This window comes from Artibeus jamaicensis, unplaced genomic scaffold (genome assembly GCF_021234435.1).
Source record: "Artibeus jamaicensis isolate MK-2021 breed Jamaican fruit bat unplaced genomic scaffold, CSHL_Jam_final contig_252, whole genome shotgun sequence".
NCBI lineage: Eukaryota > Metazoa > Chordata > Mammalia > Chiroptera > Phyllostomidae > Artibeus > Artibeus jamaicensis.
This window is the reverse complement of record NW_026521538.1, coordinates 494,690-612,105: the sequence shown is the minus strand read 5'-3', so window position 1 is coordinate 612,105 and position 117,416 is coordinate 494,690. Positions and strand designations below refer to the sequence as shown.

The 117,416-nt window shown below is 39.6% G+C and overlaps 1 protein-coding gene, 1 long non-coding RNA gene, 1 other non-coding gene and 1 pseudogene across 7 annotated transcripts; 2 read left to right on the top strand and 2 right to left on the bottom strand.

Moving 5' to 3' along the window:
* Positions 1–9,492: 9,492 nt before the first annotated feature.
* Positions 9,493–108,130, bottom strand: ENTPD1 (ectonucleoside triphosphate diphosphohydrolase 1). Of its 5 annotated transcripts, none has more exons than XM_037138900.2 (10): positions 108,041–108,130; positions 56,654–56,781; positions 37,213–37,330; positions 35,705–35,855; positions 32,060–32,219; positions 31,125–31,364; positions 29,620–29,877; positions 18,049–18,165; positions 13,350–13,487; positions 9,493–11,291 (listed from the first exon to the last, which is right to left on the bottom strand). In XM_037138900.2, exons 1-10 carry the CDS (start codon positions 108,054–108,056, stop codon positions 11,085–11,087), a joined length of 1,533 nt encoding a protein of 510 aa, XP_036994795.2. In that variant the 5' UTR covers positions 108,057–108,130; the 3' UTR covers positions 9,493–11,084. The 5 variants fall into 5 exon arrangements, with proteins under 5 accessions (XP_036994795.2, XP_053518440.1, XP_036994794.2 ...); XM_053662465.1 differs by lacking the exon at positions 108,041–108,130 and adding an exon at positions 94,636–94,655; XM_037138899.2 differs by lacking the exon at positions 108,041–108,130 and adding an exon at positions 81,996–82,134.
* LOC119044561 (small nucleolar RNA SNORA66) lies at positions 13,847–13,979 on the bottom strand. Its single transcript, XR_005081637.2, has one exon. It is a non-coding gene; the product is annotated as a small nucleolar RNA SNORA66 (small nucleolar RNA).
* LOC119044507 (uncharacterized protein KIAA1143 homolog) lies at positions 43,019–43,478 on the top strand (annotated as a pseudogene).
* LOC119044508 (uncharacterized) lies at positions 106,126–115,641 on the top strand. Its single transcript, XR_008391071.1, has 4 exons — positions 106,126–106,204; positions 106,313–106,424; positions 107,555–108,902; positions 113,905–115,641. It is a non-coding gene; the product is annotated as an uncharacterized LOC119044508 (long non-coding RNA).
* Positions 115,642–117,416: the final 1,775 nt, after the last annotated feature.

Genomic DNA, 117,416 nt, shown 5'->3' with positions numbered 1-117,416 from the left:
GTAAATTTAAACTGGGGCCTGGCTTTCTAATAAATATTCAGAACTGTTTATGTTTCCAAACAGTATTCTATAAACATACTATCTGGAGATTAAAATACTGCCTTGTGTTCTAAATTCTTTTTTAAAAAAAAGATTTTACTTATTTTTAGAGAGAGGGGAAGGGAGGGGGAGAGAGAGAGGGAGAGAGAGAGAGAGAGAAATACTAGTGTGTGGGAGAAAGGTCGATTGGTTGCCTCTTGCACACACCCTAACTGAGGACCAGCTGCAACCCAGGCATGTGCCCTGACCGACCAGGAATCAAACAGATGACCCTTTGCTTTGCAGAACAACACTCAACCAACCGAGCCATGCTGGTCAGGGTCAGGGCTGTTCCAATTTTTTTTCGTTCTTCAAGGGGTACCCTTTAGTTCTCCTTTGAAATATAGTTACCTTATATGAATCTTTCGAGATTTTAAGCTTTATTTTCTGAAAGTACCTATTAATGACAGAAGAGTATAAACATCATTTATCTTTTTATTCTGAGATTCATTAATTGCCTGAGTTTTTTAGGATTGTGTTGTATTTTTAATTTTGTGTTTTTTAATAGTATAACCACCAAAACTAACACTGATGTTTAACCTTAATAATCAAAGAAAGTCCCAAAGTCTCTCTGATAGCTTGGCACTGGAACAGTATCATGTAAGCTTCACTTAAGATCCAGAGATAAGTACATCCCACCCTGTCTGTAGTTTCTTTTTTTTTAATTTTTATTTTATTGATTATGCCATTGCAGTTGTTCTATTCCCCCCTTCATTCCCCTCCACCCTGCACCCCCCACCCCTACCATTCCCCCCTTTAGTTTATGACCATGTTTCTCAAGTTCTTTGGATTCTATATTTCCCATACTATTCTTGCCCTCCCCCTATCTATTTTCTACCTACCATCTATGCTACTTATTTTCTGTACCTTCTCCCCCTTCTCCTTCTCCTACTCCCCTGTTGCTAACCCTCCATGAGATCTTCATTTCTATGGTTCTGCTCCTGATCTAGTTGTCCTTTTAGCTTGCTTTTGTTTTAGATGTGGTTGTTAATAACTGTGAGTTTGCTGTCCTTTCACTGTTCATCTTTTTTATCTTCTTTTTCTTACATAAGTCCCTTTAACATTTCATATAATAAGGGCTTGGTGATGATGAACTCCTTGAATTTGATCTTATCTGAGAAGCACCTTATCTGTCCTTCCATTCTAAATGAAAGTTTTGCTGGATAGAGCAATCTTGGTTGTAGGTCTTTGGATTTCATGACTTGGAATATCTCTTTCCAGCCCTTTCTTGCCTGTAAGGTCTCTTTTGAGAAATCAGCTGACAGTCTGATGGGAACTCCTTTGTAGGTGACTGTCCCCTTAGCTCTTGCTGCTTCTAGGATTCTCTCTTTCATTTTAATCTTGGCTAATGTAATGATGATGTGCCTTGGTGTGTTTCTTCTTGGGTCCAACTTCTTTGGGACTCTCTGAGCTTCCTGGATTTCCTGGAAGTCTATTGCTTTTGCCAGATTGGGGAAATTCTCCATTATTATTTGTTCAAATAAGTTTTCTACTTGTTGCTGTTCCTCTTCCCCTTCCCCCTCTGGTACCCCTATAATTTGGATGTTGGAGCATTTAAAGATGTCCTGGAGGTTTCTAAGTCTCTCCTCATTTTTTTGAATTCTTGTTTCTTCGTTCTTTTCTGGTTGGTCATTTTTATCCTCCTTCTGGTCCACTCCTTTGATTTGAGTCCCAGTTTCCTTTTTATTACTATTGGTTTCCTGTACATTGCCATTCATTTCAATTAGTTTAGCCTTCATATGTTCCTCTAATTTGTGACTAAAATCAACCAGTTCTGTGAGCATCCTGATCACCAATGTTTTGAACTGTGCATCTGAAAGTTTTGCTATTTCTTTGTCACTTAGATTTATGGGCTCTGGGGCTTTGAGATCTTCTTGAGCCATTTTTGGTCTGTTTAAGTATGACTCCTCATTAAGTATGAGGAGCAGAGCCTTAGGGGTGGGGTGGGGCCTCCAGGGCAGGGTCGCTGGGTTGTGATGCTGTATGTGGTGGCGGGGTCAGAGTGGGGAAATGGCGTCCCCCTCTCCTGCTTCCCGCTGCTGGGTGAGGAGCGAAGCCTGAGGTGTTCACAGCAGGGTCGCTCAGGTAGCTGGGTTGTGAGGCTGTATGTGGGGGCGGGGTCAGAGCAGGGAAATGGTGGCCGTCTCTGCTGCCTCCTATCGCTGGGACCCACTAGGTCCCATCTCACTGCCCACTCCCTCCCTGGTCTATCTGCGCAGGAATGCACCAGCACAGTCAACCCGCCGCCCCTCACCCTCGCAGGATCCACCAGTCGCTCACTGGGTCAGCCCTTTGCAACCCCATGTCTGGGATCCGCGCACTCGAGTCCGTCTGACTGAGTTTTCCTGTGCAACCCCGCTCCACCAGCTGCTGGTTTTGCCCCTCTTACCAGTCAGGCTGAAGAATTAGTTGTTATCGGACTTCCAAAAAGTTCAATTTTCTGTGTTCTGGCTGTGTTTTCTGTTGCTAATATTTTGTTGTCTCTAAACTTGATTGTGTGAGAAAGCACAGCGTCTCCATCTATGCCTCCATCTTGGTGGAAGTCCTCTGTAGTTCCTATCATACAACAACTCAGATAATTTGACAGAGCCTCATCCCCACACTTTCTCCATCTGTTGATCATCTCACGATCAGCCTTCCAGAGACTTTAACTTTTTCTGTGGACTCTCCCATATGTGATGTAAATAAAACTCCTTTATATCTTCATCTTCTCAAAGAACATTCCTTTTTGTGATGTTTGGAAACTGGGTCTCTCTTAAGTACACCGTGTTCCCAGCAGCTCACCTCTGAAAGTGATGCCCCACATAACCACAGGTGGCATCGGTATTGTCCATCTCCTCATTGCCTTGGCTAGGCCACCATCCCACCCTTGTTAAACCTAATAGAAACTCTTCTCTGATTATGCCTTTTATCTTTTCTCTTCACTGTCATTTATTAGCTTCCTGGTCACTCCCTCACATTCACTGAGGAGTTTAGCACCCAACTCAGTCCTTATAATTCAGTTCCTGCGAGATCATGGTGGCACTAAAACAAGTCATATGCCTCACAGGCCCAGCACCCTGAATTCCCTTAATGCCATAACTGATCATCTGCAGGACCATAATTTCTAAGGCTGTTCCATATTAATATCCTAAATTCTAGCATTCTCTTCCCATCCTACTGTTCCTTCTTCTCTCCCTCTTCCTTATTTTTCAATACTTATAAAACCCTGTCCCTTGACTACCATTTCATCAGCAGAAGCCCCTACCTAGATTAACATTTTTTCTTGTCTAGCCACACTACTTGGTTCATTTCACTCAAACCAGTATCCCAAATTTAGTTGCCTTGTCTTTGTCCCACTTTTGTCCAGGATACTTCCTATTCTAGTTCAATTTATCCATGTGCTTTTCACCTCATTATATGTAAAGGTAACTTATTCTCATGGAAGGATGGAGAGGGTCCTATAAAATATAACCTCCTTCCTTTCATGCAAGGTGCATCCTTCTGTATGATTAAACACCTTACCTGTTTACTTTTACCATGTTGCATCATACAATCATCCTGCCCACCTTAGCCATTTGACAGTTGGTAAAAGTACACATTTACTTCTTTTGCACAATGCCATCCATATAATTTAAATCCTTTTCTTTCTGTGATTATAATTAACACATTTCTTGGTTTTTGCCTGGAACTGTTCTCCCGGGGGTGGTTTTTTGTCGGCTAAGCAAAATTGGCAAAATGATGATCATTGATTAAGTTCTGTAGTGGGCACATGGGCGTGTATTCTATTACTCTATATTTGTTTATATTTGAAGATTCTAGTAATAAAAAAGTTAAAAATAACTTGTTTCTTTTATATTATTAGACTGGTCTGTCCAGAAGATAGTCGAAGAACACATCCTGCAAGTGGATTTAACTGAAGGAGACAGAGCAGATTCACAGCATATTCTTCACAAGGACTTTCATCTACATGTGTATTTCAAGGAGATGGTTCAGTTGACTGCTACTATAGAGGTAAAAATTCGAGAGACATGGAACAGCACAAACAGTCCTACTTTTAAACTAGTGATTACAATTATGGTATGCCTGTAGGTAGCAGAGCTGAACAGAAAGAGAACATTATAATTTACTGTCAGGAAAAGACTGCAATTAGTGCTGAGTAGTTCACTTTAAAAACTGCCCATTATTTATTTATATCTGCCGAGTTTTTTTTTGGTATTGCTGGACCAAAATCATTTCATAATAAAAATTCTTGCATTATTACAAAATCAGCCATCTACATCTTTCCATTTTTTGTATGAGTATTTGTAAATATAAGGAAACTAACAATGTGGAATACATATAATTGTTGCTTTAAACACTGGACATTTATTTATTGGGGCTCTATTTTTAATGTTATATGCTAATGGTTGCATTTCAGGTTGAAAACTTCGTAAAAAACAATTTTCTATTTTTCATTTATTTATCTTACAAATAATTGTGTACATATAGCAGGAACCTGAGCTTCAGCCTGTTTGGTTAAACTGCAAAATCAGAGTGTTTTAAAATGTAAAACAGAACATAGTGTTTAAAACCTGAATCAGTACCAAATTCCTGAAGAACACCAGCTCTTACCCCCGAGAGAGGGAGAGAAGGTCAGATTCATCATAGACAGAAACAGGAAAGCAGCTGAAGTTTTAAAGAATTTTGAAAGGTTACGTATGGGCTTGCATTATGGATCACCCACCAACTGTTTCCCATAAGGCCTCTACCAATAACACAGTGGTAGTGCGCTGAAAAGTAGGGGCAGGGCAGAAAAGCAGGGCAAAATCCCTTTGAGGCCTCCCTGTTCACTGAGTGTGAGGCAGTAGTTTTCCAAAGGCAGGAGACAGGGCAGACAAATCTCAGGATGTACAGAAACACTTGAGGATTGTTGGGTAAGAGAAGGAGTAAGCTTTGTTAAGTGGCACTTGAGCTGGCCCACAGTGGAATGGGTTGCCAAAACAAGCCCAGCAGTCAGGGAGTATATGACCACTTATCTGGAATGGTAAAGTAGTTGAGATCTTTGACACCCAAAGATCCCTGGATGGCAGCACTGGCATTACCTGGCAGTTAGAAATGTAGACCTTAGCTTCATGCCAGACCTACTGAACCATTTTTTATTAATTAAAATTTAATACTTTTTATTTCAGCAAGATCCCTGGGTGAGTCATAGATATGTTAAATGTTGATTAGAGTGACTTACTAAGGTGCATTCTAATCCTTAAAATTCTACTTTAATATGTACAATCAAGAGCTGAGTGGTTAGCCATACAGAAACTAAATGTATGGTCCAAGAAGGAAAATTCAATGTGAGTAATAGAAGGCTTCCTTGAAGAATCAGGAGTTGAGCTGGTCCTTAAAAGCTGGAGGAAGAGGATGGATATATCAAGAGATAATATAAATAAGCATATTAAAGCAGAATTAGTGGTATGGACCAGCCCTCTGGCAGTGGACAGGGAGATTAACTAGAACTTTTACCTAGTTCCTCCTAAAATGACCTGAGCCCAACTTTTCAGAATGAAATAGGTCACAAATCTTATCCTCAAGGAGCGTCACCCAGACACTGAATAGAATGGTCTGAGTGTCCTACTAAAGATACAGATAAAGAGCTGTGGTTACAAAGGAAAAAAGCAGCTTATTCGGAGTTGCAATTTGGAGAACACTTCAATGAAGGAGCGTTGAAACTGATATTTGAAGGGAGAGTGGGGACAAAGTTATTCCAAGTTGAGCAAATAAACTGAACAGTGTCAGGTGAAGAATCAGGCATGGATCAAAAGACTCAAATATCTTTTGGAGAGTTTCACCTTAATTTTGTAGGCAACAGAAAGCCACCAACAGTTTCGGTTGGGGAGCAATGTGATTGGGCCTGCATTTTATAGAGATTAATCTGGCAGAATAAATTTGTGACAAGATCATCATTCTTGGTATCAGGTCTTTACTGGGGCAGTAACAATAAGATTGGAAAAGGGAATCAAAATAAAAAATGTTGCAAAGGCAAAATGGGCACATTCTATTGATGAAGTTGATTCTGATCTTGGTTACTTAAGGCAATGATGCTATTAGAATCATGATAAAATGCAGGAAGAGGGACAGATTTAGGAGGAAAGTAGATTGAGTTCAGGTGATCCTAAATACACTCTATTCCCTGCCTAACTTCCAAGACTTTCCTCCCTTTCACATTATTGGGAGATTGTTTCTTAGATGACTGGATCTCACTCGTCAATAACTAATTGTTCTCTGGTGAGCTTTGCTATTCAACAAACACACCAAAGGGACCTAAAAACAAAAGGTCAACTCAGGTGCTCATGATGCCATGATTGTATCATAAATTTAAATTTAGAAATTTATTTAAAATAGAAAAATGCAAAAGGTATAGCAATGATTTGATCACATGTACAGTCTTAAATGCCACTTTTCTAAAGAAAAGGCTTATGGAGACACTTCTTTCCTCATTATTAAAAAATCCATTATAACTGTGATAAAACAGGTTGTGTTCAGTTTATTAGACTCGTACAAATAAAAACTTGGGTAGTTAATTGTACATGGTCCTAAGCAGACAAAATAAGGACAATAAATAGAGGCATGGTCCTTTAGAAAACCTGTTTTAGAATGGGAGGCTAATTTGGGAGCTATCGGAGCACCCTGGTTAAGGCTGTGGAGAGAAGTTGCAGATTGATGACATCTTGGAAGTAATGACATGTTTTTAAAAGAATATCCCATGGAAGGATAAGTAGATTGTAATTTACAGAAAACATACTTTACATTTTAGTTAATGAGACACTGTGGTACATTGAAACCTGGGCCCAATGCTTCATTCCTTCTCTGTTAGAATTAATCATCCATGTCCTTCGCCATATGACTTTGCCCTTATTCGCATTGTTTTTCCAACTTGCTAATGTGGAGCTTGGTCATATGTCTTGAAATTTTGGTCAGTAGAATGTGGATGGAAGCGACATGCTATCCTGGCCATTGTCTTATGGCCAGGTACTCTACGTTTCCTCTCATTCTCTTGTGCCCCTGCCATTCAGCATGAGAACAAGACTCAGGAAACCAACAGACAAGGATAATGTGAGGCACATACAGCAGGCCTGAACTTACTGTCTGAGCAGAGCTATCCAGCTGAGTTGCAGAACCATGAACAAGAAAATCGGCGTTTGGTATGGTAAGCCACTGAAACTTTGAGGTTGTTATCATTAATTTAAAAAAACTGAAGTATATCATTAATGAGCACAGCTGACCAGGAGCAACTGTCATGTTCAAACAAAATATCAATGATTAGAACCTGAATCAGAGAGGGACCAGACCAGTATGGATGAAATTTGGCTCGTCTTTTAAGTGACAATAAAAAGAACATATGTTAATAGCGATTTTATGATTTTATGGTAAATTGAGTGAGCTGTTAAGAGGCTTATCTTTATTTTAATATTCAAATATACATTTTGACTATAAAATATAAGCATCAAAATTACTTGTATTATTTCTGAATCCAGACTGAATTTTCCAAAGGCCGGGCATGTTGGCCTGAATAACAGGCATCTCTGCCTTTCCCCCAAAAAGGCAAAAAAACCTGAAGAATAAAGTGAAATACAGAGCTGGAATTTTAAAAATTTGTTTAAGAATAATGTTAAACTTCATATATAATAAATAATATCAAGAAGGTTATTGCATCTGTACCTGTTTTTTAAAAAGACTTCCCTTAAGAGAAAGACAAATGATTATTGCCTGTATCTGTTTGGCTTTGTAGTTTTTAGACTACTGTGCTATTCAGTATAGTAGCCACTGGTCACATATGACCGACCTTGAGCATTTGAAATCTAGTAGTCCTGATTAAGATGTGCAGTAAGTATAATATACACATAATAGGTTTCAAAAACTTAATATGAAAAAATAAACATCTCATTAATATTTATATTAACTATATGTTAAAGTGTTCATATTTTGGATATAGTCACTTTATTAAACTCTCTATAGTAACCCAGTTTGATTGTACCATATTTTTCTTACAGAGGTCTTGATTGATACAATACTAAAATGAAATATACTTTTTAAAAACTTTTATTTATATCATGTTTTATTTTCTTATTCAGGTAAAACTTTTATATTTTTTTCTGTCTCTCATACACATACATGCACACCCTAATTAACTTCAATTTTTTTGTCTACAGAAATAACCACTTCTAATTTTAATCCCTGTGGTTTCATAGAAATAGAAAGTTTCCCACTTTCTAAAGGAATGGGGTCACCACAACCAAATTTGGGTGAAAGTCCAAGAAGGAATGGTAATCATTTATGACCAGTGGGAAGTCCAATATTAAAATTATTTGATAGTAATCTATTTATTTTGCCTTCCCCATCAGGAATGGTGATAGCAGTTTCCTTGATCAGCCTCAAAGCCCTCTTTCCCTATAACAGATTAGGTTGTGCCTGCTGACTATCTCCATGATTTGAGATTTGTCAGTGGAGTTTCGCTCCCAAATACCTTTCAGATTTTGGTGGGGGGGAGGGAGCAGAAGGGGAGAGTTCAGGCAATAAGACAGAAATGGAACAGGAAAAGATTTCAGTGTTTACAAAAGGAAACTTGTGAATTGTGATTTCAGCTTGCCGAGGGGCAGTGTTTAGAAAATAAAAAGCCATAAACTTGGGGCAAAGACTTGAGTTTCAGTATCAGTTCTGCCATGTACTAGTGTGAGTGACCCTTGTTTGTAAAATGGAAATTACACTTTTGTGGGGTCTTTAGGACCAGAATAGATAATGTACCTGACAGTGCTTTGTATATGCAGACATAAGTAAGAAAGGACCTGCTGTTATTGGCTGTATTTATATGATCTTTTATTTTCATCATTGTCATCAACTACTATTTATTTGATTCTGATTTTGATTATTTTATTTGATTTGATTCTGCTGTTCAGTGAGCAAGCCATATAATTAAGGAGCCAGGAGTATGGGAATCATTGATAAGCATCATACATCATATAGGTTACCATGCAAAGTATATGAACAGAATATCAGCATTGCCACAACAGCCTTTGTGAACTTAAAGCAATGTTAAATTCCAAGTCCATTAGGAAATGGGTCATGTGTCTACTTCCCTTTCCACCATGCCCTGTATTCATGCATACTTAAGTGCATGCTTTGAAGTTATAAAGAGACTGTCTAGTAGTATATTCGGGAGAGGAAAGAATGGTTAAGTGCATGCCAGGATTTAGCTCAGCCATTTGAGCAGGTAACTTGACCTTTCTTAGCCTCACCTGCTGCTCCTACGAAGTGGAATGATAGTACCTATCTTCATATTATTTCAAGAATTAAATGAGAAAGTGAACATAATGCACTTGGTCACAGAGCATAGTACACAACAAATGCTCAATAAATACTAGCTATAACAGCATAGCTAACTACTATTAGAAAGAGCCTAATTTGACTTTTTATTCCTTATCAAGGTACAACAAGTTCAATTGCGGGTATCAGAGAAGAAAATGTTCCTGTCCACAGCTTTATTATACTTATATTCACCTGGATATTGTAAAAACTGACTTGGTTATTCAAGAAATGTAGGGCTATTTGGCTTCTAGTTTGTGGAAGAGCTTTTCCTTCTCCCCTCCACCCTGCCCCACATCAGCTCAGTAGTCACTCCCTAGATCCAGAGATGGAAAGCCTGGGCAAGGTCAGAGTAAACACAATGCCACTCGGTCCTGCTCAAAAGGTAACTCTTAACAGTAATCCTTAAAGGAAGGGGGTACAGGGTCTCTTCATATTTCTGTGACAAGATCCATAGCTGCTGCTTCTCTCACAAAATATTCCATGGAACAAGTAAATAGAACCCATGCTTGTGTGACAGGAGTAGCATCAACACTTTCAGATCTGATCCCTGGCACATTCTGACGCATAAATATCATAATAGCAAAAAGGTATGGCACACTACGCTAATGCAACTTTCTCCCTAAAGTAAACCCTGGGACAATAAGATATGGCATGGCTTTAAAATTCAATAGTGGCTTTGTGGTGCACTTAGCAGATCTGCCTATTAACTGAAAGGTTGGTGGTTTGAGCCTCCCCAGGAATGGTCTTGTCTCTAGCCAATCTCTTGGTGATGAAAATATTCTACAGTTAGGTGGTAGTCATGGTTGCACAACACTGTGAGTGCAGTACCACTGAATCGTACATGTTAAAATGGTGAATTTTACGTAATGTGTATTTTACTACAATAAAAACAAAACCTTCAATAAATGCAGAGGAGGATGCACTTCCCAAGCCAACTATATTTTTCTTCCTGGTATGTATACATCTACCATGTAATATATACCCTAATATCTGAATGCCTATATGTACATCAGCTTTTTAGAAATCTGATCTGGGTGTTCAGCTCTGTAGCATTCTGGCATCACCCTGAAATGTGTGACCCATTTTTGTTTTGGCTTTGATTAAGTGTAGTATTAACCGGCACAAGCACATAAATTCCCTTGCAAGACTCTTTGGTCCTAGACATATTTTTCTGGTCTAGAAAATTCTCCCGTGCAAAGGCAGGCTGAGAGTGGAATGTGTGTCTGTGCTCTTCAAAGGCACTGTATGGCTTTCTTAATAAATGGGAAACAAGGGAGAAAGGGTCTGTAAGAATACAGCTGAGGTTCTTCTTTTAGCCAGCACACTTTCTTAGCACAGGAGTCAAGACTCTGTTCTTCTAGACGAAGCCAATATTGTTCTTTTATAAAGCAAAGATCATGAAAGGTGGCAGGTTTTTAAGACCTACATGAGCACAGAGTACAAAAAAGGAAGGAGGGGCTGGAGCTAGGAAAGACTCACAAAAGAGGCAATGTCCACCAGGAAGTTCTTGAGGCAGAAGGTGGTGATTACCTTCCAGGGAAAGGCTTCAGCAAAACCCAGGAAGCTTTACACTGGTCAAGACTGGCCTTCATGAACAAGGAAAGTGAACCTTGTACACCACTGTGGAGGAAAGTGCCCCCTGGACAAGTTTTTTTCTCACTCCAGCCAGCAGATTGCAGCTGCTCCTGCTATACCATGTCTTTCCAGAAAAATGAAGGCTTGTGAAAGATAATCAAGCCTATGAGAACCACTGCAATCAGGATCAGAGAGAAGACAACCATGAGGAAGACATAGGTGGAATGGGAGAGAGGTGCAGACATCGGCTGCTCTGCTGGGATCATGTTGGTCAGGTTCAGCATGTAGCCCAAAGTCCATCCCACATCAGTGTCCCGGATCTGCAAACAGTAAGGAAAATCTGTTGTTTCTGTGAGCTTTCATGCAACCCCATTCATAACACTTAAGTAGCCAGAGCACTGCATTCAGTTCTCTACAGGGATTACTTATATGTTCTAAATAGGGAATTTAGTTGTGGGGGGAAATGGAGCAGCAGCAAGTGATTATGGAGAGTTTGGAGCCTCACTACTGTATTCTCAGAATTCAGAGAGGATCTTTATGACAGACTGCCCAATTCTCCCACAGAATTTAAAGAGAACTTAGATAGGTCTTTGGAGATTTGCATTCCTCTTTCGTTGTGTGTGTGAATGTTGGGGGTGGGGTGCAGAAGGGAGGTGGGAGGTGACAGACAGCCGGCAAAGCATTAGGGATAATGATCTTTGTGAGGGCTAGAATCTCACCCATATAACACCAGGACTTCTTTATGATTCAACTAGTGAAAGTTGGAGAATAATCCCAGCAAATTAGTCTTTATGGCAGTTGGAAGACAGCATATGCATGAGAAAGCGTTCTTATTAAATGATTAAAATATGCTCTGACCCTGCCTTTTTCCTAGGAATATTTTCCAGTTGCCTTATCACTTATTGGAGTATATAGTTTATAAATAATAAATAATTTTGGAAGTATTTTTATTATATGAGTTATACGTGGTCATGGTAGAAAAGTTAGAAAGCACAGATAATCCTAAAAAAAGAAAACCAGCTGTACTTCAACACTCAGAAGTCGCTGCTATTATTTTGTGATATATCTTTCCAGTCCTCTCTGTGAAGTTTTCTTCTTAACAAAAATGGAATTAAATTGTATGTAGAATCACTCATTTAACAGTACTTTGTAAGAACCATCCATGTTTTTAAGGGATTTCAATAACATCATCCCTGACATGAACTTCCTTATATGTTCATTTTTACTCACCTTATCCATTATTTATAAATCCCAGAAATGGAGTAAGTGGATAAAGTAAGGTGCATATTTTAGATCTCTTAGCACATATTGCTAATACAGTCTCCCCAAAGGTTGTGCCAATTTGCCTTCCAGCTATATGGAAATGTTCCTCTCTCCTAACCCATTACCAATACTGGAATTAATGTCTAAAAAGCCCATTTATTTTGATGGGGGAGAGGAACCTTATCTGACTGTGGTGTGTCAAGGACAGCTCCAGAACTAGAATTATCATCCAGGGTTTAGAAATACTGGATTATTCATTGGAGTTCAAGTAATATAAATCACTTGTAAATTTGATATAGATATGTCCTTCAAACAGACAAAACAAACTCTGATGGGATAGAAGGAAGATTTGCATTTAAATGATCCAAGGCTGCTACAAGTCCACTGCCTCAATGGCTTTCTTTTTGCTCGAAATCACCAAATTTAATAAAGGGGTAAACTTTTTGCCATTACTGGGTATAGGCATAAAATGCAGAGAAATACTGTTCTTGATATTTTTCAATATGAGTTGTCTGTACATGAGCCATGCTGCAGGTGTAAATGTTTCTCTTTGTTTGGATACCTGCAGGTGGCGCTATGATAAAGCACAGCAGTGAGGTTTCCCCTTTAAGGCTCCTGCTGAGCCTGGCTTCTAAGCAAAGACCCTCATTCACAGCCACTCATCGCTTTCTTCACACTGAGTTTTCAGATTGGTCAGCCTTAAAAGTACAACCAACAAAGCCTTCACCCACTGTGAGAAACCATGATCATCCTTTCCTGATTCATGGAAGGGGTCTTCAGGATGGATCTTGAGGTTAGCACACAGAATCACTGTGGCTACTAAAATACTGTAACATTACTATAACTTATCACTTTTTGTTTTATAAGGATTTGTCACTGTTATGTAAGCAGAAAGGAGAGTCTCAGAATGCAGGAAGCTCTCCTTAGAAAGGATATCCACAACTGGATGGTCAACAAACCCAGAAGGGTTTGGCACAAAATGCCAGTGTGGGTTAGAGGTGAAGTGGTGGAATAGGACATCAGGCCCAAACTTAAATCAGGTTGACTCCTACCTCTTTCAAGTCCAAAGTTGCTTCAATCACAACAACCCAACCTCCCCAAAACCCAATAAGTACCTGGCCCATGAAATGAATAGTCTTCCAGTTATCAGGTGTGAAATGATAGCCCTTCTGAAGAAGAGAGATAATGTAAGTTCCGGAAAAGCAGTATTCACTCAGGTACTTCTCCTTCACAGCACCAAAGTTCATCTTCAGCTGGAAATGAAGTGAGGGAAATATCATACTTGTATAATGGGCAACTCTCCAAGATCTCTTTTTCAGTTGATCAACAGAGGGGGAAGCCCCAGCTCACATGGCCCTGAAAGTCCGCCTCTCCAGCAGGTTTTGGGAATGGTGCTGTGCTTTTTCAGTGGGTGCCAGGGCTTATAGAATATGTTTAGGGAACTTCTCCTCTAAGATTTTATGAGATGGTAATAAGTGCTCCAGGAAAAAAGTCATTTCTGTTATCTAGTAGGTCAGAAACACTTTCATCCCTTGTGAAACTTGAGTTTCACAGATTAGCATGTTAAAGGTGTGAAAAATTTTGCACAAAAGAAACCCATTAATTTTTTTTACACTGTCCTACAATAGAATGGACCACCTCAGTAGCTTCTGAGGCCAATACATTTCTATCAGCACAATTACTTTAGCAAACCTGGTTCCCTTCACTTCTGCAACATCGTGCAGAGTTAGTGAGCGAGTTTGCATGAAATCCATTAATTTTTGTGTATCAGTTTCCTATATGCTCTTGACCAGAGTCTTTGGTTCAGAGCCTCTATAAGTATCTTAAGGAAATAGTGTCATAAAGAGCCATTCAATTTAATCCCTAGGCTAGCAGCATCAGCATCCCATAGAAGCTCGGTAGTCCTCACGCAAAACAGCCAACACGAGAGGAGGATCACGTACGTAATCAAGTTTGAGAAACAGCTCTGGAACACAGTTTAGGAAGCATTTTGCTCAGGATTGCTAAAATTATCAACATCTCACCTTCTGTTATCTGTCCTTACTTTTTTTTTTGCATGAAAGTCATGCAAAGGGGTCTTTTTTAGTCCTTCGTGTGTTTACCCTACTCCTGAATGAAGGAATTAATAGCTACCTGACAACCCTTGCCTTGCCTTTACCTAGTCGTTGTGAATATATGCCGGATGTCCACAGCTGGCTCTGCTCCTCTTCTCCCCTCAAGATCAACAGGCCAGGGCATCTCTAGTTCAGCTCAGAGTTCTTTCTACTGCCCTATTCCTCAGCCCTTGAGGTAGGCATTCCCTCCTGTACACCTTAGGAAGTGAGAGAGCTAGCATTTGTTAAGCATGTACTAGTAGTTATGCCAGATGTTTTATATGTAGGTCATCCTGGTTGCCTGCCTACCTGCCTTTTGCCCAGGTTTCTCTTACCTCACAAGGAACACCCCACCTCTAACCTTTAACTGCTAGCTGGAGTCTTTCTCACTTGGCTCCTGGCAGCCCTCAATCTCTGGAAAACTAATCCCACACCTAGCATGAATTGTCCTGCTCTGATGGAATTCTTCAAATGACCCAGCTTGGAAACTTTTTATCACAGTCCTTGAAATTACTCTTTGATCAACTCCTCTGTATATGATATTCTCCTGAGATCTTGGTGTGACATCAATTGACTTCGCCCAACTAGGTCCCTACCCCTTTCTTACTGCTCTCTGGTTTTCCTTTGTTAAAAGACCCCTTCTCCCATTTGATGTAGTCTTGGCAGGCCTGTCAAACAAAAAACCCCTAAGGGATACGGATTTCAAGAATCCACTGCCAGCAACCCCACAGGTTCTTGAAGTCTTGCCTATCCCTTTGGGGAAAGCCATTTTGGCCTAATTTCCTTGAACTCTTCAACATTCCTGTGCCCCTCCTCCTTCTGGGAAACTGAACATTGGCTGAGCAGTCTAATCTGCTGAGGATTATTTATGATCCTAGCGAACAATATAGAAGCCAAAGGCATCTACCTGGTACATCAATGCAGACTTGATCATGGTTTTTTTTCCAACTCCAGTTAACACAGAATACTATATTAGTTTCAGGTGTACAACATAGTGATTAGACATTTACATAATTTACAAAGTGATCAACCCAATAACTCTAGTACTCACTGACACTATACTTAATTATAATATTATTGACTATATCACCGTGCTGTAATTTACATTAAGAAAATTTGTATTTTGCCCTGGCTGGTGTAGCTCAGTGGATTGAGCACAGGCCTGTGAACCAAAAAATTGCAATTCAATTCCCAGTCAGGGCACATGCCTGAGTTGTAGGCCAGTTCCTAGCAGGGACCAGTTCCCAGCAGGGGACACACGAGAAGCAATCATACATTGATATTTCTCTCCCTCTCTCCTTCCCTTCCCTTCTAGAGATAAATAAATTATTTTTTAATTTTTAAAAAAGAAAATTTGTATTTCTTAATCGCTTCACCTTTATAACCCAGAACTGACACGTTAATGCTTGGATTCAATTGGATTCAATATTATGTGCCCTCCAAATGGGAAGAGAATTCACCCTCTTTTGAGTTTTATTTCCCCCGCCAAAGCAGGGACAGGCATACTATTACAGTATGTATAAAGCATCTAGCCCACTTTTTGGCACATAATATATGCTTAACAATTGTTAGCTCTCTGTCTGTCAAAGGTGTTTAGAAGGGACATTCCCAGACTAAAGTCACACCAGGATAGCAGTTCTTCCTCATGTTGAGGATAGCAAGAAAAGAAGAAAATAGTTAGCCTACAACAGAACATTTGACAACCCCCCCAAACTATGCTCTTTCCATACAGTTGAACAATGCAGTTAGAAAAAAATGAACACTGGTTGATAACACCCATCTCAACATTCTAGGCTCTGGGTGAGGGTCTGGGTCTCACCTACAACTCCATTCTCCATCCACCCCATATTCCCATATCCCCACCCCACCAAATGTTTCAGAATTTCTCCCAAATGCAGGCCTCTCTGTCCTTACTTCCAGGGCTTCAGCTCCTGAGCAATTCCTCACATGACTTACCTGGCAGACCTACAGGTCCACATACTGTAAGATTCCTAACTTAGTGTAATCTGACGAAATAGGAAGTAGATGAGGGTAAAGAGAGGAAACCTGACAAGAGTTTTCACTCTGAACAAGAAGTAATTTTTTTCAAAGTGAAGCCTCAATCTATCTCCTCAGCAACCATACATACACCTGATGTCAAATTTCTTCAACTCCGAGATGTTCCTCTTCCTCCACAGATCACCACCAGCTGCAAAATGCCTCCCCGAAGTGTTTTGCAAACTGTAAGGTGCTGGGCCATATTTGAGCAGCTTTTTAAAAAAGTCCTGAGCCCTGGTGGGGTAGCTCAGTTGGTTGGAGCGTTGTCCCTGATATGCCAAGGTTGTGTGTTCTATCCCCGGTTAGGGCACATACAAGAAGCAACAAGTGAATGCATAAATGAGTGGGACAACAAACTGATGTTTCTCTCTCTCTGTCTCTCTCTCTCAAAATCAATCAATATATTAAAAAATTAAAAAGAAAAAAGCCCTGGCTGGTGTAGCTCAGTGGATTGAGTGTGAGCTGCGAATCAAAGGGTCGTCAGTTTGATTCTGAGTCAGGGCACATGCTTGGGTTGTGGGCCAGGTCCCCAATAGGGGGTGTTTGAGAGGCAACCACAGATGTTTCTCTCCCTCTCTCCTTCTCTTCTCCTCTCTAAAAAAATAAATAAAATCTTTTTTAAAAGTTTTTTTTTAAAAGAAAAGCCCTAAATACCCTTCCTTCCTGTTTTAACTCAAAATACTTAGGGAGAATTCCAAACCTCCAGATTCTTGCACAACCTCCCTTCCCCCTTTGTCATTGCTGATGAGAACAGCATCCATTTTTAATTAATTGCATTTTTGCAGAATGAAAGCACCATTCACTTTTGCAACGGTGTCAATTTAAAACAGCTGCTGTTTTGTACTCTCCCTAGAATCTAGGGGCCTAGGTGATCTGTCTTTTTAAATGAGATTAGACCCCATAGCTCTTTTCTTCCTGGAAACTTTCATCAAATACCACCAAACCTTGAGTAACTCAGTGCCTCAGACAAGAAAAACATTGTGCTTCAAATTTATAAGTGAGTAAGAAATACCCTGGACCTGGGAAGTAGAGAAAGGGTCTTAATACAATGGTGTCTGTAAAAGGTTCTGTGAATAGCCCATCTTTCTTGCTAATAAAACTGTTAATTTGGGTGTTTGGGGAGGGGAGTGGGTGACAATATGCCCAGATCCAGGAAGCAGCTCATGATGAATCTGAGGCTCTCAGCTAATGTTAAAATCCTATGCACTCTATTCTCCCATCCAGTCCTGGCCAATGAAATATAAGAGAAACTGCTATGGAGCTTCTGGGATTGTTTTTGCCTTCCTGTAAAAAGGAATAGATGTATCTGGTTCTACCCTTCTTCTGACCTTGAATGTGTCTGTGACCCCTGAAGCTAGATCTTGTGTCCATGAAAAAATAGGCATAACAACAAAACAGAAGTAATGGCTGAGATAGAGTCAAGCTGCAGCTGACCCCATGCTAGCAGCTGCCTACTGCCAGACTTCGCAATAGGTGAGGAACGTGAGACCTTTTTTGTTTAAGCCATTGAATGCCAAGTTATTAGAAAATGTCTATGAACTCATTTCTGATTGCCCCATTTGGGCTTCCCTAATATGTTTACCATATCTTGGTCAAATTAGTGCAACCTGAAGGGCAGATTCACATCCTCTCTCTTGTTAAGGGCACAAAACAATGGTAATAACTGCTGTCTGTAGTCACTCACCTCTTTCCAAGGCTGAGAGCAGAATTTTTTTATCGTGTCAATCATCTTTTCCTGAGAGAGGGGTTCCTCTGATGTAAGATTTAAAAACTTCATCACATAGTAATAGGCTGAAAATGCCTGCAAGAGAGAAATGCAGTTTTGCAGTGTTCAACACAGAGGGACACTGACTCTTCAGAATGTCATACCCCTAGTGAAGGCACCTGGAAATCCCTGTTGAGTCAATTCACAGAATTTTTGATATTTCAGACCCTAGCAAGATGGGTCACTTTGCTTCTGACATGCATTTCTGAGCCAGCTGGTGGCTAATTTTCTCAGTAATTTTAATGGGAGGGTCAGGGAGAAAGATGGGTAAAAGAGAAGACAGAAAAAGAGGAAGAGGTCCTGTAAGTCCTCCCTGAAGGCATGGCAGGCAAGAGAAAGCTGGGTTACATGATTTATAAACTATTTACTATTTGAAAGAGGGCTGGAGAATGAGGATGTGGAAGGAGGGTTTGGACGCCTTCCTAGGATCTGGCTGAGCAAGGTGCCTCCTCTCACCTGGATAATGAAGTTGTCAGGGGCTGACTGAGGGATGAGCAGGGTCATGGTGGTTCTCTATTCCTCACTAATGTCCCCATCCGAGCATCCATTTCCTCATTTGGAAAGACAGCTTCCACATCCCTGGAACTTGGGAATTCCAACACTTTAAATATCATGCTGGTTGCAGAACAAGATCTTGGTATGGTCCTCTTTCTACCGTCTTAACTCAAGACACCATCATCTCTTGTGTGGACACTGTAATGTCCTCTTATTTGATCTCTATGTTAGCTTTCTAGTGCTATTCTAATTCATCCTGCACATGGCAGTTGCAGAAATCTTTTAAAAACAAATTTGAAAATCTCACTCCTCTGCCTAGAGCCTTTAGTGACTCCTGATTATACCTAGATTAAAGTCCAAACTCTCCCAGGTCTCTCAAGGACAGGTATGTTCTAACCCTTCCCACCTTGCCAATAGCATCTCATACTCTTTCCCACCTTGCCCACCACACCTTAGCCACCTTGGCCTTCAATCTCTGCCAAGTTTTTCTTCTCTGGGGTTGCATACTTGCTATTCCCTGTGTTGGAATTCCCTTGACTTCTACATCTCCTTCTCAGAAAGATTTTTTAGTCATCTATCTAGACTAGTACCCTCTTGTTATTCCGTTTCAAAGGACTCCATCTCTTTCTTTGCAGCAATTACTATGGTCTGATTTGCTTTTGTTCATTTGTGTTTCTAGTCTCTAATCTACTTGCATCTAGAATGGCAGGACCACATCTGTATAATTCTCAACTGCACTAACGTGGCACTTAGCACATGGAAGAGCTCTATAAATTATCAAGTGGCACAACACTGCTTTCCCTCTAGTTCCTAGAGCACTGCCTAGAATGTAAGAGATACTACCCAACACAGTCTATAGATTCAACACAATTTCTATCAAAACACCAATGGCATTTTTTTATAGAACTACAACAAATAACCTAAAAATGTATGTAGAACTACAAAAGACCCTGAACATCCATATTAATCTTGAAAAAGAACAAACTTAGAGGTATCATACTACCTGATATAACAAACTATATTACAGGGCTACAGTAATCAAAACAGCATGGTACTGGTATAAAAACAAACACATAGATCAATGGAACACAAGAGAGCCCAGAAATAAACTCATGCCTACATGGTCAATTAATATTTGACAAAGGAAGAAATAACATACAATGGGGTAAAGACAGCCTATTCAATAAATGGTGGTGGGAAAATTGGACAGATAAATGCAAAAAAAAATGAAACTAGACTACCTTCTTATACCACACATAGAATAAACTTCAAAATGGATTAAAGACATATATCAGACTCAGAACCATAAAAATCCTAGAATAAAACATAGGTGGTAAAATCTCAGACATTTCTTTCAACAATATTTTTTATATATCTTCTCAAGAAAGGGAAATGAAAGAAAAAAATTTAAAAATGGGACTATATCAAATTAAAATATTTTGTACAGAAAAGGAAACCATCAACAAAATGAAAAGATAACCCCAAAATGGAAGAAGGTATTTGCCAATGATTCAATAAGGGGTTAAATCCAAAATGTATAAAGGACTCATACAACTCAACACCAGAAAAACAAATAATCCAATTAAAAAATGGGCAAAGGATCTAAACAGACACTTCTCATAAGAGGACATACAAATAGCCAATAGACATGAAAAGAGGCTCAACATCACTAATCAGAGAAATGCACATTCAAACCACAATCAAATATCACCTCATGCCTATTAGAATGGCTATAATAAATAAATCAACAAACAAGTGTTGGTGGAGATGTGGAGAAAAAGGAACCCTCATGCATTGTTGGTGGGAATGCAGATTGGAAAACATTGTGGAGTTTCCTCAGAAAATTAGAAATGGAACTGCCTTATGACCCAGTGATTTCACTTCTGGCTACATATCCAAAGAAACCCAAAATACTGTTTCAAAAGAACAGATGCAGGATTATTTTTAATAGCCAAAATATGGAAGCAATCCAATACCCATCAGTAGACAAGTGGACAAAAAAGTGATGGTACATATATACAATGGAATATTGCTCCATCATAAAAAGAATGATATCTTATCATTTGTGATGGCATGAATGGGCCTACAGGGTATTATGCTAACTGAAATAAATCAGTCACTGAAAGACAAATACCATGTGATTTCACTTACACGTGGAATCTAAAGAACAAAATAAGTGAACAAACAAAATTGAAACAGACTCATTGATACAGAGAACAGACTGATGGTTCCCAGAGGGGAAGGGGATTGGGGGGTCTGAGTGAGAAAAAAGTGAAGGGATTAAAAAGTACAAGTGGGTTTGGGTAGCTCAGTTCATTGGAGCATTCTCCTGTACACCAAGAGGTTGCAGGTTCTATTCCCTGTCAGGGCACATACCTAGGTTGTGGGTTTGATCCCCAGTAGGGGCTCACACAGGAGGCAACCAATTGATGTTTCTCTCTCTCCCTCTCTGTCTCTCTTCCTTTCTCTCTAAAAGTCAATAAATATATCCTTGAGGATTTAAAAAAGAAGTACAAATTGGTAGTTACAAAATAGTCATGGGGATGTAAAGTACAGCATAGAGAATATAGTCAGTAATATGGTAATAACTATGTATAGTTCCAGATGGGTACTGGAAATATCGGGGGAAACACTTCATAAAGTATATGACTGCCTTACTATGTACTGTACACCAGAAACTGATACAAAATAATATTGAATGTAAATGGTAATTAAAATATTTTTTAAAAATGTAAGAGGCACTTACTGAATCCCTGTTGAGTGAGAGACTGGATTAATTCTGAGACCGGATAGCTATGATGCACACAGCTAATGCCTGGAGAAGTTCCCTCTTATTCATTAAAACTACATATGTTAAGAGTTAACGATTGTGGGGCAGGAGAGAGAGGAAGGTTTTTCTGTTTTACTTTAAAATTTTTTATAGTGCAAGAACCTTTAAAACTTTTTTAGGTGTCTGATACAGCATTGTGAACTATTAGGACAATGTTATACAGCTCATCTGTAGCACTTACTCATGTATAACGGAAACTTCATGCCTGTTAGTAGCAATTTCCCATGTCCTCCTCTCCCTAGGCCCTGGCAGCCACCATTCTACTCTCTGGTTCTGAGTTTGATTATTTGAAATAACCTAATATAAGTGGAGTCCTTTTATATTTGTTCTTTTGTGACTGGCTAATTTACCTGGCATAATGTCTTCAAGATTCATTTTCATCACATATCACAGGATTTTCTTCATTTTAAGGCTGAATAATATTCTGTAAGTATATACCACATTTTCTTTATCCATTCATCCATCAATCAACTTTTTAGGTTATTTCCACATCTTGTGCTGTAATGAGCATTAGAGTGCTAATATCTCTTCCAGGTCCTAATTTCAATTCTTTTGGATAAAAACCCCAAAGTGAGAGTGCTGTATCATATGGTAGTTCTTTTTTTTTAATTTTTGAGGAACCTCCATATTGTTTTCCATAGTGGCCACACCATTTTGCATTCCCACAAACACTGTACAAAGGCTCCTCCTCACTGAAGAATTAAGAAATTCTCTTACTTTTGCTATTTGCTCTTTAAATAAATAGAATTTATTTTAAAAATATGAGCAAACAGAAACTTTCTATAGGTGAATTTAGTAAAACATTGAGCCTTCAGTGCCAAACATAGCAATCAAGTCATCAGGGTCTCCTGGTCTGTGCCACCTCCTACCCCCAAAGCTCTGCATGCCACGGGCTCTTGAAAATTTTCTCCTGAAATTTTTCAGAAGCCTCCCTTCATCATCTCAGAATCCTGCTCTTATTCATTTCTCAAATGATAAAAGGCGCCTTCTTCATTGTTTTTCCATCAAAACAGGTAACACGGGGCCCTGTCTGGTGTGGCTCAGTGGATTGAGTGCCAGCCTGTAAACCAAAGGGTCGCCAGTTCGATTCCCAGTCAGGGCACATGCCTGTGTCGTGAGCCAGGTCCCCAGTAGGGGGTACATGAGAAGCAACCACACATTGATATTTTTCTTCCTCTCTTTCTCCCTCCCTACCCCTCTGTCTAAAAATAAATAAATAAAATCCTTGAAAAAAAAAACAAAAACAAAATAAGTAATATGTTAATTATGTAGAATGATTACAAATAAAAAATGAAAGTCTCTCCTTAATCTAACCATCCCCTAGAAAAAATACACTTTATAATTTCCTGTTTAATACTTGTTGCATATATATGTAAAATATCAAAATATATGTATATATTTTGCATAAATGTGATCATACTAGACATAATGTTTTATAATCCTACTTTGTTTCACTTGATAATAATACATCATGGGCAAGTTCCTATGCAGATTTACCTTACCCATATTAGTGACTACAAAAGGGTACTGTGTATGGATATATCATAACTAACTTAAACAATCTCATATTCATGCATATTTAGGTTTTTCTAATGTTTCACTATTATAAATGTTACAGTGTATTGCATCTTTGTACCCTTGCCTTGGGACAACTTCGTTGGGGTAAAATGTTTGCTCAGAAGGCAACTATATTGTATGAGTGGAGATATACTCTAAAAGGCAGGACAATGTTCATATAGCAGTTCATAATAGCCCCAAATCGAAAACAACTCAAATGTCCATCAACTACAGAAGGGCTAGATAAATATCAGTGTATTCATGCAAAGGAATGCCACATTGGAATGAAAGAACGAACTACTATTACATGCAACAACATAGATCAATCTCAGACACTACTGTGAAAGAGGTCAGAAAAAAAAAAGGACACACGCTGATTGCAAGAACTGGCGACACTAGTTTATGGTGATAGATGTTGAAATACTGCTGTCATTTGAGAGGATAGTTATCAACTGGGAGAGTGGACAAGGGAGCTTTTTAGGGTGCTGGGAATGTTCTATACTTTCATCTAGATGAAGGGCTCATAGATATATCCCTTAAAAACTATCAAACTCTGGCCTTAAAATATGCATATTTTTTGCAGGTATGCTAGACTCCAATTTTTAAAAGGAGGTGAGCATATTTTAAATATTGATACACATCTTGTCAGATCCTCTTTCAATAAGGTTGGATCCCTTACAAGTGTAAGAGATAACTTTTTTTAGAGCTTAAAATATGTCCTATTTTCTATGAGTCCCAGTAGTGGTCCTTTATATGCCCATCTAAACAGGGTTATTCATTACTTCCAAAGCCTGGAAGTATTTTCTTTCCAAACTCCTGAGCCGTGCTTGCATCCTCAATCTTCCTAAAATCATCACCATTTTCCTATACTATAGAAATATGAGTTTATGGACTATAAACCTCAAACAAAGGCATATAAAGATTAAAAAGATGATCTTTAAGCTTGGGAAAAAGTGTCTAGAATACCAGAGGCAAGAATCCTGCCTGGTCCACATGGACTAAAGTCAGAGTCCCACTGAACTAAGTCAGAGACTTTCAGGTCTCTGAACAGATTTTACTCTTTCCCACTGCCAGACTGTGCATGCTGATCTTCTCGCTATAATATTCCAAACACCAATGTTCTTCCTGTGAATACACAACATTCCAGGCACTTGTCAGGCCCGCAAATGAAAAAGTACACCATCTCTGCCTTCCAGGGCCTCAGGACATATAGGAAAACAGTCATGTCGATTATAAAGACAAACGCATTTGCATCAGCCAAATTTATGCAATTTTAACCTACATAGAAATGCAATCCATTCCTGTTTAACTTAACTGAGTTGGTTTAAATACAGCAGTCTATCCTCTCTCAAAGTTTTCTCTTGTTTTTGTGATATTAATTACCCATCTCCCTCCCTGCTCCCCTGACTTCAGAGAATCTTCCAGGGAGCCCTTTGTCCACTCTGACATGGCTTCTGAAACCGTGTTCATCAAAATCACCAGTAACCTCCTAATTGCCAAAATCAATAGTCACTGTTTTCATTCCACCTCTTTCTTGATTTTTGGCTGCATATCATTCATTCATTTGTTCAATATTTACTGAGTACCAACTATGTTCTAAGCAGTGACAGAAACAGATGAAAATCCCTGTACTCTAGTGGAAGGCAGCAGAATGCCAACAAATAGCAGATAGTATGATGGATGGTAAAAAGTGCTATAAAAATAAAGCCTTTTGTTATGTATTCCACATATATGGGGTAGACAAAAGGAAGTTTACAGTTGTTTGGAAAAAGACATGCAAGTTATGATTTTTGCAGTAACTTTATTAACTCAAAAGAATGCCACAGTGTGCTTTCGTACAATCCTTTCAGTGCTCAAATTGCCAGCCCTCATTATTTACATATTCTTGTAGTCTACTTGCTATATTCAAGCACACTTTGGCATAGCGTTCTTTATTGTCATCAATTTCTTGGCACGCCTCTCTTATGCAGTGAATCGTATAGTTATCCACAGTACGTGGTTTCCGTGAAGAGACTTTATCTTTGACAACACCTCCAAAGAAGGAGTCCACTGGGGTGGGAGGTCTGGTGATTGTGGTGGTCATGCCACTGGCTCCTCAACCTATCCACCTGCTGGGTTCACCAACTGTAAACCTAGATTTGCCCACCTCTCTATAGAGCCTCTGTGCAGATTAGAGAAACCCACAGAACAGGCATAGTTCATTTCTAATTTCTTCCAAACCTGATGCAACTTATTTCAGGGGTCATTTTATCATGAGAACTGCTGCCTGGTAATGTAACTGACATTCCACCTTTACCAGATTTCCAGGGAAACAAATCCAGAATGTTAATCCAAAGCCAAATTTTTCCATAAAGGAAGAAAAAGGGTATCTTAAATTATTTTCCAAAGGTCCAATCAAAAACATACTGATAGTACCCTGGGGGGGGGGGAGATAAAATGAAGCATTGTAAAAATAGAAGGAACAGGCATTACGGTCTAGTCTCAAGATTCTGCTCCAAACTAAATACTTGACTTGTTCCTCAACCCCCCCATTTTAACTTCACTACTCATTCTAACTTGTATTACTAGATATTACATTGGTTCTGCCCTGGTAGGAAGCATTTCAGAGGCAGAAGTAGCATCAGTTGCAGGGTTGTTTGTCTCTAGCATACTTATCTCTATGCTTTCCATACTTCTAAATAGACTGACTTCTGACACTTGTGTGGCATTCACTCCCAGACACTGTCCTGCGTAAGTTCATGATTCTACTTTAACGTCTAGTTTTTATGTACTTTTTGTTTTAGATTAAAGGCTCTAATGTGGAATTCATAGGGCCACTGCAAGGGATAATGATATCTTTTAAATTGTATGCAAAGATTTTGGCATACATTTATATGTCCATTTTTCTGCTTAGAAGACCTTTAGTTTTCATCACATTCTTCAAAGAGTCTGGTGATCCCTTAAGGAGTTAAAAATTAATGCTTTATTAAAGACATTATGCAAAGTGAAAAAAGCCAGTCATAAAGGGACAAAATATTGTATGATTCCACTTATATGAGGTAACTGGAATAGTCGAATCCATAGCAACAGAAAGTAGAATGGTGGTTGCCAGGGGCTGAGGGGAAAGAGGACCAGGGAGTTAGTACTTAGTTTAATGGGTGGAGTTTCTGTTTTGGAAGATGAAAAAGGTCTGGAGATGCATGATGGTGATAGTTGTACAATAAGCTAAATGTACTTAATTTCATAGAACTCTACACCTAAAAGTAGTTAAAACTGTACTTTTTCTATTATGTAAAAGAGTATTTTACCACACACACAAAAAGAATGACTTGTCTTGACAGCCTCAATATTTTGGTTTTAGTTGTCATCTTGACTTAGCAGGTTATGATTTAGAGTTCTCTCTTAAAATAGAATCAACTAAGCAGGACGCAATTATGCAATACTATTATATAAGACATAGAAAATAAAATGAAGATGGCCTCCTATTATAAACACCTGAATCAAAATTGAAGTTATAACCCTGTCCTTTATATTTTTAAAAAATTTCTAAGATAACCATGTTACTTTTCTACATGTGCACACACATACACATTTCTTTTGGTAGCATACCAGAAACCAAGACTTAGAATGAGATTCAAGTGCAAACCCTGCTGTCTTAACTGGGAAAGTATCTATTAGTATTTCTCTCTTAAACAGTTCTGCTCCAGAATAAGGCCACCTGTTTCTCCTTTCCTACTCTAAGACTAGCTTATCCATATTATATTCTTTTTTTCCCTCTATCTACCTGTCTTTTTTTAAAGTCTTCCCTGTGTCAGGGCCTAGATGGCAGTTTTCCTGTCTGTATGTGTTCTTCAGAAATCCACTTTATTGGGTTTACTATCTCAGATGGCCTCTTAAAACCCTTAGAAAAGTCTCTTATAGCATGGAATATTGCTTATACCAACATGCATTGGAATTCAACCCAGAAAAATAAAGTGTTAATGGAATGGAATGGAAGAATTTAGGGTGAATTTTTCCCTTTAATTTATACACATTATATAATGTAAAAAAAAACTTTAATCTTACTCATAATACTTCCATTTTTAATCCCAAGAATTAAATTGAATGAAACAAAACCATTTTCTTCTTTCAGTACCCCAGCAAGATACATGGCTCAAAATCAGATCGTTCAAGTTTCCTCCTGTGGCTACGGGAGGTGATTCTTTAAATGTTTTTTAAGAAAAAAACAATCCTGATCTTATTCTTGGTGTAGGGCTTTGGAGATTCAATCTATCGGATGTTCCTTTTCCAGAATGGGCCCCAGGGCAATTCTGGAGGAAAATGCTGACTTGGCTTTAGGAATTCCTGACTTTTCCTTTAGGTACAAAGTGGGATGCCCTCCCATTGAGATCAAACTCTGTGATTAGTTCCCTAATTTCCATAGTAGGAATCAACCTTACTTTGTAAACTTTTACTTCATTGGTTTCTATAACCTGTAGGTCCATATTTAGGAAGCAACTCAAATAGAAACACTCTAGGACATCATCAGAGAACATTACTTCAAAAAGTCAGCTCCTCATCTTTCATTTGCTAGCTTAGATAATCAAAACTTGTGGAAGATTATTTGAAGAACATATGTCTCTCCCCTCTTCCAACCACTCAATTCTTCTATCAAGATGAGTATCAAAAATTTATATTACCTCAGTCCATGACAAAATTGCCATCACAAAGTTGGCTTTTTAATATTATGCCTCTGGATTAAAGTTACTATAAAAATTTTTAAATTGCTATTAAAGAGTATGGTCAAAGACACTGTCTAGCAAAATCCTTCATAAAATATCCCAGGGATTCAATCTTGGAATAACTCTGCTTTGGCCTAGGAATGGGTATATTGGATATAATGAAAATTACATATTTGATTATGTCTTATTTTTCTCCTTGGCTACTATGAAACTCAGAGCTAAATATACACACAAATACATACATATGTAAACAAACAAATATTTTAATGTTCTTCAATTCCAGTTCCCTACTGAATTTGTTTATAACCTTTTTGTTTATATAAATGGTACAATGTAATCTTTTTTAAAATTTCTAAATTACCACATAATTCACTACAGATGTTCCTTCTTCCTCGTTGATATTTTTTATTTGCTTATAAATTGGACTCAATTTCCAATTTAAGAATCAGATCATCAGTGCTAAATGCAGTTGTGGCAAAAATCACCAAACTGAAAAGTTTCTGTGGTTTGAGAATACCCAGGCTAACTGGTTTTGGAAATAATTAAAATACAATTAAATTTTTGTATTGCTAATAATTATGCCTCAAGATGCAGAACTTCACAGTGGTAACTTTCTGCAGGAGTGAAGGCCTAGAGTGAGGTTTGTTTGGAGAAAGAACTAACCACCTGGTGCTATGGCATGTTAGCTTTTTGTTGTTTGCAGGGATATACCGGCACTGGCTCTTACCCACTCATGAGAGCTAACTGTTGAAAATTTCATGGGGTTTTGAGTTAGCTAATGTCAGGTTGATAGCTTAAAATAGGCCATGGTGGGAATATTTACACCATGAAAATTGGCAAATGCTTTAAATTAGCCCCTCCATCTCCAGAGAGTTGGTTGTAAGACATTTATCAGTCCACTGTTTGTCTGGCTTATCACTCACAACAGCAAAGAGATAAGACATCTCTATCTTCATTTTATAAAGGAGAAAACATATTTTAAGAATCCTTAGGATTTAGGGAGAAATCATAGAGGGTACCCCTAAAAATTTTTTTAAAAAGAAGAAAACTGACAAAACAGGAATAGGTACAGTACTCACCCTAAGGGCTGTATTCAGAGAAGACAGGCCCTATTCAGTGGAAGGCAATCTACAGATATTGCCAAACTGAGGTTCAGACAGCTGTGAGGAGGACAATTTCAATGAAAGACTAAGGGACAAAACAAAAAAGCCTCCAGGGGACATTCAAGGCTCTTCCACCCTTTTTCAATTTCACCCCTCCCTGCCTTGGTTGGAGGCATCACATTCAACAGCAGAAAATTCTGCTGCAACCACCACCACCATTCCTCCCCCACCCCCCGCCCCAGGAGGAAGCATTTAAGCTTGAAGGCAATAATTGGGGGCATGTTTCCCAGCCTCCTCCTTCTGGCTTACGGATTCCTGATTTTACCCAGGTAGGAGAAAGCAATGTGCTCAGGGAAGACTCCCCACTTCCAGAGAATGAACAGTGATTAGTCTAAATCAACCATGGTAATACATTCCCTGGTATCTTAGATTGGTTTAAAGGTGTGCATGCATTTCACTAAATTCTAGCCAATGGTCTCTGTAAAGATATTTGTTAGTCCTTCTGCAAAATTGAAGATGTATGCAAGAGAAACTTTCCTTCTTGCCTGGTTTGTCTTTGCATGCGAAGACATAATGCTGAGACCAATAGCTGCCATCTTAGGACCACAAAAAGATATTGGAAAAACCGATCTCATGTCCTTATATTATTAAGCCAAAAAACTAGCCCTAAATTATCTACCTCAAGGCTTATCATTATATGGGAGAAAAATAAATCCTATTACTTAAACTCTCTGTAGGTACATATTTTATAACTTGCAGCCAAAAACCATCCTAACCAATATACCTTATCATTTCATAAACTTACCCCAAATTGTCCTTGAAGTTGCGGCAAGAAAATCTTATTGAAGGCACAGTGGGAGTAAGGGCATTGACTGATGTTGAAGAGTGTAGTGACACTTTCCTGGCATTCTTCAAAGTCTCCAGTGCCCTGGATTTCTAATTGATTGAATGAAAGAGGCTTCCCAAATTTCCAGGTGCAGGTGCTATTGTAAATGTCACTTACATTCATTACCCTCCTATATCCATGGTTAAAACATGGGTCCTGGATGATTCCATTTGTAGCCTGCGTGGAAAAATCACTTGAAAGGGTCATGTGCAAATGCTTTGGGTAAAAAAGCACCAGCCTGACTTCATTAATGTGTCAGAATTGTACAACTTCCCAGCACTCAGCATCGGCATCAGTATGCCTCTGTCCTGCCTTTATCAGCCTTGGGAATAGTCAGATTTATATAACAGGCACTAGAAATGGTATCAGATATAAATAAACTTTCTCCAGTCATAGAAAGCTAATTCAGCTCAGGCTGGGCCCAGAAATGCCATTGGTTTGGAATGTTCCTTAGTGCTTAGTTCTAATCACCTAGTTAGAAGCAGATTAAAAAAAAAAAACCAGAAAGATTCTCAAAATTCTGAGTGGGGTAGTTTTTCAGGAGTAGATCTATGCCCCCACCTCCATCTCCAAGCTAAAAATCAGAAGCTCCAAGATTTGGAAGTGCTTTAGATTATTTAAACCAGGGGCATCAAAACAGTTTTAACCCACAACCCAGTATGTCCAAGCAAAGAAAGGGACTGCTGTGGCTTAGAGGCTTAATGGAGACTTGGTGCTCAGTAGGCATCTCTCTCAGCAGCCCCCACTCCAGTGGAAGTCATCTTATGGATAGTGCTTCTGAGAACCAGAGGGTGAGCTTTGAAGGAGAGCAGATAACTGGCCTCCTTTTAGTGGAGACAGGGAATAGCTGGATATGACATCCTTGCTCTGTATTTGTTTATCAGGGTGTGCCGGGTCCTCACATAATTGCAAGTATGTTTAACCTTTCTTGCTTTCAAAATGCAGAAAGCATGAAGGGACAAGATTTGAAGTACTGATCCATAAACTTAGTGTATTCCCCGAAGCCTTTTTTCCTCCCCTCCTCTCCAGGTTGTTTCCAACAACCCTGTTTTCTGCAGTTTGTAGGAGATGGAGATTAAGAAGTGATAAAGAGGGTATAAATTGCACACACCCTTCCCTGTAACAATACCCTCACATGTAATTTTCATTGTCAACCCCAAGACTAGGGGTGAGAAATTATTTCCCAAGAAAGTATCTGAGTTGTTTCCTTGGAGACAGTGCAGTAAACAAATATAGTGGGTGATGTCTGGAGGGAACAATTCATAAGGATCTACCAGATGTACTTAGATATGGTGCCTAAAAAAGTTTGGAAAGTACAGTAACCAACTTCAGATCAATTACTGAAGCAGAGAGAGAAAACAACAGGATGTGGGGGCTGGTGGCCCAGATGTGTGCAGGGTAGGTCTGGATTCAGTTATACTTGCCTGAATGTCCTTGGCTATTTTCTGCAAGAGTGCTTGATCCTTCCCGTAGCACAAGAAACTGTGTGTGTATACACTGTAGTCCTTGCCATACAGACGAAAGTACAGAGCATTTTGTGGAGACTCGATTGTCTGGTTTTGGGGCACAAAAGTGATTTGTGTAGAGGCTCCCCCAAGGTCTAAAGCTCCATAAGTTTCCTGACTCTCGTTGTCATTTGGCAACAGGTTGAGCCACCTCAGTTTCTGAAAGAGAGTAGTTACCGGTAAGTACAGTATCCAGGTAGAAGTGTCTGGATACCTTGTGTCTTAAACTATTTCTTAAACTCAGGAACCTCCTAATGTGAAGGAGCAGGGGCTTGAGGGTGACACAAAGCTCACTAGAGGTTCCTGAATCCACATCAGATCAACAGGAAGAAAAGAGGGGCCTCAAACACAAAGCTCAGACTGCAGCAATATAGAAGCAGTACAGTGTTGGTGAATACAGGATTTGGGGCTGGAAAACTCAAGTTCAGATCCTCATTCATTTGCTCTCTAGCCATGTAACCTTGAACAGAATAATTAACCTTCTCTAGGCCTCAATTTGTGACTAAAATAAGAGAACACTTCACACGGTTGTTCTGAAGACTAAATTATATAGTACATGGAAAGTGCTTAGTATAGCACAAGGCACATAGCACTAGGCAAATATTAGCTATTCTAATTTTTAATGACAGATTTTTTATGTCTCTCTAAACTGAACATATGGCTTCCTTATTCTCCAATACTAAAAGTTCTTTTAAGAGAATTATACCTCTGATGACCCTTGCAAATGTGGGGATAAATTAATTTGTTCACTTATCCATCATTCACTCTGGCCAGCAAACCAAGTATTGCCTGAGATAGCAATGGCATTGGCTTCTAGGGAGCCACTCAATGGATGCTGTCAGATAATCAATTACCTTAGTGAATTTTCCCAGCAGATAGTTGATAGTAATCCAGCCATAGGCACCTTCCTCTCCACCAGAGATGATTCTGGCACCCCTGAAGTCAAAGGGGTAGTTGTTGAGGACATCTCTCACCACCGTCAGGACATCGTTTGCCAACCATTCGTTTTCAAGTCTGCACAAAGGGAAGAGCTGAGGTTACTGGTTTTGTTCTAATAAATGCACCTATCCATTTCAGCCATAACTTCCAGTCAGTTCTCCCAGGAAGTGCATCATAACTCACTGGAATAAACAGAATGATGGAGATACCCACCCATGGCTGCCTGAGGGGGCCTCCTTTTAGGTGAGGCAGAACTGTTTTCTTGTCCCATTCTCTCCAAATCCAAATTCTTTCAATCTTTAATAGGTTTGTCTTCCTAAAATAACATTTTTGTTGTTGTTTCCTGGCTCCAAAAACTTATCAAGGTACTTTTAATTACTGTGGTGGTCATGGCTGGGTATTTTCTGATCACCACACTTGAAACTAATACCGTGATTTTTCAGACTATAAGATGCACCCCCCAATTTGGGAGTGAAATGGGGGTGCATGTTATAGTCTGAATGTAGCTTAACTGGCTCAATGTGGGGGGAGGGGGGCAGTGGTGGAGCAGGATCACAGATTATTAAATATTTTACTACATTTTCTGCTTTAAAAATTATTTTCTTATTTTCCCCCTCTAAAACCTAGGTGCGTCTTATGGTCCTAAAAATATGGTATGTCACAAGCCATTGCTAGTGACTACTAGCTGGTTACATATCCAGGCTCTGCTTGAGGTTCTTAATTAGGTCTATCACAGACACCAGGTGGCAAATGTCCTAGGACAGATGTCCAATGCCCATTGGTTCTAGACTTGGAAAAAATCTCCCTCGAAAAAATCTTCCTCACATTGTGCCTCAGTTCTCTGGCATGTCTGAGACCTTGAGACCTAAAGGAAGAATCTTGTAGAATTGTCATAATGAAAATGGGATGCCATTGCTTCCAAGATATAGAATACTCAACACTGAGAGCCTCAGGGTTAGAGGATGCTACCTTCCAACTGGCATGAGACTCCTGTAATTCATCTGTTTGAATTCCATACCCTACCAACTGGCCCCCTTATCCCTAGTTTTCCTTCTCTCCAGCTCACCTTCTCTGCTACTTGGCACCAGTTGTGTAACATCACTTAATGGCTTCTCATTATCTCCAGATAAACTCCAAACTCCCTAGCATGCCCTACAAGGGACTATGTGATCTAGAACCTGCCCTCTCAGAATCCAACTCAGAATCCTGACTTTACCACTTACCTTACCAGGTGTGACCCTGGGTAACTTACTTAACATCTGTAAGTCACAGCTTCCCTACCTGGTTAATGATAGTTAATAATGCCTCTTACTCCATAGGGTTGGTATGATTAAAGCATAGTGAAAAGAACACAGTAAAGGCTCAACAAATACAAGCTGCTAATATTATTACTACTACTACTATTATTTCTATAATAGTAATATGTTCTATCTATAGTCCTACATTCTATCTATAGTCCTCTGAGCATGTCCTGGTCTCTTGCATGTTCTTGCCTTTGCATTTCTATTAGAATGCAAACCCCAGGAAGGCAGGGACTTTGTCCTCTTCACTGTATCCCCAGCACTGAAAATAGTGCCTGAAACATAATAGTTGTCAAAAAAAAAAACATAGGCTATGGAATACACAATGTCTGCTCTGCCTTTAATGCCCCTGCCCACCCTTCAACTCCTCCTTCATGATTCAGTTCTCATGTCCCCTCCTCTGGGGAATCCTCCTGACCTCCTGCCATTCTAGGCAGGGCAAAGTGCACTCCTGTAGCAGCTCTGAGCAGCCTTCTATTAAAACACTGATCACCCTGTCTTGAAACTCTGATCTCCTTGAGGGCTGAAATAATTGAGTTGGTCAAAATTTTTGTTTAGTTTTTTTCCATAAAATAAAAGACACATTTTTCATTTTCATCAATAACTTTATTGACTTTACTTCTTGATATTTTGAGTATGTCAGCTATCTCCCAGACACTATAATGTTGATTGTTCTTACTGAGTATCTTGATTTGATTGCTATCAACTTCAGTTGGTCTGCACAACCATGGAGCATTGTCCAGTGAGAAATCCCCAGCACAAAATTTCACAAACCTCCTTTGACATGTTCAATCAGTCACAGCACCTTCTCCATACACTGCACAAATCTTTTTTGTGTGTTTCAGTTGCATTTTTATCTTTCTTGAAATAATAAAGTATAATATGCCAAAAATGTTGCATATTTTCTTCCATTTTAAATATTAAAATGACCATGCAAAAATGTACCAATTTTGATAAGTTTTTTTTAATGTGTGCTTATATGACAGCTGTCTCAATACAATCTAACAAAATTATTTTGGATGATGTTAAAGACAACTAAGCATTACTAGAGCCATCTTATGGAAGAAAAACCAAACAAATGTTCTGGCCAGTTGAATACCTACTTCCATATCCTCGGACAGAGTGGTCAGTCAGTACATGCAGCATGAATGAATGAACAAACAAGTGAATGAATGAATGAATGAGAAAATGAATGAATGAATCATAGTGCACACAAATGCTAAGAAGTAACCAATAAAGATGTGCTAGTTGTGAATATTTATATCTTGGGACATCTGTGACTCTCCTTGGGTCATACCTCTCTCAGAGATTGAACAGCTAAATCTGTAGCCCCAAATCCCAGAGTATACTAGTTCTGTCCAAAAAAATTCTAGCCATTATTAATATAATGAGGATGGTTTGCATGACATTGATATAACCTGGCAGTCAAGGAGAGTGGACTGGAATGAGCGTGTGTGAACAAAGACAGCTTCACTGTACTAGTCAGTGGGGGCAGTAGATGCTGTTGAGTGAGCATGTGTACTGTGTGGTTGTCCCATTCAAAATGACTGAGTGAGTAGAGCAATGAACCTGCCTCAAATTTTCCATTAAGCTTGACCATTCCTCCACAGACATTATTCAGATGGTTCAGAAGGCTTTCTGGGACAATGCACAACAATGCACCCACTCATGCATCACATCTTATGCAGAATTTTTTGGTGAAAAATCCAATCACTCAAGTGACTTAGCCTCCCTACAGCTCAGATTTGACATCCTATGACTTCTGGCTTTTCCTAAAACCAAAATCATCTTTGAAAGAGAAGAGATTTCAGATTGTCAGTGAGATTCAGAAAAATATGATGGGGCAGCTGATGGCGATTCCAACAAAGGATTTTGCAGAGTGTTTTGAAGAATGAAAGAGACACTGAGAAAACTGTGTGAGGTCCCAAGGTTCCTACTTTGAAGGGGACTAGGACGTCAATGCCCTATGTACAATGTTTCTTGTATCTTTATCTTCTTCAATCAATGCCCCTATTTTTCATATTACAAGTCTGGATACTTTCTGGACAGGCCTCACATAGACTTGATCTTTCTCTCTTTGTGCCCTTGCTCCCTTGAATTTCCTGGGGGAGAAGGGCAAATGGGAATTTTTAAAAAACATACTTAAACTCCCAAGGTAAACATACTGAATTTGGGAGTTTTACCCACTTACTGACATTCAGGATTTTTAGAATTGTAGGTGTTTGGGAAGTGTGGCACTCTCCCTACACATGGCTGTACCTGAGCAACCGCATGCCTGCCGTAGCTCCCAGGTAAACAGGAGTCTCTTGGTGCTGGGATACTGGAATCACTTCCTTGGCTCTTTCCATGCATGTAGTCAGATAAATGCCCAAGTCACTTGTTTTGTGAGCATATTGTGAGATTCCAGGACCTAGAAAAAGATGTAGAAGCAGATGACAATATATTTTTTTAAGTATAGAACACACTGTGACAATATTAGAGCAAAAGACAGGTGTTTTCTAATAAAATCCAAGAAGACAATTTCTTAATGTGATTATGCATGAATTTGTTCTACTTAGAGGGTAACTTACTGAACCAGTGTTGGCTTAGTAGGGATTTATTTTCAGACCTCAGGCTGGGTCTGTTCGCTGTTCAGTAATATTGCCACTGGATGGCGCAATTTTCACATGCATTTGCATAACCTTTCTAACAGGTTCAGCTATTAATGGGAATTTTATAGGTAACTACTCTATGTAGCTACTTTTTGATGTTTCTTCCACAAAACTATAATTAATCACACTAATTCCTAGATCTAAATGGATGGAGATGACATTTAAAACAAAACTTAAAATAAGCACCAGGCACGTTAGCTTTTACTGAAAAGATTGGAACTGCAACTGACTAGCTCTGTGATCAGTGATCAGAGCTAGACCCCTAACATTTCTGAAGCAAAGTTTCTTCCATGTCCCCTCAGTGATTTTTCCACTCTGATAACCTACCTCCCTAGAAATACTGTTTTTCCAGTATTAGAGCAAAACTAATTGTTGCTATGGAAAGGATTAGAGCCAAGATTCCTTAAGCTTTGAAGTTAACACTTAACAACTTCAGTTCACTTTAAAATGAACATCCACACTGTCAAATGCTTTACGGTGATGATTCGGTTTATAGATAATTATCCAGATATGTTATCCTTATCATTCACAGGTTTTTAAACAACCCGGTTACTTAACTGTAATAAGAAAATCAGCTCAAGGTTATCAACTAGTTGCTTTAACTTAAAATGTCTGGCCTTCAAGATGGGTGGGGCCCAGCATCTGTGCTTTAACAAACCCTCCAGAGGGTTCAAATTTAAGAACCACTGGCTAAGACATGGGTTTGAAGTTCGGCAGCTCTCCCTTTGAATTCCCGTTCCATCACTTACTTGCTCAAGCAAGCTGAAACAAGTGGCATGACATCTCTCAACCTCAGTGCCCTCATTTTAAATAACAGCTATAATTATACCTACGTCAAAGGGAGATTGTGAAGATGAAGTAATATTTTTAGTACTTAGGTTGGTGCACAGCACACAGAACTGTCCTGTTGATGGGAGGTACTATTACTCAGTTATTTTTAAGTTTATGCTTCAAGAGCTCAATGATTTAATGATTTTGAATTATTTTTATAATGACAACAAAATAACAGTAGCAGCTCCATAATGTTCTTCCCTTGACTTGCTTTCCTTCATGTCCTCCACTTGCCCTATGTGTATCATGTCCCACTGTCCCCCCTTCCCTTTTCCTTCATCTTACCTTTTACCTTGCACTCGTATATCTGATTCACGACCCCTGTGTCATTCTCCTTTTCTGCTGGCCACTTATAGATGTACAAAGTTGTGTGAGAAGAGCCTGCATCCAGCACAATCCCATACTGAGGGCAAAACAAACCAAGAACTTATCAGCATTACATTGTTCTTCTCCATATTCAGCTTGCAAGAGAAAAAAAAGACAAAGACAAGAATTTTCAAAAATATGAGGAGAAACTACTTTAATTCAAGAGGAACATGGAACGTAGGGGTAGGGCAAGTTGCCTAGAGTTGCCCTGGTCACAAGATCCACCAGAAGTCCAGAACTTCCACCACTCTAGCCTAGTGCCTCACAATATTGGCTGCACATTAGAAATATCCAGACCTTGCAAGGGTGGGGCCTGAGCATCAGTTTTGTTTGGAAGCTTCTTGGTGGTTCTAATGTGCAGCTAGTTTCCGAACCATGTGCTGAAGTGGTTGAGATAATATGGAGGGAATACAGAGCCATTAATTTAGTAATTCCCAAACTGTGTCCACATAAAAAGCATTAGAATTACCTGGAGAACTTCAAAGGCTACTGATGCCTATCTGCCACCACACAAATATTTATTAAATTGGTCTGTCATGTGGTTGAGGCTTTGGAAGAGAGGCATGAAAAATACTTGCTTTCTTTTTTATTATAAATATAACTATAAATTGTACCCGATAAATGTTAAGGGATATAAACTTAAACTTCATGTTTGGGGCTCTTAAGAAGAGTAGGGGGTGATGAAAGGAAGAGAGAATGTTGGGGTGGGGGAAGACAGCATGAGTTAGAACTATATGGTCAGAGAACAGGAGGAAAATAAAGTCCCCAGCTCACATTTCATGAGTATATTAAGTGTACCAGGCAGGTGTGTTATGAAGCATTTTATAAGAATTACCTGATTTAACCCTCAGAATAGTGCTATAAATTAAAAAGTATTTTTATCCCCTCTGCATAGGCAAGGAACTAAAGCACAAAAGGTTATGTAACTGACTCAAGAGACACATTTAATGGGTAACAGAGCTTGGATTTGAATCAGACTTAAGAACTTATGATCCTTACATAGAGAAATATAGGACCAAGGACTAGATAATAGTTTTCATATTGGTGCCCCCTTTTTAATTAGACTTTCTATATTTTAAAAAAATTATATTTTATTGATTATGTTTACAGTTGCCCTGATTTTCCCTTTTTGCCCCCCTCCACACAGCACTCTCCACTCCCTCAGGCAATCCCCACACCATTGTTCATGTCCATGGATCATGCATATAATTCTTTGGCTACACTGTACTTTATATCCCCATGGCTATTCTGTAACTGCCTATTTGTAGTTTTCAATCCCCTCACCTCTTCACCCATTCCCCCATACCCCCTCCCACCTGACAATCATAAAAATGCTCTCTGTATTCATGATTCTGCCTCTGTTCTTGTTTGCTTAGTTTGCTTTCAGATTCAAATGTTGATAGATACGTATTTATTGCCATTTTATTGTTCATAGTTTTTATCTTATTTTTCTTAAATAGGTCCCTTTAACAGTTCATATAATAATGATTTAATGATGATGAGCTCCTTTAGTTTTTTGTCTGGGAAGCCCTTTATTTGCCCTTTGATCCTAAATGATATTTTTGCTATGTAGAGCAATCTTGGCTATAGGTCCTTGCTTTTCATAATTTTGAATATTTTTTGCCAATCCCTTCTAGCCTGCAAAGTTTGGTTTGAGAAGTCAGGTGACAGTCTTATGGGAACTCCCCTGTAGATAACTAACTGCTTTTTCTCTTGTTGCTTTTAGGATTCTCTTTTTATCTTTAACCTTTAGCATTTTAATTATGATGTGTCTTGGTGTGGGCCTCTTTGTATCCATCTTCTTTGGGATTCTGTGTTTCCTGGATTTGCATATCTATTTTCTTCATCAAATTAGGAAACTTTTCTTTCATTATTTTTTCCAATAGGTTTCCAATTTGTTGCTCTTTCTTTTCTCCTTCTGGCACCCCAATGTATGATGTGAATGTTGGACCACTTGAAGCTATCCCAGAGGCTGCTTCTACTTTCCTCATTTTTTTTGGATTCTTTTTTCTTCTTATTCTGTTTGGTTGTTTTTGCTTCTTTATGTTTCGAATCACTGATTTGATTTTTGGCTTCACCCACTCTACTATTGTTTCCCTATAAATTGTTCTTTATTTCAATTAGTATAGCCCTCGTTTCTGACTGGATCTTTTTATGCTATTGAGGTGCTCACTAAGTTCCTTGAGCATCCTTATAACCAGTGTTTTGAACTTTGCATTTGATAAAGTGCTTATGTCCATTTCATTTAGCTCTTTTTCTGGAGTTTTGATCTGTTCTTTCATTTGGGGCATGTTTCTTTGTCTCCTCATTTCATAGCCTCTCCATGTGTGTTTCTATGTATTAGATAGAGCTGCTTTGACTCTGTGTCCTGGTGGTGTGGCCTAATGATGTAGGTGTCCTGTAAAATCCAGTGGCACAGCCTCTCCTACACCCAAGCTGGGTACTCAAGGTATGCCCTTTGAATGGGTTTACTATACACCCTTTTCTTGTATTTCAGCCTTGGTTGCTGTTGGCAGATCAATGAAAGGGATTTACCCAGGCCAGTCAGCTACAAGGAAGGATTGGCTCTGACCACTACCACCAAACTCCACCTTCCATGGAGGATTAGCTGTGCAGGAGCAAGGTAGGGTGCTGCAACATGGTCTGTCCACTGGGTGCACTGGCCCCAGGGTTTCCCAGGTGGTGAAGGCTAAGGTCATCCCCCACCTGTGTTCTACCCCAGGTCATCCTGCCTGAACTATAAAGCAATCTGAGGTGGCTGCTACTTGTACTGGGCTTGGAATTCCAGGTGAAGCCAAGCTGTGAATCTAGGCTGGCTGCTGCTGTGCCGTGCCTGGGGCTCAGTGAGGCCAACTATTGCTAGTTTGATAGGATTTAGGAAGTTGTGAAGCATGTGCCCAGGCCAGCCATTCATAAGGAAAAGCAGCTTGGATGGGCCCCTAGGTTAGGTGGGGTGGAATCTCTGGGTATTTCCAAGGCAGGTCAAACAGTGTTAGCCAGATTGATGGGGTCTCAGATATGGCCCCAGCTTGCTGGCTCTGTTGGGGGAGCGTTTAGAAAAGGGACAATGGCCTCTGCTGCAAGGCACCTCAGTTTCTCCCTGTCTGCCACTGGTGCCTTACAAGTGGCTACACCAGTGCTGGAGCTCAGAGGAAGTGAGTCTGAGTAGGTGAGTCCATGTGTGGGTTCTATAAGAGGAACTGCTTAGGGCTCCAGAAGTTCCTTCCACCAACTCAGTCCCAGCTAGTTTTTGCAGCCAGAAGTTGTGGGGACTTGTCTATCTGGCACTGGAACCCTGGATGGTGGGGGGTGGGGGTGGCTGGGACTCCTCGTTCCTGAAATATCCCTCCCTAATTTTTATACATCACATGTGAGTGAGAGACCACCCAGTTCAGCATCTGCACCTCTCGTACCGGTCTGGACAGATGTGGTTTCTACAATTCTGTAGTTGTCAGACTTCCTTTCAACTCAATTTCTGATGGTCCTGAGCGATGGTTGTTTTATATTTTAGTATTAATTTTGATGTGGTTGTGGGAGGAGCCAAGCCATGCTTATGCCAATGTCTTGACCAGAAGAGACTTGGTGCACCCTTTTAAGAACTTTTAATGAAAGAGAACTATAGCAAAATATGCAAATCTTAGCTGTGCTTCCAAATGAATTTTTGCCCATGTGGACATTGATATAAATCATCACCAAGGTGGAGATATAGAACATATTCTAGCCTCCAGAAGGCTTCTTGGTACCCTTCTTAGTTTCCCTCATGAGTAACTATGGTCTGGACTTCCATCACCATGGATGAGTTTTGCCTATTTTTTGAACTACAATAAATGGAGTGACATAATGTGCCTCTTTATGTCTGTGTTGCCACCCTTCAAGGCCAGGCAGGATCATGGTATTTATGCAGACATAAAAATATTCAAGGAACCATTGGGATGTCTAGCATGCCTTTATTCATGGGTGGGCAAGCCACACATGCTACAAGCTGCATGCCTATCTGCATGTCTCATGTTGTGATCCCTGTTCCCCAGCATGGCACCCATCATGGCACCTGTCCCCTTGTGTGTCTCTCATCATCATCACCCCCAGCAGGGAGTCCCTACCTGTTTAAGTACTAGAGAGGGACAAAGCAGAAAACTGCCAGAACATTACATGACATAACATAATTCTGTACATGTGAGTCCACTTCATGTTATGGGAAGAGTTTATCAGACCCAGTCTCAAGGCCATGTGAACACTGGTTATCAGGCCCCTCTAAGGCTATGGGAACACTGCTCCCTTAGTTACTCAGACACCTGGGTGAGGAAGCCAGACTGCCTCCACTTACCCTACAATGTCTAGTTTCTTTCATTCTACATTATGTCTCTAAGATGCATTCAAACTGTGTATATCAGTAGCTGATCCCTTTTCATTTCTGTAGAGTATGTAATCATTTTCATATACTATATGCATATTTTTATGCACTCAATTCTTGATGGACATTTGGGTTGTTTCCAGATCGGAACTATTAAGAATATAGCTGCTTGGAACATTCTTATGTATTTTATTTTGTGGACATGAGCTCTCATTTCTCTGGGGTATTTTCCCAGGAGTAGACTAAAGAATGCCCACATTGACCAATTAATATTCATCTTTGATTATACCCCTGAGTTTAATCAGGGAACAAAATGCCATGATTGAATAACAATGTCTGCTATGGGTTTGTGAGGGACACATATACCTTTTATCATCCCTGTACTGGAGACAAAAATGGAGGAAAGTAAATGGGGGGGGCAAAAGGAAAAACAGAGGTAGCACTTCTAAAGTGTGAGCTAACTCCTCTCATCGCATTTTGTGGCTCATTTAAACTGTGGACCTCCAAGTGTGGTCTTCCACTGATGATGCTTAACTGAGCGCTGTCCCTCCTAGGAGCATGCCTGTGCCTTTCCATTCCCCCTCTTCTTTCCTCCATCAGCATGCATCTCCTAAACTCAACAGGTCTCCACGAGACTTGCAACCAGGGGAGCAATAGGCAATGGCAGCTTGTCCCGAGCTAGCCCGCTGAACATGTCTTCGAGGCCCCCTTTTCTCTGACTTTTTATGGAAGCAGAATAACCTGCCCAGGCTTATTTCTGTCTTACAACATTTCTAGAGAACCAAAGCAACCCTACCTAGGCTCTTTTCTGTTGCTTCGTCTATCCTAGGCTCAGCTTTAATAAACATATGCTCAAAATCACCTGGACTTGTGAGATCTTTCCTGCATGAAGAACCTACACACTTATAGGCTGGCCCAAGGCCGACCCACTCCAGATCCAGTCACTTTATGGTAACATTAATTCTATGGAGTCCTAAGTAAGAGTCATACTGAGAATGTGAGAATGGAATTATGACAGTTACAAACTACCTTGTAGTACTCAACTTCCCTTTTTCTTTCACCTTCACTCTGCTTGATGTCATTCTTTCAAAATTATACATTTTTAAATAAAGGGTTTTCATAGGAAGCTCTTTAAATATTAAGGTTGGACACTTTTGTTCTATATAAGCTCATACTTCCTTGAGCTTTCCACTTAACCTGAAATCTCTGAGGTATCCAGGTGACACGCACACACACACACAAAACATAATGCTTAAGTCAGCAGTATATATATATATATATATACTCCCTCATATTGTCTTATCACATGCTTAGAACCTAAGAACTTCCACAATCTCAAGGCCACATGGGGAACCAGTCTTCCCATGAACAACCATGAGCAAATGGAACCAGGTGTCACCTGCAGCCAGCCAAGCCAGCTTTCCTGTCCCACTTTAAGGAACAGGTCAGCTACAGGGAAGGACCCACCATAGAGACCAAGGGAATATAGCATCAGCTCCCAGATGAAGATGGTGATCACAGTGACAAAGAAGATAAACAGCCTAAAGTGGCAGTTTTAAAAAAAGGAGATCTGTCAGCTGAAGAAGTCATCAAATTAAAGCAGAAATAAAGGCTGCCAAGCAGATGAGGAACCAGCTTCAGCAGATGAAAGAAGCATGCAACAAAAACCAGTCAAGTGTTCCTCAGGTGAAAAAATACTCAGGTTTAACAGCAAGCTCAAAAAAGAGAAAGACAAGCGAAGATAAATAAATAAGCAGGACTCAGTTAAAAAGAACTCACAAAAGTAAATCAAAAAAGTAGCCTCCTTTCTTTTGACAGAAAGACAAAAAATTAATAAGTATAAACATTTTGGACTTAGCCTTTAGGAGCATATGGGTGTTTTTAAAAATAACATTATTTTCCTATTATAAAGATAATACAAGTATATTATAGAAAATTTAGAAAATGCAAAAAAGTTCATTAAGATAATAAAAACTATGTCTATTCATCAATGCTCCTTTGACTTGAAATGCAAATTCTGTAGACATTAACTAGTATAGTATTAACACTTTGTTAATTCCTGTCTGGGGTGTGTATATATGTATATTATATTTTTTAACCAAAAAAAAAAAAGAAAGAAAAAGAAAACACCCTAAGAACTTCCAGGGAGAAAAAAGACAAGAATGAGAATTGAAGAGACCTCCCTGGACCACTGGGAAAAATGAAGTCTTTTGAGGAGTCAAGTCTTACTTAATTAACCACAGACCTGGGAGTATCATCATTGTACAGCGTGAGGATCCTTGACTTCCATGACCTCTACAGTGTTCTCTGCCTTGTACACATGACAGAGGATTCCCTGTAGTAATTAGCATTATGCCCTTATAAAGAAAGGGCCTTGCTTTGGGCACGGCAAAGAAACTAAGCTAGACAGATTCCTCTGCAGTTAGGCTTGCAGCAAGAGGAAACCAAGAATTGGCTTAGGTGGTGACTGTTGTGGGCTGAGAGGGGTCTGACTGAGCTGTCTGAAGCCGTGAAAAACAGGACAAAATATTGTTGTTCCCTAGCAGGGCCCTGGACTCTTCCTGCCAGAAAATGTTCCAACCACAGCAACAAATGATCAAAGTTAGTGAGGCAGAAACAGCAAGCAGCCTTTATCTGGAATCAGGACATTCTGTCTTTGTTGACATGAAAGTCACTCTTCCAGTCGAACAAAGGAACCAGCGTTGCTTCTATCAGGCTGTTTCTCCAAGGCCTTATGCAGTGAGGTGGTTGAGAAACGAAAGCTTTTACTACTCATTTGGCAAGTGTTTGAAAAGAGCAAACTCACCCCACCTTTTCTTAATCCTCACCTGAGGATGTTTGGGAGAGAAAAGAGAGATTGAGAGAAAGAGAAACATCAACATGAGAAACATCTATCATTTGCTTCACATATGTGCCCTGACCAGGAATAAAACCCACAACCTAGGTATGTGTCCTGACCAGGAATTGAACCTGCAACCTTTTGGTTTACAGGACGACACTCCCCAACAAACTGAGCCACTTGGCCAGAGTGAGCATACTTTTTAACGCAGGAATTAAGGACGTTTCACCTTGTATCTACAGCAGACTGGAATGCTAACCTGTTGCACTGTGCCAAATGTTTTTGTTTTCTAAAATGGTTTGCAGAATAAAACTTATATTGCTTGCCACTTGTAGGACAGATAAAGCTGGACTGAGAATTCTGTTTGAGCATTTTAAGAGTTTGCCTCTCATTATAACAAAACTGTCAGCACATATACTCATTTTCATATCTGGTCCACTTAAGAGCTAGATGTTCATTCCTCTAATCTTATTTTTTTAAATTTGTTTTATTTTATTTTATTTATTTATCTTTAGAGGAAGGGAAGGAGAAAGGGAGAGAAACATCAATGTATGGTTGCCTCTCATGTATCCCCTGCTGGGAACTGGCCTGCAACCCAGGCATGTGCCCTGACTGGGAACTGAACTGAGATCCTTTGGTTCACAGGCCCATGCTCAATCCACCTAGCCACACCAGCCAGGGCTCTAATCGTATTTTAAAGATGATACACTATGTCCAGGACTATTCAAGGGCTTGCCTAATAGATGCAGATAATTAATGCCTTGACAGATCCATCGAGAACCACTTTTTGTTCTCTTTCACTACGCCAGTATTTCCCAGTGTGTATCCCAGAGAGTATGAAGCCTGCAAGGATCTGGGCAAATAAACCTTCCCAGAAGTTTGGAGAATGCTATGTGCTCTGTCCCCTGCCTTCGCTCATGAACCTGAGAGGTAGTGAATGGTTCAGGGAAGTCTGACAGAGGAGAAGCCTGCTTAACTCTGTGTATGCCAGCATCCCCAGAGTCAGTGCCCACGGAATTCTGTCTTAAACATAATCTCTACCCTACGGAAATGCTTTGAGAAGTGCTGTGCCTTGCCATGCTATCAACCTTACCCAGTGTTTCTCTGTAGCTCATATTTAAAACATTTCTAAAAGCTTCTATGAGTATGTTCTTCACATTGAAGAAAAACCTAAGGTTTGAGTAGTGAGGAAGAGATCTGACATTTCTTTAATATTATTATTTCAGTTTTAAGAGTACAAAAGTTTGCCAAATAGCATCTAGAAAATGAAGCTAAAGGGAAAAAGACATTTATTTAATATCCCACCCACTAGACATCAATGTTATTTTTATTTATTCCTTCCAAGCTTTTTTAAATGCATGGTGATTTTTATAGAGCTGTAATCTTACTATGCAGACATTTTTGTCCTAAGCTAGTCTGTGGTCAGCAACATAAGGTTAGCCATAGTAGCTGATCTTCATGAAGTGCGTTGAGTGAACAGAAGCAGTGGCCTGGGGGGAAAAAGTGTCAAAATGTCCTTGCTTGGTTCTTGGAGACACTAACGTAGGGGCCTTGGTAAAGACTTGGAGAGGTGGGTGGCAGCGGACCCTGAGCTCACAGAGAGTGGAGGCCATGCGGAAGTGGGGCTGACTCCTTAGTACGGAAATAATTCTACCTGTGCAAATGTTATAGGCCCAGGCCTCTGGGTACATCTCCCTAGATATACAAAAAAAGAGAAAAGTGGAGCATCAGATAACCTACTTCTATTCTTAGCTTTGCAGAAGTGGGATATTTAACCCTCTCCTCTGAGTCTGCTCATTCAGAAAACACCTGCCCTCACACTGGCCTGCTCTCAGTTCTACGTGGGCTGTTCAGCTTCTCTTCCAGAGCCTTTGCCCAGAAAGCCCTGCACCTGAAGTCCCAGCCTTCTCTGACCGTCTCAAATTAGATTGTACCCTTCTAGTCCATGTGTTCAGAGTGCCTGTAGTATTTCTCTGAAGACAGAACTTACCACAATGTGTAACTGCATGTTTATGTGGCTGCTTAATTGATGCCTGTCTTTCTTATCAGACTATAAGCTATATTGGGGCGGGTCTGTTTTGCTTACCAGGCCACTGTCAACATCCACCATGGTGTGCTGTACTACATGTTGGGCACAAAGAAGGAATTCGACAGACAATTGTTGAATCAGATGAATGATTGAGTGGGAATAGAACTATATGGCTCCTAAACTTCTTCAGTCTTAAAAGAGGTTAGTATTCAGTTTAATAAAAAGTAGTGCCATTAGGGTTGCATTCCACCACCACCACTCCCCCCAAAAATTATAAGCCAAGTGCCACAGACAACAGTGTGATAACTAACTTCTCTCAGTCCCTTCAGACATAATTGGTTCTTCAGTATCTTTCTTAAAAGTTTCTGTAGCTTTAACAGATACTTGAGCAACCTCATCAGTCTATCTCTGTGAACCTTTTTGAATAAACTAAGCTTATCCTTTTAAGTGTACTCTAGTACTCTATAAACAAACCAGGTCTCCATTAGCTACTGAAATGCTGGAAGGGCCTATAAATGATTAGAGACCATTTTCTTCCTATCTTTTTTCTTTAACTGGAGTTTCTAGACCTTCTATACAAACCACAGTTTTATTGTTTGTTTTTATTTTATATTTTTAAATGTAGTAAAATACATAGAACATAAAATTGACCATTTTAACCATTTTAAGTGTACCTTTCTGTGGTATTAAGTACATTTATATTCTTGTTAAACCATCATCACCACCCATCTCCAGGTGTTGTTTTTTAAATGAAACATTAATAGCCAGTGGAGTAAAAATAATACAGTTATTGTCCAGGAGTATTTAAGGTTAAAAATTAGAGCAAATCCTTCCAAATTTTCCATAAAAAGATAAAATTACAAATGCTTGTTAAGAACAGTACTTTAAAACTGTAATTGAACAATAATTAAATTAAAAAAACAATACTTTAGTTACTTGTGAAAAAAAGTAGATGCATGGGGACAGGCCACTACTTTAGTACAGCAGCTGGACATTTGCTGGCTCTGTGACCATAACACACTAACAGGTGAAAGCCTTGCCTAGAACTCATCTCCCTCAAAGCAGTGTTGACAGGTGCTCTCCACTGAAGGCTTCTGATGTGCTGGGCACTCTGATAAGTGAGTTACTGGTACTATTCCTCACAGCCATCCTCAGAGTAGGTACTATCTCCATTTTACACATAAGGAAACTGAGCTATAGAGAGAGGAATTTACTTGCCCAAAGTCTCATAGTTAGAAAGCAGCAGATCTGGGATTGAAGTCAAAGCCATTTGGTCCCTGAGCCAGCATTCCATAGAAGTGACCAGCTTCTAATGAAGACATGTGGTTTGGTATTGGGTCAGTCTGGTGCCTCTGAGAGCGCCCTGTGGGCTTCTGTGTGCGCCAGAATATGGAATGTTTGTGCTAAAGGGAATGTCTGGCAACTCATTAACTGCCAGGGTTCAACAAGGAGCAGGTACTAAAGGAAGTGGTGAACCAAGCATACCTCCCCACTATCCCCCCACCCAGGTTCACCATGACAAAAGCACTTTCTCAGTTCTACATGGGCCGTGCAACATTCTCAGAGGACACTTTGGTACAGCTAATCATTCTTCATTAAGGCCTATATTGTTTCTCTTTTGAAGTGGTCACTACTAGCTATAGGACAGGACAGCGGTTCCCAGATTTTAATGACATGAGAATGCCCCAGGATGCCAGTGAAAAGTGTTGATTCCCAGGCCCTGCAACCTGGAAGGTGGAAATGAGGAGGCTCTGGGGAACTAGGATCTTTAGGGGATCCTGAAGAAGGAGCCTGCTTCTCACACTGACAAACCCTGCTATCAGGTTGGTCCTTCACATGCTCTTCACATCCAAGGAGGGAGCAGGTTTAGCTGTTCACTCTCTTCATAGAGTCAGCAAACTTTTATGAGGCAATCACCCAAGTCAGATGCTGTGGTGGTTGCAATTTAACGTTTATTTTGTGATTATTTGATTAATGATTATCTCTTACTCTAGACTATAAGCTCCATGAAGGTAAGGTTTTGCCAGTCATGTTCACTGGGCAGAAAATAAAGTCAATGACTATTTGTTAAATGAATGAATGAATGAATGAAGTAAATAATAAAATATATGCAAAGACAACTGAAACCCAGTCCTTGTCCTCATTGTGCTTACAACCTAGGTAGTTTGGCATGTAAACACATCACTACATTAAAGAGTTCTGGTGTTTTGCCAAATATGGCCCAGGCAGGAGGCCAATTCCTCCCCAGCAAGGCTGAACCCAAACTGGGTTAGGCAAGAAGTGGACAAGTCTAGACCATTAGGACTGGAAGGGTGACCTGAGCTGGGTTAGACAAGGGCAAGTCAGATGGGAAGAAGCCAGGATAAAGATAAGTGGCAGTTTGTCACCAGGTAGACAGGCCAAAGATGGTAACACATGAATTATTAGCACTTAATATCCACAGTGGACCAAACTTCCACCTGGAGTACTTTGCACTCCACTTACTTTATTCCACTTAATTCTTACAGTAATCAATGACATATCAATTATCAGCTCCATCTTACAGTTGGAGAAATGGAGGCTCAAAAAGGTTAATTCCTAGAAACTAGAAAGTAACTAGAAAGAGCAGAGCTGAGGTTCAAACCCGGGCAGTGTGAGTCCATGGCCTGTGTTGTGTCACACATTGGGCAGGAAGAATAATTTATACCTGCAAGAGGACAGGAATGAAGAATCAGAGGGAGGAGGTGGAGAGACAGGTGAAGATTTCACATGTGTAAAGTTGCACCAGGAGGAGCTATGGCCACCACCCTCTCTAACAAAAGCACACAGAGGTTGTTCTTAACATTCCTGTCTCAAGATGCTCCATTTTTATCTTAAAAGGTCCTCTAAGGAATTGGATCACTAAGATCTGGTCAGCCTAAGTGTCTCTCACATTATACCCCCACCCCATAGACAATACCTTAATTCTAGCCTCAGGTACCTTGTCTAGACCATGACAGGAGCATCCTAACTGGTCTCTCCTCCTCGAATCTGCTCTCTATTTCAGAGTACTCTTGGTAACGCATATCTGGGCATCACCTCCCTATTTGAAACCTTCAAAGCAGTGGTTTGCAATCACTTGAACTCATTAGAATCAACCTGGGAAGCTTTTAAAACACACCAATGCCTGGCTTCACCCCCAAAGATTCTGATTTAATTGACCTGGTGAGGCCCACACATGAGTATTCTTAAATTTTATTTATTTATATTTTAGTGTTTTAATTACAGTTAACATTCAATATTATTTTATATTAATTTCAGGTGTTCAGCCTAGCAGTTAGATAAACATATACTTTACATAGTGTTCCCCCAATATTTCTGGTACCTACCTAGCACCATACAATATTATTGACTATACTCTCTATGCTGTACTTTACATCCTCATGACTATTTTATAACTACCAATTTGTACTTCTTAATCCCTCCACCTTTTTCACCCAGTCCCCCAACTCCCTTCCCCTCTGGCAACCATCAGGCTGCTCTCTGTCTATGAGTCTATTTCGATTTTGTTTGTTCATTTATTTTGTTCTTTAGATTCCATATGAAAGTGAAATCATACAGTATTTGTCTTCCTCTGACTAACTTATTTCACTTAGCCTAAAACCTTCTAGGTCCATCCCTGCCATCACAAAAGGTAAGATTTCCTTCTTTTCATGGCCAAGTAGCACTTCACTGTGAAAATGTACCCCCACCTCTTTATCTGAAGGGCATAGGGTTGCCTCCATACCTTGCCTGTTGTAAATAATGCCACAATAAACATAGGGGTGCATATGTTTTTTCAAATAGTGTTTTGGGTCTCTTTGAATATATTCCCAAATTGGAATTGCTGGGTCACAAGGAAGTTCCCTTTTTAATTTTTTGAGAAATGTCCATACTGTTTTCTACAGTGGCTGCACCAGTCTGCATTCCCACCAACAGTACATGAGGACCCTCTTTTCTCCACATCCTGTCTATCACTTGTTTGTTGGTTTACTGATGATAGGCATTCTAACAAGTGTGAGGTAGTTTCCTTGTGGTTTTAATTTGCATTTTTCTGATGATTAGTGATGTTGAGCATCTTTTCATATGTCTATTGGCCATCTGTGTGTCCTCTTTGGAGAAATGTCTATTCAGGTTCTCTGATCATTTTTTAACTGGATCATTTGGGGTTCTTTTTGGTGTTAAGTTGTATGAATTCCTTATAATTTTTGGTATTACCCCCTTATCGAATGTGTCATTGGTGAGTATCATCTTCAGTTCAATAGGCTACCTTTTTTTCATTGTGTTGATGGTTTCTCCTTTGCTGTGCAAAAATTTTTCAGTCTGATGTAGTCTTGTTTGTTTATTTATTTCTTTTGTTTCCCTTACAAGGAGATACATCAGAATATTGCTAAGAGAAATAGACAGGAGTGTATTTTTAAAGCTCCCTAGGTGCTTCTATATACAGAGCCAACCTTGAATACTATTGCAGTTTAATGGATGAGATGTCCACCCCTGAGCCCAGCATGCTAAGCTCAGATTCAACTCTTCTCTCCCACAATTCCTTCCTGCCCCCATGGTCAGTATGCCAACCACACTGGACTTCTGGTGGTTCCCTAAAGATTGCTTGCTATTTTAAGCTGCTGCTCTGCCACTCACAATATGGCCTTTGTCTGGAAGAGGTCCCTACCTCGCCTCTGTCAAACTCCTTAGTGTTCCTTATTCCTTGGCCCCAAGTCATCTCTTCTGTGATATCTTCACAGGACCAGGCATATTGGCACTCCTTCCTCTGGGCTCCTACAGCATTATATACTTATCTCTATGTTAGTGTGTGCCTATTGTACTGAAACTATTTATACAAATGCTCTCTCCCCTACAAAAAGCAATGGATGTAATGATGCTTCAGATACCTGTTGTGGCCACTTCACATCTTCTTGGCCAACCTTTTACTCCAGCCCCAGCTATACTTCTCATCTCTCTATTTCTTCTCAGGGTCGTCTCTCCTGTGCCTAGTAGGTCATCTGTGGTACTCATATAGCCCTGCTGATTCATGTTCCGACCCAGAAATGCCAGGGAGTTACTCAGTGGGGCAACCCTTAACCAACAGAGGATGAGAACTGGGGTATAAGTCCCCAGGGCAGATGATTCTGAAGTGCCTTCTCTGCAGCTCTTCTGAGGGTCCTGGTAGGATCAAGCAGGTGCCCAATGTGGTGATACCCTCATAATACACTTTTTGGGTAGCCTTCTCTCCTTCCCTGTTTGCTGGGGATTATTTCCCAATATAAACATCCTGCATTCAATTCCTGTTTTTAAGATGTATTGTTTGGCAAAACTAAGATAAATGGAAAGAACATTAATCTCTGGATCAGAAAACTTAGCCCCACTTCCACCTTAAACAACTTTCAAGACTCTCATTTTGCTATGTATAAAATGAGGATAAAAAATAAAATAAAATGAGGATAATCTTTCATTGTTCACAACACTGATGGGAAGAAGAAATTGAACTAAGAGCACGGAAATAATTCATGAACTATTAAGCACCATATAAAGCAATGTTATCACTATGGTTTAGAAGGAATTATTTTACTAATTACCCTCTCAATTATAGAATTCCTCAGGATTTGGTCCTTACCCTCTTCTTTTCTCACTTTTTACTCCATTCCTATGATCTTAACCACTCTTAAGGCTACAACACATCAATGACATCAGAGATATATCTTTAGTCTAGACCTATGCTATCAAATAAGGTAGCCACTAGCCACAAGTGGCTACTGAGCACTGGAAATGTGATTAGTGGTAACTGAGATCTGCTATAAGAGGAAAATCATGGTGGAATTTGAGATAGTCTAAAAGAAAGAATATAAAAAGAAAGGAGGAGCTCCTATCTTTCACAATAGCATGGATGGAAGTGGAAAGCATTATGCTGAGTGAAATAAGCCAGGCAGTGAAAGAGAAATAAATACCATACGATCTCACCTATAACTGGAAGCTAATCAACCAAACAAGCAAACAAAATACAACCAGAGATACTGAAATAAAGAACAGACTGACAGTTATCAAAGAGGAGGGGGGAGAGGGATAATAGTTGGAGGGCTATCAAGGAGCACATATAAAGGACACATAGACAAAGCCAAATGGGGCAGGTTTGAGAGTGGGAGGTGGGGATGGGTGGGGTGGGGTGGGCATGGTAGGGTAAAAGTGGAGACAACTGTACTTGAACAACAATTTTAAAAAGAATGTAAAATATCTCATTAATAACTCTTTATTGTGATGAAATGTTGAAATAATAACATGGGATGGACAAAGTAGGTTTAAAGTTGTTCATGTGGAAAAAGACATGAAGGTTATGATTATTATAGTAGCTTCATTAACTCAAGAGAATGGCACAATGGCACAGTGAATTTAGGTACAATCTCTTCAATGCTCAAATTGCCAGCCTTCATTATTTATACATATTATAGTCTAGTTGCTATACTCAAGCATACTTTATCATGTTGTTACCTACTTTTGCCCACCCCTATATTTTGGATATATCAGGTTACATAAAATATATTACTAAAATTAATATACATCCTCTACTTCTACTTTTTAAAATTTAATTTTTATTGTATATTTTTTCCATTAGTGTTTAGTCTCATTATACCCCCCTCCCTCCAGCAATCACCATAATGTTGTCCATGTCCATGAGTCCTTTTTCCTTTTTGCTCAATCCCTTCACTCCCTAACCTTCCCCTGCACCAGCTGTCATTCTGCTCTCCATCTATGAGTCTGTCCCCATTTTCCTTATTAGTTCTGAAAATGAAGCTGCCTTTCAACCCAGCTATCCACTTCTGGGAATATATTTAAAGGAACGCAAAACACTAATTCGAAAGAACATAACCACCCCTATGTTCATTGCAGTGTTATTTACAAACACCAAGATATGGAAGCAGCCAAGTGTCCATAGTAGATGTGTGGCTAAAACAACTATGGGACATTTACACAATGGAATACTGCTTGGTTGTGAAAAAAAAGAAAACTGTACCCTTTAGTTTAGATGGACCTGGAGAACATTGTGCTAAATGAAATAAACCAGTCAGAGAAAGACAAATACCACATGATTTCACTCATATATGGGATCTAATGAACAAACTGAACTAACTTCTTCCACTTTTTAAAAATGTGGCTACTAGAAAAATTGAAATGTGACTTGTGACATTTCTATTCGGTAGTACAGGTCTCTCCTCTGAGGTCCAGATCTGAATATCCAACTGCTTCTTTGACATTTCCCTTTTCATACTCAATACCTACAAAACAATTCTTCAAAAATTGAACTCAAAACCTTCCCCTCCTTCCAAACTTCTGTAATAACCTCTAACCTAATCTCCTAAATCTGCTCTTATCCTTCCTGCCACCAATTCATTGCAGACAGAGTGATCTTTTCAAAACACAAATCTGACCATGTCATTGACTTCCCATTGGTTTAGGATTAAAACTAAAATCCTCAACCTGACTTGCAAGGCCCTGCCCACACCACCTCTCTCATCCATCTTTATCCATCTTTATTCTCACTGTCCAGCCAGTTTCTGGTAGGTATCCAACTATCTCCTGCTGTGAGATTCTTGCACTTGCTTTCCTTCTGCCTAGAATACTCTTTACCCAGCTCTTTCTCAGCTACCCCCTAAAAATCCTTCAGATATTATTGTTAATGTCATTTTTTTTCCCAAGAAAACTTCCCTGGCCCCCAGAACTTACATTTGGTGGCACTCATCACAATTGTAATTAGTAGTTTGTGTCAACTATTAAATGTTTTTCCTGCCCCAGATGATAAGCTCAGTCATAATTGTACTGGCTTCCCAATTGTGTAACCCAGTGCCTGACATAGATACTTAAACACTTAAATAATAATTATTGATATATAAATTTGTGAACAAATGAATAAAGAGATGCTGAATGAGGTATGGTCATAAAGAAATGATGTGGGGGTTTTTATATTTTTTAAATTTTAATTGTTTTTTATTTTTTTATTTTAGAAATGATGTCTTTTAAAACAAATGTATCAGGTACAAATATATAAATATGTTATATTTAAATCATAATTTTTGGAAGGACATATATTTATTCCAACAAACTACTCAAAATAATTCAGTGGCTCATGATATTTGGTATTAATTTACAAACCATGCAAGAAAAAAGTCTCATTTATTGGTCCTAATTTTAGATTTTAAACATGTTTTGTCATGTAACCTCCTCATCAAACTTAGTTCTGAATGATGATTTCCGAGATATTACCATAGAGTAAGTTCTAAAGCAGCAATGTACAATAGAAGTTCGTGCAGCAATGGGAACGTTCTGTGTCTGCACTGTCCGGTTTAGTAGCCACCAGCCACAGGAGACTATTGGGCACTTGAAATGTGGTTAGTGCAAGTGAAGAACATTGAATCTGATGAGCTGCATGTGGCTAGTGACTATCAAATTAGACAGCATACATTGCTTAAAGCCATCACCAAAGACAAGTTCCTAAAATATTCTTGCCCTCAATATATGCCAAGGATCTTATTAAAATGAGTGTATAACCTCAACAAGTGGCTCATTTGCATATATAAAATTATCTTGAAGAAACTAGTGATATTGCTATAAAGATTCACTTCAGACGCCAACATCTGCTCTTCAATACTCATACCTTTTATTTTTAAAAAATGCCAAAGACCCTGTTCCATTTTGCCAGGCCAACGCAACAGTATTAATCACAGTAGACTTTAAGATGACTACTGAGAATGAAAGAAGGTCATTCATGGCAAGTATTAATTAGGAACACACAAATCAAGTCTGCCATGGATTTTGCCTCCTAGGCAATCCCCCCTTCAATGATGCAATAATAAACATGTAAAAAGGTCAAATCAAGAAAGCAATCATGTACTTTTGGAACTGGTAAACAAATAACCGCACTGAGATGTCATGAGGCTTCGACTGTGAGTGAAGTTTTGCCAAGAGAGCCGACCTCACTCAACATTAAAAGGCAAGAGACCATTGCCAATGAGATGGTGTCAGCCTTCCGTGTGGACAAAGGAACTGCTGTGCACAGTCCCAGTTGATTTGAATTTGTATGGCAAACAGATGCCAGTATAACATCCAGGCTTCTGCTATACAGCAAGTGATTTGGGTGAGTGGTAAAAGTTTCAGCAGCCTGGAATATGCATCTATATTTCCAGGATCACAGTTTACTATCTTCAAATATAAGAAAATATACTTCTGCACATGTATTCTAGGGCCACCACTGTCAAGTTAACTTCTGACTACATCACCACCCACATGTACATATGTGCTCAATAATATATCAGTATATTCTGGATATATCTTTGTAGATTTATTTTCTGTAATTTCAATGAAAGATTAAAATGATGTATTTACAACATAAATTTAAATTTACCACATGCTTTCTAATTAATAGATTAAATAAAATACTGACCATATTACAAGGTCTTGTGAGATATGCATGTCTTTGAAATTTTACCTTCATGAATTTGAAAGGAAGGAGAAACAAATCACAGCAGAGTTAATGACCCTAATTGTTTTCAGTAATATTAACTGGCTCTTCAAATGTGGAAATTTCATAAGAAATCTGTCCATTCATGAATTCATTTCAAATTACTATAGCTGATACTTGTTTCTCTGTGTTTTTTTAAAAATTGATTTTGCTGTGCTCTTCGATATTTTGGAGATGAGAAACAAGTCTTCCCCACAATCTTTGACTCCCAAAGTGCTTCATTCAGAGCTTTCCAATTATTTTGGTGATAGTAATGATGATGGAGTGAGAAGAACAAAGAGTACAGTGTTTCGATACATCCACAGGGAAACAAAGAGTAAGACGTAGAGATGGCACCAGATAGCAGAATATCAGCACAGTATAGCACTAATATGGATGTGGTGAACCAAGCCTTTGTCTCTGGTATTTATTTAATTAATTTGCTGAACAATCATAAAGACAGTTGTCTTCCCATTGTTAATCGATTCAAGGCATTCCCTCTTCCCGATGAGCATCCGTTTCCATTTTACTTTCTTAATCTAATAGTGACTTGCTCTCCTGGGCTTCCAGAACCTCAGCTCCTCCTGTACTCTGCTTTACCATAACCTCCCTTTTCCCTCTGCTCATGCCTCCTCATAAACGCACACAGAGTTGAGTTACCTTAACATTTTCTGGTAATGCTTTGTTCTGGGTCAGCCCCACAGCGATCAGAGCTATGACAGCCATGATAAAGGAGAAGCCAAGGATGATCAGTATATTTCTGGAACAAAATCCCTTCAGCCCAGAATCTAAAACCAAAAGCAAAACAGAAAATGTCAATAAGAAATCAACAGACATTGATTTTCCTCCCCTTTCTATATGGTCTAGTATCTACCCAGAGACATCAAAGACAGATAAAAGAATCCTTATCCATGAGGCACCTGCAAAGTAATTCAGTGATAATTCAGAAACAAAAGGCTTTGTCTGTAACATGATGAGGCAAGTGCCAAGACTGAGCTAGTGGCTGTCATGAGGAAAATGGGCAGAATTAGATCTGTGATCAGGTATGGAGTGAGGAGAGGGAAGAATCCCACGCTGACAGTTTGTTTAATAAGTCATGTGAGACTAACAAGGTACAAATAACAAATAACAAAAAGCAAGGATGCCCTCCTCGTTATTAAAATCTACCACAAAATGTTTAAGATGTGAAAAAGTATTCAGAATACATCATCAAACACCAAAGTCCCACAACTACATGACATTTCATGGCTAACACACCCCTTGCATTTCCACCACATTTATATATTAATTAATAATAATGTAGAGGCTGTAAGGTTTTGATTGTTTCATCATTCTTGTTATCTGTTCTGTTCTTAATTTCACCTTGTTGTGGGACATGAAAAGCTGCAGAATTATATAAAAGGCAAAAGTTACTTTGATCAGAATGAATAGCATATAGTATAGGGAAACAGGGAATCATTGCCCCATTCCCTCCACTCTGACAATTCACTCTCTTCCTCTCCAGATTCCCAAACTATCCCCAAACATTTTTTAGGCTTTGTAAAAGCAAGCTAAAATAAAGTAATAAAGACACGTGGAAGTAAAATGGGTTCTCCAGGATAGATTGCACTTCTCTAAGGACAAGGCATGGTATTGAAACAGCTGGAAAAGGGAGCCCAAGCATCCCCTCCTTGTCCCCTCTTGGTCAGCAGCAGCATCCGTACACTGAGATTGGTGCCCCACCTCAAGCTCTTGAGCAGAGGCTTGGACTTAACACAAATGATAGTAACTATAGGGTCTCCAATCTGCATTAACCTCTAGAATCATTTTTTCAATTATAATTGACATTCAATATTATTTTATGTTAGTTTCAGGTATGCAGCATAGTCATCGGACATCTATATAATTTACAAAGTGATCCTTCCTATATTTGAAGTACCCACCTGGCATTATACATAGTCATTAGAGTATTATTGACTATATTCCTTATACTGTACTTTACACCCCTGTGACTGTTTGGTTTTTTTTTTGGTTAAAAATGATAACCTCAATCTTTATTAATCAGTCAATAGATATTAACATATACTATGTAGGACATGTATTATACATCATGAGGAGCATGAGCACATATCTGACATGAGTATGATGTCAATAACATAATTTAATGAGTGATTGACTACTGAAGCTGAGTTATTAGAAAATGAATATTTTTTATTCTTGCATTATTATTTATTAGTTATTGGAGTATTTATTTGTGTTCCAAATTTTTTCTTCCATATTTTTTTATTTAGTTATTTTTCAAGTACAGTTTTTTGTCTATTTCTCCCATCCCAGCCTCCCCCGCCCAGTGCTCCCCACCTCCCTCCCATTTCCACCCCCCTTAGTTCTCTTCCCTGTGTCCTTCATATTTGTTCCTCCAAATCCCTCCCCTTTTCCCCCTTAAATTCCCTTCCCTCTCCCCTCTGGTCACTGTCCCCTTGTTCTCTATTTCAGTGTCTTTGTTTTTATTCTGCTTGCTTGTTTGTTTTGTTGTTTACCTTCCTGTTAAAGGTGAGATCATATGGTATTTGTCTTTCACCGCCTGGCCTATTTCACTCAGCATAATGCTTTCCAGTTCCATACACGTTGTTGCAAAGGGATAGTAGCTCCTTCTTTCTCTCTGCTGCATAGAATTCCATCGTGTATATGTACCACAATTTTTTGATCCATTCATTTACTGATGGGCATCTAGGTTGCTTCCAACTCTTGGCTATTGTAAATTGTGCTGCTATGAAGGAATTAAGAAGTACAAATTGCTAGTTTTTTAACTAGCCCCCTCCCATCTGGCAGCCATCAGTTTGGCCTTTATATCTATGCTTTTGTTTCAGTTTCGTTTGTTCATTTCTTTTGTTCTTTAGATCTCAGAAATAGGTGCAATCATACAGTATTTGTCTCTAACTTATTTCACTAAGCATAATACCCTCTATACCCACCCATGTTGTCACAAATGATAAGATTTCATTCTTTTTATGGCCAAGTAATATTCCATTGTAGTATATACCATCTCTTCTTTATTTAGTCATTTATTGATGGGCACTTAAGTTGCTCCCATAGTTGGCTATTGTAACTAATGTTGCAATGAACATAGGGGTCCACATATCTTTCTGAATTAATGGATTTCTTTGCATAAGTACCCAGAAGTGGAATTGCTGGCTCAGTAAGATAGTTCTATTTTTAATGTTTTGAGGAACCTCCATACTGTTCTCCATGGTGGCCACACCAATTTGCAATTCCACTAACAGGGCACAAGGTCAACTTCTAGAATCTTGAACCAGTGCTTACCCATCAGATAAAACAGTATAAACTTAGGGGGGAAAGTTTTAGCAACACAATTATCTACTGCTTCCAAACAAAAGAACAACAGAAGAAGTATACCACACTTTCCACCTTTTCCACTCCCCAAAGAACCTCAGTTTTGTTCAGATCCCTGCTACTCCTCCAAGCAAGCCAAACACCTCATGGGAAAGGGATAACACCAAACTCAGGGATAAGACTGATCTACATAATCTCACTCCCTCACCAGTGATTGGTTCAACAATGTGTATGTACCCCAAATGGCCCATGAGATTCTGGAGGCAGTCTGCTGTGGCAAATCTAGGAAAGGAAAAAAAGCATTCTCTCTTCTTCCTCAGACACTGTCATACCTGAATGGGATGATATTGAATGATGGCAGGGCAGAAGTGAAGAGAATGAGTCCTTGATGGCATTTTGAGCTCCTGAAACAACAAACCCTGATCCAATATTTCCATAAAACTTATACTGTTTTGAAAAAATAATAAAGGGAAACTTCCCTAATCTGGCAAAGGAAATAGACTTACAGAAAGTCCAGGAAGCTTAGAGAGTCCTAAAGAAGTTGGACCCAAGGAAGCACACACCAAGGCGCATCATAATTACATTACCCAATATGAAAGATAAGGAGAGAATCTTAAAAGTAGCTAGAGAAAAGAGTTACCTACAAAAGAATTCCCACAAGACTATCAGCTGATTTCTCAAAAGAAACCTTATATGCAAGAAAGGGCTGGAAAGAAGTATTCAAGATCATGAAAGACAAGGACCTACATCCAAAATTACTCTATTCAGCAAAGCTATCATTTAGAATGGTAGGGCAGATCAAGTGCTTCCCAGATAAGATCAAGTTAAAGGAGTTCATTATCACCAAGCCCTTATTATATGAAATGTTAAAGGAACTTATCTAAGAAAAATAAGATTATCAAAAATATGAACAGTAAAAGGACAAGAAACTCACAACTATCAACAACCAAACCTAAAAAAATAAAAACAAAAATAAAAATGAACTAAGCAAAAAACTAGAACAGGAGCAGAATCACAGAAATTGATCATGTGGAGGGTTATCAGTGGGGAGGGGGATGGAGAGGGTGGGATAAAAGGTATAGAGAATAAGAAGCATAAATGGTAGGTACATATAGACAGGGGAAGGTTAAGAATAGTATAGGGAATGGAAAAGCCAAAAACCTTATATGTATGACCCATGGACATGAACTAAGGTAGGGGAATTAGAGTGGGAAGGGGAGCTGCAGGGAAGAGGGGAATAAAGAGGAGAGAAAAATGGGACAACTCTAATAGCATAATCAATAAAATATTTTTTAAAACTTATGGTTAGATCCAGTTGAAGTTAGGATTTTAATATCTTGAAGTCAGAACATCCTGATACAACTGGTGTGGCAGAAATGTCCTGTTTGATGCCAGGGCTCTGGATCTGGAAGAGAGCCCCTTAAGTACTTACTACCTACCTCAGGGTTCCCAAAGTTGTGATACTGACAAACAGCTTATAGCAAGCACAGGCTTTGGATGAACAATTACAAATCTAGTATCCAATGGCAGCATACTGCAGCAGTGTTTCTACTGTACGGGAACTTTGAGTGCTTTACCCTCTTCCGGCTGTTCAAAAAGGTCTACTTATTTAATTTTTGTGTTTGCATAAGGATGAGAATTTTGCCATCTCATTTTTCTTCTGCATCTCTCTGGGCACTAATCTTAGTACTCAGTGAAAAAGACCAATAAGGTTCCTATTCTTTAGAGTTCACAATCTAGTTGGGGAGATAGATAAACCAGGAAAGTAGTACGTAAATAAGTGACTTCAGGTCATGATAAACACTAAGAAGAAGTTAAAACCAAGGAATGTTATGTAGTAACTTGTAAGCTGAGTTGGGGGGAATGATTCAACTGAAAGTTAGGAACACCTCTCTGAGAAGGTAACATTTGAGCCCAGACCTAGGCGATGACTAAACACCAGCTATGAGACAGAGTAAGAACATTCAGGAAGAGGGAACAGCAACAGCAAACATTCTGAGGTGGGAAACAGCCAGGTTTCTTCCTTTTCCTAATAAGAATATTTACTAATTCATTATTATCCCTGAACAGTTGAAAATATAGTTTTCCACATTTGCCTTGCCTTTGCAATGATATCCAAATTATTAGAATATACTCAAGCCCTTCATTAAATTCTCCTTATTAAAAAATTGATAAGAAAAGACTTGGATCAGAGAGAAAGTTTAGGAATTTTTCATATGCAATTTTCAAAAGTTTTAGTAACAAAAAAATAATAGTCAAGTTTGTTTTTCTTGTAACTGACTAGATTACCCAGAGAGAAGTAATTAAAATACTGTTTTCTATGGCCTATGGCAGGTAATGCTAGACATGGGGGTCCAGGTGGACTTATGAAAACTGAACCACTCAGGTGACTACCTCCTCTTCTTGGACCCCCCAGTGCTCCTTCAAATGCCATGCCTGCTACAGCCAAGTTCTATTATGGAAATTTCACAGTGACTGTCTGCCCCCTGAAAAGCCCTTCATTTGCCTTGTGGATTACAGCAATGTGGTTTCTATCATACAATGGAAAATGATTTCAAGAAATATTTTTATCAAAAGTATCTTATGGCAAAGTGTTTTGTTTTCCTTTGAACTGTCTCATTATTCTGGAGAATTCAAGACTACCTCTTCCCTTCCATTTTTTTTCTTTTCCTGTGACAAATGAGAAGGATTTTCTGTTTAAAGTAAGAGAATAGGTAGACGTTTCAACTCTTCATTTAACAGAGAAACAAAATTGAAGAAAACCCAGGCTTTGAGTAGACACAGACTGATTTCAATACAAGTAGCTATGTCAAAGGCAGGAAAAAAAAAAAGGATTTTGATTCTTGCAGAAACAGTATCATCCTATTACAGTGAAGTTAGTATACTATCAAAGTGAAGATCAGAATTATTTAATTTTGTGCTCAGTCAAAATTCTGTACAGAGAAACCTCAGCATCTTAACTTCATGATACCAAAGATATCTTAAAATTTTACTCCATTAATAATAAGATTTGGGGTGTTGGCCAGACGTGGTGGGTCTCAGGCAAAAACAAAAGTTTTGCATTTCCAGTTCTGCAGATCCAGTGTGACTCACTAGATTCAAATTGTTTCCAGTTTCTGATGGGTCACATCCAGACTAATCTTGGCTTGTCACATAGAGAACAAGACAGCAAACATAGACAAGGACTGGTGAATAAACAGTGCGGCGCTATGGACCTCCCTATGTTTACACAGCCCAGTGATGGAACCATCACTGAAGCTCAGGAAACTGGTCCTAAACTGGCCTTGCTATTCCCCCAGTTCCCAGAGTCAAAGTCTCCACACCATCTCTGCCATCTCCCTTCCTCTCCATCAAGGAGTTCTTCTTGGTGACATATTTAAATTATTCTCACACTAGGGCTTTAAGGTCTTTCTCAGTCACTTCATTCCAGCTGCCTTAGACCCATCATCTTCTACAATGCTATCCAATCCTGTTCCTGTCCCCACCTCTTCTACAATGGCCCTTTCAGATATGCCCCACCCCCTTTCTAAATCTTTTTCCTATCAGAATCCATACCTTGTGTGGCTGCAGAAACCTTCCATACCTGACATTGCCGGAGCTCTTCCTGATCAAGAATTTAAGGTAGCTTCTTACTTCCAGGTGAAAGCTACGCTGGTCTACCTAGATCTCTCAGCCCTTTGGAAATTTAAGCTCTTCCCATCTCACAATTCCAATAAACAGATATTTGTTTCAAAGATCATAATGCTTAACATTATGACCAGTAGAATGTAAGTTCTCTGAGTGAAGGGACTTCCCCCCCCCCCCAGCTTGTTCATTGCTGTATTCCCAGTTGAATGAATAGATGAATTTTGGCTTCTGACTTTTCCTGGAAATTTCTAAGATTTCCTTCTCTTGGAATTTAATGTCTTTCTTTCTTCACTAAGTCTTTTCCTTGTCTCCTTCAAAATCAGCCTCAATAGGAGGATGTGCTCCCCTCAGTGTGCTTCAGAGCTCAATTGTTCTTCTGGTAGTCATTTTGTCCTGTGCTATCCCTAGATATTTAATGGATTGACCCATTTCAGTTTGGGAGTACTATAGCTGTTGTTGGGGGAGAGAGCTGTGCTTCATTTACTCTTTAAATTAGTCATTCAACATTTATTTGTTAGATGTATTATGCCATGCACTAGACCTGCCCTAGGCTCTGAGCTACAGCAGTGAACAAAACAGATAAATGACCCCATTTTCATGGTGCTATATTTTAGTTTGGGGGAAAAGATAATGCGCAAGATAAATAAGTAAAATTTATAGTATGTTACATAATTATAACTATTAAGGAAGGAAAGAAAGGAAAAGTGAAAAGCAAGGATAGGGTAGTTAGGAAAGGCTTCTCTGAGATGGTGATATTGAGTATAAGAAGAATGCATGTATACCTCTAGGGCAAGAGCATATAAGGCAACCAGAACTGCATGTGCAAAGGCCCTTAAATGGGACAATGCCTGACCAGGAGTCCAATGTGGCCAGAAGAGTGATGAGGGGAGAACAGTAAGAGATGGTCAAGGAGGTAGTTAGTTGCCTTGCTTGTAAGACTTTGCAGGTTCCAGTGAGAGTTTTTCCTTTACCTAAAATGCTATGACTTACTTCTAGTCATTTGTATAATCCACATGAAGCACCAGCATTGGGGCCTTTAAAGTCCTCAGAGAAGGGAGGGTGTGGCTTTTTAGACAGCACATCCCTGCCTCTTGTGAGGAGGTACTAAAGGCACTTCAATGAGGTCAGGTCATGAGACAACCACACAGCCAAGTTTGAAGTCCTGGCTCTGTTAGAATAAAGCTTGTGCCAAGACCAAGGCTGGGAAGATGCAACAAGAAGGAGTAAACACCATCACATGAAGGTCTTCTCTATACCTTGTGATCTTGGCAGCTCATGACTAAAGAACGTTGACTGAGTGAGCATTATCATGAGGAGTTACCAAGCCAACAGTCACCAGTATCCAACAGCATAAAGTCAGATTCCATAGACTTCTGAGGGGTGGCTCAAGTGAAAGCAGAGCCCAGACAAGTTCACCTTTGCTCTGTCTTGTTCCTCGTGTGCAAAATGGGAATCCTAATAGTACCTACATCATAGGGTTGCTAAGTCACATTCAACGAACTAACAATACATAACAGCCTATGCTTAGAGCCTTCACTGTATTCCAAATTCTGCTCTTAGCACTTTAAATATAGCAACTAATATAACCCTCACTACAACCCTATGCGGTAATGTACTATTATCTATATCAGTTTCCCAGGACTGCCACAACAAATTACCACAAACTTGGTAGTGATTTAACAGAAATTTATTCTCTCACAATTTGGAGGCCAAAAGTCCAGGTGTTAACAGGGCCAAAGGCTCTGAAGAAGATTCCTTTCTTGCCTCTTCTACCTTCTGCTGGCTCTTGGAGCTCCTTGGCTTGTGGGTCTCTCACTTTAGTCTCTGCTTCTGTTTGCACATGGCCTTTTTCTCTCTCCTTTGACTTATCAGGACAGCAGTCATTGGATTTAGGACCCACCTTAAATCCAGAATTATCTCATTTTAAGATTTTTAATTATATTTGCAGAGACCCTACTTCTAAATAAGGTCATAATTACAGGTACTATTATTATTATTATCATTTTACAGATTAGTAAATGGAGTCACACAGAGGTTAAGTTGCCCAAAATTGCACAGATGTAAATGTTGGGGTCCTGGGCATCCTGGGTCCAGAGGCTAAGCGTTTCACCATCATGCTACCCTATACCATATAACTGTGGCTCACTGCAGTGCCTGGTACATGGTACTAATGCTATATGTGAAAGTCAATCTCATCACCCAGAAATGAAAAGTGATAGGCTTTGATGATTTGGCTGGAAGGGCTGTCTGGACTGTTGTCAATAATGATACCAGACAATGTCATACCTTTAAAAATATAAAAGTGATTGGTCCCTGAGAGTCACAAGCTGACAGCTAGGTGGCCGAGGTGGAAATTATGATTCTCAGGGAGTTTGAGGACTTGCTCAAAGTCATAACTCTTGCAAATGGCAGTGCAAGGATTTGATCCTAGTCTCTCCATTCCATTGCTTCATCCATGGCCCTGCATTAGAGACATGTAGAAATTACTCAGGTTCATTCCTTTTCAGTCGACCTGACACAAAAGAACTCACCCAGATGGCAATGAGAAGATCTTAGTCTATTTCATATATTCCCAACCCCATTTTTTCCCAATTAATAAATCCAGAGTTGAGTTTGAAGATAAAGCAGTTTAATTTGGTTGGGGGTTTTTCTTGCCTGTTTTTAAATCAAGGAAGTCAGTGCAATGTCAATAAATATACAAATGCTAAAAACGAACTTCAAGGCCTCAGTGATGACCAATTAGTTAAAGAGCAAAATTCAAAGAAGATGGAGGGAAAGCAAGAGGGACATAGGAATGACAGAGAATAAGAAGAGCAGAAGAAAGATGTGTGTTTAGGGAAATGAAAAGAGAAGTAGAAAGATAGGTAATTGAGTAAATAACCCATGTCCTAGCTCACTGATTTTTTGAACCACAGACTTCAAAGGAAGTTATTTGCATTACTTATGATCTTTTATTTCTACTCTTTCAAATGTTGATTAGCTGATTATTCTTGGTTCACAGCTCTTTGGTAAGAAAAGGAGTGCATTTACCTTAAAATAGCCTAGGTGATCCTGGGTGAATGCCTCAGAGACTCAGCTTTGGGTGGGACACAGGAAGTGGAAACAGGAGAAGGGTTCGGGGGTGGGGAAACAAGCTCTTCCTGCCAATCCCCATGCTCCCTACCCCATAGTTCTTGTTGTGGGTTGCAATCCTCTCAGATTAGCAGCAAGTAACTGACTTTGCACTTGGTGTGACTGACTCTAAAAACGTTAATGACTGCAAAAATCAAATGCCAACATGGGCTCTATCTGTGGGAAATAAGGAAGCAAAAGATTCCCCTTCCCTTGCTTTCCTCCTCACTTCCTCCCACCATACCATCTACCTCCTCATCCACACCCTTTGGCCTCTCCTAAATTCTTTTGGACATAGATTGCATGGAGCACAATAAGTCTTTGTGGGCATTGTGGAATCCCATATTCAAATATAGGGTTGGCAAGGAGGAGGGTTGTTTCCGTTGAAGTGATATCACTGAGACTGCAGACAGGAATTCCCTGTGTCCCAGCCAACAAGTGTAACAATCTCATGTATTGATGGTCTCTGCAGTAAGCACATTGCTTCCACTAAATGAATCCCCTTCCACATCTGAAATTGAAGAATTATGCCCTGGGGACTCTACAATTTCTCAAAGCAGCTGCATTTCTCAACAAGCCTTGGTTATTTGTAGCCAATGAGAAAGACTGAGAAAATCTGTATGACCATATATCACTGGTGTGGGGGTCATGGTGTGGAGGGAGTGAACTGACCCACCCAGATCACCTAGCCTTACAGTTCACTGTGTTCTATATCTTACATTCATAAGTCCTCTCATTTCTACCTGCCCATTTTTGTATCCATAAGGTACAAAAGTCAGAAGCAACATAAAAATATTCCTGCAACATACAAATATTCCATAAAAATGGCATAAACAAAATAAAAAATGACGAACTGGGGAAAATGTTTACAACCATGAAATACTTGGTTTCCTTAATATATATAGTCATTAAAACACATTAAGAAAATGATCAACCCACTTAATAGAAAAATGGACAAAGCATATGAATAGATGATTCAAAAGAAGAAATATATATATTCTCAATATATTAAATGTATTCTAATTAACCTTAATTAAAGAAATATAAATGAAAAATAATAAGATACTTTTATTACTTCTTTTTTCTCAATAATTTTATTTAGTTATTTTTCAAGTACAGTTTTTTGCCTGTTTCTCCCATCCCGGCCCCCCCACCCCATGGTCCCCACCTCCCTCCCATTTCCACCCCCCAGGTTCTCATCCCTGTGTTCTTCATATTTGCTTCTCCAAACCCCACCCCTTTTTCCCCCTTAAATTCCCTTTTATTACTTCTCAGAATAGCAAATCTTAAAAGTTTGATAAATATGTAATAATATTACATACATATTAGAACAGCCAAAATAAAAATATTGACACTACCAAATGTTGACAAGTATGCAGGGCAACTGGAACTCTTTTACATTGCTGTTAAGAATGTAAAATGGCACAGACACTTTTCAAAGAGTTTGGCAGTTTCTTATGAAGTTAAACATATACTTATCCTATAACCAAGCAATCCCACTCTTAAGTATTTGCCCAAGAAGAATTAAGACAAAGACCTGTCTCCACAAAAACTGTACCTATATTTCTAATAGCATTATTCATTATCAAAAACTCAAAATAATCCAAATGCTCACCAACTACTGAATGTACCAAAATTGTAATAAAACCATATGATGGCATTCTACTCAGCAATGGAAAGGGCATAAACTACTGATAAATGCAATGAGATGGATGAAACTCAAAAGCCTTATGCTAAATGACAGAAGGCAGACTCAAAAGGCTATGTACTATATGATTTCATTTATATGCTATTCCGGAAGAGGCACAGCTAAGGACAAAAAATTAAATCAGTGAGCAAAAGTGCAGAGACAGAAAGTCAACTACAAAGGGCCACAAGGAAACTTTTTGAGATGACAGAATACTCTTGGAGTAGAATACTTTTGGTTAGATAACTATACATATTTATTAAAATTCATCAAAATTTACACCTGAAAAGGGTAAATTTAACTGAAAATTCCATAAAGAAATTGTATATATTAATAAGGATGTGTGGAAACAGTCACTTCTTACATATTAGTTGGAGTAAAAATTCATATTACCTCCTTGGTGGGGTAATATTATCAAAAAGTACATATATCTTTTGACCCAAGAATTTTACTTCTAGAAGTTTAATATGCTGATGACATTTATGAATGTATAAAAAGTTGCACATATAAGCATTATTTGTAAAAGTAAGATTAAAAATGACTAAAGGTCCATTAATCGAGGTCTGGCTATATGAATTCTGGTACAGCTATATATAATACTATGCAGGCATGGAAAAGGTTGAGATCCATGAATGTTGATGCAAACTATCTTCAAATATTTTATACGTTAAGAGCAAGATATGGAATAATAGGTGTAGTATGTTCTTACTGGATAAAGGCATAGTCAACTCTGAAAGGTTACAGATTCACTAAGAGGACTCAGCATATACTCATACTTGCAGCTAAGATTCATTATAGTGAATCTTATCATTCATAGTGGAAGGATATGAAGCAAAATCAGCAAAGAGAAAGTATGAGACAAAGTCTGGGGAAAACCAGATGCAAGTGTCCCAAGGGTCTTCCCTCAACTGTGAGGGAAGTAAAGTCCATAGGACATAATTCCCCCAACTGTGAAATGTCTATCAGTGAAGCATACCAGAGACCCTGTTCCCAAGGCTTTCATTAAAGGCTAGTACAATAGGCACCTTCCATCTAGCATTCACCGATATTCCAAATTCCCCAAAGAAAAGTGGATGCCCAGCACAAACCAAGTGCCCTGCACGAATAGTCCAGGCACAGCAAGCCAATCCTGTCAGTTCTCAGAATGGTAAGAACATCCCTGAAATCCAAACTCCAAGACATCAGCCATTGGCCCACCCTGAAAGTAGATACCCCAAGGATAGCAGTTCCTGCCTGCATGTTAATTCCCTTCTGCACTGAACAATTCTTAAAATATTTTACCACATGATCTTCCTTACTCCCTCTTTTTTCCCCTCCCTTCTCTCTTCTCTTTCCTCTGGCCCTCCCTTATCTATCTTCCTTCTTTTATTCCTTCCCTCCTTAATTCTCTAAACAATTTAAAATTCTTAGTAGAAATTCCTGATAACCCACAGGCTTTGAGTTGAAGAATGTTTCCAGTTTGGAGTAAATGGCAAAGATGGTAGGAGCCTGGAAGATGGGCATGGGGAAGTGGGAAGTTGTACACTGGTGGTCTAATATTGACTTTTCTGCTATCTGCCCACTCTCCTATCCTACTAGCCACTCACTAACCTGGTTAGTCCAAGCAGCCATCTCTTGGTCTCCACTGATTCATTCTTTCCAGATCATAATATCTTTCCATAATATCTTTTGTATACTTTGAGGCAGAATTGTCAGGTCTTACTTGATAGGACTTTGGATAGATTCAAAGCTTTGTCTTGATGGAAATTTGGCCCTACCTCTTAGAAACCTCGTCTGTTATCTATCAGTACAAAAAGGAATGCTCTCTGGTTAAGATATGATCAAGTTTCTAAATGTCTGTGGTAATTCTGTCACAGATCATCTGGTATCTAAGCAGCTGGCTCTCTTCAGCCATCAACACTGAGTAACGACATTTCAGATACGTGAAAACTCAATCTGAAATTGATTAGTATCTAGTTTTTGTCAAAGGCGTGACAGATACAACTGATATTTGGGAGGGGCAAACTAAGAGCCCCCAGATTTTCTTAAAGCATATTTTCTGTATTTATTTAGTAAGGTAGAAGGCAGGAGGGGTTAGAGAAAGGTCCCTGGACCTTGGAGAAAGAAGTGTCCTCCTCAAGCAAAATTGGTTAAAACCAATACATGACAGATGAAAGCAGCTCCTACCAAAATTGCCCACTCTTTAAAAAGTATGTTCAATCTTTTGACCTGAGTATTTAGTCAAATCCAAAGTACAACTAAGAAAGTGGTGTCCTTCTCAATTTCGTACTCTAAATGAAGAAAGAATGTGTGAACATGGTGATTTCAGGTCATCTGCATGGAGTGAAAAGGCAACAACTAAAAGAATTGGTCGGTGTAGTATGTCTCCAGTGAGGTCTAGGGGGAGAAGGTGCTTGGGCCCATGACTCACGTATGCCATTTTCCTAAAAGTTCTTCCTTCATAATGCTGAAAGATAGCCTCCTAAAATACCAGTAATCAAACTAACAGCTCCTACTATTATTTAATGTCCACCAAGTTATCTTGCCATGATACTTGAAAAAAAATTAGGTGATCATTGTTAAACAGTAAGTGGGTATGTATGCCTATCTTTTATGTCTATCTTTTGCATGTTTGGTTTCACAAGATTCTCATTCTTTTTATTCCACAAGGGAAAATAGATTGTCTTTCCCCATAGATGCAATGCAGAGACCACAAGTACCCAAGTACAGCTCAACCTGTGCACTTCTTGCTCACAGCTAGGTGGTCTGCTCTTTCATATTTGCCCAGACTCACCAAGGTAGGAGGGATGCAGTGGAACAAGGAAGCAGAGTTGGAAGGTCAAAGTAGGTAAGAGATGATTCTACCCTGACAGATGTGGCTCAGTGGGTTGGGTGTCATCCCACAAACAGAAAGGTTGCTGGTTCATACCCAGACAAGGTTATGAGTCAAGTCCCTGTTTGGCGGCATGCAAGAGGCAGCCAATTCTTTCTCTCCCTCGCTTTTTTTCTCCTCCCTTCCCCTTTCTCTAAAACTAAGTAAATAAAATTTAAAATTTAAAAAAATTTAAGAGTAATTCTGTATGCTTTTTCTTCTTTGGAATTACAATGTTTTGAATGGAGGAAAAAGTGTATTGACCTCAGCAAAAGCTCAGGATACCCAACAAAAGGAAGCATACAGTATGGTACTTGGGGATGATGGATAAAATATTTTAAATTCTTCCTAGACATATCTGCAAACCCAAAGACTCTGGGAGCACATGATTTGAAGGGGAAAATTTTACTCCACCTTCTGGGAAAGTCTTCATTATCTACAATTGACCTCAGGGAATGATGCACTGGTAGACTCATCTTTAGGGACAAGACAGTTAACTTGAATTACAAAGACATTGTTGGGCTCACCCTCCACCTATTCTCTCAGGACTGGGTGGGGAAAGGCTACTTCCTATCTTCTCAGAGCTTTGGTATTTTTGTTCCACTTTTCTTACCTTCAGGTCTCTCCCTATGCATCCCCAGTGAGCTGATCTAGGCCACGCCAATTGTTGTTTGTTTGTTTAGTTGGTTTTTTCTCCTTGCACTCTGTGCATTTCTAAACTCCACCTCCCCACAACTCACTCACTCTTTGATCCACCACTCCTGAATTCGGCACCACCATTCCTGTAGCAGGGGTGTCCAAACTTTTAGCATCTCTGGGCCACATTGGAAGAATTGTCTTGGGCCACACATTAAACACACAAACACTAACGAAAACTGCTAAGCAAAAAAAAAAGGTTTTAAGTAAATTAATGATTTTGTTTGGGACTGACTTCATAGCCATCCTGGGCCACAGGTGGCCTGTGAGCCTCATGTTGGACATCCTTATATAAAAGCCACTCACACAAATATCCAAAGAACAATTCCCCATATTTATACTCCCTGTAGAATTTGATGCTGTTAACTTTTTTTAAATTCTCACTTGAGGATATGTTTATTAATTTTATAAAGAGAGGAAGGCAGGGAGGTGGAGAGAGAGAAACATTCATGTGAGAGAGAAATACTGATCAGTTGCTACACATCCCTAACCAGGGATCGAATCTGCAACCTAGGTATGTGCCTTGACTGGGAATCAAACCCACAACCTTTTTGGTATACAGGATGACACTCCAGCTGAGCCACCCAGCCAGGGCTTAATACTATTAATTTCTTGACACTACAAACATTCTCTTTCTTGGCTCTTTTAACAGTGGGCTCTTCTAGTAGTTCTCCTACTTTTCTGACCTCTACTTTGCTGGCTTCTCTTTCTCCTTGTACCCTGTAAATAGGGATGTACCACAGAGCTCCATCTTGGAAACTTGGCTCATCTCATTTTAAATACATTCACCCAACTGAACAATGATGATTTCCTAATCTTTATGGGGATGACTCCTTAATCTCTATAGCAATGATTCCCTGACATGTACCTCCAGTCCAGGACTTTCTCTTGACTCCCAATCTATAATTCTAGTCCCCCACTGGACATCTCTTTTGGTGTTCTATCATCAAGCTCACCATGTTCTTTCTCATTCAAATTTTTCTGCATAATCTTCTCAGTGAAGGTCACTACCATACCCCCAGCTTCCCTAGACTCCTTTTCTTCCAATCAAACTCCAGATTTTGTTTATTATACCCACTAAGTATCTCTCAAATCTATTTGCTTATTCTTTATTTCTTGACTGGATTCCTACAACAGCTTCTTTAGTGGCCTGCCTACATCTAGCTCTTCTCTTTTCCATCCTCAACTTTGAAGCCAACGTGACCCATACAACAGTGCAGACCTGATTATGCAACCCACCAGTGTCAACTTCTTCAATGATACCCATGTGTCTCAAAATAAAAGTCAAACTCTTTAACAACAAGTTTAAGGCCATGTCCCCCCACAATCCAGGCATAGTTCAAGGTATTAGTTTCTAAATTGGCCCTTCTTTTTCATATTCTCATGCTGTGTACAATGTCCTTTTTCTTTCTTCTCTTTAAAATACTCTTCTTTCCTCTCTTCTTTATCTAGCTAACTCCAGCTTATGAGGAAATTGAGGCTGGGGATCAGCAGTTTACGTGTCACCACTTCTAAGAAGTCTTCTTAAAAGTCTTCTGCCCTTCTCTAGTGATGAATTAAATACTCTCCTTTGCATCTGTCTCAGCACCCCTCCCACAATACTATACATAGCCTTTCACCCATGTCAGTCTCATTGAGGACAACACCTTAAGAACAGAGTGTACCTTTTAGATCTCCAGAAATCATCAGAGGTCTGGCCTGTGTCACTACTCCATATGTTAGTTGAATAAATAACTGGATAGGATTGATTTGAATGTTTATCACACAATGGTTTCTATCAAGAAAAGGGAGGTTGCTGTTTGATTATTACAAATGTGTTTTAACATCTCAACTCCATGCTTCTATTTTTAGCGAGCTGCCAGGCAACCTCAGCTTCAGTTTGCATGTATTGTAGGAAACAAGAGGACAGATGTTTGGGCAGTAAATCCCAAACTTGGGTCCCAGAGCTTAGTCATGAACTCCATGAAATATTTTCTCACTGAATTACCGGAAATAATAGAGTCAAATGATATGTTTATAATAGAAGGAAATACACATTTAGTTTTTTCTAAGCAAGAATAGTTAACTCTGCATTGTTTCAGAGAATGAATCACTCTGATCAAAGAGAGGCTGTACACTTAGGTGAAACCAATGCATCCCCTCCTTTATAAGTATGTAATGACCCAATGGGATAGAATCTCAACTCTGACTTTTACTAGCTATGTGACTTGGGCAAGTTACTTAACCTTTCTAAATCTTTATTTTCTAGGCCAAAATTCTATCACTTACTTCAGGAAATTGATATGAGAACACAGAGAGCTCTGCATGAAAAGAGTGCTCAGCCAGCCCCACGGTCTCAGTTACTACTGTCCATTTTTTTTGAGAAATACTCTAACTTATCTTTAGTTCACACTTGTGTTCTTGACCTTTCAGCTGCCTCTTAGACCTTTTAGCTTGGATGACTCATAGGCACCTCAAACCTATTCTGCCCAAACAGAATTCATGCTTCCTCCCTTTACCCCATACCTGTTCATCCTATAGTTTTGCATATCTCAATATCCATAGCTCGGTGAACATCTCTTCTAATCATCCAGTTGTGACACCAGGAAAAATGGCATCATCCTCCATTCCTTTGTCACCCTGACCCTTCATATCCAAGCAATGCACTTACTCAGCAAATGTTACTGAGACCTTGTGTCAAGTGCTAAGATTCTACCTCCCAAAGACTTTGATGTCCACCCATCCTTCTCCATCACACTGCCTGCTTCTTAGGCCAACCACCACCACCTCCCATGGCATGCCCCCAACTTGTCTCCCTGCATCCAGTCTTGCTTCTTGACAATTTGCTTTGCTTTCAGCCAGAGAAGTCTTTTCAAAGTGTGGATATGATCACTTACCCCTAATTACTTAAAGCATTTCATAGCTTCCCCATTACTTTAGAATAAAGACCAAAATTCTTTATGTAAATCATAGGCCCTACATGTTCTGCCCCTTCCCTGGTTTCTAGACTCTTATCAGCCATTTCCTCACTCTTTTCACACTTCACAATGTCTTTCACATTTTTGATATCTGTGATTCTTTACCAAAACCCCAAGAAGATAAAGTGGTAGCAGCCAAATCATCTTTTTAAAGGAGGGCCTCCTTTCAGCCCTCACTTCACCATTCCTCCTCTGGCACAGAGCCCTAGAGCATTTTTTTACTCTGCCTAGAACATTGTTCCCCCAACTGTCTTTGCTTAGCTATTTTCTACTCAGCTTTCAGATGTCAGCTAAAAAGTCACATCCTCAAGGATGCCTCAGAGAACACTTCTATGAATGCTGAGCTAGCTGGCACTTCTCATATCACCCTAAACTCATTCTTCATATCACTTAAGGCCACTGTAATTACCTACAAGCTTAAGTGTTCCACCACTCCAGTCATTCTCAATTCTAGCTGCGCATCAGATTCAAGGGGGGGAACATTGTGAAAATACCAACTCCAGAGATCCACCCCAGACTAATTAAATTAGAACCACTGAGGTGGAGCCTCAGCATTGTTATTTTTTAATGGCTTCCTGGTGCACCTAATGTGCAGCCAAGGTTGAGAACCACTGGCTCAGAGGGCATGGACTATGTCTGCTTATCCACAACCGCCAAACAAGCAGCATCGGCTTTCAGCAGGCACTCGATAAATGGGAACTGTAGTTATGATTGTTGTTGTTGTTGTCGTTATTATGGTCAATTTGTTATGATTAAGATCATAACTTTTTTTTTCACATTTTTGGCAACTGTTATTACAGGAAAATAAAATTGTAACAGCCAAATCATCTTCTTAAAATTCAGCAAGTTTCTATTTTTCCTGTTGACATAGAGCTTCAGTTAAGGACTGGCTAGAACAGACTAGACATAATGTTTTCATAACAAAGCACATCTCCAAGGTGGAACAAAATGTAGCATATTAAGAAGTTTAATTAATATTATCCAATTTCTTTTTGTGCAGGTATGTATTAGTAATCATAGTCATTTCAATAGTACCTTTGTAATGACATGAGTTAATTAGATGGACCACTGCTTCCTCATTCTGATACTATTTAACCTTTCTCTCTTACAGATTTTCTCTCCTGTAACTTGACCTATTTTAGTAAGAAATTGTCTACCCCACTTCCCAACCTGGCTTAGTGGTTATGACTAGAATTCCTTTGGCTCATAGTTTTCCTGTTCAGAGAACCTTCTGAAAACATAGTTTCTGTAACCCAGTTCTCAGCCATAAACCTGCTCGGAATCACCTGGACGGCTTGTTAATACAAAAATTGCTGAATACCAACCACAGAGTTTCTGATTCAGTCTGTCTGGGGTGAGGCCAGAGAATTTGCATTCTAACAGGTTGCTAGGTAATGTTGCAGCTGCTGCTCCACAGACCACACTTTGAAAACCACTGCTTTGACTCACGACTCTGTAGCTACCCCCTAGTTAAAGATTAATAATTTTAAAAAATAGAAGAGCAGTTGTGAGGCCTTTTAGGGGTACTGGGTGAAGGCCGCCCAGTTTATTCTTCACATTTAAAGCACTGTCATCAGCCTTTCTACCATCATTTCAGAGGCACTTTCTCTGTGCTCTTTTTGTGAACAACTCAACATATCCTTCCCACCTATGATTTTCTCCTTTTATAAGAAAGAGATCACGAAGATGTGTGGGGGCAGCACACCTCCTGTCAGTACCTAATGGGAAACTCCCTCAGCCACTCTCGTTGCCGCTGTAAAGCCAGCCAGCTTTGTGAAGTCACCTTCATGATCGGTTAACACAAGGGTGGGAGGAGGACTGAACCGGAAGCTAGGGAATTGCCAAGAAGCTCTTCAAGAAATGCTCTTCAAAAAATGAGCTTCAAAATCATTTTGGAGATTTTTGTGACTGAATGCAGGTCTGGCTACCTGCTGCGCTGAAAGCCAATACTCAAGAGGCAGGTGATGATGTAAAAGAAAATTTATTCAGATGCCAGCCACCTGGAAGAGGAGGGACTCTAATGTCTCAAAGCTAATTTTCCTGGGAAGATGGGGGACTCATCTCTTAAAGCCCATCTCCACCTCTCAGTGCAGGCCGACGTTTTTATAACGAAGAGATCAAGGGAGGGAGTTGAAAAGTTCTCTACGTGCAGATGAGCACAATCTACTCCAATAAGGACGGAGATGGTCCTGTGGGCATCACCCTGATTTAGTCATCCTGACTTCAGTCATTCTGGCTTTATGTTTAGAGGTGAGCAAATCTCCTGGAGCTGGGATGCCTGAAGGTCAGAGGCAGTATCTTTTGAAGTTAGTTCCTAGGATTCTTAAACAAACATGCTGTTTATCATCAAGCTGCATATTAGCCAGAGTCAGCATTTACAAAAACAATGTCAGAAGAATTGTGTGTGTGTGGGGGGGGGGGGGGTTTACAATTTCCCTGCTGTTACAGTTTCAGCAGGGATTGGGAGGGAGAGAGGTAGGATAAGGAATTCCAAGCCACCCCAAAGGATGCTCCTGAGCCCACCACCAGCATCCTGGCAAGATGCTAGGCAAGCAAGCGAGACACTACCCCTGGAATAAACAGCTAGTGAACACGAATTTTGAACTTTTCCCTAAAAGCCCTTAGGACAGAAGACCCAGGGCACATTCCCTCTGGGAACAAGCTGGGCCTTTTCCCTCCCCGTCTCCTTCCCCAAAAAGCATGCTACCTTTACCTTCCTCTCCCTTAAGCTCTAAGGACACTTTTTTTTTTTTTGCCTTTGTAATTTGTTTCCTGGCTCAGTTCTTCTGCCACTCACTTTTACCTCCATAACTTTCCAAATAAACTGTTCTTACAGTTTGAGTGTGGGCTCTGAATTCTTCCCTAGTGAGAACCCAAGTACTGAGGTTGCTGCATCAAGGTCCAGTCTGGCCCCACTGGTCTAATACTGGGTTCTGTTCAAACTGTCAACACTGGTACCCTCTGGCAACTTTAGCATCACTCAAACAATTGTGTATTCTTCCCTAAGCTCAGTTTTCTCTCGGACTTTATTGGCATCTTCAGGCTTTCTACCATTGCAACTTTTAAAATACCCCATGAAAGTGATATATCTTTTTCAGATGAAAAAAGTCTCAAAGTTGAAAAAATTCTTAGAATTCAACCACTCCAAGGTTCCCAGCCCTGACTAGGATAATCAGCTGGGATTTTTTCCAGACTTACCCAGAGCAATTGCATTCAAATGTCTGGGGACAGGGCCCAGGCACTGCTCAGTTTTTAAAGCTCTGCAGGTGATTCCAGTGTACAACCAAGCTTTCAAATGTCTTCCAAATGTCCAATCCATGCCTACAGAATTCTTACATATTTAACTTCTGCAATAAACTTTTCTAATGGGGCCAGAAGAGCATGTCCATGTAGTTGGGGCCATTGCCAAACATCTGTAATTACTCGGAAGCTCTTATCTTAACCCAAGATTTTGTTTCATTTTAACTTCTACTCACTGATCCCAGCTCTAAGCTATGAAGCAAAACAGAGTATGTTTACTTCTTCAATATGAAATTGTTTTTCAAATCCTCAAAGATAGCCAGTATATATATATCCTATCCTCAAGTTTCCCTTTCTGAAGGCTAAATAAACCCAGTTCCATCATCATTCTTTACATATCACATTTGCCAGGTCTCATGCACCCTAATTACCCTCCACTACATTCTCTCTAGGTTGTTAATATCCCTCTCAAAACACATTACTCTAAACTGAGGATAATACTACAGATGTAGCAAAGTGATTACATCCTTGATTTGGAAACTTTAATTGAACTGCCTAACATGTCTATTTATTTTAGATACTCATATTGAGTCCAGTAAAACCTGGAGATCTTTTCTCACATGCACTATGTCCAAGTTAGGATTCTCACCCTGTTTGTATCATTTAAACGTCAACCTTTATGGTGACGGCCCACCTTTCCAGCCTGATGATATTTGATTCTTTTATCTAATACATTGCACACTCACTAAAAGCTATGTATTGTTGGCAAATTTGCTAAACATGCTTTCTATGCCTTCTTCCAAATCATTGGTAAAATGTGTCTTACAAGACTGGGGAAAGGATACAACCCTGTGATATATTCCCCCGATAACCTATCTTCAAGGTGGATTTCAGACCTTTCGTCAATATGATTTAGTTATGATTCGTGCTAGTAGCAATTCTCCTATTTGATTCTTATCCAGTCCACATTTCTCCAACTCATCTTTAAGCATACCATAAAAGACTTTGCTATATATCTCCGTATACTAAAGAACTAACAAGGAAAATGATAAAATACTTTTGATTTGCTTTAAAATATTCCATAACCAACAATAAAAACATTTGGTAGAGGGGAGAATAATAGAGGAAACAAAAATCTCAATATATTGTTAATTGTTGTAGATGAGTAGTAGTTGGCATATAGAGGTTTGTCAACTATTCTTTCTGTTTTTGTTTGAAATTTTCTGTAAATACAAAATTTTGTGAACCTCTTGCTAAAATACAATGCACTGTTCCTATAAATTTGAGAGACTGGCAAAATTTATTAACTCTAGCACCCTCCTACATGTCTTCCAAATTGGGGTAATTTGATATACCTTAATTTAGCAAATCCATGCCAGTTTCAAGTGATGCTAACACATTTTCCACATTTATTTCAAGGTTTTTCCAAGAGTCAATTTTACATGGAGTTTCCTGAATCCATCCTTTCCCATATTTTATGATTTAAGTGGCTACTGAGAATTTAAAGAACATCATTGTAAAATTCTTTATAGTCATTTGGAAAAACTAGGGGCTCTTAATAATTTCCCATGTGTTTCAATTACTTCTTAATGGTGCATATTTTTCTTTGAATAATTAAGCTGCATTTTTCTAGATTGAAGCAAAATATAAGTTCAGAGGTTCCAATTCATTGTGCATCCCTCTTCCTGTTCATGTTCTAGCATTGAACCGTCACCAAAATAACATCTTTTTTGTTATCTTTAGCATTTTTCCTGCATGCCTCATTTCCAAGTGTCTAAACATTCTTCTCAATTACTTGCCATTTTTTTCTCTATGGTACAAATCCTTAGGGAAAAACTTTTCATTTTATAAAAGTCATAGTCATCATAGAAATTTTTAGAAAATAAATATATAAAAGAAAATTAAATTCATCCATAATTTCTGAGTATCTTATCAAAGTTCATCTGGTGAAATAAGTGTTTTAAATACCTTTCATTTTTTACCCATTAAGATTACTTATGATTACATAATCAGATTTCTCATTTAGTTGGTTATTTTATTTTTAGGCTCTTATCTTTTTTCTTAAATTTAAAAAAGATTTTATTTATTTTTATAGACAGAGGGGAGGAGAAGGAGAAACAGAGGAAGAGAAACATCAATATGCCATTGCCTCTCGTACGCCCCCTCTTGGGGACCAGGCCCTCAACCCTGGCCTGTGCCCTGACTGGGAATCAACTGGCAGCCATTTGGTTTGCAGGCCCATGCTCAATTCACTGAGCTATATCAGCCAAGGCTAAGCTCTTATCTTTTTGAACCATATTCTTTAGCAAATTTGACTAAGAGATCTCACTTATTACTTTTCTGATATATATTTTTTTAATCTACCTACCTAAAAATTGACACCATGTGTCTGGTTGCCTTATGTTTTCCTTCTTCAGAATTATTGATGCCTAAACAAACTACCTTCTTAACCACAACTTTTTTTTGAATGAGAATTAAATCAAGGAAGAAGGGTACTAATATCTTTGTCTGATTTGCAAAAAGTATCTGCAAGGAAAATCAAATTTTTTTCACAGGTTCTCTTTTTGGTAAATTCTATTTGCAACATCTATCTAGACAAAGTACAGTGTTTCATAATTTCATAAATGAAAGGAGCTAGGGTGTGGGATAATGGACAAAAGTGTTGCCAACATTTATTATGACCTTCTTTATGCTAGGCACTTCACATCATTTTTTTTCATTTAACATTCTTAAAGGTCCTATAAATTAAGTATTGTTTTAGTCTCTGTTTAGTCTCATTTACATGAGATGGGTTAAGCAAATTTCCCAAGACAAAGGTGGTAAGATATCTTCAAAATACTAATAATTCACATATCAAATGTGTAAAACCCTTCCTTAGTTCAAATATTCCACTGATAGTCTATTTTGCTTCTTCCTTGCTTTGTAATTTGTAATAGAAACATTTCACTCAAAGCCTCCACTTCACTGGGGTAATTTATCTTATACAACAATGTTCTTTTCACTCTCCTTCCTTTGTATTATGTGACCCGAAGCCCTGCATGGAGCTGCCAATCTTGCACTTCTGCATATTTATACAAACAATATCTTTAACATTCCCTCCCTCTCCTAAAACATCTATGTCTTCAAGTAAGAAATAGACTTCACTGCCCTTGATTTACTAGACACCCATCCTTCTAAGCCTTTGTGACATGTAGAGCTTCGTGTTTATGTAGAGTAGAAGCAGCATATCAATTTCAATAGGTTAGAGTTTGATTTGGAAAAAAAATGAAGATGGTCGAAATATAGCGTGAAATACTTATAAACTGATCAAATGTCCCTAGAAGTTGTATCAATGAATCACAGATTTGATTTCCTTTTTGCTCTCTCAATTCTTTTCCTGGAAATTAATTTGATCATGCTTCACATTGGATGGTGCAACCAAATAAAAAACCCAAAGGAAAACAGAAGCTACAGACAGGTTACTAGATCGGGGATCTTGAGTAAGTCACCTCAGCCTTTGTTTCCTCAACTGTAAAATGAGGATTAACAGTCATACCTCCTTGACGGTGTCATTAAGAGGGTTAAATTAAATTGAAAAAATGTATAAGAAGCCACCATATGAACTATAAATTCAATGATTATGATGCTTATGATACTGATGATTATAGTTCATAAGGCCTGAACTTCATTTGTAGTCAATGTATAAAATCAAGTATACAAATGTGAAATACCCAAGTAACCAAAAGCTTTTAAAATATATTTACAAATGGTATTAAAATTTTTTACGTTGCAAATTTCCAGGGTTCCTCTTTTTCTCGAGATAGGAAAGTCTAGAGTGGATGAGAAGATTCTTGTCACTGTCACCTTTGCCAGCTTTTGCTGCTGACGCTGGGTATTGGTGAACCCAAATCTAGGACTAAGCTTGGATTGGTAGTTGCTGGTCCTACATTGACCTCCTCCTTGGGGAACAACATTAGCCTCAAATTCTAGAATCAGTTTCACTTTCTCAGGCAAAGAAAGGGGATGCAGTAAGGAGGCAGGAGAAACTCATACCTTCTTCCTCCCCTGCTAATCTGGCCCCTTCCTCCAGGCTTGCCTTGCAGGTTCCTTTCAGGGCAATATGGAAGTCCTTGGGCTCAAAGTACCCTCTATCCTCCATGGCTCCTCACTCTACTAATTTCCAGCTTGAGGGAATTAAATAAGAAATACCTCTGATGGCCTTAAAAGTGAAAGAAAGTTGTGTGGTCCTTCACACCTTAGAGTGACTTATTGAGATGGATTGTGTTCCCCAAACGCAGCTGTGACAAAGCTACACAGAAAGAACAGGAGTTTGGAGACAGTACAGGAAGGGCAGGGGAAAACCACCCCTTGGGATGGTTGGGAAGCAAAGGGCTTCAGGCAGCACCCAGGCTCTGGGCAACAGAGCAGAAGGACCTGAGTCAAAAGGCAGAAGAGAAGCTCAGAAACGAGGCCCTGGACAAGATATCCACTTTGCCAACACCCAGTAACAGGGTAGTTACTCACCCTGTCTCCTTCCCACCTCATCAGTTGAAAACGGCAGCATTGCAGGACTCTAAACCAGGAAAACTGTCATCCTCACAATCACCCTCATCATCATCATCTGTTGTTCGCTTGCCAGCTGGGTACCAGGCACTGTGCTAAGCACTTTACATGCATTATTCATGAAACCCTCACAACACTGTAGCTATCATTAACCCATTTGCACTTGAGGAAACCAGGGATCAGAAAGTTGAGTAATATGCTTATGGTCACAAAGAAAGTGCAGAGCTGGAACATAAGCCTGTCTGACTCTGGGAACTTTAGTCTCTTAATTATTAAGAGGAACTGACACTCATTTTTAACTCTACTCTCTTCTATCCTCTCTACCCCTCAACCTAGCCTCCTATCCACTTCCTTCAGCCAAGTGTGGCCAGTTTACATAGCCATCTTCTGAGAAAATTTGCCTCATAAGTTGCTACGTTGGGTTTTGTGGCTGACCTTCATGTCCTGTGACCTTACGATCTTGCCCACAATTATTCCAGCAACTGCTGCTTCAACCAAAGCCTGGGCTGGACTTGCATCATCTCATTTAATACTCATCACAAAGCTGTAAACCAAGTACTGAACATGAATCCCATTGTAGGGGTGAGAAAACTAACACTCAGAGAAGTTAAGTTACCTGACTGAGGCTGTACAGCTAGTAGGAGGCAGAACTAGGATCAGAAGACTGGTTCATCCAAACACTGGAACATTCTGCTGTACCCCCTTTTTGGGGGAAATCAAAGGACCCTCTTGAATATAGTCTGTGACAACAGAGGAGAATTGTCCAGCCACTCCCTCAGGAGATGTAGAGAGAATACAGAGTCAGAGAGGAGCTGAGTTTTTACACTGGGAGGGTGATCAGATAGATGTCCACAGTAGCTGTCCAGTCATGTGATCTGACATTATGCCCTCACGAAAGGCCTCCCACTCCAGCTGATACGCAGCAGTAGAGCCTGTTACCTGTGTTTCCTCACTTTTACATGTGGGCCTGCCAATCTTTATCACCTCAGGAAACTGAACCCAGTCATTGTTATCTGTGATATATATATATATATATATATATATATATATATATATATATATATATATATGTATATATACTCTCTTAGGTTCGAACTCCCTGCAACACACCCCATTATGATCTTGTCTTGATGGAATGGAGTGGCAAGAGCCTTGGAGCCTTACAGACCTTGATGCTTAAATCCTACTGCCAACCCAAGCCTCCAGCTTTACTTCCTCCTCCAACAAGTAACTTTCTCCCTCCTTTATTGTCTGCCAGCGCCAGAGGAAGGAGCAATGAGGCCCAGGGGTGCTTTCCGACAGTGTTCTGGGTGTACACCAAATGTTTCTAGAGGGACCAGCAAGTCAGATGCAGCATGCATCTCAGAAGTGTTGACCCCTGTAACTTCCACATTCCAGGTCTACCCAGGTCTCAGGATGACTGGCAACAAAGCCAGAATTTTTTTCCAGACCTGCAGTTAGCCCCAATCTCTAAACAAGATATCAGAGCTCATAGGAGTCCCTGCATCTTTGAAGTTGATCAGAGCCAAGAGCTGCTGGTGAGTCTGCTGGAAATGCTAGCAGCAAGCCACAAAGACATTTTTAGTGCTCCCACGAAGCCCGTGTGTTCTGAAGATGGGCTATTACAAGAAAGATCCAAGGATACAGAGCAGGTTTCCTGGCTTCAGCGTCTCTTCCCTTTGACACCTATCTTATGACTAATTTGGCAAATGGTCAAAGGGCTATCCTGATCTTTACTGCTACAACAACAAAAAAGCTGAACAAGAAACTCACTTGGTTATATAAAGCATCCCACCATGTTATTTCCTTAGGAAGGCAGGATATAGTAATTAAAAACACACAAAAAGAAAACATTTGACTAGGAACTTATATTTTACATAGATTTTTCTCTCTCTTTCCACCCTTCTTTGCAGGGCCTCCTGTTGTTCTCCTAGTCACCAAAATGTGTTATCTCCAAGTTTGTTCCTCCTTTCCATCATCAGTAATATCTAGAAGCTGAGTTCCCAAGGCAACCACAAATATTTGTTATTCTTTCTGCCATGTGACTTTTTTCTAAAATAAGCTCAGGCATTTTTTCCTGCCATCAAAATGCCAGTAAGAATATAAATGGATATTGGTTTTTCATGCATACCTGTGAAATAGAGAAGGTATAACACTATTTGAGCAAAATGTCTAGGAATTTTGTGAAAGTCTTAAAATAAAAGATCATATAAAAATTGGGGTGTTAGATTATTATATCTTTAAAATAAAATGAGCAAAGGAAAGCTTTCGGAAAATGAATGAAAACAAGCTGATGCACATAGGCTCACATGCATTCTAACAGTAGAATCTGTTTTTGTTTTTTTTTTAAGAAAAGGAGTAGCAAAGAGAAGAGTACGCATCTGCTCTGAGATCTAGTTAAGATTTAGCCTTTTTCTTTTGCAATGCCCCCTGATATGCCAGCCAAAGATGCCCAGAGACCTCCACTTGAAGCTGACAATACTTGAAACCAATTAGCAAACAAGATCTACTTTCTGTTCTCATGTGACCATGGGGTGGATGACCTTTCGGAAATCTGGGATAAAGTCTCCATTTAAGGCTCCAACACAGTAATGACTCCACCACACGAATCATTGTGAATTAGGGAGCTTCCAAATTAAATGGAGTCTAGAAAATGGCCATGTTACAATAGCAATAGTGCTGCTCATAAAACTTTACATTTTGAAAAAACAAACTTTATATTTTGCTAGTCTCGACAATATTTTGCAAACACACTTATGTCCACTCCCTTGTTCGAGACTCAGAGAAACTCCTTAGGAAAACAGAGGCTACATGTACACATATGCACACACATACACAATCCCATTTTGCAGGGAAGTGAAAACTGAGACTAAAAAGCAAGGGAACTTGCCCAACCTGTTTGTGGCCTGGTATATAATTCAACCAAGGCTTCCACTTCCGGCCCCATGTCTTTCTATCTTAGACATCTCGCCATCCCCTCTATCCAAGAATCCTGAAACTAATAGGATTTGTGATATAGAGGACTGGGAGTTTAAAAAGCAGTCTTAGGGCTTTTAAAGAATCAATTCAGAAATACATAAAATAATAGCAAGACTGGCAAAAAAAAAAAAACCAAAACAAAACAGGAAGAACTGAGACAAACTAGTGCAAGATAGAGCCACTAAGGGAACAGAAAATATTCTCTCTCTTCCTCCTTCACATCCTTCCCGCTCATGACTGGACTTTCCAAATGGCTCATTCCTGCAATGTTTGATAGTCTTTAAAATACTTTAACTAGTTTTTTCTTCCAACTGTCGTAGTAGTACAAGTCACATTCATATCACTATCTCCTTTGACACATGTTCCTTATTTGACATGTCCTCTCACTATTTTCCCATTCTGGACATACTCACCCACCTAGTTTGTCAAAATCTCACTTCCAATGTAATGCAGAAAGAAAATGTTCCACCCATAAAGTGATTTTCAGTTTTTCATTCAATTAATCAACTAAAAAGTAAATAAATAAATATGTACTGAATCATGAGGGAACTTTTTGAAGTGATGAACATGCTCTACATGTTGATTGGTCAACAGGGTTGTTTTATGGGTAAATGGAGTAGTGAAAGCCTAGTACTTAGCACAGGGCTTGGCACAACGTAAGCCCTTTATGGATCCCTGCAGACCAGTGCCTTTATGGCACTATCTGTACCATATTGTCTTCAGTTCAGAGCAGTGTGTTTTGATAGAGACACCAACAAACTGGAGGGTGGTAGGTCTAAAGAAGAGAAGGAAGCTTCTATTCACAGAATTTCCTTCAGCAGCTTTTTTTCTTTTTTGCTCCTGTCTAGCTTTGTCCTGCCCTGGTGAAGACATAATAGATTTGTCTCCTGAGTATCAACTCGACCTAATATCTCAGGTATAGTAGAAACATCCTTGCCCTAGTGGGAGAGCATCAGAAAACCCATGACTACTCCCATGCCTGGAACATGTATTCTGGAAGAAATTTAACCCATTCTATGAGAGAATCTGGGCAAACCTAGTTAGCTAAATCTGTCCCAGAGTGTGTGACAGTCTGCCTAGCTACCCAGGTCCTGGTTCTCATTTCATTTCTACCCTAGCACTCGAGCCTGACTGCAAATGTTGACCAAATTGGTAGGGGGCTGACTCCCTCTACTGGTTTCAGTTCACTCCTTTCCTGTAGGATCTGGTCTGTTTCCAGTGTGTTTCCAGCATCTTCCTGGTGCTCATAGGACAAACCTCCCTGTCCAATGACTTGGCCAGAGAGCAAGAGTATATTCCCCAGATGCCCCTGCAGCTGGAATCCACGCCCCAGATCAAAGCCCTTGAATACGGCCATGGCCTGGATCAAATATGAGTTTATTACTCTCCTTTGGCCACGATGATCTATCCAGGGTAACTTCCTTTTACCCTCTCCCATCTGCAAAGAGCCTCAGGCACGTTTCAAGTCTACAGATGTTCCATTTAGAACATTGACAGCAAGGAAGGGAAAAAATTACAAAGAGTAAATATATGAGCTCATAAAACAAAGCAATGTATTGAGGATTCAGTGTAGGAGTAAATATGTCTAATAACTTTAATAGACTTAAACATTTTAGTAGTCATTGCTGTCTTACAATTTCATTCATTCATTCAGTACTCATTCATGTATTCATGCCAGCACTGATTTGAATCACAGATTGCCTGGAATGTGCCTGGTACTGTATATGTAAATATGAATAAGACCTAATCCTTGCTCTTAAAGAACCACAAAAATTAGTATTTAAAATGTCAATGTCATCACCTTCGCTGATTAAAGGAAAGTTTTTATGTGTGGTATGCTCTGTTAAAAGAGAAAGATGCAGCACACCTCAGTAGATTATACATATGTACTGTTCTGTGCCATTTTATATGAGGGACTTGATCATGCTCAGATTTTCTTATCCATGGTGGGGAGGGAGTGGCGCAGTCCTGGAACCAATCCCTCACAGATATCAAGGGACAAGTTAACTTGTGAGGGACTTTTAACTTTGTGGGAGGGCAAGGGGGTCAGTGCCTCTAACCTCAGTGTTATTCAAGAGTCAAATGTATAAGATAATTACATTCAACAGTATCAGCTTAATTAGCACAAAATGTAATGTGTGAGCTTCACTTCTATAAGTCTTGACTCTGGCATTTCTAGATCTCACACATTTGGCCTCCTAGTTATATGGCATTAGCCTTACTTCCTCACCTCCAAAATGGGAGGAACAGTAGTTCATGGCTCAAATGAGGTAATGTGTACAAAGTACTCAATATGATGCATGGAAAACCCTCATTTATATTGTATTTCCCTTTTTAAATATGCATATATGTTTTTATTTATGCACATTTCATTAACAAGATCTTTTTGTTTTTCAGTATTACCTTAATACCTTCATTTGGGGTTACTAAGGTCAACTGCAAGTGGTCCTGAAAGGAGATTAACCAGAGCAGTAAACAACAAAGACAACATACTCATAACCCTAATTAAAAAGGAAGTGAACAGAAGTAAGCAGCCCACAGTCCTAGAAATTAAAATTTGTGAGAAGCTTATCAAAACTACCATCAATTAGGAAAGATGTTAGAGTACATGAAACTCCCCAGGTTAAAAGTAAACTAGTCACAAGACACATTAATAAAATGTCAGCATCCCCTTCAAGGCTGTCTCCAAAGCATATCTGGTCTCTGTATTACTTTATAGACACCACACTTAGTGAGACCTCAACAGTGAGGAGCTCATTCTAAATGTGAAGTAAGTAGGGCTTGACAAAAGAGTGAAATACAGGAGGAGAGCCGAGGCCTCCTCAGGCTAGAGGATGGCAGACACGGAAGAGTCATGACAATGTCCTTTCAAACATCTGAGGAATTATCTTATGGGGACTTAGATTTGGTCCATCTTTATGGCCCAGAGGACAGAACTAGTAGTGCTAATGGCAGAGGAAAGATGCAGGGAAGCAGAAATAATTCCATTAAACATTTAAAAGATCAGATCTTTTTAACAGAGCTGTTTAAGATAGTAAGACAACTGTCTCTGGGGGTTGGGGGAGTAAAGTATAGGAGGCTAAGAAGAGACTTCATGGAGAGAATCCAACTTGGTCAAGAAGCTGGACTATGGATTTGGCTGGTCCATGATAACTTTTTCAGGCTTTTGTGGTAAAAAATAAAATAAAACAATGATATACTCTCTAAAACCCAGTAACTATAAAATGAAGGAAAAAATAATATTAGCCTGTCAGAACTGTGTGAAGATCAGAGAATGTGAAAAAGTCTTTAACATGAAAGACAGAAATGAAAACAACACCGAAGCATAGAAAACAGTAAAGAAAACTTTGATTACTGTTCTCAGAAAGATGAGAATATACTGCACCTGAGACCAAGAGTCCACAATTTTGTTTAAAGAAAACATCAGAAAGTAAGAACAAGTGTTTAGAAATTTAAACTATAATATCTGAAATAAATTTTAACATATGAGTTGAAAGGTAAAGCTGAAGAAATATCCTCAAAGGTAGAGCCAACTGTCAGGGAGTATGGAGAGAAAACAAAATAAATTAAAATTTTAATATAAGAGGGACAACATTTGACTAATAGTCCTTCCAGAAAGAGACGGCAGAGAAAACTGGGAACAGGGAATTATCAAAGGAAACACATGAGACAATTTCCCCAAACTGAAAGATCTGTTGCCAGATGCAAGGAACAGAACACTCAACACAACAGATGAAAATAAACTCGCACCAAAGTACATCACTATAAATTTTTAGTAAGTAACAGATAAAGAAAAAAATCCTAAGTGCTTCCTGGAAACAGTATGGTGGGAAAAACAAGTGACAAAAAAGAAATAGTTGGGACTAAGAATATCATTGGACTTTAAAATTCTAAAACACACAAAGGCCTCTTCATTTTTACTCTAGTGTACCTGTTCTCAGGAAGCTACTGGAGGATGTGTTCCACCCAAATGAGGTAGTGAACCTAGAAAGAGGAAGCGATATTATATAAACTGAGAATCGGCACAGAAGAGAGATCAAGGAAAGCCCAGGAAGACAACCATGCAGCAGACCAGGAAAGCAGCCAGGACAAAACAACAAATTTAGAGAGGAGTTTTAAGAAGAATAGATAAATGAGAAAAGAAGAGGGATGAAAAATAAAAGATTACTGACTATGTACGAAATTATACTGAATAATTTACAAAAAAGAATTACTAATAGAGACATGGAAAACTAAGCAGAGGAAGAAATGGGGCCTTATTAATAATGCCAGTAAAGCCCTGGCTGGCGTAGCTCAGTGTATTGAGCGCGGGCCTGCGAACCAGAGTATCACGGTTTGATTCCCAGTCAGGGCACATGCCTGGGTTGCAGGCCAGTTCCCAGCAGGGGACTCAAGAGAGCAACCACACATTGATGTTTCTCTCCCACTCTTTCTCCTTCCCTTCCCCTCTCTCTAAAAATAAATAAATAAAATATTTTTTTAAAAAAATAATGCCAGTAAAAATAAAAAGTCATACAGTAAAGGAAATCTGAGGCACAAACAATACTTATCTAGATATGCTAAGGTAAACAAACACTGGGTATTGATTTAACTAAAAATTGTGATATCACTGTATAGGGATGGTGTGGAGGGGACAACCCCTGGGGGAATGTTAAAAAGCACTCAGCTGTGACAATATGAAAGGAACAAGTAACATCTAAATTAGCAGTTGTGAGCACAAATACCAGAAGAAATCCTAAAAAGATTTAAAGTGGCTACTCTGGAGAATAAGACTTCAGCATAGACATAAGGCAAAAAGTGATGGGATAGGCAAAGGCAGTTCTTTATTATGACTTAGGAAACTCAATTTTTAATTACAGAGTGGGTCAAAAGGAGGTTTACAGTTGTTCGTATGGAAAATACAATAATTAATAAATAATAACACAATAAACTGCTTCATGTACTCACAACTGTAAACCTCCTTTTGCCCCACCCTGTATATGCATGTATCCCATTGGTAAGTGATAATATTGATCTTTTTAAAAAAGAAAAATTCCGCCATGATTATCGAGGTCTGCTCTGCTTTGAGACTGTTATTTAATTCCACGTTGCCTCGTGGAGCTGTCGTTATCGCTGGAAAACTTCATCTGCAAGGCAGAGTGAGGAGAAACGATGCCAACCTTCCTAAGTTGATATTCTAAGAGTTTATCAGTTTTCGGTGTTGTAAGCACATGTTCTTTTTTTAATCCAAGATAATTTCCTCATTCCAGTTTCATTCTTATTTTTACCTGCTTCTGTTATTTCAAATTCAGGTGTACTGCCTATTTCTTTGGAATTTTTTTTCTGGGTTATTCACATCTCATTTTTAAATATTCTGTTATAGCACTGGCTCTTAAAAAGCAAGAAGACATATTTGTAGACTTGTGGGAAATTAACAGGCAAATTTTACTTGAAAATTAAAATAACACTAACAGGCAATTTGCTATATTTCACATATTCCTTTGAAACATGCTTAATTTTTTACTAGTCAATTAATTTCCACTTAACATTAAAAATTTTCCATGTTAGAAATTTCTAAATAAAATTAATTTTTTATTGCAAATTTATTGTATGCTCAAGGTTAAAAATTTGGAAAATACATTAAAGCATAAAAAAATAAAATGCTCTCTCTCTTGATCACCCATGAATAATCTCCTCAGTATTTCACTTTGTATCTTGCAGGTCTTCCTCCTGTGCATAGTCGATGTCTATATTTATTATGGTAAATTTTTTTTGACAAAATAGGTCTTCGGTGTTCAACTTTATACCTTGTTTTTCTCTTAACAATGCTTATTTCTCTTGTCCTTGGAAATTCTTTTACATTATTTGATTATTGTTTCATATATGGATATATATATTAGTTTAGGTTATTTCCAATTGTTCACTATTACAAACAGTGTTCTAGTAAATATCCAGTGACCCATCTACACAGACACCCAGGCTGCTTTAGTTAGGGTACGTTCTCATAGTAGATATGCTGGTTCAGAGTGCAGATATTTTTAAGGCTTAAAATAATTATAACCAAATTTTCCTCTGGGAAAGTTTACTCCTTGGACTCTCACCAACAACTTGGGAATATTAATTCTCTCCATTTTTTCAGCAACAATGGACACTTTTAAATAAAAAGCTTTGCCTTTCATTATGTGAAAAAAACATGATGAAAGGGGTGCTTGGGAATCATAGCAGAGCCTCCAAAATTTATCTTGAGGATAAACTGGGATATTTTCTATAGCATAGTCTTCACATCTAGGATCATTTGACATATTAGGATGAATCATAAGACATTGCCAATACTTGACAGTTTTTGACTTACAAAACTGTCCATTTCAAATGGCTGAGCCTAAGAAATATATTTGTAAAATTGGAAAAGGCATTACAGGTAAAGAATGGGCCAAATTGCCATTGCCTTTGAAAATTTCTCAGTTACGGAAGAGCTGTCAGTACAACCTGCTCTAATGGCAAGGCCCTGCTGTGCTTCTGCTGAAGGAGTTCAGATCAGGTCTCCGCAGGATGTACCATTTCGGTGTGTGAATTATTTTGAGCTAAAGGCAGTTGAGACCCTGAGGACTCACAAGAAACTTTTACCTCTCCCTTAAAGAATTTAAATTAGGGGCCTTTCCTATAATTAGTTATTACCAGAGACAGCTTTTTGTGACCTACGTATAGGGCAAAGCAAGTATATAATTACTGAACATCTGCTCTTATCATCCTGAGAATGACATTTCCCCTTCTGAAGCCCTGACATGCCTTATTTCATCCTTAGCTCAGAACACCTTATAAAACTCATTTTACCTTTCTGTCCCTCCATGTCTCATGTATGCTGGCTCTCTGACTCTTTTATGTATGTGAGGTTCCCATATATTCGTATGTAATTAAACTTGGCTATTTTCTCCTGTTAACGTGGCTCATGTTGATTTAGTTATAAGACCAGCCAGAAGGAACTAGAAGGGTAGAGGAAAGTTTCTTCATCCCCTTCTCTACATTGCCGACCTGGTTGGTTGGGCTGGGGTGAGTCAAAGTGAATCACAACAGGGTGTGATGGAGACTCCATCACTGGAGTCCCCTGAAAGATGGCCTTCCTATAGAGAACTACCACTGTGAAGTAGGATTTTGGAGAGAAAACATATAACAAGTAAAGTTAAAAAGAAGTTAGAGAAACTTCAGAAATGCTTCAAGTGTATGAGGGAATATCCAGTGGGTGATGGTGCTTGACTAATAATGCTGGAAACATTTACAGCCCTAATGGGGAAATGTATCTGAGAAACACCATTTTCTCTCATGAAAAAAAATGCTTAGATTATTGTTTAGATTAATCCCCACAGATGAATTAGATTATGCCCACAGATGAATTAGAGAACTAGCCTAGCATGAGTGGGAGCCATTTAGTTTGCATGAAAAATAACTGCAGGTCATCAAGGTCCAAGGAGTCCTACAGGACATGAATAATCAAGAGGCTTAAATGTAACTGGAAGTGTGGCGTCAAGAAAAGGGGCCTTTAAAAGGCAGCCACCAACCAACTGGACAAATTGGGCGCACTCCTTCCCAATTCAAGACTTCAGTGTTTCTGTCACTCATATACTACTGTAATTTGGAGAGCAACTTGGGAATTCTACTTTTAGGAATTTATCCTAAAAAAATCTCCAAAGACATACATGGAGATCAATCCACAGGCTCTTATTTATAACAGTAAAATATTTGGAAACTTCCCATGTGTCCCACAAAAGGAAATAGTTAAATATATTGTATATGTTCAAGTGATGCACTGTCTGCAACAATTAGAAATCATATGGAAAAAGCCATTCGATTGTCATGACAAACGATAAAGTAAAATAGATGATTGCAATTGGTACGCTTAACATGACCCAACATTTTTAGAATCTAAATAATAACAACAAACAATAAAAAGGTGGAGAGGGAGGAAGATAAGATAAAAGTTGGGAAGTTACATAACAAAGAATTAAGTTACCTAATAAAGAATTGTGAGTAGTGAACTTACAGACTTTTTATTTTTCTTATTTGCTTTCTATATACTCCAAATTTTTACAGTAAATGTATTATTTATGTAATTTTAAGGTAGAACATAAAATTAATTTTATTTTAATGAAGAGATTTGAGAAGACTCAAGTTTCTTCCAGCACTAACATTCACTGAGTCCTTTTGAAATGCCAAATGCAGGGATGCCTAGACCACATCTAAATTGTGATTTCCCACTCCTAGCCTACCCAGGTTCTCCCTTAAAGTGCAAAGTCTTCCAAATCATTGGGTTTTGCAAATGGATATATCCTCTGAAACCATAAGGCAAGTCTAGGGAATGCAACAGCAGGTAGGGGCCGGGAGTTCGCAGCTGTCTTCACAATCTGAATCCTGGAGTGACTCACTGGAAAGACACTTTTGTAAAAACCACACTTTCTGGCCCTAGGGACCCTGGCTTTTCTTTCACAGAAAATGTTTACAATCTGGATGGTTTTCCAGCAGCAGGTTACATACCTTTCTATAAAAGTTTCCATTCCTAAAACAGTTTACAGATAGCTGATGGTAGAAGCCGTAAAGAGGATAAACGGGACAGAAACAGGCTATTTCTAGCTGAAGTGAACATATGCTGTATTGTCTGCCCAAGAGTCCATTTCCCCTTTTTCTGGTACCATGACTCTGAATTTCCTTTGAGGAACCTCACACTCAGTGATGTTCTTCAGATGACACTTATTTCTCCTTAATTCAGGGAGGGGACAGGGAGGTGGGAAATGCAGGGAAGCAGAAGCAATAGGATTAACCCCAGTGAGAATTTTGTCCCAAGCACTGCACCAAAAATGCTCCTATCAGCACCACCATGGACCTCCACTGTGCTAAATTCAATCATCAGTTTCACCTGATTTAACCCATGATCTGAGCAATAGATTCAGATGACCACTTCCTCTTCATGAAATACTCTTTAGTTGGTTCCTACAACCATACTCTCCTAGTTTATTCCCTGACCCTCGCTCCAAACACACACACACACACACACACACACACACACACACACACACACACTCTCTCTCTCTCTCTCTCTCTCTCAGTCTTCCAGGATGGTGTCTCCTCTTGCCCCCAGCCTTTAGAGTGTGAGCTTCCCAAGGCTCAGTCCTTGAAACTTCTTTTCTATCTCTACACTCATGCCTTTGGTGCTCTCATCCAGTCTTATTACATTGAATCCAATCTCACTGAGTCTAAACACCAGCCAATGACCAAAATTTGTCTTTCTAGTCCAGTCTTCTCCCCTCAACTCCGTATTCATCTGCTGAATTCAAAATCTCCATGTCAAATAGGCGTTTCTCATCAAATAGACCTTTCTTACCAAACTTAAAACATCTAAATCAAGATCCTGATCTTCCCACACAAACCTGTTCCTCCCACAGCCTTTTCCATCTCAGCTCAAGGCAACTTCACCCTTTTAGTCTCTTGTGAGTCCCCAAACTCTAGGGTCAGCTTCCTTTTCCCTTTGTTTCCCAGCCAAAATTCATCAGAAAATACTATTGGCTCTGTCTTCAGAATAAATCCAAAATCCAATTGCTTCTCACCACTTCTACTGCTACCACCGAGAACTGAACTGAATACAGTCATCTCTCACCTTTATTATAGAAGTTCTCTCCCAACTAGTCTCTCCCGTTCTGCCCTTGCTTCCTTTCAGTTTATTCTTTATACAGCAGACAGATTAATCCTATCGTAATGTGAATTGAATCAAGTCACTCCTCTGCTCAAAACCCAGAGTGATTTCCTATTTCACTGTAAGTAAAAGCAAAGGTTAAACAATGGCCTGCAAGGCACTGGAAGGTCTGTTTAGGCCAAACCCACTTCTCGGCTCTTACTTCCTTGCTCTCTCCCACCCAGCCACACTGGCTTCTTTGCTGTTCCTTAAACATCTAATTTCTCTTTAGGACTTTGTACTTGCTTGCCTGGAATGTTCTTCCTGGAGATAGTCACTTCTTCCCCTCTTTAAGGTCTTCCTTCAAAAGCACCTTCTATCTTACCATCCTATCTAAAATTGTAATCTCCCAACATTTCTTATTCCCCCTTCCCTGCTTTAATTTTCTCCTTAGTACTTATCATCACATAATATACCACACATTTTACTTTTTTTGGCTTATTGTATGTCTCCCCTCACCCCCTCACCCAGAACATAAGCCCCATGAGGTTAAGAATTTTGTTTTATCTCCTGCTGTATTATCAGTGGCTCAAAAAGTGCTTGACATATTCTTTGCTCAACAAATATTTATTGAATAAAAGAGTCCATCTCCATTCTGCCGGCTCTTCTCCATCAAACAAATGCAAGTTCACTCCAGCTTTAACATTCTTCCCGTGATCCAACTCATCCCACAAGTCGGCTCTCTCCTGCCCTCCACCAACTCACTGTTCCTGCTTTCTTAACATCTGCTCTTAAACCTCTTAATATGACTAAATATTCGACTAAATCTGTTTTCACCAAGGAGAGTTATAAGCACCAAATTTTCAAACCTAATCACTATATTTCTTCCTCTGTAAAAGGTACCATTAGAGGTTTTTTCATTTGCAGAGGAGAGTACAGAGTGTGGGTAGGAAACATTATAAAATACACTCCAATTCCCAAATACATTAATTACACTGTGGGGCAGGAACAGACAGCAAGAGGGGTATGCTGGAAGGAGAGACAATGAATACCTATTCTCATTTTCTTTCTTGCCTAGTCTGCAATTCTGGCACTTTTTGGTATGGTTCTCAAAACACCCTCTCCCTTGACTACAAGGTTTAGACTCTCTCCTTGGCTTTCTCGAGAAACTACCTTTTAAGGCATTCCTTCTGAATCTCTTTTCTTAAATTCTTTCTCTTCACATCCCTTTATTAATATTGGTATTTCCTTAGGTCCCATCCTTCATCCTTGTTGCTTTCATTCTCTGCCCTTTCCAGGGTGACTTATTTATACCCACACTTTTAACCACTGACTCCATGCTCCAACCCCAACTTCCATTACCTCTCAACTTCTGCCAGACCTCTCCAAGCTCTGGACACAAACTTCTAGCAACCAACATAAGGTCTCTTCCTTAATGTATAAACATTCACATCCAGCATGTGCTAGAATGAACTAATCTCCCTCCTCCCTGCTCAAATCTATTCCCCTCCATCATTCCCAGCCTTACATACAAACATTTATTGACCAAACCATCCAAAGCTAAACTTGAAGACATCTCTCTTTCTCTCCCAACAAACCACCTAGCCCTCTAACTCAGACTCTACCTTGGAAATAATGTCTAAATCCAGCCCCTCCCACCCATTCACTATTTAATGCCTTAGATGGAGGTCCCCAACATCTCCCACCTACTGGACTATTGCAGGAGCCCAATACTTGTCTCTCTCTATTGCTCACCAACTTTTTGGTTTATTCCCTACCCTAACACAGGCCGCACAAAGCTGAATCTTATGTATAATGATGGTATAAATGAAAATACTTTGCCATACTCTCCCACATTCTTGTGAAAATCTACATTTGTATCCTAAAAGAAATGGGTTTTCCCTCAATTAAGAAATGGCATTAATGGCAAGTATCAGCTCTTCTGAGATAGAACAGCATGACCAGGGCCAAGTAAATAGAGGACTTAGTTGGCCCTTCCAACACCCATTAACCTGGGCATAACAAAAGTTCACCATGGGAAAAAACAGCACGGTGGAATGGCAAGTCTTTGGGAAATCTTGGGTTTGCTATTTAGTCTGTCTTTGTTTTATTTGTTTGGGTATTGGTTGTTGCCTCTAAACTGGCAGCCACGTGTCCACCATGAGAATAAAGAAGCTTTACAAGTGATCTCCAACAAAGGGCATTACTTGGGCAAGGTACTAAATGAAACAGGAGCTCTCTCTCCAGTTCAACAGAGGCTTGCTCTCAGCAAGGAAGGGGCAAAAGCAAGAAAATGGGACCAAAGAAGGGTTCTTCCTGAACATAATTCTGTCTCTGGAAAACAATATTGACCAAATTCTGACTAGCTCCTCTATCCTCTGAAACAGGACTATATGATGATAGGACTTTTGTCTTTCTCCCATCTGAATGAGCTTTTCTGGATAGAAGGTTGTCTTTCAATAGAAGGCAAATCAAGCATTTGGTGATTCTATTCTTCTAGGATGCAAACAGAATCTGAGGGAGCCAAAGGCAGACCCTACATTCCAACCCTCTAACATTGGGGGGCAATGACTCTCCCCAAAGCTTCCTTAGATCATTTTAGAATAAGGTGAAAATATACACATTCATTTATATGCACATACAAAAATAATCTCTTTTCTTTCATGGATAAGGCCAGAGATTAGATAAATTTTGCAACAAAGTAGAAAGAATAAAAGAGGAAACACTTTCTTCCAAAAGAGATATGATGCAGGAAAGAATGGGAAATCTTTCTTTGTTTACTTTTTAGTTAGATACAAAAGGATGTTGCTGTGAGAACAGAACAAACTAAGATAAAAGATTTCATGGAAACTAAAAACATTGTAATTGAATGAAAGTTTATACTGGAGATAATTATGAAAAACTGAATTAGTAAAGTAGAGTACAATCTTAGGAAAATATTCTCAGGATACAAAGAAAAATAAATGAATGGGGAGGAAGGAAGGAAGGAAGAGGAAAGGATCAGAAAGGAAGGGAAGGAAAAGGAAGGGGGAGGGAAGGGAAGGGGAGGGAAGGGAAGGGGAGGGGAGGGGAAGGGAAGGGAAGGGAAGGGAAGGGAAGGGAAGGGAAGGGAAGGGAAGGGAAGGGAAGGGAAGGGAAGGGAAGGGAAGGGAAGGGAAGAAGATATTCAGGTTAAAAAAAAGCTGTCCTCAAAGAATAGAATTTCTCAAGACAATCGAGGACTATCTCCAATTACTTAAGGGAGATAAAATTTCTGTATTTAGATGAGTTGTCACTCTCTTACCCTATTGATACCCTTTCTAAAAATTACTTTGCTATTCCTATTAGATCAAACCAAAATTAACACCTCAAGAATGAGGAAAAGAACTATTTTGAAATCAATTAAATGCATGGAGTGGTGAATTTGATTATCAATACCTAAAGAAAAATTAAAGCCTTGTGAAATAAATGAGTAATAGAATTTTCAGACTTCTGGACAAGATGGAGACATAGGTAGATACACTTTGCTTCCTCACACAACCAAAAGAAGAACAACAACAAATGTGAAAACAAAAACTAACCAGTATTGCCAGAAAATCAAACTGTGTGGAAGTCTGACAACCAAGGAGTTGGAAAAGAAACATTCATCCAAACTGATAGGATTGGGCAGCCTGGATGGAGAGGACACATGGCAAGGCTGCAGCTGGAGGACCAGGTGAGTGAGGCAGTGGCTGGCAGACTGGGGCAAGCAAGGGGGTGGCTGGTGGACAAGGTTGTTCCACATTTGAGTGCAGATAAGTTGAGAGGAACAACTGAGGAGAGAGACAAACTGTACCATCCAGGGTTTCAGCACAGGGAAATAAATCCTCAAAACCCCTGGCTGTAAAAACTATGGGGTTTCCAGCAGTGGGAGAAACTCTCAGACTCACAGGAGAGTTTATTGGAGAGACTCACTGGGTCCTAGAATATACACAAGCCCACCCACCTGGGAATTAGCACCAGAAGGGCCCGATTTGCTTGTGGGTAGCAGGCAAAGTGACTGAAAGTTGGCCAAGAGCTGAGCAAGCAGCATTGTTCCCTCTCAGATCCCTCCCCCACATACAGCACCACAACACAGTGCTGTGGGTTGCTCCACCCTAGAAAACACCTATGGTTTTGCCCCTTACAACATAACAGGCATGCTGAGACAAAAAATTATGGCCCACATGTAAGAATAGATCAAAACTCCAAAAGTAGAACTAGGGTTGAAGAAATATGCAACCTATCAGATGCAGATTTCAAAACACGGGTAATCAGGATGTTCACAGAATTGGTTGAGTATGGTGGCAAAATAGAGGGAAAAGTGAAGACTATGTAAAGTGAAATAAGGGAAAATATATAGAGAACCAACAGTGAAGAAGGGAAGGAAACGGGGACTCAAATCAATGATCTGGAACAAAAGAGAAAAAGAAACTTTCAATCAGAGCAGAATGAAGAAATAAGAATGCAAAAACAAAATGAGGAAATGTTTAGGAACCTCCAGGACAACTTTAAATGTTTAAACATCCAAATCATAGGGGTACCAGGAAGAGAAGAGGAAGAGCAAGAAATTAAAAACTTATTTCAACAAATAATGAAGAACTTCCCCAATCTGGCAAAAGAAATAGATTTCCAGGGAGTCCAGGAAGCTCAGAGAGTCCCAAAGAAGTCAGACTCAAAGAAGCATACACCAGGTTACATCATAATTATATTACCCAAGATTAAAGATAAGGAATCTCTTGCTTTTTCTTAAAAGTAGCAAGAGAAAAGGAGACAGTTACTTACAAAACAGTTCCCATAATACTATGTGCTGATTTCTCAAAAGAAACCTTGCAGGAAAGAAGGGCCTGGAAAGAAGTATTCAAAGTCATGAAAAGCAAGGACCTACATCCAAGATTGCTCTATCCAGCAAAGCTTTCATTTAGAATGGAAGGGCAGATAAAGTGTTTCTCCGATAAGGTTGAGTTAAAGGAGTTCATCATCACCAAGCCCTTATTATATGATATATTAAAGGAACTTATTTAAGAAAAAGAACATGATCAAAAATATGAACACTAAATGACAACAAACTCACAATGATCAACAACTGAACCCCAAAACAAAAACAAACTAAGCAAATAACTGGAACAGGAACAGAATCATTGAAATGGACATCACATGGAGGGTTATCAGCAGGGAAGGGCAGAGGGAAGAATGGGGGAAAGATACAGGGAATAAGAAACAAATGGTAGGTACAAAATAGACAGGGGGAGGTTAAGAATAGTATAGGAAATGTAGAAGCCAAAGAACTTATATGTACGACCCATGGACATGAACTAAGGGTGGAGGAATACTGGTGGCTGGGGGGGTGGAGGGGTGTGCAGGGCAGAGGGAAACAAAGGGGAGAAAAATGGGACAACTGTAAATAGCATAATCAAAAGAATATATTAAAAATAATTTTCAATATTGCAATTTATAACATCAGTTTAAATAAAATAAGAAAGGAAAACACAGGAAACAGAAGCTCTTGAATTCTTATCTTTCACAACAGAGTCAAAAGTTACTATGTTCATTATTTTGATATTAAGATAAACTTAAGTTCAGGAATGTTTTTCTTTTAATATTTAAGATATCTATAGAAAAGAATAAAAATAAAATGTTTGTTATTCACAGCTTTGTAGAAATATATATAAAGAGAAACAAAAGTCCAGAGTCTCTACAGCAAAGAGCATTATATGAGAAAACATTAAACACTAGGAGAATAAAACAAGAATGGCCATTAAAATAAACTTGAGCTAAATTCCCCAATGAAAACGGAGAATAAAATTAGATTTTAAAGTCAATATTTTATAGAGGATACATCTTTTGGGAGAAATTGACAAGCTGATCCTAAAATTTGTATGGAAATTCGAGGGATCCATAATAGTCAAAATAATCTTGAAAAAAGAAAATATAATTGGAAAAGTTGTATTTCTTGATTTCAAAGCACTACAAAGTTATGGTAATCAAGACAGTGTAGAAATGACACAAGAATAGACCTGTGGATTATGGAAGAGAGTGAGAGTCTAGAAATAAACCCTCATATTACAGGCAAAGGAGGGATAAATGGGGGTGGTAAGAGACTTTACTTTTGGCAGTGTGCAGATGATGTTTTGTTGAGTTGTACACCTGAAACCTGTATTGTTTTGTTACCAATGTCACCCCGACAAACTCAGTTTTAAGAAGGTCTCTCTCTTCCTCCCAACTAAAGGGACATTTGTGACTGCACTTAGGGCCCACCTGCATAACCCAGGATAATCTCCCAGTTCAAGATCCTTAGTTTAATCAAATCCCAAACCCTTTTCTTTTTCCATATAAGGGTAACACTCAGACATCTAGGAATTAGGAGCTATAATCTTTGCAGACTACCAGTTACCATATCAACCAAAAAAAAAAAAAGAAAACAAAGGACTGGCCAGGTCGCTCAGCTGGTTAGAGCATCATCCCAATATGCCAATATTGCAGGTTCTGTCCCTGGCCAGGGCACATACAAGAAATAGCCTATGGATACATAAATAAGTGGAACAACAAATCACTCTCTCTCTCTCCCCCCACCTCTATATCTCTAAAATCAAATTTTTTTAATTTAAAATAAGAAAGAGAAAGAAAATATATGAAAAAGTCTATGATTATTTCCAAGACTAGCAAAATAAAGTAATAAAAGGGCATTAATCAAAATATGGTATCAACATTTTATACAGCTTAAATTAGAAAATATGAGTACCACATTATTAATTTCTATTTACCAACCCTTGTTCCCTGGAAACTTTTCAGGTCCTCCCAACCTTATCTTTTCAGTGCAATGTCTAAAAAATTATTTTGCTGGTGACACATCACTTCAGATGTCTTTTTGTGTGTGTGTCTGATTCTGTATCCACTGAGCAATGCTGTTCCAGTTTCATGGTTCAGAAATTCTGACCCCCACCTCCCAAATCCTGCCAACAGACCTACCTCCTGAATCTGGCCTCCTGGAGTCTGCCATGGTTACTTGGGAGGGGAAGGACTGGTAATTTTCACACACACCCATCCCATACTTTTAAAGGCACGTAACTATTCAAGGTCCAGCTGCCTAAGGTGCTATCTGAGAACTTTATCTTACCTTCTCTTATCTTTCCCAAAACCTTGTTTCCTAAGACTGCTTTCTGCATCTACTTTACATTCCTTTTATATTCCCGACTCTCCATTACCCCTCCTTTTCTAATAAACTACTATAAAAATGATTCACATCTCATTTTTTTCCTAGAACTGAAATTATTACAGGTATCAATAAGAGTATACAAAAGTAAATGCATATATACTATAATTTTGCATAGAAGAAAATCATGGTTGGAGAAGAATTGCCGTATAATTGAAATGACTGGGTAGATTTATAAATATCCAATTTTATATCTTAAAAACAGACTATATCTTATTCACAAGTGTTCTTAGATTTATAAAAATTCACTATATGCTTATGTACAAGAAACTTCAGAAACTATAAAGTTATGTTCTCTATCATGAAATAAAATAAAAGTTCATTGAAATCAATGGTTTAAACATAAATAACAATTACTTGGAACTTAAAAGTTTTATTATCATGGGTTAAAGAGACATTAAAAATGCAATATCAAACTACTTTGAAAACTACAACACCACAGATAAAACATTTGTTGAATGTATCCTTCACTATAAGTCTCTGTATAAAACACCAGGAGAGATTCAGGGAACCAATTTCAAATAGGGCAGAAAAACGTGAATATCTTTATTTTATGAAAAGCTTACATAAATTAATTTAAAAACATAAAATCCGAATAAATAATAAACATGCAAGGGATATAAACAAAATACAAAAGAAGAATTTATGTAAAAAAAAATCAGATTTCTAGTAATTAAAGAGCTACAAATGAAAACAACATAAAAGTAGACAAAATTATTTTAAAAATGAGAACAAACAAAAACACCAAAATTGTCAAAAATGCAGCAAAACAGGACCTGCCTATGGGAGGCTGAAGGATCCAGTCTTAGGGATGGCACCTCGGCCAAGTGACTAAGATCTTCAAAACACATTTACTGCTTTTAACCCAGTAATTCTGCTTCTGGGACTCTGTCCTGAGGGTGCAACCCAAATATTGAACAACGTCACACACAAAGATGTTTATAGGAAACGGCCACAACCTAAATGTTTGATAACAGCAAAATATTTACAGAATATTTACATAAATGATGTAACTATGAAAATTATGCTAACAAAGACTAGGCTGTAAGATGGAAAGTGCTTGTGCTTCACCACTACACTAAAAGCCAGGCTTTCAAATTGTACATACATGCAGCCTAATGATCGCAAGGCCGTCTCCTAATTTTCCAAGGTCCTACTCAAGTACCTGCTGAAAGAGAGAAACAACCCAGGCATAGTATTCAGTAAAAAGACTTGCAAGGAAATACACCAAAGTATTGTCATAAGTGACTATTTTCTTCTCTCCTTTAATGTACGTTTTCGTGTTTTCTTTAATGGACATGTGCCATATTACTTACACACTCACAGACATGAAGAAACTGTCTACATCATCCCTATAAATTGAAAGGAAACACCTCTTTCTGTAGGGAATGTATTGCCATTGTTCCTGGGTCTCTAAGGTCATTTTGATATTCTAGCATAAAAATTGCAGGATAAAGGCATGTCAGACAACTTCTCCCATCTTCTTTTCTCCAATAGTTTCTTTTTCCTGATGATTCCTTCAATTTTTCAAACCTATGGAAATTTCGTCAGTCCTCTCTCCCTTCCTTTGCACCTGGGATGTTTCCCCCTCACTCCTGCAGGGTGGAGATAATGCCCCAGGCACGCTGCTCCCAGTCTCAGAGCCCTGAGTCCCTGCTAACCCCGGCTCCCAGACATTCCAATCACCCACCAAAGGGTACTAGAGGCAGAATGTTCTGCTCCAGAGATTCTCAGGTTGGAGGCAGGTCGTGAAACTAGGTGTGGAAAACTTGGAGCTACGGAGAAAAGGTGAGAGATACTTAGAAAATCCAGTGCAAGGACTTTTGATACATAATAGTTTTGTGCGATGAACATTCAGACTTGTTTCTTGCATGACAACTTGCGGGACTCCACATCCTGTTCTGGATGTGTATTAACTTAATGAATGAACAAAGGAATGAATGAATGAATGAATTATGCTTCCCGTTATCCTGCAATGACATAGCTGATCAATGACTCAGAGTGATGGATGGAGGAGGGGTTGGTCATTTAGTACCAAAATAAACCCCCAGATTAAGGCACGCAAGGACCCATAACATGGCTCGTCAAAGTGTGGCCTAGGGAGGGGCAGCATTACCATCACTTGAAAATTTGTTAGAAATGCAGAATCTCAGGCCTCACCCCAGAGCTACGGGATCAGAATCTGCATTTTAACAAGATCGCCAGTGACTCATATGTCTGTTAAAGCTTGAGAAACACTGCCTCAGAACCCACACAGCAGTCACTGAAACGAAGCTAGTGCGTCTGCTCTTGTAGACTTCCATTAAACCATCGAGAGGCTGGATGATTCTTTACCACATGGGCTGCCTTCAGTGTTGACCTTGCTCCAAACTGTGGCAGGGAACAGAGCTCACAGCAGAACAGACCCTCTGTGGCTTGTCCCAGACCTCACCACTCTTTGGGGCTGAGTCCAGTACCACTCTCCTCACAGTGGGGTTACAGGTGAATGCCCTTGGGCACAATCACTTACTGGTTAAAGACAGTGCAGAAGCAACCCAAGAGACAATGCAAGGGAGAAAATACTCTTAAAATGCAGTTTAGCCAAGTAAAAGCAAGACTAATTAATCACTGGCATTTGTAAAAACTATTTGCCACATGTGCCTGATGACCATGCAAGATAATCATGATTAAGAAAATTATTCAATATGCAGCTGATTACTTTGTAAAGGTTTATTTTATTACATAAGTGGTAATGCCAAATTCATTAAGACTTTATATATTTTGGAGGGGGGAGGGAGAAAGAGAGGGAGAGAAACATTGGTGTGTGAGAGAAACATCAATCAGTTGCTTTTTACATGCTCCCAACCCCCAGATGGGGGCCTGGCCAGAAACCCAGGCACGTGCCCTGATCAGGAAGGGAACGAGCATCCTTTTGGTTCTCAGGACAGTGCCCAGCCCAGTGAGCCACACTAGTCAAGGCCTGGTAATCCCCAAATTCATAGTCAGGGCTGAACTGTGGGCTTCTGCCTCCAAATCTCCGGGACGGACATGTAAATAGGTTCCCTGCTCAGAACGTGGAAAAGGTAAAAGAGCTGTTAATTGTTAAATCTGGGCTCTGACTTTGCTGACTCGGAAGGGGCTTGTTTCAGGCACCAGACTCTACTCATTTTTCTAGGTCCAACTGAAGTATCATCCTTCAAGGAGTTCTCCCAGAAACCATCACTCTCTATTTTGTTTCTCATGGCATTTTCTTTGGATTTGTATTACAGATATTAGGGAGGTAGGAGAACTTATGCATTAGGACCCTGGGCTTTGTAGCCTAACTATATAGATCTAAATTCCTCTTCTGCCTGTGACTAGCTGTATGACCATGTCCATGTAACTTCCCTTCACAGCTGTCAGATGCAGAAATCTATACCATAGGTATATTCTGAAGATTACATGAGACAATGCATTAAAACATTACAGTGCCTGGCACATAATAAATATTGAATCAGTGTCAGCTATTATTACTAGCACTTTACCAAGTTTGGCTCTAATTAGAGTTGGTTGTATATGCATCTGTCTTTCCTGCTAGACTGTGAGCAAACTGTTGATATCACACACATCTGGCATAGCGACTTACAAATGGTAGACACAATAATATTTGTCAAATTGGTTTGAAGGTATGCCAAGAAGAGGAAAGAAAGGGCGTTAGAAGCAGATTTAATGTACTTCATGATTTTACCCAGGGCCAACCTCGGTAGTGTTTGTTTTCTTCTATTACCAGAATCTGTTGTTTTAGACTATGCTATAAAATGGGGCTGGAGATGCATTATTTCTGGAACCAGATGTTTTATTCATCTGGAACCAGATGTTCTATGAGGAATCTGAAAGACTGGCCAGACTGGGTGCCCTGGCACGGGGCCGCATCAGTTTTGAATATCGCCCGCCTAGTAGGGACGTGTTTTGTTTTTCATTTACTTAGAGGGTTGTCTTTATCGATTGCACGAGAGTATATGTACCAGCCGGGGGTCCACAACAAACTTAAAGTTCCCTCTTTAACAAGCCTCCTTACTCTAGGATGAACATCAACTAAAATAATAGTTAGTTTACTAAACATTCATTGAGTGCCCATTATAGGCTAAACATTGCTCTAGACACTGAAGATCCCACGGTGAGTGAAGACACTAGAGCTGGGGGAGGGAGGCGGCAGTGCAGAGGGCAGCAATGTAGGCTGGGTTGATAAACCGCCTTAGACAATCAGAGGTGTTGTAGAAACGCCCAAGGCAGAGCCTGATCCGAGGCTCGAAGGGTCAGAGAAGGTTTAAACAGGAAGCTAACAACCAAGATGAGGCTTGAAGGAGAAATGGCAGCAGCTAACAGGTATTGAGTATGTGCAAAAGGCTCTGCTCAGAGAACATTGCATGAATCCCTCCCTTAGTCCTTACGACAACCCTGTGAGGTAGATATTCTATCCCTTCGCTTTGACAGACAAGGAAACGGAGGCTCGCGGTGAAAGGTGGAGCTGGAATTCAAAGCCAGGAGGTGTGGCTCCAGACTAAAGGGGAAGGAGAGAGCCAGATAAGAAGCCTTTAAGAAAGAGGTAAGTTTCTAGCAACAGCCTGGTGGGGAGGAAAGAAGCAAGGTCTTTTGGGGAACTGAAAGTGGCTGGGGTGGGGACAAAAATACACTGATGACTGGGCTTGCTGCTTAGAGGGGAAACCAGAGGCGGGGATTTCTGGTCTAGCTTCACTGTATCGTTCTTGTCACCTAAACCCCTCCTGGCCTTAGCCTCTCCCTTTTGTCAAAGGTAATAATGACAATACCTAGGTTCTACCACAAAGAAGAGCATGAGTACCCAGTGAGAAAAAAGTATGTTAGCTTGATAGGAAAGCACAAATTCCTTTGCAGACACGCAATTTCACCAGTATCATTACACTGGTAGCCTCAAGGATTTGCAAACCTGGAATCATTGGGGTTGGTAGTAGCGAGAGCTTCGGGAGCAGAGCCACAGTGGGGGGGAAAGAAAGGCCAGCGGGCGGACGCTGTGTCCCATCGCCTGCATCCAAATTCACCACTTACTGTGTGACTCCAAGGGAGGCCAGCTACTCTCCCACTACCTCAACTGCATCATCTATGAAATGGGGATGGTATGTAGCACTCATTTCATAACTTTACATGAGTAATAAATGACACGAGTAACAAGCTTATTAGAACAGCTCCCGGCGCAGAGGAAAGACTCAGTAAATGTTAACAGCTATCATGATTATCCTTATTAAGAAGTCTGCCGGTTGCTCGTCCCATTCCTCCACATTCTATGTGATAAAACGTGTGGGGATATTAGACAGGAGACAGGATGAAGAAGCTTTGCAACCCCATGCACCCACACGGCTGCAGACCTTCCTCCTGGCTCCCGCAGACCGGCGAGCAGCTAGCTTTCCCTCCCCGCAGAAAATGACCAAAAGAGGTAAAAGACAGAGACTGCACACCATTTGTGCAAAGCAGGCTGCTGTTGTAGTTTTTAGACAAAATCTAAATATAGTCAGTCAAACACGCCTTGCTTTTTTAAGATAAAACCGTTCCCCTGCCCTCCATCCCTTCTCTCCCCTCCCCCTTCCATACAAGTGCACACTCCCAGACTCCTTCCAAGAAATTTTCAGTCTTTTGCAAGACATACTCTGGGGTCCTGTTGTGACAGCCTCTTGCCACACTAACTACTCTAACTCCCTGCAGAGAAGCCTTTGCTAACTTCACAACAGGAAAGCACTCAGGAAATTCGAGAACAAAACAAATCTGCTCATTGAGCCCAGCGTCTTCAAGCAAATACGCTGAGGTACGCGACCGAAGCAAGACGACTCTGGACTATTAATGAGGCAGCTGCCTCTTAAACTGCAGGGGACGGAAGAAGTCATTTACCTCTTTAAAAAAATCTGAATACAAGTGGATAATGAATATTCATGATCCCCTTCAGCTGCCTCAAGAGCCACCCTAGACAACAACCACGGGGCTTTACAGTCTTAAAAAGTTTCCCAAAGTTCTTTCTCTGCCTCCTCTCAGAAGGAGAGGGTGGGAGAGATCATTTAGGGCTTTTTGCCTCTTGGTTTTTCAAGTATTTGCTTTTGGTCTGGGCTTTGGATTTTTATTTTTTCCTCTGTTTTCCTTTTTTTTTTTTTCTTTTTTGTTCTTAAGGATTTCGGATCAAATCAATTTTGCTCTTACCCTTTACATCTTCCATAATTGGCAGCTTTTGTTTTCTTCCTCTTTGCTCTTTTTTTTCAGTCTCTGCTTGCTGTGGTCGGTCTCAGTGAGAGAGGTACTCAAGGAACAGAGATATAACAGACCCTCAGGCTCGTGGGAGGGGCTAAACTAGCCGGCGGTTTAGGAAGGAACCTCAAACTCCGTCTTTTTCATTGACTGGAAACGACAGATTGGCCTTGGCCAGGAAAGTCCGGCTGCTCATTTCCGTAAAGCTACAAGGAGGCTTCCCCGGGTTGTAACTTTTTGTATTCGTGTTCAAATGTCTCACGCGCGCTCTCTTTCTCTCTCATTGTTACAGAACCCTCCCCCCCCCCCTTGCAAAATGTATCTTGGCTGCAAGCAAAAATGCTATTTACTTACTGCAATTTTGAAGCCCGATAACAAGAAACTTGTTACCTTGATACCCACTGGGAAAATTGGGATGCAAGGACAGTTCTTCCCGCCCCAGGAAGCTGAGCACTGCTGGTTCCTGATGAGCACGCCCTTTACGGGGCTTATTAGACCCGAGAAGCAGTGGGTCACCCAAGCGACGGACCAGGACTCCGAGGCAGGAGAAGTCCTGTAATTGGAGGGAAGGCTTGATGGAACATCGAGGAGGCTGCTTGCTGGGAACAGCTGTAGCGCTGTACTGACCCAAGTTATACACTTTTTTTTTTCCTTCCAAACTATGATTCCTGCCTCTGAAGTTTTCTGAGCAGGAACTGCCGCACCCAGGCTTTGCCAACATGAGCCCAATGCTGATAAGACGCCGACCAAAAGATTTTCAAAACTGTATGTGAAATTATTTTGAAATCAGGACAAAGCTAATCCCTCTGAGAGGAAGGTAAGTCCTCAAGTCCCAAGGCTGCCTGGGGGGCCTCTCCCTGGAAGAGGCCATCAGAAACCTTAGCATTTTGTGTTTGACAGAAACCTCAGACATCTAGTCTAACCAAGGTTTGAGCCATGGAACAGTGAAGCTGCACATGTTCACAAAGATAAAGAGCAGGTAGCTGGTCTCCCCTATTTGCAACCACACTCGCCAGAACCTAATACAGTTTCTCCCACCGTGCAGCCTCACTGTGAGTATTTGATGAATGGTTGAATGAATGAATAGCAGCAAAGCAAGGATATGGATCTGGTTCTGGATTCCCAGTTCATGTTTTTTTCTGCATTGCTCCTCCAGCAGGAAATTTTTTTCTAAATCCAAATATGCAATAAGACATTTTCTTCACAGTACATTTTAACCATTACAGATTGTATTTGATTCCTATATAGAAAATATATTCTTAACTACATAGACATGGGACACTTAATGATACATGCTATGTCCTGAGAATTGCACTGCCAGGCAATTTTGTCCTTGTGCCAACATGGCAGAGTGCCTTTTCACACACCTAGATGGGGGAGCCTGCTACACACCTGGCTTCTATGGTAAAGACCATTTTTTCTAGGTACAACCTGCACAGCATGTTACTGTACTAAACAACAGATTACATCAAGTGCAAGACAAATGATGCAACCAAGAAACACTCTAAACACAAGAGGTATGAGGCTGCTGCCCGCATAACATGGCACACTGTTTTATAGCAAACTTTTTTTACTTAAGTACATAACAATAAGAAATGTAGTGCGGTAAATATACGAACTAGGAGCATAGTTGTTTATTATCAAGTATTATGCATTGTACGTAATTGTACGTGCCACGCTTTTACCCAGCCGGCAGTGCAGTTGCTTTGCTTATACCAGCATCACCACAAACACTTGAGTAATGCATTGCACCATGCTGTTTCCATGGTTATGATATCAGTAGGGGATAGGAATTTTTTAGCTCCATTATAATCTTATGGGACCACCTTTGTACATGTAGTCTCTTGACCAAAATGTTGTTATTTAGTGCATGCGTGTATTTCAATCGCTGTCATTTTTTAGTAAGGGCAGGGCTGACTCTTTCCTTTGGGCATCTCTGTTGTGACCTTGCACAGTGCCTGCCTCATAGTATGTGCTCAACAAATGTTTGATGCCTTAACCTGTGTCTGTACGACAAGACTCTTCGTCTTACTATGTGGTTCATAGTCACAGGAGTTTTCATTTGTAATAACAACTAATTATAGTAAGTGAAAAAAGAAAACAATGGATGTCTTCTCAAGAGCCAGTTTAGACTCCATCTGTAGTAAAGAACATTGTTTGATATTTCTCCTATTGTCCTAGAATTGTTTTTTAACTAAACAATGGGCTATGTGGGAAAACCAACAGTTTTTGTAATGGGTTTATAACTGCCTTGCATCATTGTTTTGGAGAAAATTTTGTGAAACAGCACATCCACAGAACATCCTGTGAACAACAGAATGGGAAACAGACCATCCAAGCTAGAAAGGAAGCAATGATGGGGTGGGGCCAGGGAAGACCCAAAGTGAGTGAGGGGGTAGGTGAGAGAAACAGACAGACCGGCGCCCGAGCAGCCATGGAGAACCCAGTTTGGGCACAAGGCAACAGTTCTCTGTTTCACACAAAATTAAATTTCAAAGATTCCTATCATCTACTTGGACATCACATCGCTGACTAAAGGTTACTTCAACAATTAACACAGTCTTCTTTAATTTCATCCTAGAGAGAGAAGCTATCAAGTAAAGTACCCAACTTCTGGTTCAACCAGAAGAGGTAAAAGGTCATCATAATAACTACCACTTCATAAAAATTTAAAGGTCATCAGAGTTAAATACACAGTAATAGAAGAATGGTTTTAGCCCCCAACTCATATTATATGAACCTTTGTTTGACATTCAATGCTTTTATGGTAATATGCCTCATGCTACAATTTAATCATATGGTCTGGTGTTCACACCCTCCTTGGCATCATGAAAACACAACAGTTAAGTAAATATTAATTCTCATTTGTTCAAGAATAATTACCAAAAAAAGATGGGGGTTTTGTGCATCTTTTTAAAGGCCTGAGATTTTATCCTATAAAATAAATGTGTGAACAAAAATATCATCACTATTTTATTGTTATTTCTAATAGGAAGTAGAAAATAAAAGCTGCACTCCCAGAGGTAAAGGGGCTTGTTAAAAAGGGATGATGATATTCATCTCTTAATGATAAAATGGTCTTGAATTATTTTTAGAATGATTCAAGTTTTACTTTTTTCCTTATCCTCATTCTCTCTCACTCTGCTGCCCAGATCTTTCTTATGCTTTATTTATTCTTTATTGATTTTAGAGAGAGAGGAACAGGGGAGAGAGAGAGAGAAAGAGGGGGAGGTCAATTTGTTATTCCATGCATTTATGCATTCATTTGCTGATTCTTGTGTGTGCTCTGACCGGAGCTCAAACCCGCAACCCTGGCATATCAGGATGATACTCTAACCAACTGAATTATCTGGCCAGGGCCCAGATGCTCTTTCTACAGTGTACACCTGATAATGTCATTCTCAGGCTTTAAAATTCTAGTCTCCTTATCACTCATAAAATAAAATTCAGTTTCCTACCATGGAATACATAAGGTCTCTCTCTCTCTCTCTACCTGTCTAGATTCATTACCTGCTGAAGGTCCCCATTCCCTAAAAATGGATTATAATGTCCAACCCACAGCGCTTTCATGACTCTCCATTTACACAAGTTGTTCCTTCTGCTCAGAATGCCCTTTCCCCTCCTGTTCACCTGGTCCTCCAACACATCCTTCGTGATTCAGTTTGTCTGGTCTTTTGTGAACCTCTCTGCCCGCCCTCATTTCAGTCCTTCCCCCTTTCTCCACAAACATAGCACTGACCCACAGAGAGATGCCTGTCATATGACCAGGATGTGTTACAATTTCATTTATGGCTCAGACCATGAACCATAGAGTCACACTTGCATTCGCTCTCCTCACAATCCAAGTCCACTTCTTTAGCAAACCCTTTGGTTTCCACCTTCAGAATATTCCAGAACATGACCTCTTCTCATTTCCTTCACTGCTCCCTGGTTTATTGTGATAGCCTTCTTCCAGATTCTTTTCTTAACCCTGCTGAGTCCATTCTTAACCCAAAACCCATAGTGATCCGATTAAAACAAAACAAAACAAAACAATAAATCATGTCATTTCTCTGTTCAGAACCCTCCAGTGGCTTCCATTTCATTCCAAGCAAAACAAAAGCCCTTCCAACTGGCCTGGCCCCCGCCACCTCTCTGACTTTATTTCCTGTCACTTCCCTTTCCTTGCTTCCTCTGTTCCAGCCTCAGAGTCTTTGCAGCTGCTGTTCCTGCTGCCCAGAATGCTGTTCTCCCAAATACCCACACAGCTCATTTTCTCATCCCTGTAGGCCTTTATTTACCTTCTACCTCAGCACAAGAGTGTGCTCTCTACATACTCTTTTCTGTTAAAACAAACCAAGGCTCTTTGGGAAAATGGCTGATTCCAACACTGAGGCAGGAAGTATGAAAGATGAGACTGGAATATTTCGTCACACCAGAAAGCAAGGACACTATCTAAAACTGCTAGCGTTGTGTCAAAAGGACTCAGGAGCCAACTAGCCAATGTAGTAAAAATCGGAGCAGCAATAAGAAAGAATAAGTGAAATGGATCGAAACACACCAGACATGTTACCACTCAGGTGTTCCTAAAGGTGCTATAAATAAATCATTGTTCACCTGTAGAACCAATTCGTTTTTCTTAAAACAGGTAAATAAAAGGGGGAAACGGCAACATTCGGCAGGCCTTTGCTGCATGAAAGATACCACAGGACAACACAATAGTTGATGAGGGAAAAGCCCCTTAAAATATTTCAGATAATGAATAACATTGATAGCATTAGGGTATCACCATTGTGCATGCAGCTAATCAAGTAATAATGTTAAACAATAATCAATGACTGCTTATGTCACGAAAGGAAGTGCAGCCATTCACTGCAGGCCTCCTGATGGGAGCACGCGCCACCCCCACTGAGGTGTTCTTGTCAAAACACTGAAGTCTCTAGGTACAACTGCCCATTTACAGGATACGGGGCACAGAAAACCATGTTAAAAGACACTATAGGAATTTAATCAGTAACATTTAGTCTGGAGGAAACACTATAAAACAACTCCATTTTTTAAACAAATAAATTGCAAGGAAGGAAAAACATGAGGTACCTGAGACTAAACAGGATTTAAAAGATACGCCAACTAAATGTAATACCTGGACCTTCAATTCTGATTCAAACCAATTTGAAAGAAACTCTGAGACAATTGAAAAAATTGAATGTTTATGGGATATCTTTTATAATGTTAAGAACTGTTCATTTTAAGGCATGATATTAGTATTGTCTATTACTGTGCAAAAATCCTTTCTTTTGGTGACATATGCTGAAATATGTACAGAAGAAATCTGGGATTAGTTCAAGAAAGAGAAGGCATAGATGAGGTGCAGCTAAAACAAGATGAGGGACGAGGTCATCTTCGTCGAAACTGGGTAACGGGAATGCGGGGAATTGACTTACTATTCGCTTTGCATACTTGCAATTTTCTGCAATAAAAAGTTGAAAAGAATTTTAGGTTAAAAAGTGGAAGATTGTCTGATGGCATGCAATAATTATATAAGGCAGGGAGGAATCATACTTGGGAGTGGGGATGGCAAGGTTCAGTTTTAAAAATTGCCCTAATCAACAAGATGATCACCACAAAATTGGCTAAGCATTTCATTTAGAGATTATTTACAAGAAAATAAAGTTAATTGAACAACACACTGGTCAGAGCTAAAAAGCTGTTACACTGATGTAAACCAGAACAATATATTCACTGTGTAAGCTGTCCGTAGCACAATAATCAGGCAGCAATATCAAGGTGTTCTTAAATTTCCTTTTTTTTAAGATTTATTTGTTTGTTTATTTATTTAGGGGAGGGAGAGAGGGAGGAAACCATTGACATGCAAGAGAAACATGGATCGATCGCCTCCCACGTGCCCCCAACCCGGGACTGGCCAGCAACCCAGCCATGTGTCCTGACCGGGAATTGACCAGCGACCTTTCAGCCTTCAGGACAACACTCAACCCACTCCAGTCAGGGCAGGATGTTCTTAAATTTATTTATGGAATGTAATATTAGATGTAAAAACTCGGAAAGTGTTAACTGGGACGAGAGTCTCAAGGTCTGGGTGGTTCTTACTAAAGGTTAGAATGTAAAATACCCAGCACGTTGCAGACAGAGCTGCAAACAGGACAAGCTGGGCAGGAACCCAAACTCAGCCCCACAGGTGCGGCCGACTGCAGAAGAGAAATCAACATGTAATTCAGTGTGCATGTGTGTGTGTTGGCAAAAGTAGGTTCACAGCTGTTCGTATGGAAAAGAACACAGTAATTAATAAACAGGAATACAAGAGTTAACTCTGGCGCTGGCCAGTGTGGCTCAGTTGGCAGAAGCATCATCTCGTAGTTGGAATGTTGTGGGTTCTGTTCCCCGTCGGGGCACAGGCCTAGGTTTCAGGTTTGATCCCCTGCGTGTACAGTCCCAGTTGGGGTGCCTGCATTCCCTGGTCCAGGTGTGGATGGGAGGCAACCAACTGATGCTTCTCTCTCTCTAAAAAATAGTGGGGAGAAACGTCCTCAGGTGAGGATTTTTTTTTTTAAAAGAACAACTCTGTTTTGCATATTATAAACCTACTTTTGCCCATATACAAGGTTTGTCCACAAAGTATCCAGCTATGTAAATGTGGGGGAAAATAAAGACATTTATTGAAGAAAATACTAGAAACTTGTATATAGAACAGCGACACCCCAATTCCCTTCAAAGTAGGCCCCTTTGGACCTCACATAGTTCTCCCAGCATCTCTTCCACTGTTCAAAACACTCTTGAGGAAATCTGGTTCATTGGTAACAGTTTGAATCAAGTCATTAGCAACTGTAGCACAATGTTCCTTCTGCTCTGGGAGCATCATTCCTTCTGGTACAAGCCACGGAACAAATTTTGCCACAACACATTTTGTATCAAGATCCTGCGTAAAATCTCCATATCAGCTTCTAGTTTTCACACTGCCAGTGGCTGATCTTTGTTGATTCCAGCCCGTACATGTTCAACATTCTCAGGTGTTCTGCTTGCTGCAGGCCTTCCAGAACGTGGATCAGTTTCAACAGATTCTCGACCATCTTTGAAGCGTTTGTGCTGCACTCTTATTTGCACTGCACTCATTGCATCATCCCCGAAAGCCTTTGCATCATCCAAATAGTTTCTGTGAAGGAATGTTCAAGCTTAACGCAAAATTTGATGCAGATTCATTGCTCTAAGTTTTGGATGTGAACCCCCTATGTCCTTTACTTGCTGCAAGTAAATAAAACTACCTAAGGACAACCGTGTCTCATTCTTAAAGGGAATGCCCCAAGTGGTGAAACCCTTGAGTTCAGTAACAGAAGGACCATACGCACAGTGTGGTTTTCTGTCCAGCGTGCAGTTCCCGTGGTGTGGTTTGATGACTTGAGGCACTCTCCGTACACCCAACAGCGCCCAAGCAGGCATTGCGCAAATTGGGCAGGATGGTGATGGTAGTTTCTGCCTCACTGGAGGTCAGGGCTGGGTGGTTGGCCTGACGAGCGTTATGGTCTCTACATTGTTTCTATTTCTCCATTGAAACAGAAGTCTATTGATAAAACTAATGAAAGGAGGTGCTCTGGTTTTATGTATCTTAAAATAAACGCCCAGGGAAACTATTGCACAAAATGACGTGTTTTGTCAATTCCAAGAATTCATTTATTTATCCATTCAACTTTTATTATATTTGAATATATTTGAACTAAAATGTTCTTTGTAATCTGTGACACAGTGTTCGAAATGTTTGACCTTTTGATATTTTTTAAAAGTCCTTGTTCATGTTCATGGTTGCTTTCAAAGCTAAAAGAAGACTGCAAAGTGTGGATTTTTGTAATTGATAAGGATACCATAGACATTTAAATAGCAGTACTTCAAGAATCATGAGGTAAAATGTTACATATTGTATGGCAATTGACAAATCTAACCTTACGAATTCATAGATTTTTTCCCCACCAGCAATAGACCCAACCCCTATCTTCTTTTTTTTTAAACATCTTTTAAAGTTTATTTTTAGACAGAGGGGGAGGGAGGGAGAAAGAGAGGGAGAGAAGCATCAATGTATGGTTGCCTCTTGTGTGCCCCCTACTAGGGACCTGACCTGAAACCCAGGCATATGCCCTGACTGGGAATTGAACCTGTGACCCTTTGCTTCACAGGCAAGCAGCACTCAGGGTACTGAGCCACACCAGCCAGGGCCCAACCCCCAACTTCTTAACCACCACCCCTCCCCACCCCACCCCCACCATAAACCAAGGTAGCAAGTCAGTACCATTTGCTGTTGTTGTGTGAATACTCAAAAAACAAAACTGGCAGCACATTTTGAAACTAATGGCAAATTTTCTTGACACTATTTGACACAGTGCTTTGACAATGTAACTCAATTGAATCTGTACTTCTCTACCATCAGTAATAACCTCTGGCCCCAGTTCATCTGCTTGCTCACAGTTATCCAGAGATGATAAGCATCTATCTGTGTAAGGGTAGGACATAGCAGTGGGGTGGATCTAAAAGGGCTCTGAGAGTATTTAAAAGGCATATTGGTTCAGAAAATGCCCCTTCCCTTCTTTTAGGGGAAAAGTAGGAAAGATGCTGTCTCTCAGAGCAGAAACAGCTCTCAACCCTGGCTGCACATTATAATCACTTGGGACACTTAAAATATGCTGCTGCCCATCTCCACCCTTAGAGATTGGAATTTTATTTGGTCTGGGGTATGACCCAAGCAAGGGTTTTTTGAAAAAAAAATTTTAAAGGGCTTAGCTGATTTTAATGTGCTGCCAGGGCTTTAGAGCTAAGTATATCTAGGTGCAAATCTTTACTGTGGGAGACCTTAGACACGTTAGTGAGCCTCTCTGAATGTTTCTTTATCTGTCCCATATAGATTTCTTTTCTTTACATCTACTTCACAGAGTCATTGTAGGGGATGGGGGAGAATAAATATGTGAGAACTTCTGTCAACTGATGGTCATTGGTGCCAATTCAATGCCAGTAGGAATCTCTAATTTGGGACATGGTGAAGGAGGGAACTATTGAGTGCAAACAGGCTCAACTGAGACACAGCACAGCTGTGAAAACAGTGCAGCTATGAGGTGGCCCTGGAGTTGGGTGGCCCAGTAGTCAGGCCCCTGTCCAGCTAGATAGCTCTGGGCCAGTCTCCTCTGCTCCTCTCTGCTCTGCCCTGGCCTGCACTGGCCTGCTCTGCTTCTGAGAGATATGTTTGGTATTTCAGCTCCAGCTGAGAAGAGGCAAGTCTTCTGTTTTCAGTGGAAAGAGAAGGTGCACTCCCAAAGCCAGAGGGAAGTTGACTTACATAGACAGAAGTCCCAGCCCT

Excerpts from the sequence above, each read along its gene's own strand:
- ENTPD1 (XM_037138899.2), bottom strand. The coding sequence starts at position 82,035 with ATGCTGCCGTTTTCAACTGATGAGGTGGGAAGGAGACAGG. Across the intron at positions 56,782-81,995 it reads TGAGGTGGGAAGGAGACAGG|ATTCTGGGCTGAAGGGATTT; the intron begins GTGAGTAACTAC and ends TTTTGGTTTTAG. Across the intron at positions 35,856-37,212 it reads ATACGAGTGCAAGGTAAAAG|GTCCTGGAATCTCACAATAT; the intron begins GTAAGATGAAGG and ends ATCTTTTTCTAG.